We start from the raw sequence: 124,857 nt of genomic DNA on the forward strand, positions 1-124,857 counted from the left end.
GACTTTTTTTCTGTAGGGGACATGGATGATGTCTTTGTGGGCCTCCTGGGTCGCAGGAGCTCCGGGTCAGGTGAGTAACTAGCTATGATATGCTACACAGATCTATTGATGGGTAGAGGGAAAACAAAGCCTGGAGACAATCTGCCCTCCAGTGGCACTGTTTGGAATTCCTAAATACCAAAGTAGATTATGGCTAAAGAATGCTGGGGAACGTGTTTACTAACTAAGCCTGTTTAACTTGTTGATCTGTGCTGTTGATAGCCATCCCTCAGCCCTGGAGGGGGGAGGTATACCCACAGCCAAGAGGAGGCATTCTCATCAAGAAAGGGAGACTGAGGCAAGTAGGTCTTTACATGAAATGACCAATCAGTACAAAAACAACACTCCAAAGTCATGTGATTGAGACCCATATCGGTTAGAGACCATTATGGTCTAATATGAAGTGAGTTGAATCTTCACATTAAATGATTAAACAATCACTAAAAGAAAGCAACTAAGATTGTACTAGTTATCAGCCCTGTGCTGGCTGGACTGTTGTGCTAGTTCTTAGTGGTACTCTATCATCTTTCTAGGTCTGACCAATGAGTTGAGCTACGTTTTTCTTGTTCCATCTTTGCTCAGATTTGTACCCGGTGTATAGGTTCCCAGCTCGTCCCTTTCATCCAACCAAACACCGCACAGCAGACTGCACTACGCCAGACTGTATACACATTCATCCGGAGTTACCTTATTTTCCACTAAGAAACCATTGTCTTGCTGTGATACCACTATTTTTACTTTTTGTCACCACTATAAGAGAATGAATGAATATCTGTAACACACATAAAGTATTGCAAATGAATGTAATGTTATTTTTGTATTGAACATTGTTTCTATGTTATGTTAGACATGGTCGTAGTACATTAGGTATGTTATACCATATGAAGGGTTTTGTTGAACATGATAATATACCAACCAATCTTTGGTAACCCTGGAGTGCCTCGGTCTCTGAGATGATTGTCACCTCATATCAGGTTTACTGTTCAGTCAATAAAATCAGTCTGTCAGCCCATCTGGGTGGTGAGAGATAAGAAATACACAGCTGAGTAAACTCACACCTTTGGAAACATACTGTAAAGTATGGTTATATCCCCCTATAATAACAATAATAAATGGGTATATAACCATATATGACCCTAAAACTTAACTACCCCTCCCCTCAATCCCATTCAAACAGAAGAACGCACAATTGACCCAAAGGTAAAAGTAAAATGTCTTTCTTTAATATGCTGGTTAAAGCACTTTTCATTAAATTGATTACATTTAACTCTAACTCTTCTTAAACATACATATACATAAATAAAACAGTTCTGTACACCGTTCCCTTTGACAAGAATGTAAACTACACAGAACCTAAATATAATACACAACATTTAAAGTGTTGGTCCCATGTTTCATGAGCTGAAATAAAAGAACCCCGAAATGTTCCATATGCACAAAAAGCTTCCTTCTCTCCAATTTTGTGAACAAATTTGTTTACATCCATGTTAGTGAGCATTTCTCCTTTACCAAGATAATCCATCCACCCGACAGGTGTGGCATATCAAGAAGCTGATTAAACAGCACGATCATTACACAGAGCCGCTAAAATGTGCAGTTTTGTCACAACACAATGCCACATGTCTCATGTTTTGAGGGAGCGGGCAATTGGCATGCTGACTGCAGAAATGTCCACCAGAGCTGTTGCCAGAGAATTGAATGTTCATTAGTCTACCATAAGCCACCTCCAACGTCATTTTTGAGAATTTGGTAGTATGTCGAACTGGCCTCACAACTACAGACCACGTGTAACCAAACCAGCCCAAGATCTCCAAATCCAGCATCACCTGAAGGATCGTCAGACCAGCCAACCGGACAGCTGAAGAAATTGAGGAGTATTTATATCTGTAATAAAACTCTGTGTATGTAGAAGCACCACAATCCCTGACAATCCTCCATATACAGTGCCCTCGGAAAGTATTCAGACCCCTTGACTTTTTCCACATTTTGTCAAAGCCTTATTCTAAAATGGATTTCGTTAAAAAAATAAAATGATCCACAGCAATTCACACACACACACACACACACACAATACCCCATAATGGCAAGGTGAAAAAAGGTTTGACATTTTTGCTAATTTATTATATAAAAAAAGAGAAATATCTTTACAGACGTACTCACACCCTTCGCTATGAGACTCTAAATTGAGCTCAGGAGCATCCTGTTTACATTGATCACCCGTCTCCCATCTCTGTGGAGATGGGAGAACCTTCCAGAAGGACAACCATCTCTGCAGCACTCCACCAATCAGGCCTGTATGGTAGAGTGGCCAGACAGAAGCCACTCCTCAGTAAAAGGCAGATGAGAGCCAGCTTGGAGTTTGCCAAATGGCACCAAAAGACTCTCAGACCATGAGAAACAAGAGATTCTCTGGTCTGATGAAACCAAGATTGAACTCTTTGGCCTCAATGCCAAATGTCACATCTGGAGGAAACCTGGCACCATCCCTAAGTTGAAGCATGGGGGTGCAGCATCAGGCTGTGGGGATGTTTTTCAGCTGTGCAGCAACACTCCCCATCCAACCTGACAGAGCTTGAGAAGATCTGCAAAGAAGAAATGGGAGAAACTCCCCAAATACAGGTGTGCCAAGCTTGTAACGTCATCCCAGAGAAGACTCGATGCTGTAATTGCTGAAATACAAATTTCTTTCATCAGCTGTTCGGGTGGCTGGTCTCAGACGATTCCGCAGGTGAAGAAGCCAGATGTGGAGGTCCTGGGCGGGTGTGGTTACAAGTGGTTGTGAAACCGGTTGGACGTACTGCCAAGCTGCACTTGTGTAATTATCATGCTGTTTAATCAACTTTTTGATATGCCACACCTATCAAGTGGATGGATCACCTTAGCAAAGGAAAAATGTTCACTAACATGGATGTAAACACATTTTAGAGAAATAAGCTTTTTTTGTGTATGGAACATTTCTGGGATCTTTTATTTAAGCTCATGTAAGATGGGACCAACACTTTACATGTTGCGTTTACATTTTGGTTCAGTATAAATAAAACAAATGAACGAAATATTACCTAATCCAACAGAGATAGCTGAATTGATCATGCACAGGTAGGTTCAAGCGACATGTCCAAAAGGCATCTCTACCTCCAACATAAGGCCTTCCTTTTGGCCTAGATCTGTGGAACGTATAAACAACGAGATTTCTCCTCTCTGAAAAGATCATTCTTAGACTTGTCACAGTGCAGTGTCAAAATGTGCAGCTGACGGGGCATACAATCATGATTTACAAGGCACAAGCTACTGGGGCTGATAGAGAATAGAGAAAGCCAGGTCTCCTAGGATTCCTCTTTCTCCCTCCAAAAGGAATGGGGGGAATCAGGCTGAAAGACCTGCTGGTTTTTTTCACGTCTAATTACAGATACTCTTTTCACCCATCTCTACAGGTATAAATGCAGATCTAAGACCAGGCTTGGTTTTCAACCCCTAGTAGCTTAGGTTTTGACTAGGGTATGCGAAGCTGATCCAAAATCAGCCAGTAAATCATCCAATAATTATTTCATGCGTCTTAAGACAGTGGTTAAAGAACTGAGATAATTAAAACTGGTATGAGTTAACAATCATGTTAAATATAAAACAAGGACTAAAAGGGGATGGGGTTGCTGCAGTGACAACCCAACCAACTTACAGCCAAAAGGCCAATCTTGCCATCACAGCAGAAATTCTTTGCAGATCATTCACAGCACACTTATTTGGAGGCACCACAGTTTGCACAGTCTTCACTTTTGTGCGGGTGATTTGCACATATGTGTAAAACATGCACGCTCAAATGGCAAGCATACACACACACACACGGCTGCTACTGCTAGTCATCCTGAGCAGCAGCAGGTGGGTCCTTCTCCCCTGCAGCAGCAGGAGGCATCACTTCCTGTTTCCTGTCTGTCCTGGACGCACCCGCCCCCTTGCCAGCGGCACCCTCGGGATTGCTGGCTGCTCTTTGGAGTACGAGTGTCCCCCCCTCTGACCTGTCCCACACCTCCATCTTGTAGCCCAGGGGGGGCCGGGGGCTGGTAGCGGTACCTTTAGTCAAAGGCACACAGGTGGTAGGTGTAGTACTCCAGCAGGTACATGAGGGACGCGTCCACATAGTGGGAAGACACAGACAGGTCCGAGCAGCAATACACCCCCTATGGTACAAAACACCAGGATTAGAGCCAGGACGGGGACAGGGGAAGGGATGGGTACAGACAGTGAGGGCAGACCAAGGCCTTTGATCTGTTTAGCATTACATAACAACATATTGGACAGGAGACAATGTACTAGTAAAGTTATAGTAGTGCTAATGTCATTTTGTCTGCAAGTCAAAAAGTTGATAACCCACTATTACATTGTGTTCCAATCAGTCCTTTGTCCTTCCTTCTTTTCTTTCAACCTGTCCCAGTTCTGCCTGGGATCAATAAGGGCATCTCCTGATATGCTATACCAAAGACCAGGTAGCACAATCCTATAGCAACCACATACTGTAGTCACACTTGCCACACAGTTAGATCCCACTGACAATGAATAGCCTACACATGGTCAAATCAATAAATCCAAGGAATAACTGACTGCTTTTTATACCATATCAAAGCATAAGCTGCTTCATATGTGTATAGGATAAAGCCAAGGTGAAAGATAAATTGGGCCAAAAGGTTTTACCCTCTCATTGGCCACATTGGCATAGCAGCATCACTGGTAGAACTGGTTTAAATAGGAGAGCAATTATTAACACCTGGTGTTATCTTGGGCATTCAGTAAATGGTCCATGACACCGTGGTCTATTGATTGGTCTGGTAATTCTGAATTTTTTTGCCAGGTACCTCACGATATGATAGTATCACGATACTTGGGTGTCGATACAATATGTATTGCAATTTGATACTCTGATTTTATTGTCAATGTTTCAAACATATTGCTCACTTAGGGTTTCAAAAATCTGCCAACTTTCCCCAAAATGTTGCAACCGTATATAGGGGAATCTCAGTTGGCTTTGCTCACCTCCATCCTCTCCTCATCTCTACTCTCCTCTTTTTGAAAATCAAACTTGGAAACAAATGTGCTTGTATGAAATGGAGACTCTCCTCTACTTGTGCGTCATTTAAGCAAATTACATTTACAGGGGTAATTTCCCCACATAAGTGTAAAGTGATAAAAACAAATGAAAGTTAATTGTGCAAGACATTTAATAAATATAAGGATAATTAGCATATGGTTTTTAAATGTGTGCATGCTTTGCTCCTTCAAGAATACAGCTGATTTAGAAGGGGGTGTGGATGATTTCTTGCACTTGATAATTCAGCGTTCATTACTGATCAGTCTGGACCCAGGTCCTATTATCCATCCGCCTGGACCCAGGTCCTATTATCCATCAGTCTGGACCCAGGTCCTATTATCCATCAGTCTGGACCCAGGTCCTATTATCCATCAGTCTGGACCCAGGTCCTATTATCCATCAGTCTGGACCCAGGTCCTATTATCCATCAGTCTAAACTGGTCCTACTCCAACACTGCAGAGGTACAGACCCCATTGTTCTAAATAACACATGCCTTTTTATAAATTTTATGGCATATAAGAGTATATGGAAATATCGCCTAAGGGCACACTATGATCTTCTAAGCAATTAGGCTACTGTTAATCACAACGCTGCACTCTGTATGAAGAATTAAAGATAAATATACAATTTAATTTCACTCCAGGAAAGAAGACTGCTAATCTAAGAGGATTTATAGACATATAAATGGACATTGCTACTGTTAATCTGTACCTGGTATATGGTACCGAGTCATGATAAAAATCGCATAAATACCCCAAGCCCTCTGAGGAGAACACGGTTTACAATTCACCATGGAGAAAAGAAACCTGAGCCTCTGAAAATGTGATCTATCAAAGCTGTTCACAATGTGGTTCCTAGAAGACTGCACAAACAGAAAATAGGCCTATACAATAGTAAACTTTATTTATTTTTTCACCTTTATTTAACCAGGTAGGCTAGTTGACTGTGACCTGGCCAAGATAAAGCATAGCAGTGTGAACAGACAACAGAGTTACACATGGAGTAAACAATTAACAAGTCAATAGAACAGAAGAAAATAAAAATAAATAAATAAATAAATAAAAACAGAGTCTATATACATTGTGTGCAAAAGGCATGAGGAGGTAGGCGAATAATTACAATTTAGCAGATTAACACTGGAGTGATAAATGATCAGATGGTCATGTGCAGGTAGAGAAACTGGTGTGCAAAAGAGAAGAAAAGTAAATAATAAAAACAGTATGGGGATGAGGTAGGTAAATTGGGTGGGCTATTTACTGATGGACTACGTACAGCTGCAGCGATCGGTTAGCTGCTCAGATAGCAGATGTTTAAAGTTGGTGAGGAAGATAAAAGTCTCCAACTTCAACAATTTTTGCAATTTGTTCCAGTCACAGGCAGCAGAGAACTGGAAGGAAAGGCAGCCAAATGAGGTGTTGGCTTTAGGGATGATCAGTGAGATACACCTGCTGGAGCGCGTGCTACGGGTGGGTGTTGCCATCGTGACCAGTGAACTGAGATAAGGCGGAGCTTTACCTAGCATGGACTTGTAGATGACCTGGAACCAGTGGGTCTGGCGACGAATATGTAGCGAGGGCCAGCCGACTAGAGCATACAGGTCGCAGTGGTGGGTGGTATAAGGTGCTTTAGTAACAAAACGGATGGCACTGTGATAAACTTCATCCAGTTTGCTGAGTAGAGTATTGGAAGCTATTTTGTAGATGACATCGCCGAAGTCAAGTATCGTTAGGATAGTCAGTTTTACCAGGGTAAGTTTGGCGGCGTGAGTGAAGGAGGCTTTGTTGCGAAATAGAAAGCCGACTCTAGATTTGATTTTAGATTGGAGATGTTTGATATGAGTCTGGAAGGAGAGTTTACAGTCTAGCCAGACACCTAGGTACTTATAGATGTCTACATATACTAGGTAGGAACCTTCCAGGGTGGTGATGCTAGTCGGGCGTGCGGGTGCAGGCAGAGAACGGTTGAAAAGCATGCATTTGGTTTTACTAGCGTTTAAGAGCAGTTGGAGGCCACGGAAGGAGTGTTGTATGGCATTGAAGCTCGTTTGGAGGTTAGATAGCACAGTGTCCAAGGAAGGGCCAGAAGTATACAGAATGGTGTCGTCTGCATAGAGGTGGATCAGGGACTCGCCCGCAGCAAGAGCATCATCATTGATATATACAGAGAAAAGAGTCAGCCCGAAAATTGAACCCTGTGGAGAGGACCGGGCAACGTGTCTGCAAAGTAGTTGGTGAACCAGGCAAGGCAGTCATTAGAAAAGCTACCGAGACTGCCGATAAGAATATGGTGATTGACAGAGTCGAAAGCCTTGGCCAGGTCGATGAAGACGGCTGCACAGTACTGTCTTTTATCGATGGCGGTTATGATATTGTTTAGTACCTTGAGCGTAGCTGAGGTGCACCCGTGACCGGTTCGGAAACCAGATTGCACAGCGGAGAAGGTACAGTGGGATTCAAGATGGTCAGTGATCTGTTTGTTGACTTGGCTTTTGAAGACCTTAGATAGGCAGGGCAGGATGGATATAGGTCTGTAACAGTTGGGTCCAGGGTGTCTACCCCTTTGAAGAGGGGGATGACCGCTGCAGCTTTCCAATCCTTGGGGATCTCAGACGATATAAAAGAGAGGTTGAACAGGCTGGTAATAGGGGTTGCGACAATGGCGCCGGATAGTTTCAGGAATAGAGGGTCCAGATTGTCAAGCCCAGCTGATTTGTACGGGTCCAGGTTTTGTAGCTCTTTCAGAACATCTGCTATCTGGATTTGGGTAAAGGAGAAGCTGGGGAGGCTTGGGCGAGTAGCTGCGGGGGGGCGGAGCTGTTGGCCGAGGTTGGAGTAGCCAGGAGGAAGGCATGGCCAGCCGTTGAGAAATGCTTGTTGAAGTTTTCGATTATCATGGATTTATCGGAGGTGACCGTGTTACAGTGCCTTGCGAAAGTATTCGGCCCCCTTGAACTTTGCGACCTTTTGCCACATTTCAGGCTTCAAACATAAAGATATAAAACTGTATTTTTTTGTGAAGAATCAACAACAAGTGGGACACAATCATGAAGTGGAATGACATTTATTGGATATTTCAAACTTTTTTAACAAATCAAAAACTGAAAAATTGGGCGTGCAAAATTATTCAGCCCCCTTAAGTTAATACTTTGTAGCGCCACCTTTTGCTGCGATTACAGCTGTAAGTCGCTTGGGGTATGTCTCTATCAGTTTTGCACATCGAGAGACTGACATTTTTTCCCATTCCTCCTTGCAAAACAGCTCGAGGTCAGTGAGGTTGGATGGAGAGCATTTGTGAACAGCAGTTTTCAGTTCTTTCCACAGATTCTCGATTGGATTCAGGTCTGGACTTTGACTTGGCCATTCTAACACCTGGATATGTTTATTTTTGAACCATTCCATTGTAGATTTTGCTTTATGTTTTGGATCATTGTCTTGTTGGAAGACAAATCTCCGTCCCAGTCTCAGGTCTTTTGCAGACTCCATCAGGTTTTCTTCCAGAATGGTCCTGTATTTGGCTCCAACCATCTTCCCATCAATTTTAACCATCTTCCCTGTCCCTGCTGAAGAAAAGCAGGCCCAAACCATGATGCTTCCACCACCATGTTTGACAGTGGGGATGGTGTGTTCAGGGTGATGAGCTGTGTTGCTTTTACGCCAAACATAACGTTTTGCATTGTTGCCAAAAAGTTCAATTTTGGTTTCATCTGACCAGAGCACCTTCTTCCACATGTTTGGTGTGTCTCCCAGGTGGCTTGTGGCAAACTTTAAACTACACTTTTTATGGATATCTTTAAGAAATGGCTTTCTTCTTGCAACTCTTCCATAAAGGCCAGATTTGTGCAATATACGACTGATTGTTGTCCTATGGACAGAGTCTCCCACCTCAGTTGTAGATCTCTGCAGTTCATCCAGAGTGATCATGGGCCTCTTGGCTGCATCTCTGATCAGTCTTCTCCTTGTATGAGCTGAAAGTTTAGAGGGACGGCCAGGTCTTGGTAGATTTGCAGTGGTCTGATACTCCTTCCATTTCAATATTATCGCTTGCACAGTGCTCCTTGGGATGTTTAAAGCTTGGGAAATCTTTTTGTATCCAAATCCGGCTTTAAACTTCTTCACAACAGTATCTCGGACCTGCCTGGTGTGTTCCTTGTTCTTCATGATGCTCTCTGCGCTTTTAACGGACCTCTGAGACTATCACAGTGCAGGTGCATTTATACGGAGACTTGATTACACACAGGTGGATTGTATTTATCATCATTAGTCATTTAGGTCAACATTGGATCATTCAGAGATCCTCACTGAACTTCTGGAGAGAGTTTGCTGCACTGAAAGTAAAGGGGCTGAATAATTTTGCACGCCCAATTTTTCAGTTTTTGATTTGTTAAAAAAGTTTGAAATATCCAATAAATGTTGTTCCACTTCATGATTGTGTCCCACTTGTTGTTGATTCTTCACAAAAAAATACAGTTTTATATCTTTATGTTTGAAGCCTGAAATGTGGCAAAAGGTCGCAAAGTTCAAGGGGGCCGAATACTTTCGCAAGGCACTGTACCTAGCCTCAGTGCAGTGGGCAGCTGGGAGGAGGTGCTCTTGTTCTCCATGGACTTTACAGTGTCCCAGAACTTTTGGGAGTTAGAGCTACAAGCTAATTTCTGCTTGAAAAAGCTGGCCTTTGCTTTTGACTGACTGACTGCGTGTATTGGTTCCTGACTTCCCTGAACAGTTGCATATCGCGGGGACTATTCGATGCTATTGCAGTCCGCCACAGGATGTTTTTGTGCTGGTCGAGGGCAGCCAAGTCTGGAGTAAACCAAGGGCTATATCTGTTCTTGGTTCTGCATTTTTTGAACGGAGCATGCTTATCTAAGATGGTGAGGAAGTTACTTTTAAAGAATGACCAGGCATCCTCAACTGACAGGATGAGGTCAATATCCTTCCAGGATACTCGGGCCAGGTCGATTAGAAAGACCTGCTCGCAGAAGTGTTTTAGGGAACGTTTGACAGTGATTAGGGGTGGTCGTTTGCCTGCGGACCCGTAGCGGATACAGGCAATGAGGCATTGATCGCTGAGATCCTGATTGAAGACAGCAGAGGTGTATTTGGAAGGCCAGTTGGTCAGGATAATGTCTATGAGGGTGCCATTGTTTACAGATTTAGGGTTGTACCTGGTGGGTTCCTTGATGATTTGTGTGAGATTGAGGGCATCTAGCTTAGATTGTAGGACTGCTGGGGTGTTAAGCATATCCCAGTTTAGGTCACCTAACAGAACAAACTCTGAAGCTAGATGGGGGGCGATCAATTCACAAATGGTGTCCAGGGCACAGCTGGGAGCTGAGGGGGGGTCGGTAGCAGGCGGCAACAGTGAGAGACTTATTTCTGGAGAGATTAATTTTTAAAATTAGAAGTTCGAACTGTTTGGGTATGGACCTGGAAAGTATGACATTACTTTGCAGGCTATCTCTGCAGTAGACTGCAACTCCTCCCCCTTTGGCAGTTCTATCGGAAAATGTTATAGTTGGGTATGGAAATCTCAGAATTTTTGGTGGCCTTCCTAAGCTAGGATTCAGACACGGCAAGGACATCAGGGTTGGCAGAGTGTGCCAAAGCAGTGAGTAAAACAAACTTAGGGAGGAGGCTTCTGATGTTGACATGCATGAAACCAAGGCTTTTTCGATCACAGAAGTCAACAAATGAGGGTGCCTGGGGACAAGCAGGGCCTTGGTTTACCTCCACATCACCCACGGAACAGAGGAGGGTTTAGAATGAGGGTGCGGCTAAAGGCTATCAAAATTGGTCGCCTAGAGCGATGGGGACAAAGAATAAAAGGAGCAGATTTCTGGGAGCAGTAGAGTATATTCAGGGCATAATGTGCTGACAGGGGTATGGTGGGGTGCGGGTACAGCGGAGGTAAGCCCAGGCACTGGGTGATGATAAGAGAGGTTGTATCTCTGGACATGCTGTTTGCAATGGGTGAGGTCACCGCATGTGTGGGAGGTGGGAGAAAGGAGGTATCAGAGGTATGAAGAGTGGAACTAGGGGCTCCATTGTAAACTAAAACAATGATAACTAACCTGAACAACAGTATACAAGGCATTTTGACATTTGAGAAAGACATACAGCGAGGCATAAAGTAAGGTGTTGATTGGGAGAGCTAGCTAAAACAACAGGTGAGACAACAACAGCCAATCAGCTAACACAACAACAGCAGGTAAAATGGCTGTGACTAGGCAGAGAGGGTCGGATTAACTACACACAGAGCCTGAGCTCGCAGCTGGGGCCGACAGAAAAAAAAACCCAGAATGGAGTACCGTGATTAAATGGACAGTCCAGCAGGCATCAGCTTTGTAGCCAAGTGATCATCGTGTCCAGGGGGCAGCAGTAGATGGAACAGGGAAGCCACCACTTTTAAAGTTTAAAGTTAGTAGCAAGTGGCTAGTAGGAGCGTCTGCTCCGACGGAGACCGGTTGAAGGCACACCTCCCACACATGCGGTGACCTCACCCAATCATTCACCTACCTCCTCATGCCTTTTGCACACAATGTGTATATTTTCTACTGTGTTATTGACTTGTTAATTGTTTACTTCATGTGTAACTCTGTGTTGTCTGTTCACACTGCTATGCTTTATCTTGGCCAGGTCGCAGTTGCAAATGAGAACTTGTTCTCAACTAGCCTAGCTGGTTAGATAAAGGTGAAATAAAAAAAATTAAAAAAATGTCGGCAGACCAGTCGTGGTGGTGCGCCGTGTCGACAGAGAATCCAAGCCAGATGGCGAAAGAGGTATTGTAGAATTTAGTTTGCTAGCCGGGAGATGCGCCTGGCTCACAGCTAACTGGTGCTAGCTTTGTGACAGTGGCGTTAGCCACTATAGCCAATCAGTAGCAGCAGTGATCCAGTGCCAAGGTCCAGAGTATACAGCAAGGATCCGGTGGAGTATTGGGCTCTTGCCATGTATGAGTGGGGTTCAGGTGAACAGCTGAGTAGGCCAGGAGGTGGGCCTCAGGGATAGCTCTGGTACTGGATGCCACGGTGAGTGCACGCTAGCTGTGAGCTATCTAGCTAGCTGCAAGCTAGCTGTGAAGATCAGAAGTAGTGGTCCAGGGATTACGGCAGGAATCCGGCGTTGTTGTGGAGAGACAGTCCGATACTGGTAGACTAGCGAGTATTATCCAGGCTAAAAACAGGGCTGGTATCTGTGCAGAAGGTAAAAGCCGCTAGCAGTGGCTAGCTTGTAGCTAATTAGCTGGTTAGCTTCTGGAGGTTCTTGAATGTGTTCTAAAATTGAAAATAATAGCGATTCCGTATAACATTGGGTGAGGCAGGTTACCGGAAGATATAATCTAATTAAAAATCGGAAATCGAAAATAAATTGAAATATTATATACCAAAAAATATGAAAAATACAAAAGTACACGAGAGGAACAAACAAACACGTCTTCACTGCTACGCCATCTTGGTTGGTGATAATGGTGATCATATAACTCCTTCAACCCAAACCTATCCCCCTTTAGAACACAGGTTGCTTTCGTGAACTGATTTATCAGATAACCAAGAACTACCATCTTCTTCTCCACCTCAAGAAACGTTCAAGCATGAAAACGTCTGAAATAAAACGGGTGTGACGATCACATCCGTTATCAAGATAGGGCTGCTTGGTATATAGACTAGGAAGATGAAACCACATGCTTGGCTTAACATTTAACAAGGTCCTAAGCACATAAGAAAGTGCATGAGTCATGACTCTTTTTAAATGCATTCTATTTGAGATCTCAGCCATAAATGTATATACTGGCTAGAGGTCGACCGATTATGATTTTTCAACGCCGATACCGATTATTGGAGAACCAAAAAAGGTCGATACCGATTAATCGGTCGATTTTATTAAATCGGTATCGGCGTCTATTTTTTTTCTATAATAAATATATATAAAAATGACGATTACAACAATACTGAATGAACAATGAACACTTATTTTAACTTAATATAATACATAAATAAAATATATTTAGTCTCAAATAAATAATGAAACATGCTCAATTTGGTTTAAATGCAAAAAGTGTTGGAGAAGAAAGTAAAAGTGCAATATTTGGCACTGTGTTAAGAAGCAGTGCGGCTTGGTTGGGTTGTGTATCGGAGGACGCATGACTTTCAACCTTCGTCTCTCCCGAGCCGTACGGGAGTTGTAGCGATGAGACAAGATAGTAGCTACTAAACAATTGGGGAGAAGAAGGGGTAAAATTCACAAAAAAATTATATATATAAAAAAAAAAGAAGTTTCAGGTTGTAGTTATTATAGGAATTATGACACGTCGACTATTTCTCTCTATACCATTTGTATTTCATATACCTTTGACTATTGAATGTTCTTATAGGCACTTTAGCATTGCCAACCTAATCTCGGGAGTTGATAGGCTTTAAGTCATAAACAGCGCTGTGATTCAAGCATTGCTAAGAGCTTCTGGCAAACGCAGTAAAGTGCTGTTTGAATGAAATGTTTACGAGCCTGCTGCAGCCAATCACCGCTCAGTCAGACTGCTCTATCAAATCATAGACTTAATTATAATAAACACATCTGGAAACGATCATTTCTAAAACAAAACGTTTATCATTTCAGTGAAATACTGAACCATTCCGTATTTTATTGAATGGGTGGCAACCCTGAGTCTAAATATTGCTGTTACAATGCACAACTTTCTATGTTATGACATAATTATGTACAATTCTGGAAGATTAGTCCGCAACGAGCCAGGCAGCCCAAACTGTTGAATATACCCCGACTCTGCGAGCAATGTACACAAGAGAAGTGACACAATGTCCCTTACATTGTAGGCCCTGCAAAAAAAAAAAATTATAATAATAATAATCTCTGGTGGAGATATCAAAAGTGAACTGGGTAATCAGGCTAGCTCGCACTTACCATTACTTGAATTCCATTGCGGAAAAGTCACTCTTTGATCCAGTTGAAACGTGGGAAAACTGTGGCGCGTGTTGGACTAAGATTAACTATAATTTAGACATTTGCTCACGAGTTAAACACAATTTCGTCAAAACAAATACGAAATTCCACTTGGCGTTAAACTAGTGAGAGAAGTTAAGTATTTTATTATCTTTCCTTTGAGTATTCTTCAGTTTGCTGAATAGCTATGTTGTCGCTAGCCGCCTCATCTCACATCATCAATTTTAGACAGCCAGCTGACGTTAGCATGGATGAGAAATGAGACATCAATTCCAATTGTCAGCCTAAAACAATACCGATTATCCGGTGTCTTTCACTGGTGCGTAAAGTCCGTTAATTTATTACTGTCAATAGGAAAACTTAACTACTTTAGACACAGGTTCAACTTTGATGTTAAAAGCCTCTTAATGGGTGGGTGGGCTGCACAATGAGGTACTGGAAACGTCAACATCAAGGGTGTATTCATTACGGAACCCGTTTAAGAACCAAACAGAAGCAAAGAGAGCAAAACTAGTTTCTATTGGACAAATTCGGGTAGCTCCCTCCCCCTTTCGTTTGCTTCCGTTTAAGAAACGTTTTGCAACAGAATAGGCGGAATAAATACACTCCAGTTTCTGATAATATACATTATATTATAATGTACAGGGCCACAAAATGTATCGGAATCCCTTGATTGGTTAATCCTTTGCGGTTTCTTGCCTTTAGTCCCCGCCCTCTATTTCTATTCGACACGCAACAGGCACAACCATCATTGAGTGGCACCAGAGCATTGTACAGTCATAGACGTAAGGCAAACGTTTTAACCAAGTAGCTACTGTACAAGAAAATATGATCCTTATGATAAAAGCTTCAATACTTGTTGTTATGGGGTTGTTAACAGAAAAAGCAGTCGTTTCCTTCATATAGGCCAATCACCTAAAAATTGAAACCACGAATTCCTCAAAATATCAATAATCACTGTGGCATTTCTTGCCCATGTTATTTTAATGGTCTTTATTTTAAATCAGCTAGGTATGAGTATGCAGATTTTACAAGGCAGCTCAAAATTACTTTTAGGGAGGGTGTTCATCTAGTGTAGTGTAATAATTTACAATGTATCAACATTGGATCTGTTTGACCTCTTCACCCTATAATATCTCTCAGGGAAGTGTGCTTATAATGGTTTTAGCTTCATATAAAAATGATCCCCTCACATGTTCAAACCAAACTATCTATATATTTTGATGAGCTACAATTACACGATCATGACATGCAGGTTAAAATATCAAAATAAATATTAATAATATTAATTTGGGGACAGGTCGAAAAAGCATTAAACATGGCAATTTAGCTAGCAATTGCTAGCTAATTTGTCCTATTTAGCTAGCTTGCTGTTCCTAGCTAATTTGTCCTGGGATATAAACATTGAGTTGTTATTTTACCTGAAATGCACAAGATCCTCTATCTTGACAATTAATCCACTCATAAAACGATCAACCGAATCGTTTCTAGTCATCTCTCCACCTTCCAGGCCTTTTCCTTCTCTTGACTTTATGAGATTGGCAACTTTAATAAATTACGTGCATTACCGCCACTAACCTCGTTCATCTTTCAGTCCCTGCTGGGTACCTGCTTCTAACAACCAATGAGGAGATGGGAGAGGCAGGACTTGCAGCGCGATCTGCGTCAGAAATAGAACAGACTTCTATTTTAGCCCTTGGCAAAGCAGATGCGCGTTGGCGCAATAATTGAATAACATAGATTTCTAAATTTATTTTTGCAACGCACCCGCAGTGTTGTCAGCCTGTGACGCCTTCGACATCTCTGAAAAAAACTTTGCGCAAAACAATGCCGAGTTCAAGTGCTAGTCGGAACTAGGAAACGCTGACATTTCCGAATCGCTAACTGGTTGTAGTTATACATGTACTGCGTTCATTCTGTTAGCAAGTCAGAAACGTCCTTTTTCTAACCAGTTTCCTATGTTGTCCTATGCCAAGGTTGTAACTTTAAAATGGAGTTGTTAAGAACAGCTGCCCTGTGAGCACAATGTTGAAAAGATAACGTTTTTGGCTGAACACATTTTACAAGGCAGCTCAAAATTACTTTTAGGGAGGGTGTCCATTTCTCTCACTAGATGAGCTCCAATACTTATTTCAGAGAAATTACATTTGAGTATCCTTTGGTTCTAAATTACATTAGAGCTAAATATAATCTTGAACTTCAAATAAGGGTTTTGAACATTCAAATGTTATAAATGTCAAGTCTCCAGAAACATTTCTCATCTTTTAAAATACTACAAAATTCATATGAAGTATGATTGGTTCAACAAGCATGTCAATTCCACAATGACGAAATTAACTTGGTAATGTAATTCAAGAGGAAAAGCTATACTAAATGACACTCGTTCTGATTTAAATTGTTCAAAACTGTGGTTCAACCTCTAAACCACAACATTAGTCTGAGTACCAGCCTCTTAAACTAACATTCCTCCCCTTGTCATTGCCAAAGAGACTGTTGTGTGCTGGATTTATAGCGGAGTTGCTCATTGGCTGCCGGAATTAACATATTTTCCTTGACAACATGTAGAGCATCGGAAATAGAACGATAATTTATAAACAACGTTTTAAAAAACATTTAGCTGTTAGCAAGTTGAATTAAGACATTTTGTGGATGGAATTGCAGTATGTATTTAGTTTGAGAATTTAGACGTGTGCTACTGTAGAAACGTTCGACAGATTGGTTTCATCTGGACAAACAAAAAAAAGCAACCGGATACCAACATGTTCTGTGGAGAAAAAAAGTTACAAGAATTCCCGATCGAATCAGGATCTGCTCGAGCTCATTAATAATAGAATGTTCATTGAAGATAGCAGAAAGGCCAGCCTCTTTGGCACATGACATGGAGTACAGAGAGTGGAGACACTGGTACCCAGCCTACAACAGCATATGTCTCAATCTTTTTCAGGATTCCGAAACTGCATTCTTTTTAAACATTGCAGAATTTAAAAAAAACAAAATAAAAGATCAATTGAACAAAACACTCTTTTTGCAAACATATTGTATTCATCCAGTTGTGAAGCCAAGTGTAAATACCAGGTCAATTCCCCCAGTGCATCACTCATTGAGGTGATTTAATCAGTGTAGAGCAACAAACAAATACAGAGGAGTAATTATAAGCACTGCTATGTGGATACAGGAGAGGGTATCATAGTTCTGTAGAAATGCAAAGTTCAACATCATATACAGTCCAAGAAAGAGACATTTTCACATGTGCAAATTGTCCAGTCCATGGTGTTTTTCACCCTCCTCTGATTCCAACTGATAGCAATCAACATTGAAATAATGCTTTTTCAGCCATCACATTGGCCTCTCACTAGAGAGAAAAAAAAAACTGACACTATTACACTACCACAGCTGAGACAATTGGATTGGTTTGTGCAAGGTACATAAGTGCCTGATACGGACACAACACATTTCTGAGTGTGGAAACAGGTGTGTCTGTGGACACTGGTTTTACCAGTGAGGCCCCAGGGGAGGCTGAGACTTGACAGTGAGTTCAGAGCTCTGACAGGGGAGAGGGACACTCCTTGTCTCCTAGCCTCCAGAGGTGCTTGGTTCCCACGATGCGAGGAAACGTCTCCCCAGAGCTCATAACTCCACATCGTCCGAGTCCGGTGCAGTACTGGTGGACTGGGCCTCTTCCTGTCCATCTCCCCATACAAATCTGTAGTTGTTTTCCAACTCCTGCTGTCTCTTTTGCTCCTTGTAAACCTCTTCTGTTCCCCCTGTCTGAGAGAAATACAGGGAAGAGCAAAAATAATAGCTCACACAATTACTCATATATTACTTCGACTTCTTCCAAAATGTTGAACTGCTTCCCTCTCCCTCAATTGCTTATATTGGTTTTGAGAGCAGTCGTTGAACCAAATAGAGAAAATGTCCTTACAGATCTTTTTCAACACATTTCAAAACCTTTTTCTAGACAGAAGAGGAAACTCTGTAGTGTTTTTTTAAAAGGTTGATTTTAAAAAATTGTAATTACCAGTAGGTTGATGAGCAGCTCTCTGAAGGACTTGGTATCTTCTTCAGTCAACCACTGGTCCCCAGCCTCCTCAGCTGTCCTTCGTGTTATAATCTTCACCTCAATTTTACCTTAAAAAAAATCATTATCAACATTACAATACTAACAAGCGTTTCACATAGACCAAAGCGCATGCACACACACACACACACACACACACACACACACACACACAGAGCTTAAAATGTGCAACTCTGCACAAACACGAATGTCAGCCAGCAACCCTATTGAAAAGCTTCTGGCACAATACCACACAAAATGAGAATAGATCATAGAAACGAGACATGGAAAGCACACAAGAGACAGATGAAAATGGATGAGACAGTGTGACTGTTGCATCTACACCTCTTAAAAATATATTTAATGTTATATACAAATCATTCAAATCCAGGCAGAAAATATTTACACAAGAAGCAACCTAGTATCACAGTCAACTCCAGCCTAAAATCAGATAAGCCTATTTTGAAATGTTAATATGACAAGCACACCCAGAAGCTTCCTCAGATAATATGTTCACACATTAACTTTGCCACACACCAGAGATCTGAAGCGAATTTAAACCCTTTTCAACAGATACGAGATCATGCAAAGCATAGCTCTGTTTTGCCAGTGACCCCCTTCTATTTTTGGAACCTGACCTAAATAGCCCAAATTAGATGAGAAGAGTGACATGATCATACGCTAAAGATATCAGGAGGAAAAGAGAGACTGGCCGTGTGTTTTTGGGCACTCCCCTTCCTACCTTCGGCCTTCAGTCCCGCCTTCTCTAGCTGTTCTTTAACCACGTCCTTAATGTGCTGCCACTGGGGGTCACCTTCGCCCATCTCCTGAACTTTGACCTCCCCATCGGAACTGCTGCCTGTCTTATACTTAGTAACTCTGATCTTAACAAGGTCGTCAGCCGCTTGGTCTGGGGTGACGAGACAAAAGAGGGACAAACAACAGAGGTCACCTCCCAACAAGTAAAAGTAGGGCAACAGGATGTAGGAGTTAAAGCCAGCAATGTGGGTGGGATCGCTCAAGAGTTTTCAATTCACTACCGGTATTCTATGATTCCCCTTCTCTATATATGAGACTGTAAGTATACTGATATAGCCTACTCCCATTTTACTCTCTCCTGAGCATTGAACAGCAAATCTCCAAAGAGGTACTGAACATGAGATGGAACAAGAAATCATGACAGACATCTACATAGAAATGAATATACACGGAGTGTAGATGTATGATCTATGAACACAGAGCCAGGCCCAGAGGGTGGAGGTCCAGGCAGAGAGCCCAGTTACCTGGCTGTCGAGGGGCCAGGCTGGGACTGCCCCTGGTGGGGTCGTTGGCCCTCTGTCCTCCCTCTGTCTGGGGCTCTGCCTCTGTGTCCCTGGCCTCTTTGTCCTCCAGGCGGTCCAGCAGCTTGTCCAGAGTAGCCTCCAGGGTCTGGGTTGCCTGAGTGCGGTCAAACTCCCCCTTCAGACCCTCGGTCTCCAGTTCTTGCTGAGCCTAGAACAAAAAAGAGAAACCCCACGAAGCAACATTATCAATCAAAATATGAACATGTTGACAAAATAATGGTCATTTAAATGTCCATCTACCTCACATGTTTGGCCAATAATGTGGTTGAGCACTCAATAACCTGTTCTATTACAGAGACCCATTTACAGCCTGTACACTTGTCTAGCATCTCTAGTGTCTGTTCGCACCTCGTCTATGATGTTGTCAAACTCCTTTTGCATTTCCCCTTTCATTTCCTCAATGTTGGCAGAAGGCACTGAGATGTCAGCTATCTCCTCCTCAAACTCCTGTAGCAAGAGATGCTCTTCTTCATCCCCCTCATCCCTCTCCTTTTCCTTCTCGTTTTGGAGTTCCTCTCGTTCTTGTTTGGCTTCATTTTCTGCTTTCTGAGATGCACAAAAATGTCACTGCATTATGAATACATTGTTATGGGTAAAAGTAAACTGTGCCATGGCCTAAAGGCAGCACTAACCTTTCTGTTGCTCTCTTTGAGATGCTGCACAAATTTCATCAGGTCTGCAGGGTCAGTGATGATCTTGAAGTTAAATTGTTCATCTCCAAAAGCTATGAGGAGTAAAAAAAACACCAGATGGATATTAACTAAAAGGAAAAATACTTGAAAGCATCAGAAGTGATATTGCAGTGAAAAAATAAATAAATTCCAGTTTAATATATTACCATCCTCTGTGACCTCATTGTCTGTGAGCTGATTATCATAGGCATCCTCTCCAGCCTGTGAAACAAAACACTGTTGGTGCCATCTTGTGGAAGACTAAGGCATACGTTCAAAGATATGACGATCACTGACTGTACCTGATGCTCTGAAGTGGTGTCAGTTGCAGTGGTACTCCCTGGCTTTGTCACTCCCTCCCAGAAATCAGAATCCTCGGGCTCTTCAGAGGTCAGAACTGCATCTGGTCCAAGAGGAATGAATCAAGAGGACAGATTATTTCTCAATATGATGCTTTCATTATAAAATCCTGCAAGCAAGCTGTCCAATAAATTAAGTACTTTGATTAAGCAAACGGGATTTGTACCTTTTGTGTCTGACCCAAGGACATCTGGGTCATCAGTTGGCGTCGCTGAGTCCTCGTCTGTCCCCTCGTCACCAGCCAACATCTCATCAAGAGTCTTCAGCTCCTCTGAGATCTGCTCCACTTTACGTTTCGTATCCGCTGAAAATGAAAGACAGAGCGAGAAGCAGAGTTACATTATTTATTAGGGCTTGTGAAATCAGGAAAGTACCAATTAAAATATTTAGCCTGGCTCCATATCACAGTACATAGTGGTTCCTCCTTTAAAAAGTTGCATCATACTGCAGCACACCTTGTGGGCTGCTGCAGAATTCTATGGCACGTTATGTGATTGTCAGCCATTTTTACCATTAATGCTAGTTAGACCACCAGAGGGCATCTTTGAGAAGCATTTGATAGTAATGCCAATATTGAAGACTAAAGAATTGTACAACTTTTTTGTAAGAACATAGTATATGGGATTGATTTTAAGAAATGTAGCTTAATTAATTGAATATTATGGCATTACTATTGGAAGAAAAGCAAAACCCTCAGGGTTTCCGTTAATGCCATATTTTCCGTTCCATCCTGTATAACGTTATGGTCGGGAGAAGGCTACAGTACTAAGAGCATAAGAGGATTGGAGGATTCTAAATTAATATCTATGAGGCATTTTTTCATTAGGGCAAATCTGATCTGTGAGAATATCTAATGGGCTTTCATATTCTAAACTAATTAATAATAAATCGCTTTTGTTTAAAAATTAACGATATTTTGGAGATTATTTTGTTTTCATTTAACCTAGTGAGCGAGAAAAGGCCATTCTTAAACATGGGGTGAGACATTCTCACTCATTTGTAAATAAAGTTTGTTATTTAGAATGGTTTATTTCTGTTTTTAGAGGGAGAGAAACCAAAAGCCTCCTCATGGGTCTCCCGGTGGCGGCTGGCATAGGTATCAAAGCAGCATCTGTAGTAATGCAGTTTTCACTGCGATGCAGTGTCTTAGACTGCTGCGCCACTCGGGAGGCCCCATGCACAAAGTTTAACGCTGATCAATTGCCATGCACAAAGTACCAAAATACAGAGGTGTTGGTAAAGGTAAATTGTCCTGCTAATAGCTCATAATGGGCTATTATAATACTGTACATGGTGTCTAGGTCAGGATAACCAAAACATTTCTTTATTAAAGACTATCAGAAAGAATGTTGGTACTTATTTTGATCCAAAGCCATGAATGAGTGAGTCACTCAGCTTTATGTAGGTGCCGGGGATAAATGACTTAGAAATGACCGCCTAGAAGGTCAGCATCCCGGAGTCGCCTCTTCACTGTTGACGTTGAGACTGGTGTTTTGTGGCTACTATTTAATGAAGCTGCCAGTTGAGGACATGTGAGGACTCAGTTTCTATTTGGTTTATGTCGCCCATTAATTGTCAGTTAGAGACACAGTAGCGCCTTGGGACCCAAAAGGATAATCAGTGCTCCAACTCCCCATTGCGCTGGTCTAGAGCAATGAAGTAGTGATGCAGGGTACCGTATTAAACCACAAATTACCTCTAAGTCCCACAGCATAATCGCAAAACATTTAGTTGAGCAACCACTGTAAAGGCCAAGCACCCTCCCAAATACCCCCAGCCCCTGTTGACTCACAGACTTGGGCCTTGACATAGTCCATGTACTGCTGGGTGCTGAGGGCTGGCTGGCACACAATGCCCTGGGGCTTGGCGGTGTAGGGCGGGCGCAGGAAGGGGTGCTGGCAGGTGCGGGTGGTGTGGACCGTCAGCACGTAGCGGCACGACTGGGGCTCATCCACACGGGCCACGTAGTCCCCCGAGCCCTCCTCACACACAAACTGGACGACACAGACCAGAGCAAATCAGGGGCCAGAAGTCATGGATTGTCAAGGAGCCACACCAGTCATATCTAATGTGTTTGGAGTTTTACAAGATTTATTAAATACAATACAAAAACACAGGTTGTCCTTACTGATGTTTATTGCAATATTAAGACCATCGCATAGGCTCTCACCCTGACTTCAGTCTCCCTGGGGTTCCCGTTCAGGTCACACTTGGAGCCATTGACATAGCTCTGACTGTGGTAGCGCTTCAGTCTGTGTTGCTTGGAGGCCTGGGCACCAGGGAGGAAGAGAAAATTATCAACGCATACACCATGGATATTCTACTGTATCATCAAATTGCATAGACCATTACATCAAATTTAAACACTTGCCCCCAATTTCCCCCTTTCCTGATAGACGTGTTAATATTGCACCATAAATTGTGCCTTCCTGTATTATACTTAACATGTTTATTATATTCTACTGAGCCATTTACTTTATGTTGGTAATCTAAACTTTTATTATTGTTATTGAATTGTCCAGAAGGAACCTGCCAGTAAGAATTGTTGGACAGTGTATCCTGTACATACAACTTGAAACAGCGGGTGAGTCTCAGGGGAGGGAGTCACTTCTGCTGTAGCAATCAAGTCAACAGCCTCACACGCAGTTCTTTCCCTCATCATATCATCAACCTGAACAGGGTACATGCTGTGTTCCAAAACCAACCCGTACCTGCCAAGCACTCATTCTAACCCTAATGCAACTAAAGTAAAATGGGTGAAAAACAAAGTAGGATACCTCAGATGGGGCCACAGTGTCTCCTGACCCCTCCTGTCTCAGACTCCAGTATTTATGCTGCAGTAGTTTATGTGTCAGGGGGCTAGGGTCAGTTTGTTATATCTGGAGTACTTCTCCTGTCCTATTCTGTGTCCTGTGTGAATCTAAGTGTGCGTTCTCTAATTCTCTCCTTCTCCCTTTCTTTCTCTCGGAGGACCTGAGCCCTAGGACCATGCCCCAGGACTACCTGACATGATGACTCCTTGCTGTCCCCAGTCCACCTGACTGTGCTGCTGCTCCAGTTTCAACTGTTCTGCATTATTATTATACGACCATGCTGGTCATTTATGAACATTTGAACATCTTGGCCATGTTCTGTTATAATCTCCACCCGGCACAGCCAGAAGAGGACTGGCCACCCCACATAGCCTGGTTCCTCTCTAGGTTTCTTCCTAGGTTTTGGCCTTTCTAGGGAGTTTTTCCTAGCCACCGTGCTTCTACACCTGCATTGCTTGCTGTTTGGGGTTTTAGGCTGGGTTTCTGTACAGCACTTTGAGATATCAGCTGATGTACGAAGGGCTATATAAATACATTTGATACAAATCTAAACAGCTTGAGATTTTCCTGTACATTCGCTCTCAATTGGCTTACACAACATGCTTTTTGCATGTTTTCCAGCAAGTATACATGAAAAACTCTTGGTTTTGTCCTTTGAATGAGCAGAGTTAAACACATACTGAATCAAATAAACTTTATTTGTTAAAATGCGCCGAATACAACGTGTAGACCTTACCGTGAAATGCTTATTACAAGCCCTTAACCAACAGTGCAGTTGAAGATAAGAGTTATGAAAAAATAAAAGTAACACAATAAAATAACGAGGCTATATACAGTGAGTACCGGTATTGAATCAGTGTGGGGGTAGAGGTAATTTGTACATGTAGGTAGGGTTGAAGTGACTATGCGTAGATAATAAACAGCGAGTAGCAACAATGTAAAAAAATTACCATACCAGGCAGTGATGCAACTGGGCAGGATGCTCTCGATGGTACAGCTGTAGAACTTTTAGGATCTGGGAACCCCTGCTAAATATTTTCAGTCTACTGAGGGGGAAAAGATGTTGTGCCATCTTCATGACTGTCTTGGTGTGTTTGGACCATGATAGTTCATTGGGGATGTAGACACCAAGGAACTTGAAACTCTCGACACGCTCCACTATAGCCCCATTGATGTTAATGGGGGCCTGTTCGGCCCGCCTTTTCCCATAGTCCACGATCAGCTCATTTGTCTTGCTCACATTGAGGGAGAGGTTGTTGTCCTGGTACCACACTGTCAGGTCTCGGACCTACTCCCTATAGGCGTCTCCTCGTTGTCGGTGATCTTGAGTTGACCTTGGGTTGTGCCGTGGCGGAGATCTTTGTGGGCTATACTCGGCCTCGTCTCAGGATGGTAAGTTGGTGGTTGAAGATATCCCTCTAGTGGTGTGGGGGTGCGTCAGCCTCCAGAATTTATGCTGCAGTAGTTTGTGTGTCGGGGGTCTATGGTCAGTTTGTCATATCTGGAGTACTTCTCCTGTCCTATCCAGTGTCCTGTGTGAATTTAAGTATTCTCTCTCTCTCTCTCTCTCTGAGAGGACCTGAGCCCTAGGACCATGCCTCAGGACTACCTGGCATGATGACTCCTTGCTGTCCCCAGTCCACCTGGCCGTGCTGCTGCTCCAGTTTCAACTGTTCTGCCTGTGATTATTATTATTTGACCATGCTGGTCATTTATGAACATCTTGGCCATGTTCTGTTATAATCTCCACCCGGCACAGCCAGAAGAGGACTGGCCACCCCACATAGCCTGGTTCCTCTAGGTTTTGGCCTTTCTAGGGAGTTTTTCCTAGCCACAGTGCTTCTACACCTGCATTGCTTGCCGTTTGGGGTTTTAGGCTGGGTTTCTGTACAGCACTTTGAGATATCAGCTGATGTACGAAGGGCTATATAAATAAATTAGATTTGTTTTGATCAGGCCTACCACTGTTGTGTCGTCAGCAAACTTGATGATGGTGTTGGAGTTGTGTTTGGCCTCGCAGTTGCGGGTGAAAAGAGTACATGAGGGGACTAAGCACACACCCTTGAGGCGCCCCAGTTTTGAGGATCTGCATAGCAGACGTGTTGTTGCCTACCCTTCCCACCTGGGGGCGGCCCTTCAGGAAGTCCAGGATCCAATTGCAGAGGGAGGTGTTAAGTCCCAGGGTCCTTAGCTTAGTGGGCACTATGATGTTGAACACTCAACTGTAGTCAATGAACAGCATTCTCACATAGGTGTTCCCTTTTGTCCAGGTGGGAAAGGGCACTGTGGAGTGCGATTGAGATTGCATCGTCTGTGGATCTGTTGGAGCGGTATGTGAATTGGAGTGGGTCTAGGGTATCCAGGATGGATGCTGTTGTGAGCCATGACCAGCTTTTCAAAGCACTCCATGCCTACCGACGTGAGTGCTACGGGGCGGTAATCATTTTGTCTGGTTACCTTCACTTCCTTGGGCACAGGAACTATGGTGGTCTGCTTGAAACATGTAGATATTACAGACTCAGTCAGGAAGAGGTTGAAAATGTCAGTTTAGACACTTTCCAGTTGGTCCGCGCATGCTTTGAGTACACGTCCTGGTAATCCTGTTCCCGCTGCATTGTGAATGTTGACCTGTTTAAAAGTCTCACATCGGCGACCAAGAATGTTATCACACAGTTGTCCAGAACAGCTGGTGCTCTCGTGCATGCTTCAGTGTTGCTTGCCTCGAAGCAAGCATAAAAGGCATTTAGCTCGTCTGGTCGGCTTGCGACAATGGGCAGCTCACATCTGGGTTTCCCTTTGTAGTCCGTAATAGTTTTCAAGCCCTGCCACATCCGACAAGCTTCAGAACCGATGTAGTAGGATTCATTCTTAATCCTGTATTGATACTTTGCTTCTTTAATGGTTCATCTGAGGGCATAGCGGGATTTCTTATAAGGGTCCAGATTAGTGTAACGCTCCTTGAAAGCGGCAGGTCTAGCCTTTAGCTCAATGTGGATGTTGCCTGTAATCCATGGCTTCTGGTTGGGATATCTACGTACAGTCACTGTGGGGACAACGTTGTTGATGCACTTATTGATGAAGCCGATGACTGATGTGGTACACTCCTCAATGCCATTTGATGAATCACGGAACATATTCCAGTCTGTGCTAGCAAAACAGTCCGTGTCATCTGACCACTTCCGTTTTGAGCAAGTCACTAGTACTTCCTTCTTTAGTTTTTGCTTGTAAGCAGGAATCAGGAGCATAGAATTATGGTCAGATTTGCCAAATGGAGGGCGGCGGAAGAGCTTTATATGCATCACTGTGTGTGGAGTAAAGGTGGTCTAGAGTTCTCTTTCCCTCTGGTTGCACATGTGAAATGTTGGTAGAAATTAGGTAAAATGGATGTAAGTTTTCCTGCATTCAAGTCCCCAGCCACTAGGGGCGCCACTTCTGGATGAGCATTTTTCTTGTTTGCTTATGGCCTTATACAGCTGGTTGAGTGCGGTCTTAGTGTCAGCATCGTGGTGGTAAATAGAAAGCTAAGAATAATATAGATGAGAACTCTCTAGGTAGATAGTGTGGTCTACAGCTTATCATAAGGTACTCTACCTCAGACGAGCAATACCTAGAGACTTCTCTAATATTAGACATCGCGCACCAGCTGTTATTGACAAATAGACACACACCCCCATCCCTCGTCTTACCAGATGTAGCTTCTCTGTCCTGCTGGTGCATGGAAAATAACGACAGCTCTATATTATCCGTGTCGTTATTCAGCCACGACTCGGTGAAACATAAGATATTACAGATAATGTCCCATTGGTTGTATAATCGTGATCGTAGGTCATCTATTTTATTTTCCAATGATTGTTCTATTGGCCAACGTGCAGATGGCAATGGGAGTTTACTCACTGGCCTACGAATTATGAGAAGGAAGCCCCGACCTCCACCCTCTTTTTCACGCAAATGACAGGGATTTGAGCCCATTCCCGAGAAAGCAGTATATCCTTCGCGTCGGACTTCCAGTTCGAGGTGAGTAATTGCTGTTCTGATGTCGAGAAGTTATTTTCGGTCATAAGAGACAGTAGCAGCTACATTATGTACAAAATCATTTTAAAAAGTGAAATGCAATTTTTTTTTTTAAATAGCAAAGTTGGTTAGGAGGATGTAAAAACGTCAGTCATCCCCTCCAGCGCCACAAAGTAACACCACAAAGTATGACAAAATGCTTTAAGGGTAGAGAGGAGAGGGGCTGCATGCAACAGAGGATTAAACCAGTTACCTTGGCTGTTTCATTGTTCCAGTCAAACTCTGAATCATAGTACCCCAGGAAGAGAACATCCCCTTTGATGTCTGTGTCTGTGGAGAGATAAAAACAGACTATCATTAGAGGCAAGGCCTAAATCTAAATAGACAAGGCACCATCAGGTAAACCATGTGATGCAGTAGCCCTTGACAGACAGGTCAACACTAGACAGGTCAACACCAGAGAAGTAAATAATGACGTGTAACAAGGGGATCCAAAATAAACATGGTGAAAGTGTAAAGAGTGAGTACAAACAACATGATCCAGCTGTTGCTACTTGTGTTAACTTTTGGCAAACACCGTGGTTGAAAATAAGTCTTACCCTCAAGGTGGTACTGTCTAATGTGTTGTCCATAGCAGAACTCATATGTCCACCAGTCTTTTGTCTGCAGTTATAGAGAATGACAACGTTTCAGTTGCTATGGCATTTCATATTCATGTTGACAGTGACCTTACAATACTAGAATAGCAAATAGCCTAGGCTGCCTTATATGAAGAAGTTGATTTCTTATGTGCATATGGAGTCTGTCCAACTCAAGGTCCGGTAGAATACAAGTTCAATAATCCAAGTGACTTCTTCATCCATATACAGTAAGAGAGGTAGCTTATTGTAGAGACAATTTGGATGGTTAGGTTATGCAAACTGACCAAATCAGATAAGCACGATAGGTATTTAACTGTCAATACAAGTTGCACAACTCATTGCAAGCATCCAACCTGGGCCAACTAAACGTATTCTCTTCCATTTAATTAAAAGTGTCACTTTATAACTGTCTGCAATAGTTCTGGTGTAAAGTGGCCAGGGGAGAAAACTGTTTAGACATTGATGCAATATGAAGCACTGTTGTCTCTAGGCAGTGGTATAGTATTCCTCCCCTTAGTCTTCTTGTGTTTGTGCGTGTGTGTCTGACCTTCACTAGGCAGGGGGCAGTGTGCATGGGCTTGAGCAGGTCTGGGATGCCTGGTCCGGTGTAGCCTTGGGAGTCAGGCTCAGAGGCTCGGTCCTGGTGAAACCTCACTGCCTGGGCTGGAAGGCGACATTCATACATCTGCTTGTATTTGCTGGACACCAGCATGACTTCTTCTGTCTTAGCCTGCATTGTAGAAAACATGACATAACGCTAGATAAAACTGACTCTATTTACATAGCTAGTTAACGAGATAGCTAGCTAGGCAAGTATGCTATCTGACAGCTGCTGTCAACTTGAAACTGCGTTTTCTAAACGATAGCTACATATTAGTAGGTAGCAACAGTTAGCACAATGTATTGGTCTGTGCATAACGGTAACGTCCGCATTGTTGACTGGTGCGCTAGCTAGCAGCACTATAACGTTACTTCATCTAATTAGATAGCTAGTGCATTATAATTTCATTCAAATATCACGACTAACGTTAGCAAGCCATTAGCCATCTGACTCCACTAGCGATCTACAGTGACGTTAGATAGCTAACTGGGAAGAATCGCTGAGACCATGCATGCTAGCTAACGTAAACTATACATTTTTAATTTCACGTCTCACCTGCCCCATAATGACAGGATCGGGAAGAATCTGGATCCCATATTTCACCTCGTTTAATTCCTCTAGATTCAAGAAAGCCAAGACGGATAGCTGACATGTCAAAAAGAAAACGTACAATCCCCTCAACCACCTAACCACGGAAGCAGCCATGATAGCTCGTTTCTGCTTATATTTCTTCTATGGTATAAAAGCTAGCTAGCTACATCTGTCAAGTCTTGTTGCTGTTTATTTGTGCTATGGAACGTCATGGATTGGACAACAGGGACATCAAATACCACATAATACGGTATTATACATGTCAATCAAAGCCACTACGTTGTCCTATTGGATAATTGTCAAACATATCCAGAATCCCTCGTTTTGGACACGACTGTTTCATCGATTGGTCGAATAAGTATAAATAGGCGTGGCTCATACATCATTGGGTGAGTTCGTTTTGCATGGCCCGGTTCCCCGGGTGTGTTGAGATTTCATTTAACCCTTGTTAACCCTTGTGTAGTGTTTGGGTCTGTGGGACCAATTTTCAATGTTTACTCAAATAAAAACTATACAATTAATATTTTTTTCAACCTGAGACTCATTGGCCTTGGCTCATTTTCTGTGAAGAACATGTAAAATAACACATTTTCATTGAGTGCACACTGTGTACACCCCTACACATTTATAAAGCACATATTTGGTGTTCAGGTCCACTGGACCCGAGGGTAATAAAAGTGTGGAAAAGTGTATGTGTAGGTCAAAACAAGGAAAAATGAAACAAAAAGGTTTGCTGTGTGCCTTCACTGTGTCACCCTCCTCCCTGGGCCTGCTGTTTCAACATAACACCAAGAACCTATCTGAATGTCTTCAGCTTTTCTCGCACTCTTTACCCTTTGTAGTGTGTGAAACTACACAATGTATTGCGGGAACCTGCACAATGTTATTACAATACATTATTTCGATACATTATTTTGATACATTGTAAAAAATATACCCCAGCCAGGTGCACATTTGGGGAGGGACTCATAAATAGCTTACATTTCAGAATATGAGGATCATGCCTCTGTCAATTCGGAGTCTGACTGAGTTGGAAGAAGAGGATGAGATTGACCCTCAGCCATTCCCATGACCAGCCTGTCAGCAATCAGCTCATCAGCAGCCGGCAGGAGGAGAAATATGGATGTCACAAAAGTGTGAACTTGAATGGTCTTCTTGTTTCTTGTCCAAGGAATGAGCCACCCCAGATGGCTGCCAATGTGATAAGGATGTAATCAGGGCCGACGCGGATGGCGGTTACTCGTGTGCAGGACATAAAGTCTTATTTTGAACTGTTCATCCCAGACACCATCAGAAAATCATTCTGGACTGCACTAATTTGGAAGGAAGGAGTGTTTTTGGAGAGAGATGGAAGGAGATGGACCAAACTCATTCACATGCATACTTTGGGGTTCTTATCCTTGCTGGTATTTTTAGATCCAATCGGGAATCCACAGAATCCCTGTGGGATGCAGAAACTGCCAGATAACTTTTCTGTGCAACAATGACTCTGGGAAAACTTCCACATTATTTCCAGGATTATCCGCTTCGATAACCGAGACACCAGACCAGCTCGGGGGCAGAGAGACAAGCTAGCTGCAATCAGGTCAGTGTGGGACAAGTTGGTGGACTGCCTTCCCCTGTTTCACAACCCCGGGCCCAAAGTTATTGTTGATAAGCAGCTTATGCCATTTAGGGGCTGCTGCCCCTTTAGGCAGTACATACCGTCTAAACCCACAAAATATGGAATCAAGTTCTGGGCTGCCTGTGATGCTGCTTTATCATAAGTGTGGAACTTGCAAATGTATACGGAGAAGCCAGATTGAGGAGCCCCTGAGAAGAACCAAGGGATGCGGGTTGTCCTGGACGTGACACAGGGTCTCTGTGGCCACAACATCACATGCGATAACTTTTTCACTTCGCACAAGCTGGGACAGGAGCTCCTCAAGAGGAACCTGACGGTGGTAGGAACAGTACGAAAAAACAAGCCAGAGCTCCCTCCTCAGCTGTTGAATACATGGAACAGGCCTATCAATTCCTCTAAGTTTGTGTTCACAACTGACACGTCCCTAGTGTCGAATGTGCCAAAGAAAGGCAAAAATGAAGCTGCAATAGGGATGGGAGAATCTATGGCCAGGAACCTCAAAAAACAGAGATCATAGTGGATTGCAATGCCACAAAAGGAGGGGTGGACAATTTAGACAAGCTGGGGTCTGGCTACAGCTGCAAAATAAGAACCCTATGCTGGTTCCCCATCCACACAACCCACATAACCAACAACTCCAATACAGGAAGTAAGTGTGAGTGAGGTTGTTGCATGTGTGTGTGTCTGACTCTCCTACCTTTGTCACGTTCTGACCTTAGTTCTTTTGTTATGTCTTTGTTTTAGGTTGGTCAGGGCGAGAGTTGGGGAGGGTTGTCTTTGTTCGTTTTTCTATGTTGTGTTTTGCATTTGGCCTGGTATGGTTCTCAATCAGAGAAAGGTGTCGTTAGTTGTCTCTGATGGAGAATCATAGTTAGGTAGCCTTTTCCCACTTGTGTTTCGTGGGTGATTGTTTTCTGTCTTTGTGTATGTCACCAGACAGGACTGTTTCATTTCGTGTCATTCTCTTTGTTATTTTTGTTTTAGTGTGTTTAATAAATTCATCATGAACACGTACAACGCTGCGCATTGGTCCTCCAATCCTTGCTACTCCTCCTCAGAAGGAAGACGAGCGTTACAGAATCACCCACCAACCAAGGACCAAGCAGCGTGGTAATGGGCAGCGGCAGACATCTCAAGACTCCTGGACATGGGAGGAGATTTTGAACGGAGAAGGACCCTGGGCACAGACTGGGGAATATCGCCGCCCCAAGGCAGAGCTGGAGGCAGCGAAAGCTGAGCGGCGGTGGTATATATATTTTGACTTGTTTAATGAACACTTTTTTAGTTACTACATCATTCCATATGTGTTATTTCATAGTTTTGATGTCTTCACTATTATTCTACAATGTAGAAAATTGTTTTAAAAAATAAAGAAAAACCCTTGAATGAGTAGGTATGTCCAAAAGTTTGACTGGTACTGTATGTGAGTGAGTGAGATGTTTGTAAAATTCCTTTCTAGATTGCAGCCGGTAGCAACAAGAAAAAGCGTTGCGATGTGTGTGAACCCAAGAACAGGAAGACACAGTACATATGCATCAAGTGCAAGAAATAAATTTGCAACACACACACAGTAAAACTCTGTCCCTCATGTGGTGTGTAGAACGGCCTTAATTTGTGTTCAACAGGGCTCATTTATCATTTCCATTAAATACTGTATGTAAAATTTGTCCTTCCAATTTGTTCAGTTCAAAGCAATAAACATCAGTAGCGATGAAAACCTTGTTTTATTTATATTTGTTCAAGATAAATATGATTTATTCCACCCATGTCTTGATTATAATATATTTTTGTTTACAAAAATCCCTTTTGCAAAAAACACTCTAGTGCTTTTATTGTTACATTTGATCTAGCAGAGGTAAATGGAAAATGTTAACCATGTATGCTGTCTATATTGCTTGTAATTGAAGTCAACATCTAAGTATTAAGTATTTTTTACATGCATTGTTATGGCCGTATTGTTTTATAAACCCAATAATATTGTGGGTCCTTCAGACCCTAGAACATTGGGTGAATAACAAAAAGATGAACACCTGCTCCCAAGTGGTGCAGCGGTCTAAGGAACTGCATCTCGGTGCTTAAGGCATCACTACAGGCACCCTGGTTCGATTCCAGGCTGTTTCACAACCGGCCATGATTCGGAGTCCCATAGGGCAGTGCACAATTGGCCCAGTGTTGTCTGGGTTTGGCTGGTGTAGGCCATCATTGCAAATAATAATTTGTCCTTAACTGACTTGCCTAGTTAAATAAAAATGTAATAAAAAACAAGTGTTAAGGACCATTGGAACGGTCTAAATGAATAACCTCGGGGAACCGGGGGATGTTAAACGAATTCGCCCAGTGATACCCACCCATTATATGGCATGCTATAAAAAGTTTCCGTACGGTTTGTATTTGTGTTCTAGTGTTTAGTCAAAATGCAATGCAACACAACTGAAGCGCACACTCCCGTAATTGATTTAAAAGCATTGAATTGCAAGCAAATAATTGGCTGGAGCGAGGTACCAACATTCAAAATCCATGCTAGAAAGTGTGTAAATAAACCATTTGGGAAATGGTGCAGAATTGGGCTGCTCAGCCTCCCTTTCTCTCTCTCTCAATTCGTCTTGTTGCTGCCAATTGTACAATTTATTGTCAAAGTACAAAAAAAACATTATCCATTTCTCTGTTTGTCTGTCTCTCTCTCGTTTTTTTCTCTCTCGCTGCATGAATACACCTTCGTGGCATGAGAGACCACTGGAATTATTCTACCGCTGCCATAAATGTAGCAATAACTGTAGTGGAACTGGGCAGAGACCCTGCAGTCACATTTTGAGTGCACTGCACCATCACCTGTGCAATAAAGGTCCAGATCTCTTGGCAGATGATGTAGGTTAGTGCGCCACACCTCGATCAGACGACAGTGCCGTTGCGTCAATGCTGTGTAATAAACTCTGCAGTCAAACTTTTTTACTGAATATGTATGCAACAAAAGTTCAACATTCACTTTTTCCTACTATGCATACATTTTGATGCATATTGTTGCAAAATTGAAAATGAATGTACTTCTGGTCCAAAACGCGATGATGCTGGTCTGATCGAGACTATTCTATTGCTTTGCAGTACATTTTATAATGGTAGTCTTCCGTTGGATATGCCTTTGCATGAACCTTCATGCAATTAAATTCGATGCATGCATTCTGCTGCGATTCCAACGACTGGCCGCTCGTGGCATCGCTCTTGCGTCTGTTTTACGAGTCTTGGCGGAACAGCCTAGCGTGGGCGCACAGCACTGTGCTGCATGCAGGGGGATGAAGCATATCATCTATCGGAATTAACAGTGCTACTGCCGGATTCACATAAATGGAATGTAACCAGATTTGTAACAACATTATTTTACGCATGCATTATAAGTATATTGGTGGCAATTTCAAAAGGACAATCTGATTGGTGGAGACGTTAAGGTACGATTTATTTTGAGGTTATAATATTCATGAAAGGCCTTTGATTTTCTTATGATGGATTATTATTGAGAATTTTATCAGTTGCATTCCCATTTAACTCGAAACAGTCATGCAAATAGATAATTGTTTCAAAGCATTTATGCACATTATATGCCATATAGAGGCTTTGATTCAGAATAAGATATATCCTAATTATATCTTGTTAAATATCATTAGAGGCGTTGGTGACCTTTTACGAGTGTATTGCTGCCATATTTAATTTGTATTGAGAAAATATACATTATAATAAACAATTATACCTGTATCATTTGTCTACGTGCACCAACCGCACCCGGTCAATTCAGAGGCCTCTGAGAAAGGCTGAATCATTTATCTCAATTCTGTCCATCGACGTGCTTTGACCTGAAATTGGTCCAGATTTGATTAGATCTGAATGACAACATAGTGCGTTTTTCCTAGTTTGTGCAATGGATTGCATCATAGGAAATATAACGGAGCGCAAGGATGAGATGCTCACACATAAGCCTGTCGATGACTGCAGTAAATAAATTCTAAATTGTTACGGGTCCTGGAAAGGCTAAATAAGCATTATACACATTAGTCGGGAGGGACACAGACAGCGCTATTAGACATGGCGCTGGCAAGGATACAGGCTACAGCCAACTCACATTTTTTCATCCAACTCTTTGATTCTGTAAATTCCATCGACTATTATAGCCGACCTGTTCTTGCGTTTGCATGTAAACGTTTTTGTTTTTTTTGACAGCAGTGGCTTCTTCCGTGGTGTCCTCCCATGAACACTATTCTTGTTTAGTGTAGGCTCGTCAACAGAGATGTTAGCATGTTCCAGAGATTTCTGTGAATCCTTAGCTGACACTCTAGGACTCTTCTTAATGAGCATTCTGCACTGTGCTGTTGCAGTCATCTTTGCAATACACTGTGAATGCTTAAATGATGTATTCAATACAGACAAGAAAAAATACAATAATTTGTGTGTTATTAGTGTAAGCAACCTGTGTTTGTCTATTGTTGTGACTTAGGTGAAGATCAGATCAAATGTTATGACCAATTTATGCAGATATCTAGGTAATTCCAAAGGGTTCACATACTTTTTCTTGCCACTGTATGTACATGAAGGAAGGGTGAAGTGACTAGGCATCAGGATAGATAATAATAAGAGTAGAATAAAGTACAGACTAGCAGCAACAAATGATGAGTGTAAAAGTGTCAGAAATAGATGTGACCGATGTGAAATGGCTAGCTAGTTCGCGGTTTCAATCGGGTGAGGTAACTCTCTCTGAGACTTGAAGTAGTTGTTCCCCTTGCTCTGCAAGGGCCATGGCTTTTGTGGCGCGATGGATAACGATGCTTCGCGGGTGACTGTTGTCTGTGTGCAGAGGGTCACTGGTTTGAGCCCGGCGAGGGGACGGATAAAAGCTATACTGTTAGATAGAGGTGCTGGATGTCTGGGAGCTTGGCCCCAGTGATGTACTGGGCTGTCTGCACCACCCTCTGTAGCACTTTGCGGTCAAGGGTGGTGCATTTGCCATACCAAGCGGTGATGCAGCCAGTCAATATGCTCTCGATGGTGCAGCTGTAGAACTTTAGAGGATCCGAGGGCCAATGCCAAATCTTTTTGAGGGGGAAGAGGTTCTGCCGTGCCCTCTTCAAGACTGTGCTGGTGTGTGTGGACCATGTTCCGTCCTTAGTGATGTGGATGGGAGCACAGAGCTTCCTTCAGGCGCTTGAACCCCGCTTCGGTCTCGTCCCCGTCCATTTCACTGTTTTCGGGAGGCAGGCCCTGGTTAGAACGGTAAGGGGGGATGCTATAGCCACAAAGTTGGGGATAAACCGGCTGTAGTATCCTGCCAATCCCCGGAAGGACTGGTGCGTGTAATGGGCCAGTCACGTACCGCATGGACCTTCCTCTCCTGGGGCTTGACGTTCCCCCGTCCGAACAAATAACCCAGGTACTCAACCTTTTGAGCACTAGCTTGCATTTCTTGGTGTTTGTTGTCAACCCAGCTTGCCTGAGCGAGTCCAGCACCGCCAGTTTTGGCACCAACACCATGCGCTGTGGGACTCTTCAATGACCCCCATCCTCAGCATAGCCTTCACTTCCTGCTTAACGGCCTTCATTCGGGCCTCGGGGATCAACTTTGGCCTCTTTTGTACCGTATCCCTGGGCGGGGTGCGAACATGGTGATCAATGATGGTCGTGCGGCCCGGCTTTTCGGCGAAAACCTGCTGTATTCCGAGCAAATGGCGTCAACAGAGATGGTTGCCTCACTTCAAGTCCTTAGGAAACTATGCAGTATTTTGTTTTTTTTATGTATTATTTCTTACATTGTTACCCCAGGAAAACTGAAGTCTTATTACATACAGCCGGGAAGAACTATTGGAAAAAAGAGCAATGTCAACTTACCAACATTAGGACCAGGAATATGACTTTCCCGAAGCGGATCCCCTGTTTGGACCACCACCCAGGAAAATGGATCTAATCCCAGAAGCCGACCCAAAACAACGGCGCCGCAGAAGGGACAGACGGAGCGGCCTCCTGGTCAGGATTCATAGACGTGCACATTGCCCACCGCCCCTGAGTATACTACTCGCCAATGTCCAGTCTCTTAACAACAAGGTAGATGAAATTAGAGCAAGGGTTGCCTTCCAGAGAGACAACAGAGATTGTAACATTCTCTGTTTCATGGAAACATGGCTCTCTCGGGATATGTTGTCAGAATTGGTTCAGCCACCGGGCTTCTCCATGCATCGCGCCGTCAGAGATAAACACCTCTCTGGGAAGAGGAAGGGCGGGTGTATGCTTCATGATTAACGACTCATGGTGTAATCATAACAACATACAGGAACTCAAGTCCTTCTACTCACCTGTCCTATAATTACTTACAATCAAATGCCGGCCATATTACCTCCCAAGAGAATTCTCGTCAGCTATTGTTATGGCTGTGTGCATTCTCCTCAAGCAGACACAACGACGGCCCTCAAGGAACTTCACTGGACTCTATGTAAACTGGAAACCATATATCCTGAGGCCACATTTATTGTAGTTGGTGATTTTAACAAAGCAAATTTAAGAACAAGGCTACCTAAATTCTATCAGCATATTGATTGCAGTACTCTCAGAGATAATACACTCGATCACTGCTACTCTAACTTCCGCGATGCATACAAAGCCCTCTCCCACCCTCCCTTCAGCAAGTCCGACCATGACGCCATCTTGCTTACTGTCTTATAGGCAGAAACTCAAACAGGATGAACCAGTGACTAGAACCATGCAACGCTGGTCTGACAAATCGGAATCAACGCTTCAAGATTGTTTTGATCCCGCGGATTGGGATATGTTCCGGTCAGCCTCAGAGAACAACATTGATCTATACGCTGACTCTGTGAGTGAGTTTATAAGGAAGTGCATTTGTTGATGTTGTACCCACTGTGAATATTAAAACCTACCCTAACCAGAAACTGTGGATGGTGGCATTCACGCAAAATTGAAAGTGCGAACCACTGCATTTAACCATGGAAAGAGGTCTGGGAATATGGCTGAATATAAACAGTATAGTTATTCGCTCCGCAAGGAAATCAAAGAAGCGAAATGCCGGAACAGGGACAAAGTGGAGTCGCAATTCAACGGCTCAGACACGAGACTATGTGGCAGGGTCTACAGGAAATCACAGACTGCAAAAAGAAAACCAGCCATGTCACGGATACCGACGTCATGCTTCCAGCCAAACTCAACACCTTTGCCCGCTTTGAGGATAATACAGTGCCACCGTTGCAGCCCACTAACAAGTACTGCACCCCCCCCCCCCCCCTCTCCTTCTCCATGGCCGACTAGAGTAAAAAAAAAATCATAAATAATGTGTTAACCCTCGCAAGGCTGCTGGCCCAGAGCATGTGCAGACCAGCTGGCTGGTGTGTTTACGGACATATTTTTTAAATTTGTTTATTTCACCTTTATTTAACCAGGTAGGCTAGTTGAGAACAAGTTCTCATTTACAACTGCGACCTGGCCAAGATAAAGCATAGCAGTGTGAACAGACACCAACACAGAGTTACATATTCAATCGCTCCCTATACCAGTCTATTGTCCCCACATGCTTCAAGATGGCCACCATTGTTCCTGTACCCAAGAAGGCAAAGATAACTGAACTAAATTACTATCACCCCGTAGCACTCAGTTCTGTCATCATGAAGTGCTTTGACAAGCTAGTCAAGGATCACCTCTGCCTTACCTGCCACCCTAGACCCACTTCAGTTTGCATACTGCCCCAACAGGTCCACAGATCAAATCAAATCAAATGTATTTATATAGCCCTTCGTACATCAGCTGATATCTCAAAGTGCTGTACAGAAACCCAGCCTAAAACCCCAAACAGCAAGCAATGCAGGTGTAGAAGCACGGTGGCTAGGAAAAACTCCCTAGAAAGGCCAAAACCTAGGAAGAAACCTAGAGAGGAACCAGGCTATGTGGGGTGGCCAGTCCTCTTCTGGCTGTGCCGGGTGGAGATTATAACAGAACATGGCCAAGATGTTCAAATGTTCATAAATGACCAGCATGGTCGTATAATAATAAGGCAGAACAGTTGAAACTGGAGCAGCAGCACGGTCAGGTGGACTGGGGACAGCAAGGAGTCATCATGTCAGGTAGTCCTGGGGCATGGTCCTAGGGCTCAGGTCAGTTGAAACTGGAGCAGCAGCACGGCCAGGTGGACTGGGGACAGCAAGGAGTCATCATGTCAGGTAGTCCTGGGGCATGGTCCTAGGGCTCAGGTCCTCCGAGAGAGAGAGAGAAAAAGAGAAAGAGAGAATTAGAGAACGCACACTTAGATTCACACAGGACACCGAATAGGACAGGAGAGGTACTCCAGATACAACAAACTGACCCTAGCCCCCCGACACATAAACTACTGCAGCATAAATACTGGAGGCTGCGATAGGAGGGGTCAGGAGACACTGTGGCCCCATCTGAGGACACCCCCGGACAGGGCCAAACAGGAAGGATATAACCCCACCCACTCTGCCAAAGCACAGCCCCCACACCACTAGAGGGATATCTTCAACCACCAACTTACCATCCTGAGACAAGGCCGAGTATAGCCCACAAAGATCTCCGCCATGGCACATCCCAAGGGGGGGCGCCAACCCAGACAGGATGACCACATCAGATGATGCAATCGCCATCACACTGCACACTATCCCATCTGGACAAGAGGAATACCTATGTAAGAATGCTGTTCATTGACTACAGCTCAGCATTCAACACCATAGAACCCTCCAAGCTCATCATTAAGCTTGAGGCCCAGGGTCTCAACGCCGCCCTGTGCAATTGGGTCCTGGACTTCCTGATGGGCTGCCCCCAGGTGGTGAAGGTAGGAAACAACATCTCCACTTCACTGATCCTCAACACTGGGGCCCCACAAGGGTGCGTGCTCAGCCCCCTCCTGTACTCCCTGTTCACCCATGACTGCATGGCCATGCACGCCTCCAACTCAATCATCAAGTTTGCAGACGACACTACATTAGTGGGCTTGATTAACAACAATGACAAGACAGCCTACATGGAGGAGGTGAGGGCACTTATGTACATAAGGTATTTATGCTTTATATTGTTAATAAATTAGCAAACATTTCTAAAAACCTGTTTTCGCTATGTCATTATGAGGTATCGTGTGTAGATTAATCAGGAAAAAATTAAATTTAATAAATATTTAGAATAACGCTGTAATTTAATACAATGTGGAAAAAGTCAAGGGGTCCGAATACTTTCTGAATGCACTGTATCTGTAAGTTTGTTTGATGCAGGCTATCTAATATAGATAGATATATGTTTGAAAAATGTTAGAGAAATAATTAGTACCCAACCCAAGTGACATGCATGAATGTTTAGGGCACTAATACCTTTGTATTTTACCCCAATTTCGATATTGTCTCATCACTGTAACTCCCCAATGGGCTTGTGAGGCGGAGGTCAAGTTATGCGTCCCCCCGAAACATGATCCGCCAAAACACACTTCTTAACACCTGCCCGCGTAACCCGGTAGCCAGCCGCACCAATGTGTCGGAGGAAACACCGTTCAACTGACGACCGTTCAACTGATGCCTGCAGGTGCCCAACGCTGGGCCAATTGTGTGCCGCCCTATAGGACTCCGGATCACGGCTGGTTGTGATACAGCCCGGGATCAAACCCGGATCTGTAGTGATGCCATTAGCACTGCGATGCAGCGCCTTAGACCGCTGTGCCACTCCAGAGGCCACTAAAACCTTTAATAGTCTTAATTAAAATATCCATCCCTTATGAAAACGGGAGTTGCTTGGACACAAGCATTAGGTTCTACACAGTGGGAACTCTTGCAGGTCGCACCCTCTCCCTACCCCATATACACACTCTCCCTACCCCATATACACACTCTTCCTACCCCCTACACATACTCTCCCTACCCCATATACACACTCTCCCTACCCCCTATACACACTCTTCCTACCCCCTATACACACTCTTCCTACCCCCTACACATACTCTCCCTACCCCATATACACACTCTCCTTACCCCCTATACACACTCTTCCTACCCCCTTACACATACTCTCCCTACCCCATATACACACTCTCCTGACCCCCTACATACACTCCAACCAAATGCATCAGTACAGCTATAGTCTGAAGGGAAATCAGTGTCCTTGTCACGCCCTTTTTATTCTCTATTTTGGTTTGACTAGGGTGGGCGTTCTATGTTCTTTTTTTCTATGTTTTTGTATTTCTGTGTTTTTGGCCAGGTATGGTTCTCAATCAGGGACAGCTGTCTGTCATTGTCTCTGATTGAGAACCATACATAGGCAGCCTGTTTTCCCACTTTGGGTTGTGGGTAGTTGTTTTCTTTGTCTGTGTTTCACCATACAGAACTGTTTCGATTTTCATTGTTTCACTTTGGTTATTTTGTATTCAGTGTTCAGTTATATTTTATTAAAATGGACACTTACCACACTGCGTTTTGGTCCAATCTTTCATACTCCTCATCAGATGAAGAAGATCGTTACAGTCCTCTGTGATAATGATCACATAAATAAATGACCAGTAGGTGGCTGGTTACTGTATATGACATCATTGGTCTCCATGTCAAAACATTGTTGTGGCTTTCATAAAGTAAAAATCTTGAACTAATATCTGACAAACGTAATTGTCAATGAAATGCACCTGACTTATTTATCTGCATTGAAAGTGCACAAATAGGTTTGAACTGTTTTTAATTTGATAGACTATATCTATTTTTGGGGATTGTACTATGCTTAATGCAAGGGGTCAGGCTACTTACTTTACAGTCCTTATGTATATAATAAGTAAGACGGTACCACAAAGTAGGAATATTTGCATGTCCTTTGTTTGAATGTGAACGGTGCAACGTTGTACTATTGTTTAAAGCTACACTCTGTAAGATGTGGATATCCTCAAAGAGTGGGTCACCAACTAAGACATAAACAATGGTGCAAATGTATTCCATGACCATAATATTTTTACATGCAAATAGTACATGATTTCTATGAAACAGTATGTAATGCTCAATGAATGAAATTCCACATGAGAGCAACATGTTTTCTGAACACGAAACTATTTGTTATTTGGTTGTGATAAAGTACATAACATAGGTGTAGTAATCCCATGAAGGTATTCTTGTTATATTCTTCGAAATCAAGGTGCATATCTCATTATTAAAAATACTGGAAAACTTGGTAACATAGTTCACCGCCACAGACATGATAGTCTGACAGACGATTATGACTTCCGAACCTCATATGAACCAATTAAATTAGGCTTGTATGGCTGTGTTTACACAGACAACCGAAGAACCCAAATCTGATTTTCTTTCGATATCCATTCTTTTTTTCTGACTGTCCACACCCAGTTTTACATGTGACCCATATCATATTTGCACATTCACACTGATGTATCCTCTGAAGTAGTACACAGACACAATGCTTATATCCTTTCACTGTTCCTTTCAATTTTAGGGTGGTTGTCATGAAAACGGCAGGGTGCTAAATAAAAACACTTCAGAGCAAATAAATCTGATCTGAGCGTCCAGACAGCGGTCGCATTTGGAGGATTGGGTTTGAATCAGAATTCGTATGTACATACAGTTGAAGTCGGAAGATTACATACACCTTAGCCAAATACATTTAAACTGAGTTTTTCACAATTCCTGACTTTTAATCCTAGTAAAAATTCTCTGTCTTAGGTCAGTTAGGATCACCACTTTATTTTAAGAATGTGAAATGCCAGAATAATAGTAGAGATAATGATTTATTTCAGCTTTTATTTCTATCATCACATTCCCAGTGGGTCAGAAGTTCACATACACTCAATTAGTATTTGGTAGCATTGCCTTTAAATTGTTTAACTTGTGTCAAACGTTTCGGGTAGCCTTTCACAAGCCACAATAAGTTGGGTGGATTTTGGCCCATTCCGCATGACAGAGCTGCTGTAACTGAGTCAGGTTTGTAGGCCTCCGTGCTCGCACATGCTTTTTCAGTTCTGCCCACAAATCTTCTATAGGACTGAGGTCAGGGCTTTGTGATGGCCACTCCAATACCTTGCCTTTGTTGTCCTTAAGCCATTTTGCCAAAAACTTTTGAAGTATGCTTGGGGTCATTGCCCATTTGGAAGACCCATTTGCAACCAAGCTTTAACTTCCTGACTGATGTGTTGAGATGTTTCTTCAATATATCCACATCATTTCCCTCCCTCATGATGCCATCTATTTTGGGAAGTGCACCAGTCCCTCCTGCAGCAAAGCACCCCCACAACATGATGCTGCCACCCCCGTGCTTCACGGTTGGGATGGTGTTCTTCGACTGGCAAGCCTCCACCTTTTTCCTCCAAACATAACGATGGTCATTATGGCCAAACAGTTCTATTTTTGTTTCATCAGACCAGAGGACATTTCTCCCAAAAGTACAATATTTGTCCCCATGTGCAGTTGCAAAGCGTAGTCTGGCTTTTTTATGGCGGTTTTGTAGCAGTAGCTTCTTCCTTGCTGAGTGGCTTTTCAGGTTATGTCGATAGACTGTGGATATAGATACTTGTGTACCTGTTTCCTCCAGCATCTTCACAAGGTCCTTTGCCCTTGTTCTGGGATTGATTTGGACTTTTCACACCAAAGTACGTTAATCTCTAGGAGACAGAACGCGTCTTCTTACTGAGCGATATGACGGCTGCGTGGTCACATAGTGTTTATACTTGCATACTATTCTTTGTACAGATGAACGTGGTACCTTCAGGCATTTGAAAATTGCTCCCAAGGATGAACCAGACTTGTGGAGGTCTACAAATTTTTTTCTGTGGTCTTGGCTGATTTCTTTTGATTTTCCCATGATGTCAAGCAAAGAGGCACTGAGTTTGAAGGTTGGCCTTGAAATACATCCACAGGTACACCTCCAATTGACTCAAATGATGTCAGTTAGCCTATCAGATGTTTCTAAAGCCATGACATCATTTTCTGGAATTTTCCAAGCTGTTTAAAGGCACAGTCAACTTAGTGTATGTAAACTTCTGACCCACTGGAATTGTGATACAGTGAATTATAAGTGAAATAGTCTGTCTGTAAATAATTGTTGGAAAAATGACTTGTGTCATGCACAAAGTATGTTAACAAGAAATTTGTGGAGTGGTTGAAAAACGGGTTTTAATGACTCCAACCTAACTGTATGTAAACTTCCGACTTCAACTGTACCTGCATTTACACAGGCAGCCGAATTCTGATATTTTTTCACTAATTGGTCTTTTAATCAATCACATCAGATCTTTTTCAGAACTGATCTGATTGGTCAAAATACCAATTAGTGAAAAGATAATCAAAATTGATCCACCTCTGTAAAAGCAGCCAATTGTAGATGGTATAAATCTGATGTCAAAAGATCCAAATCCATGTGTTTTTTTTCTTTCTGTTTATACATTCGGGAAAATATCAGACAGGTATCAGATATGCAAATAAGGCTGTGTTTAAACAGGCAGTCCAATTCTGATCTTTTGCCCAATTATTGGCAAAATAATTGTATCTGATTGGTCAAAAGACCAATTAGTGGCAAAAAGCTCAGAATTGGGCTGCCTGTGTAAACGCAGCCTATAGTGGGGCAAAAAAGTATTTAGTCAGCCACCAATTGTGCAAGTTCTCCCACTTAAAAATATGAGAGAAGGTTGTAATTTTCATCATAGGTACACTTCAACTATGACAGACAAAATGAGATTTTATTTCTCCAGAAAATCACATTGTAGGATTTTTAATGAATTTATTTGCAAATTATGGTGGAAAATAAGTATTTGGTCAAAAACAAAAGTTTATCTCAATACTTTGTTATATACCCTTTGTTGGCAATGACAGAGGTCAAACATTTTCTGTAAGTCTTCACAAGGTTTTCACACACTGATGCTGGTATTTTGGCCCATTCCTCCATGCAGATCTCCTCTAGAGCAGTGATGTTTTGGGGCTGTTGCTGGGCAACACGGACTTTCATCTCCCTCCAAAGATTTTCTATGGGGTTGAGATCTGGAGACTGGCTAGGCCACTCCAGGACCTTGAAATGCTTCTTACGAAGCCACTCCTTCGTTGCCCGGGCGGTGTGTTTGGGATCATTGTCATGCTGAAAGACCCAGCCACGTTTCATCTTCAATGCCCTTGCTGATAGAAGGAGGTTTTCACTCAAAATCTCACGATACTTGGCCCCATTCATTCTTTCCTTTACACAGATCAGTCGTCCTGGTCCCTTTGCAGAAAAACAGCCCCAAAGCATGATGTTTCCACCCCCATGCTTCACAGTAGGTATGGTGTTCTTTGGATGCAACTCAGCATTCTTTGTCCTCCAAACACGACGAGTTGAGTTTTCCCAAAAAGTTCTATTTTGGTTTCATCTGACCATATGACATTCTCCCAATCTTCTTCTGGATCATCCAAATGCTCTCTAGCAAACTTCAGACGGACCTGGACATGTACTGGCTTAAGCAGGGGGACACGTCTGGCACTGCAGGATTTGAGTCCCTGGCTGCGTAGTGTGTTACTGATGGTAGGCTTTGTTACTTTGGTCCCAGCTCTCTGCAGGTCATTCACTAGGTCCCCCCGTGTGGTTCTGGGATTTTTGCTCACCGTTCTTGTGATCATTTTGACCCCACGGGGTGAGATCTTGCGTGGAGCCCCAGATCGAGGGAGATTATCAGTGGTCTTGTATGTCTTCCATTTCCTAATAATTGCTCCCACAGTTGATTTCTTCAAACCAAGCTGCTTACCTATTGCAGATTCAGTCTTCTCAGCCTGGTGCAGGTCTACAATTTAGTTTCTGGTGTCCTTTGACAGCTCTTTGGTCTTGGTCATAGTGGAGTTTGGAGTGTGACTGTTTGAGGTTGTGGACAGGTGTCTTTTACACTGATAACAAGTTCAAACAGGTGCCATTAATACAGGTAATGAGTGGAGGACAGAGGAGCCTCTTAAAGAAGAAGTTACAGGTCTGTGAGAGCCAGAAATCTTGCTTGTTTGTAGGTGACCAAATACTTATTTTCCACCATAATTTGCAAATAAATTCATAAAAAATCCTACAATGTGATTTTCTGGATTTTTTTCTTCTCATTTTGTCTGTCATAGTTGAAGTGTACCTATGATGAAAATTACAGGCCTCTCTCATCTTTTTAAGTGGGAGAACTTGCACAATTGGTGGCTGACTAAATACTTTTTTGCCCCACTGTATATGTCATAATCAGTTGGTGAACTATTGTGGGTGTGTCTCTGCAGCTGTAAACTATGAATTCTGCTTCAGTGATAGTCATTGAGACCCCTGAATTCACTGCAATTGTGTCAGAAGTGGAATGTCGCTACAGTAGATGCATATTGCAAAGGAAGGGGATAGATTACTGAACTTGCTACAACCTTGAGCGATCTCTCGTGCCTGCTTTAAAACTGAGTCAATAGAATTGTTTGATTATCTTAACACTGGCAATTGTCATGAAACAAGTCACCAACCAGACATGTTTGTTATCTCCCTTGGCTCTCATTGTTGTACTTAAATAGAGCCTTCTTTCCCACTAGACTTTGCTCAGCATTTATCTGCTGTTAACACAACCGTCATCACTACCATTCATTTAACAGCTCCATCATAAAAGGCCATCATATCTGCTAAAAATCCTTACCTTTGCTGTACCTGCATGTTGCAGTTTCCTCCCCTCTAGATCTATTATTTTTTTGACAAACATTCATATTTTTCACTTGTCCGTTAATACCTTGCTCTTGGAAATTAGAAGTTACTTCAGGTATCCTACTGAATAAACATAACTTATGTGTTATTATTTACAGATGGGGAAAGTCCTTAGCTGTTCATTATGGGATTTTGGGGGATCCACTGGCCGACAGGAGATGCCTTCTCTCTGAGTGGATACAGGCAGTAGGGTATGATTCCAGCTGTCTTTTACTGTAATGGATGCCAGACATGTTTTTTCTGTTGCATAACAAATTCAAGTTGTTTAGAAAGTGTTAAATCAGATTTCATGTGATACTGTAAGCTGCCATTTACTGTAGCTGAAGATAACCGAATCATGGCAGCGTTCAATTCATCCAGCAATTGGGCTAATCTTGTCACCTCAGATATGGTCACATAATGTTGGACTTTTTCTTTGCCGCCCAAGCAGGTGGTGACCGCAGCACCTCTCCTGTTTGTCCTTGTGTGCTGTGACAGTTTTTAGGATGCGTTCCTTAAGGAAGACAGTGTTGTTGGCCATCGTGGCGTCTGTGGTGTTGGTGATGGCCCTCCTCCATTCTTGGCCCACCCGGGCTTACACCACCGTGGATGTCTGGCAGAGACCAGGGCCTGCAGTAGAGAGGCACTTGGAGGAGAGGTTCCCAGAACCAGACCACAGATCTGCCAACATCCCCTATCGCGTGAAGGAGAGTGTTGCAGGGTCAGTATTTGATATAAGACCTTTGAATTTATTAATTGTTTTCTATCTTTGATATTCTGATTCAATAAGCTGATGATGTGGTGGAAATCATGTTTTATTGTCATTTCATTGATGAAGTCTTATCATCCCTTTCGTCTGTCTCCAGTCTGTTGGCACATAACGGGTGTGTGTGTGAAGGTGAGAGTGGGGGCATGAACCTGCCCTTTGCCCAGCTGCTGTTCCCACGGGTGTCGGCCCACCCCATGCACACTGCATTTGAGGCTTCTGAGCTGGAAGAGATGAAGAAACGAAGGGCCAAGGAGTACCAGGGCTTCCAGATGAGGTGAGAGCAAAGGACTGTACACCAGCACAAAACTGAAAGGGAAGGACTTCCCATATATCATCGTAGGTTGTCCTTACTCTAGGGGAAGTTGCTGTGTTTGTCATTTCATGTGACTAAATACCAAGCTTTGACATTCTTAGGTTTAGGTTAAACTTGCTGTAGGTCTTTTGAACAAACAAGATGATGTCATTGGGTTAGGCTCAACATTACCCAGTTTTTTAAACATATAGGCCAAATAGGGTTCACGAGGCTTTAGTCTAGCTGTAATAGCTTTGAGTACTGATTATTAAACTGGTGTGTATCTGCCCCTACAGGTCTCAGACTCCTGCAGATATGCTCATCGTGGCTGAGGCCAACAATCCTCTGCAGTACCCAACACAGGGAATGGAAGTACGGCCACTCAAAACCATCCTCATCCCAGGTCTGACCCATAACAGAGATTAGTTTAATTGTACCTTGACATACATTGCATTCGAAAAGTATTCAGACCCCTTGACCTTTTCCACATTTTGTTACGTTACAGCCTTATTCTAAATTGGATTAAATAAATAAAAATCTAATCAATCTACACACAATACCCCATAATGACAAAGCAAAAACAGGTTTTTAGAAATGTAAAAAAACGGAATGCTCTGTCAGGTTGGACGGGGAGCGTCGCTGCACAGCTATTTTCAGGTCTCTCCAGATGATTGATTGGGTTCAAGTCCAGGTTCTGGCTGGGCCACTCAAGGACATTCAGAGACTTGTCCCGAAGCCACTCCTGCGTTGTCTTGGCTCTGTGCTTATGGTCGTTGTTCTGTTGGAAAGTGAATCGTCACTCCAGTCTGAGATCCTGAGCACTCTGGAGCAGGTTTTCATCAAGGATCTCTCTGTGCTTTGCTCTGTTCATCTTTCCCTCAATCCTGACTAGTCTCCCAGTCCCTGCTGCTGAAAAACATCCCCAAAGCATGATGCTGCCACCACCAGGATGGTGACAGGTTTCCTCCAGATTTAACACTTGGAATTCAAGCCAAAGAATTCAATCTTCGTTTCATCAGACCAGAGAATCTTGTTTCTCATGATCTGAGAGTCTTTAGGTTTCTTTTGGCAAACTCCATGCGGGCTGTCATGTGCGTTATACTGAGGAGTGGCTTCCGTTTGGCCACTACCATAAGACCTGATTGGTGGAGTGCTGCAGAGATGGTTGTCCTTCTGGAAGGTTCTCCCATCTCTGGGGCTCTGTCAGAGTGACCATTGGGTTATTGGTCACGTCCCGATGCTCAGTTTGGCCGGGCGGCCAACTCTAGGAAGAGTCTTGGTGGTTCCAAACCTATTCCATTTAAGAATGAGGGAGCCCACTGTGTTCTTGGGGACCTTCAATGCTGCAGAAATGTTTTGGTACCCTTCCCCAGATCTGTGCCTCGACACAATCCTGTCTAGGAGCTCTACGAACATTTCCTTCGACCTCATGGCTTGGTCTTTGCTCTGACATGAATGGTCAACTGTGGGACCTTATATAGACAGGTGTGTGTCTTTCCAAATCATGTCCAATTGATTGGAGTCCCCCTGTGGTGAATTCAGTTAAGTTGTAGAAAGATCTCAAGGACGATCAATGGAAACAGGATGCACCTGAGCTCAATTTCAAGTCTCATAGCAAAGGGTCTGAATACATGGTATTTTTTTTAAAATATAAATTAGCAAGAATGTCTACAAACCTGTTTTCACTTTGTTGTTATGGGATATTGTGTGTAGATTGATAATCCATTTTAGAATAAAGCTGTAACGTAACGAAATCTGGAAAAAGAGAAGGGGTCTGAATAGTTTCCGAATGGACTGTAGGTTCCTTGATATTTAAAACCTCATTTGTAATGGAAACCTGGCAATAACAGGCTAAATCTACTGCTCACCCAGAGCTGATTAGTGAAGGTGCTGGAGCCAAAAGGCAAAACTGGAGAAACAGGAACAAGTCTCTGCACACTTCTAGTCAGATGCACATTTCTTTTATTGTGGCTGAGCTTTCAGTCAGCTTCCTTCATCAGGAAACCTGGCAAAATAGGGCAAGCATACAAATACAAGTGTAATTTTATCAAGTTACCAATTGAGGGAGACTGTCCTATTACAACAATGTTAAAAAGAAGGAAAAACCCAGCACACCGGTAATCTTGATGCTGATCTTATTCACCAATATTCTGGTCTCAATCAATCTTCATCAGGGTATTTGGAGGTAAAACTCATTGTCTTTTAACGTGACAGACAATAGGTGTTCTAACAATATAACACTAGTATTACTACGGTGTTAGTACTATTATTGCAACCACTGACATCTACTTTCTATACCCTTACCACTATTACTACCATGATAACCTACTGCACTGTATGGCTGTTTTAGAGCAGAGAATAGTGTTTTGTTGCACAACAGAGAAATAGTGTTTACTCCAGCTGACAATTGATGTAGTGAATTTGGATTGGATAAACATCCAACACCTTCATCAAATATGCCAGTAAATTGATGCATATGTTTTCAGGACTTGCAGTACAAGACCATCCCAGAGAGCTGTACACAGTAAGTAGACCAATAACATTTGGTTTGAGTTATTATTTCCAATACTATTCCATTTGTCTGGTCCTTGTCTACTTTGTTCTCTGTCTCCCTCTTAATTTTTTTCTTTCTCAGGTCAACTTCACCTCCACCCTGGGAACGTTAAACGTGGCAGCAGAGGTTGAGGGGGTAAAGGTCAAAGGTGACGGGGAGATGCACATGACCCTGACCAGCAGCCTGCTGTCCAATTTGAACCGGCAGCTACAGTTTGTCACCTATACCAACACACTGTTCCACCCTAGTACAGCAGACACAGGTGAGGCCAGACACACCTGTCCTTCTGCTGTGTACTACTTATTTCTGTGTTGTGTCCATTATCAAAGTCCTATGCCAAATAACATCTGTCAAATATTAGTGGTAATGAGGTTGGAAATACTCTTGCTGTGTCTTTCAGTGCAGTTTGAGACAGAGGGTCACCAAGCCATGTTTACTATCAAGGTCCGTCATGGTGTAACTCCAAAACTCTACAACACAGGACCCAAAGGGGGTATGTCGACAAATACAACGGCTGACTGTATCTGTCACAACCGCACAACACCCTAACTTTTTGTCTCTCTCTGTTCCCCTTCTAGAATACAACATCAGTGCCCTTGTTACCATAGCAACCAAAACCTTCCTGCGCTATGACAAGCTCCAAGATCTCATCGACAGTGTGCGAAAATACTATTCCACTGTCACCATAGTAATAGCTGATGACAGTGAAAACCCAAAGATGGTCTCTGGCCCCTACATCGAACATTACATCATGCCATTTGGAAAGGTTTTTTTTTAAACACTACTGCCTCTATTTGCAAGTAAGGGATGGGATACAGTGTACGTGTACCTGTCAGGTCAAAAATGTGTCTAACACTATCATTGTTTGCTTAAATGATTCTTGACAGATGACCTTAAGTGAAAAAGTACTGTCTGTGATTTTCTTAGTTGTCCTTTCGCTTCTGCTTCCTCTTTCCCACATCCTGTTCTCTGTGTCACAACAACTAGGGCTGGTTTGCAGGACGGAACCTAGCTGTTTCCCAGGTGACTACCAAGTATGTGCTGTGGGTGGACGATGACTTCATCTTCACGGCCAACACCAAGCTGGAGAAACTGGTGGACGTCCTGGAGAGGACTACCCTGGACCTGGTGAGGGGGCACAGGCATTGCCATACTGTATTGTAGACCTGGGTTCAAATATCACATGAAATCGTTCAAATACTTTGATAGTTAGTTCCAATAATTCAACAATGGTCCACTTTCTATGCAACAGTTGAATCCAGTTCAGAAGCTTTTCTCACTGGGATTTACTCTGCAAAGCCAAAAACAGCACCTACACGATTCACCACATTCCATCTTGGGTAGCATGAGGAAACATAATCAACATTTCAGTCATTTTGCCCAACAGACACAACTTATTATGAGTTATTAAATGAAAGTTTAAAAATAATTTTGAATTACAGCACATCATGAAAAGACTATTGAAATAGATTATGTTAGCTGTCTTCTGAAGATGAGGAGGAGGCATTCCTTGCTAGCCACATCCAGTCTATCATCTCACAAATGCGATAACATTGCCTTTAAAAGCTGCATTGTCTACAAGCGTGATAACATTGAATCCCAGGCCTTGTTTACTACTTACAGAAGAAAACAATCTCTCAACAGACTCTTCCGTTCTCTCATCCTCTCTTCTTCACTGAACCGTACAGGCATATTCTTGCTCTGTAATACATGAACACCACAGCAATATTAGTCATGCGCGTGTGTACAAACTCACACAAACACGCACACATGCAGGCATGGATACATGCACGCCGCACACACACACACGTCACACATGCACACAATCCTAGCACAAAAGCCACAAAAGCTGACACCCACACATAAGGCTTGTAATGAATGATCTGTGTGTTTCTGTTTGAGGGTGAAGGGTGTTTTGTCTGGAGCCTGAATCCCGCTCAGAGACTTACTGTGTGCTCTGGGAATAGAATAGACCTCTTGTGTACCATAGACTGTGTTAGAGGAATTCTAAATTTTTGTAGCCAAAACCAAATTCGCACTCTCTCTATTTCATTAATGAGTTGTAAATTCATTAATTATGCATGAAATAGAGCGAGACCAGTCTTAAAAGTCAGGTAACAGCGTTTAATTCAAGTGAGTACTGACCAAAAATACAAAGAACCTTATATTTTAAAGAGAGAACATAAAATGAAGTCATCAGTTTCTCACATCCTCTCCGATCCACACAATAGCGCAGTTGTCTTCAGGTCTGGAGCTGTCTTCTACTCCACTCATAAAACAAACATTCCAATCTGTCTAAAATATAAACCTTTCTCCACTAATGGAACATCAAACAAACATTCTTATCTGTGTGAAAAGCTATACGCCCTCCTTCTCCCTTTCCCACAAGGTACAGACAGACAATTAATTTGTTTTACTTACATTTTCAGTAACAGCTTAATCAAGAACCCATACATTTCATACCATAGCATAATATTATTAAAATAGATGGTTCTAATTTAAATGTATACATAATTAATCATTTCAACCATAATTTCCTCCAACAGACTGGGACTCCTACTCTTGAGAGGGGAGTCTATGGGTTACACATGTCAGCAGCTGGTCTGCTGGACACTTTGAATCCCTTCTTTCTTCGGACCCCAAAAGCACAGACAGACAAACATGGACCGGAGATACTTCTCTGTTTTCTGGTTCTTATTTTAGTTTTGTCTGTTTATTGTGTCCTTTGGAAAGATGACGTGATCAAGGATCCAACTGTTTCCATCGGTTTCCCTCTGATTTCGTATATCAAATCACTACAGCATGCACTCATTATCAACTTCAGTCAGACAATTGGAAGTACCCCTAATGTTTGTTTTGTACACAGTATACAGTGCATTCGGAAAGTATTCAGACCCCTAAACTTTCCACATTTGGTTAGGTTACAGCCTTTTTCTAAAATTGATTAAATAACAAATTGCTAATTAAAAAATTCTAATAATCAGAAATCCCCTATTTACATAAGTTTTCAGACCTTTTGCTATGAGACTCAGGTGCATCCTGTTTCCATTGTTCATCCTTGAGATGTTTCTACAACTTGATTAGAGTCCACCTGTGGTAAAATTCAATTAATTGGACATGATTTGGAAAGGCACACACCTGTCTATATAAAGGTCCCAATGTTGACCGTTCATGTCAGAAAAAAAATCAAGCAATGAGGTTGAAGGAATTGTCCGTAGAGCTCCAAGACAGGATTGTGTCGAGGCACAGATCTGGGGAAAGGTACCAAAAAATGTCTGCAGCATTGAAGGTCAAAGTGGCCTCCTTCATTCTTAAATGGAAGAAGTTTGGAACCACCAAGACTCTTCCTAGAGCTGGCCACCAGGCCAAACTGAGCAATCGGGGGAAGAAAGGCCTTGGTCAGGGAGGTGGCCAAGAACCCAATGGTCACTGACAGATCTCCAGAGTTCCTTTGTGGAGATGGGAGAACCTTCCAGAAGGACAACCATCTCTGCAGCACTCCACCAATCAAGCCTTTATGGTAGAGTGGCTAGACAGAAACCACTCCTCAGTAAAAGGCACATGACAGCCCGCTTGGAATTCTCCAAAAGGACTCTGACAATGAGAAACAAGATTCTCTGCTTCTTCTGATGAAACCAAGATTGAACTCTTTGACCTGAATGCCAAGCGTCACGTCTGGAAGAAACCTGGCACCATCCCTATGGTGAAGCATGGTGGTGGCAGCATCATGCTGTGGGGATGTTTTTCAGGGGCAGGGACTGGGAGACTAGTCAGGATCGAAGGAAAGATGTACGGAGCAAAGTATAGAGAGATCTTTGATGTAAACCTGCTCCAGAGTGCTCAGGACCTCACACAGGGGTGAAGGTTCACCTTCCAACAGGACAACGACCCTAAGCACACAGCAGGAGTGGCTTCGGGACAAGTCTCTGAGATGTCCTTGAGTGGCCCAGCCAGAGCCCGGACTTGAACCTGATCGAACATCTCTGGAGAGACATGAAAATAGCTGTGCAGCGACGAACCCATCCAACCTGACAGAGCTTGAGAATAAGAGGATCTGCAGAGTAAAATGGGAGAAACTCCCCAAATACAGGTATGCCAAGCTTGTAGAGTCGTAGCCAAGAAGACTCAAGGCTTTAATCACTGCCAAAGATGCTTCAAAGTACTGAGTAGAGGGTCTGAATACTTAAGTATTTTTTTATTTGTAATAAATTAGCAAAATAGTCGAAAAACCTGTTTTTGCTTTGTCATTATGCGTTATTGTATATAGATTGATGAGGGGAAAAAACGATTTAATCAATTTTAGAATAAGGCTGTAATGTAACAAAATGTGGAAAAAGTCAAGGGATCTGAATACTTTCCAAATGCACTGTATGTTCTTTGTGTGTATGTGTGTCAGAATCAGTTAATGCATTCTTTATATGCACATTTGTATCTGTGTGTGTGTGTGTGTGTGTGTGTGTGTGTGTATGTGTGTGTGTGTGTGTGTGTGTGTGTGTGTGTGTGTGTGTGTGTGTGTGTGTGTGTGTGTGTGTGTGTGTGTGTGTGTGTGTGTGTGTGTGTGTGTGCGTGTAATTTAGGTGGGTGGTGCAGTGCGGGAGGCCACTGGCTATACTGCTACCTACAGGCAGACCATGTCCATTGAGCCAGGGGAGGAGGAGGGTGACTGCTTGCATATGCGGAGGGGCTTCCACCACATCATCCAGGGCTTTCCAAACTGCGTAGTCACGGACGGGGTCATCAACTTCTTCCTGGCCCGCACAGACAAAGTCCAGCAAGTGGGCTTTGACCCTCGTCTGGCCAGAGTGGCCCACCTGGGTGAGTACAGACCCAAACCCCAGCACCACACAGAGTGTGCCTGTCCATAACATCAGCTGTACCAGTAGTCAAATGTAGTTGGTGCTACGCGGAGCCTGCACCTGTACCTTATGAGTCCAAAGAGGAGTAGGATAGAAAGTAGGATAAGAGTACCCTAACCCTAGCTTTGTGTCCACATCCCAATTCCATCCTAACCCTAAACCCTAATCTTGGCATAACTTGTGTTCAACCCTGGCTCAACCCTGATCCAAAACCCTCCAAATAGGGCACCTCCATGTCCGAATTCACAATTTAACCCCTGAGCTGCACCATCTACATTTGGAAGAAAGTGATATAGGTAACAGATCTTCAAAACCAGTCTGAATAGTAATTCATTCATTATGTATCAAAAAGCTCAAGAAGGGAACGAAATAGCTTCTTCTCAAATGTTTGTTAGTTGCGTTTGTACATATAAATTGTGTGATACTTTAAGTTCCCTTAGCATAAAAACTAACCTCTTTTCTTTTGCTCTTGACCCCTTGGTTCTTGTCACAGAGTTTTTCATCGATGGCCTCGGCTCACTTCATGTGGGATCCTGTGATGATGTCATCGTCAACCACGCCACCAAGATCAAGCTTCCCTGGGTCAGCCAATCAGAGAGTGACAAGACGTATGCCAAGTTCCGCTACCCACCAGCCTCTTCGGATGCCACACACACCAAAAACGGCCTCCTCTATTTCAAGAACCGCTTCCAGTGTTTGACTCACAATTAAATGACCTGTTTTTTTAACCTGTCGTTTCTCCTCTCGTTCAAGATTCATGCTCTTTCTGAGTTGCCAAAGAAGCTCTCGCCCGATGTGTCCAATCGGATAAGATTTTAAACAACCACATTACACACATCCCCTTGAATATCGACCTTGCATGTTTCACTCTAGAGGGATTGCCATTCAAACAGAGCAAAGCTGTCATTTCTCTTAACTTAATCATAATTTCTCTTCAGTTGTGTACTCTTGATTGTAAACTCAAGGTTGAGATCATATTAAGGGATATATGTGCGTTTTGTGCCTCAAATCTTATCTGACGAGTCGCCACCGAGTCCTTTTGTTGAGGAAAGAGAACAAAGACATGCTGAATTAGCCTTATGCCCTCACAGGACTAAATGAGGTGAACGAGTTTCCATACTGTTATGAAGAGATCAGAGGTATGTGTACTCTGTCCTTCCCTTTGCACTATACAGTTTGAGCTGGACTGAGCTCTAAGGGTCAGACAAATGAGGATTGTGGGGACCAAGGGGGACTGAGGATGGGGATTGACAGTCATTCAGTAGAGAGGACACGTCTCAGCATGTGACAACCCCTTCAGAGACACAACGCATGGGTGCTCCCTTTCCAACCCCAGACAATGAACGCATTCAAGACTCTAAATATGTGGCTAATTCTCCCTGGTTGTCTGTGCCAATGGTTTCCTAGGTGGTTTGGTGTTGAATGATATATTTTGTTTGAAACCTCTGTGTCGCCCTTGACTGGCCCATGCTTGAGGAGAATGATGCTCATCCATCTGGTCTGGGATCTAACCCAGGAATAATATCCCTGTTTCACCTGGTCTAATGCATTCTGTCTATCTAGGGTCGATTCCACTCTGTTTTATACTCCAAGCATCATAATAAGGAATGCTTCTATCCATGCACGCATTTGAATGGGAGGGGAGATTAATTGCATTTTCATATGCTACCTCGAACAGAAGGGTTAGTTTAACCAAAGTGCATGTCTCTCTATTTCTTTATCAATTCTACATGGAAATAAACACACACTAATAGAATAATGGCAATAATGGCACAGTTTGAGTTTAGAGAGTTGAAACGCTGTAAGAATGAGTAGAACACCAAAGGAAATGGTTGGAGAGACACAATGTTAGGATAACACATCACAGAGAGATGATATGAATGATAAAGTAAGGGTCACAGTCACACCGAAGTACCAAGGCAGAAAAACATTTTATACTTACAGTTCCTCTACCATACAACCTGACAGCAGGATCACATAATGTTATTGTGTGTCAAGACCACTAGATGGCACCCTTGCATCAGAATAGTGTTTTCTAAAATCAAACAACAAATAGTTTTTGTTATAAATAGTTATCAAATACCCCAAGGTGCCAGTGATACATTAGATAGCTTTTTATTTGATCCTTTTTGAATAGAGGAATATTTTAAAACAGATACAATTTTGGGTGATGCCAGATTTAGATTTGTCTTTCCTGAAAGGGGATATTTAACACTAAGTGAGATCTCAGTTCAATTGAACCTTAATTGCAGTAGCTCTTCCATCGGAATCTATGACTAATACCAGCTAGACTCCCCAAGCAGATGCTTCCCGTTTTCAGAATGAGAAGTGTTCTGCATGTGAGTAGGGGCAGTAGTTTGTCAACAAAGACACTGCTTAATGATAGGTTTGATTGAATTCCATTCTCTGAAGGGATTAGTTGAAGGGATTTGGACAGTGATTTCCATTGTTCAACTGATGTTGATGTCACCTTAGAACCACAGGTCTGAGTCTTTCCAACCTGACGACTATCATCACAACAACCTTCTGCATTATCAGACTGTTTTCGTTTAAACATGATTATAAAGTCTCTGATAAAAAAATACAGCTGGTGTATGGTACTGTGATTTCTTAGGCAACATTTAAGAGGGTGTTCTGGTGCAGTGGTTCCCACTTATGGGTCACTGCATGAGTCCAGGTGGGTTGCAGGATGCAATTTTTTTGTGCATTGTTACAAATTATTACTATACAGTAAATTTCTTAAAATTGGTCACATCCCACTGCACACACACTGGTTGAATCAACGTTGTTTCCACGCCATTTCAATAAAATTACATTGAACCAAAGTGGAATGAATGTTGAATTGACATCTGTGCCCACTTAAAGGCTTTGGAAAATAGTTTTTTTATGAATACATTTTGTACTCTTCTTTGAAGTGGGTATGTTTTTTCATCGCTCAGACCTTATGGTGGGTCGCAACTTTTTTTGCCGTTACTACTATTAGCCCAAAGAAACGCATTTAATAACAGATTCAGTACATGGAACAACAGATAGTCCCCCCAAAAAGTGTCTGTCCTATATCTGAGTGTCACGCCCTGACCTGAGTATTCTTTGTTTTCTTTATTGTTTTGGTTAGGTCAGGGTGTGACATGGGTGATGTATGTGTTTTTGTACTGTCTAGGGGTTTTGCAGGTTTATGGGGGTGTTTATATATGTCTATGGTTGCCTAGATTGGTTCTCAATTAGAGGCAGGTGTTTATCGTTGTCTCTGATTTGGAACCATATTTAAGCAGCCATCTTCTTTGGGTATTTCGTGGGCTATTGTCTATGTGTAGTTGCCTGTGTCTGCACTCGTTGTCATAGTGTCACGTTAGTTTTGTTGTTTATGTTTAAGTGTTCTTCGTGTTCTTCATTCATTAAAAGAAGATGTATTCACATCACGCTGCGCTTTGGTCTCCTCACTACGACCATCGTGACAGAATAACCCACCTTAAAAGGACCAAGCAGCGTGATTGGGAGGAACAGCGCTTAATGGAGAAATGGACCCGGGAGAAGGATGAATGGGTAACAGCCTGGGAGGAGATTGAGAGTTGGGCGATCGATCCAGGAAGAGTGCTAGAGCCTGCATGGGATTCTTTGGAACAGTGCGAGGAGGGATACAGGAGAATGGAGGAACGCCGAAGATATAAGGGTACACGGCTAGCACGGAAGCCCGAGAGGCAGCCCCAATATTTTTGGGGGGAGGGGCACACGAGGAGATTAGCTAAGTGAGCCAACTCCTCGTGCTTACCGTGGGGAGCGTGTAACTGGTCAGGCACCGTGTTATGGTGCGTGTCTCCAGCCCGGTACCACCAGTGCCGGCACCACATACCAGGCCACCAGTGCGCCTCCAGGATCCAGTACTCCCTGTTCCTCCTCCCCGCACTCACCCTGAGGTGCGTGTCCCCAGCCCGGTACCACCAGTGCCGGCACCACGCACCAGGCCACCAGTGCGCCTCCAGGGTCCAGTGCTCCCTGTTCCTGCTCCTCGCACTCACCCTGAGGTGCATGTCTCCAGCCCGGTACCACCAGTGCGCCTCCAGGATCCAGTACTCCCTGTTCCTCCTCCCCGCACTCACCCTCAGGTGCGTGTCCCCAGCCCGGTACCACCAGTGCCGGCACCACGCACCAGGCTTATAGTGCACCTCGGCAGTCCAGTACGCCCTGTTCCTCCTCCCTGCACTCGCCCTGAGGTGCGTGTCCTCGGCCCAGTACCACCAGTGCCGGCACCACGCACCAGGCCTACAGTGCGCCTCACCAGTCCAGAGCGTCCGGCAACAGTACCCAGTCCAGAGCGTCCGGCAACAGTACCCAGTCCAGAGCGTCCGGCAACAGTACCCAGTCCAGAGCGTCCGGCAACCTCCTACGACGGGCCGCAGACCGGAACCTACCACGACGGGTCGCAGTCCGGAGGCTACCACGACGGGTCGCAGTCCGGAGGCTACCACGACGGATCGCAGTCCGGAGGCTACCACGACGGGTCGCAGTCCGGAGGCTACCACGACGGGTCGCAGTCCGGAGGCTACCACGACGGGTCGCAGTCCGGAGGCTACCACGACGGGTCGCAGTCCGGAGGCTACCACGACGGGTCGCAGTCCGGATCCGCCAGATTCTCCCTCCAGTCCGGATCCGCCAGAGTCTCCCTCCAGTCCGGATCCGCCAGAGTCTCCCTCCAGTCCAGATCCGCCAGAGTCTCCCTCCAGTCCGGATCCGCCAGAGTCTCCCTCCAGTCCGGATCCGCCAGTGTCTCCCTCCAGTCCGGATCTGCCAGAGTCTCCCTCCTGTCCTGAGCCGCCAGAGTCTCCCTCCTGTCCTGAGCCGCCAGAGTCTCCAGCCAGCCAGCCAGGAGCCACCAGAGTCTCCAGCCAGCCAGCCAGGAGCCGCCAGCCAGCCAGGAGCCGACAGAGCCGTCAGCCAACCAGGAGCTGCCGATGTCGCCTGCCACGCCAGTGATGCTGGAATCTCCCTCCTGTCCGGAGCTGCCAGAGCCGCTCCTCAGTCCAGTGACGCCCTCTACGATGATCTCCAGTCCGGGGTCCGCTGCGAGGGTCCACGTCCTGCACCCGAACAGCCGCCGTGAAAAAGGCCCACCCGGACCCTCCCCTTTAGATTAGGTTTTGCGGCCGGAGTCCGCACCTTTGTGGGGGGGGGGGGGGGTACTGTCACGCCCTGACCTGAGTATTCTTTGTTTTCTTTATTGTTTTGGTTAGGTCAGGGTGTGACATGGGTGATGTATGTGTTTTAGTTTCAGCTATTTCAGTCACACCCATTGCTGACAGGTGTATAAAATGGAGCACACAGCCATGCAATCTCCAAAGAGAAACATTGGCAGTATAATGGCCTTACTGAAGAGCTCAGTCACTTTCAACGTGGCACCGTCATAGGACGCCACCTTTCCAACAAATCAGTTGGTCAAAGTTCTGCCTGCTAGAGCTGCCCCGGCATAGCATCAACGGCTCAGCCACAAAGTGGTAGGCCACACAAGCTACCAGAACTGGACCGCCGAGTGCTGAAGCGCGTAAACAGTCTGTCCTCGGTTGCCATACTCACTACTGAGTTCCAAACTGCTTCTGGAAGCAACGTCAGCACAATAACAGAAATGAGTTTCCATGGCCGAGCAGCTGCATATGCTGCATATGGGGCGTTGTGCCAGTAACCGAAAGGTTGCGGAATCGAATCCCCAGCTGACAAGGTAAAAATCTGTCTGCCCTCGAAACAAGGCAGTTAACCCACTGTTCCCCATTTAACTAGGCAAGTCAGTTAAGAACAAGTTCTTATTTACAATGACAGCCTACACCGGCCAAACCAGGACGAAGTTGGGCCAATTGTGCGTCGCCCTATGGGACTCCCAATCAAGGCCGGTTGTGATACAGCCTGGATTCGAACCAGAGTGTCTGTAGTAACACCTCTAGCACTGAGATGCAGTGCCTTAGACCAGGGCTCTCCAACCCTGCTCCTGGAAAGCTACCATCCTGTAGGTTTTCAACCAACCCTAAACTAGCGCACCTGATTCTAATAATTAGCTGGTTGATAAGGTGAATCAGGTTAGTTACAACTGGGGTTGGAGCAAAAACCTACAGGAGGGTAGCTCTCCAGGAACAGGAATGGAGACCCCTGCCGTAGACCGTTGCGCCACTCGAGAGCCCATGTAATTGATGTAATGTAATTGAGATAGATATGTACATATACTGTAGGTAGGGGTAAAGTCACTGGGCAACAGGATAGATAATATGCAGTAGCAGCAGCGTATGTGATGAGTCAAAAGGAGAAGGCACATGCCAGCTGATTGGTGAGTAAAATATTGACGTGGCATATCAAAGAGTGAAGCATTACTCCCATGTTTGTTCAGAGAAGACAGTGTGAATCAGGCCTTCATGGTCGAATTGCTGCAAAGAAACCACTACTAAAGGACACCAATAAGAAGAAGAGACTTGCTTGGGCCAAGAAACACGAGCAATGGACTTTAGACCGTTGGAAATCTGTCCTTTGGTCTACACAACCCAACCAAGCCGCACTGCTTCTTATCACAGCGCCATCCAACCCGGAAGCCAGCCACACCAATGTGTCAGAGGAAACATCGTGCACCTGGCAACCTTGGTTAGCGCGCACTGCGCCCAGCCCGCCACAGGAGTCGCTGGTGCGCAATGAGACAAGGATTTCCCTACCGGCCAAACCCTCCCTAACCCGGGCGATGCTAGGCCAATTGTGCGTCGCCCCACGGACCTCCCGGTCGCGGCCGGTTACGACAGAGCCTGGGCGCGAACCCAGAGTCGCTGGTGGCACAGCTGGCGCTGTAGTACTAAATTTTAGATTTTTGGTTCCAACCGCTGTGTCTTTGTGAGACGTGGAGTAGGTGAATGGATGATCTCTGCATGTGTGGTTCCCACCGTGAAGGATGGAGGAGGAGGTGTGATGGTGTGGGGTTGCTTTGCTGGTGACACTGTCTGTGATTTATTTAGAATTCAAGGCACACTTAACCAGCATGGCAACCACAGCATTCTGCAGTGATACGTCATCCCATCTTAGTGGGACTATCATTTGTTTTTCAACAGGACAATGACCCAACACACCTCCAGGCTGTGTAAGGTCTATTTGATCAAGAAGGAGAGTGATGGAGTGCTGCATCAGATGACCTGGTCTCCACAATCACCCAACCTCAACCCAATTGAGATGGTTTGGGATGAGTTGGACTGCAGAGTGAAGGAAGGAAAAGCAGCCAACAAGTGCTCAGCATATGTAGGAACTCCTTCAAGACTGTTTGGCAAAGCATTCCAGGTGAAGCTGGATGAGAGAATGCCAAGAGTGTGCAAAGCTGTCATCAATGACAGTGGCTACTTTGAAGAATCTAAAATATAAATGTATTTGTTTAAAACCAGTTAAGCCTAGGGCTGAATACTGCCCCCTTTGGAGGAAGTGCGTACCCATAGTAAACTGAAAATATTTTTTTCCCAAAATTGCTAATATATGCATATAATAATAATTATTGAATAGAAAACACTCTAAAGTTTCTAAAACCGTTTAAATTATGTCTGTATGTAAAGCAGAACTCCCAGGGCAGCCTTTCTTCCAAACACACTCTTGGCAACAGAAAAGTTGGGACAACTTTGACGTCATCGCCCCCACCCTTCCCAACCAGCTACGGATCCAGGAACAGTTTCTATGTGTTCAGGGCGATGTCTGCTTTCAAATGATGCGTTCTTTGTGAGAATCCCGCGCGCCCCTGTCCTTTGGCGGGCTAAAACATTCGGGTCACACGAAAATACATGCACTCTATTGCGCACGTCGGCCTCTTTTTCCATGAAACACCAATTGACTTCGGTTTGTCTGTTCTCGCTGATCTTTGTTTTACATGATTAAAACATCCTAAAGCTCGATTCTGCACTTAGTTTGACCAGTTTAGTCGACATATAATATGTAATTTTGAAGTTTTGATGCGCAAGAGTGCGGGACCAGAAGTCATTTTGGGTGCATTTCAGCTGAAGCTGTTGGCATATGCTAATACAGAGACACACAACTTGAAACCAAACGATGTATTGGGTAAGTATAACTCCTTCCACGTCTTCTGATCGAAGAACATCAAAGGTAAGGGAATATTTATGTGGTTCATTTTGGGTTTCTGTGCTCTCCAAACTTAGAGGAGACATACAGCTAATATCTGAGCGCCGCCTCATATTATAGCCTAGTGAACGAATTCTGTAACGTTAAAAATAAATGTAACACAGCGGTTGCATTAAGAAGAAGTGTATCTTTGTAACTATATGTAGAACGTGTATATTTAGTCATGTGTATTGCTTGTTATCTGACGTTATCTGTCGGAGCTATCATAATTTCTCTGGACATTTGAGTAGCATTTTTCAAAAATGTCGTCATTGTAAAGAGTCTGGAGACGCGGTGGAGAACGTTCTGCTGCCTGCAACATCCTCCAGTATGACCGGTTTGGCGGTGGGTCAGTCATGGTGTGGGGTGGCATTTCCTTGGGGGGCCGCACAGCCCTCCATGTGCTCGCCAGAGGTAGCCTGACTGCCATTAGGTACCGAGATGAGATCCTCAGACCCCTTGTGAGACCATATGCTGGTGCGGTTGGCCCTGGGTTCCTCCTAATGCAAGACAATGCTAGACCTCATGTGACTGGAGTGTGTCAGCAGTTCCTGCAAGAGGAAGGCATTGATGCTATCGACTGGCCCGCCCATTCTCCAGACCTGAATCCAATTGAGCACATCTGGGACATCATGTCTCGCTCCATCCACCAACGCCACGTTGCACCACAAACTGTCCAGGAGTTGGCAGATGCTTTAGTCCAGGTCTGGGAGGAGATCCCTCAGGAGACCATCCGCCACCTCATCAGGAGCATGCCCAGGCGTTGTAGGGAGGTCATAGAGGCACGTAGAGGCCACACACACTACTGAGCCTCATTTTGACTTGTTTTAAGGACATTACATCAAAGTTGGATCAGCCTGTAGTGTGGTTTTCCACTTTAATTTTGAGTGTCACTCCAAATCCAGACCTCCGTGGGTTGATACATTTGATTTCCATTGATAATTTGTGTGATTTTGTTGTCAGCAGATTCAACTATGTAAAGAAAAAAGTATTTAATAAGAATATTTCATTCATTCAGATCTAGGATGTGTTATTTTAGTGTTCCCTTTATTTTTTTGAGCAGTGTATAATCCCAAAACAAGCAAAAACTACAACAACTGGCCATAAAGTTTTCTAATTCAGGAGACGCATAGCCTCCCAACCTCAGCTGTCTGACCGTATGTACATATCTCAACCAGAAGCCATGGATTACAGGCAACATCTGCACTCTGCTAAAGGCTAGAGCTGCCGCATTCGAGGAGTAGGACACTAATCCGGACACTTATAAGAGGTCACGCTACGACATCAGATTAACCATCAACCAGGCAAAGCATCAATACAGGACTAAGATCTAATCCTACTACACTGGCTCTGACAATCGTTGGATGTGGCAGGACATGTGTAAAGATCGTCTGTTGAAGAAGGTGTGGACCAAAGGACAGCGTGGTAAGTGTTCATACTTTTATTTCAACTGAACACTAAATAACAAAAATCACAAAGAGAATGAAAGAAAATCGAAACAGTCCTGTCAGGTGCAGAAACACAAAACAGGAAATAACTACCCACAAAAACCCTGTGGGAAAAGCTACCTAAGTATGGTTCCCAATCAGAGACAACGATAAACAGCTGTCCCTGATTGAGAACCATACCCGGCCAAAACAAAGAAATACAAAAAAAATGAAAAAGGAACTTAGAATGCCTACCCAAATCACACCCTGACCATACCAAAATAGAGACATAAAAAGCTCTAAGGTCAGGGCTTGACAACATGCAAACTATCATGGATTACAAAGGGAAACCCAGTGATGCAAGCCGACCAGGCTAGCCAAATGCCTTTTATGCTCGCTTCGAGGCAAGCCACACTGAACCATACATGACAGCACCAGCTGTTTCGGATGACTGCGTGATCACGCTTTCTGTAGCCAACATGAATAAGACCTTTAAACAGGTTAACATTCACAGGGCAGACGCATTACCAGGACACATACTCAGAGCATGCGCTGACCAGCTGCCAAGTGTCTTCAGTGAAATGTTCAACCTCTCCTTGACCCAGTCTGTAATACCTACATGTTTCAAGCAGACCACCATAGTCCCTGTGCCCAAGAACGCCAAGGTAACCTGTCTAAATGACTATCGCCCTGTAGCACTCACATCTGTAGCCATGAAATGCTTTGAAAGGCTGATCATGGCTCACATCAACACCATCATCCTAGACACCCTGGACCCACTCCAATTCGCATACCACCCCAACAGATTCACAGATGACGCAATCTCGATTGCACTCCACACTTCCTTTTCCCACCTGGACAAGAGTGAGAATGCTGTTAATTGACTACAGCTCTACAGTTCAACTACAATTCAACACCATAGTGCCATCCAAGCTCATCACTAAGCTAAGGACCCTGGGACTGGACACCTCCCTCTGCAACTGGATCATAGACTTCCTGACTCCAGGTGCTAAGGGTAGGCAACAGCACATTCGCCACGGTGACCCTCAACAGCACGGAGGCCCTCAGATCCTTAAAAAGTTATACAACTGCACCATTGAGAGATTTTTTATTTATTTATTTGACCCCCTTTTTCATGGTATCCAATTGTTAGTAGCTACTATCTTGTGTCATCACTACAACTCCCATACGGGCTCAGGAGAGACGAAGGTCAAAAGTCATGTGTCCTCAGAAACTCAACCCAACCAAGCTGCACTGCTTTTTAACACAGTTAAGCCAGCCGCACCAATATGTCAGAGGAAACACCATGCACCTGGCAACCTTGGTTGGCACGCACTGTGCCCGGCCCGCCACAGGAGTCGCTGGTGCGCGATGAGACAAGGATATCCCTACCGGCCAAGCCCACCCTAACCCTAGGCCAATTGTGCATCGCCCCACAGACCTCCCGATCGCTGCTGGTTGCGACAGGGCCTGGGTGCGAACCCAGTCTCTGGTGGCACAGCTAGCACTGCAGTGCAGTGCCCTTAACCACTGCGCCACCCGGGAGGCCCCCATTGCGAGAATCTTGACTGGCTACATCACCACTTGGTATGGCAACTGCTTGGCATCCTATCGCAGGGCGCTACAGAGGGTAGTGCGTACGGCCCAGTACATCACTGGGGCCGAGCTCCCTGCCATCCAGGACCTCTATACAAGGCGGTGCCAGAGGAAGGCCCTAAGAATTGTCAATGACTCCAGCCACCCAAGTAATTGACTGTTCTCTCTGCTACTGCACGGCAAGCGGTACCAATGTACCAAGTCTAGAACCAACAGGACCCTGAACCGCTTCTACCCTCAAGCTATTAGACAGCTAAATAGTTAGTTAAATAGTTAACCAAATAGCTACCTGGACTCTGAATTGACCCTTTCTGCACTAACTTTTTTGACTCATCACTTATGGTGTTGCTACTGTTTATTATCTGTCCTGTTACTGTATTCCTAGTTATATGTACATATATACCTCAATTACCCCTGCACATCGACTCAGTACCGGTACCCCATGTTTTGCCTCCTGAGTGGCGCAACGGTCAAGAGGTGTCAATACAGACCCAGGTTCGATCCTGGGCTGTATCACAACCGGCCACGATCAAGAATCACATAGGGTGGCGCACAATTGTCCCAGCGTTGTCCGGGTCAGGGGAGGGTTTGGCCCGGGGGGGCTTTACAAGTAGGCTGTCATTGTAAATAATAATTTGTTCTTAACTGACTTGCCTAGTTTAATAAAAAATAATAAAAAAATGTATATAGCCAAGTTATCATTACTCATTGCGTATTTATTAAGTGTTATTACTTTTCTATTATTTCTCTATTTTCTTTCTCTCTGCATTGTTGGGAATGTGCCCATAAGTAAGCATTTCAATGTTAGTCTACACATGTTGTTTAAAAGGAATGTGACAAATAAAAATGTGATTTGGACAGTGGGCAGTGCTAGAGGGTTTCCAACGCAAACCACGACCTTGAGCTCTAGCAGATGAAACCACAAAACCGCATGCTCCTTCACTCATTCACTCACTACATTAATCAAATGATCACGTTGCAGGTGCCAACTGAGGGAGCGTCAATATTTCAGTTAAGGCCTCTCTCTCATTCATGCTAGAGAGAAAAGTATGAAAGCCTGTTTGTTGATGTGATGCACTACCTCTCCACCTAGCCTGTTCTAGTGATCCCTGGGATCTCTCCCTGCCCGTGCCTCTGGAACCAAGGGAGCGCAGGGAGATTCAGGGAGATTCAGGGGGTGATTCATCCATAGCTTCAGATGTGAAATAAATACTTGCATTGTAAAATAACCTCTTAACAGAATTTACAACATTTTCTATTAAATTTCATTTCTATATTCCAATGTGAAAATTCCTGACAAACGTAATCTGCCAAAATATTTTCAACTCTATTTTTGGTGTGCTACAGGTTTCCTCCAGCAACCTTTCATAACAAAATAAAACTGTAGGATCAAAACAATCATGTTTCCAACAGCAGTTATGGGCATATAAGACATATAACACTTAACATATAACATCATGGCCTCTTAACTGACCCTCATTTGTCTTTAACAGGTAATAGTCTAAATGATCTAGGTTTGTTGGCCTGTCCCTCACATCTGACCATTTTGTCATAACAGATGTCACAGTCCTTGGTGCAAATATAGATGTATGATGGGATGTCATGGAGACATGACTGAAAGATGAAGCAAACCTTATACCTTATATATCCATTCAAATGAAATGTCCATTTAATTTCTATGGATGCATTTTTAAACTGAAATGCAGGGGAAAAGAGATATGGATGAATACAATTGACAAATAACTTCACAATGGTTATTGACTCCTGAGTGAAATATGGTGTCATAGTTAACTAGTAAGGAAAGAAAATGTATAAAAATGCCAGAATAAAGACACAATCAAAATAAACAAAAGTCCATCATTGATTTAAAGCAACAGTGACAACATCATTAGTTTTAAATTGAATGCAAAAGAGAAATGTCCTGTTGGTTGTCATTGAGATTAGGATGGGACGGGATTGTTATTTGTTGCTATGCAAATATCACTTGACACCTCTTGGAGGGCTCTTTGAAGAGGCAAAATGGTCACCGTTGCAAACTGTTGTGTCTGCATTTGCAATAAGATTAGATATGGCCTTCACTTGAACCCGGGGAGGGGGATCTTCGAAAACCATTAGTTTGATTGATTTTCAGACGGTATTGGGGCGCTTTGATCTTGTATTATTATACAGAATCAAGAAAGAAACAAACAAAACAATTTCCAATACTTGCAATGAAATAGTAGTAGACCACCTATTATAAAAAGATAAATTGTGGATATTGGTCCATTAGTGAAATCAGGCTAATTCGGCACAAAGAAAAAACATTATCCCTGATGTTCATATAGTCTACACTACTGTAGCCTTTATGTAACCGATGTGAAATGGCTAGCTAAGCTAGTTCGCGGTGGTGCGCGCTAATAGCGTTTCAATCGGTGACGTCACTTGCTCTGAGACCTTGAAATAGTTGTTCCTCTTGCTCTGCAAGGGCCGGGGCTTTTGTGGCGCAATGGGTAACGATTCTTCGAGAGTGGCTGTTGTCGATGTGTGCCGAGCCCAGGTAGGGGCGAGTGACTGAAGCTATACTGTTACATATATACTATATGCTGCAAATACTGCATCCAAAATTACACCGTTTTTTTTACTCTAGTAATTTTGCAGTGTAGCTGCAGTTAGTGGGCAGTATAACTGCAGTACGCTGCAGTTATTCTGCAATTACTGCATCCAAAATACCACAGTGTACTGCAGTTACTGCACAGTTTCAAAACTGCAGTAAAAGTAAGGGTAAATTATTCAGGTAAACCATATAGTGAATGTCTATGTCCCTCACCCCTCCTCTCTTTCTCGCTCTCTGTCGGATTCGATTATGCTGAGCTGCAGGGGACCAGGCAAAGGCCGGTCAAGTAATCGGGAGAAATGAGCGCCATTCTCAAATCAAATAGTAATCGAACATTTTGTCAACAGGGCAGCATGGTGCATCGCCCAGCTCTTTTCCATAAAATAAATGTTATCATTTTTCTATTAAAAAAATTTGGCAAGGAAGATAAAGCATTTAGGCCTAATATCAAAACCAATCACCTTTGGATGAGAGAACACAAAATCCTAATAATTATGCTACTACATGTGCTTAATTACGTCACATTTGTTTTGAGCAGATTTAACCGAGGCAATCAGTGAAGACAAGGATGCAGAAGGGATACCACCGGAGCACGTATTTTGGAATTAATCATTCCTACAATAAATTTTTTATTATCCACTTTTATTTCTTCACAACAATATAAAACACGTTATGAGGTTTATTTATTTTTTCTTCAGAAAATTAGACTGACTTTGGATGAGAATTGAGACACAGCAAATCCCGTTTTCTAGATTTTGTTTCGGTGCTGCACTTGTGCTGAGACCAGTTTAAAAACTACGTTGGCCGCAGAAGCGCAAAAGTCATGGCCGCATTTCCGGGGACCGACCACTTTCTAAACCATTTCTTACAGACGAGGAAAATGTTTTTAGTGGAATTTGGTATGGGAGAGTCATTTCAGTGTTAGCCTTCTTCAGAGTACATTTTGAAATTGTCAAGTGCAATTATTGATAAATTTTCTCCCAATATATTTATAGGAATTCGTCTGGATTCATTTGTTAGCAGCAGTATTTTACCTTAAAATATTTACTCTATTGTAGTTAATAACATACATTGACTACATCAATAAAATTATAACATATATTTTAGAAATAGAGATGTAGAAGTTCACAGTAAAAGGTAACCACTGTTCTATAGTTTCTCTATATTATCACATTAGAAAGAAGTCTAAGTTCTGTGTTATCACTATAATATCTTGATTTTGTATGTGGTTTTTGCTCAGGAATATCTAATTCAATAGTGTACAGCATGTCTAACATCCATTCTTTCTATACCCCATAGGACCGCACACCCAGCTCCTCTCCTGAGAACGGACCCCATCCCCTCTCCTCCTTCTTGGCCAGACCCTGTGTCCAAGCCCGGCTGGGGGGCAGTGGACTGGGGCAGGAACGGCCACACTCATCCTATGAAGGGACCATGAGTTCCATGACTGTGATGCTCCAGTTATTGGGCAGTGAAGTGGCCCAGAGCTCCAGTCTAAGGGTCCAACAGGTGGCAACTCTGACAGTGCCAAAACTTAATTTTCCTGGACACGTCCAGAGCGGACTGGACCATCACCCCCATCCCCACCAGCACCACCACCTCCATGAGCTGCCTCTCACCCCTCCTGCTGAGCCCTCCTCCACCCCGGCTGCCTACACCTTTGAGCTCCCCCCAGTGAAGATGCTCGCTCCTCAGGTCCAGGTTAGCTCTCATACTCCATACTTCCACCCCCAGCACAATGATATGGGGGAGAACTTCCTCCAAGGTTCCACAGAAAGACACCCCCACCACCCTGGTCGGCATACAGAGGAAGGTCAGCAGTGGTGGATATTACCCCAGACCACCAGGAGCCCCCATGGTCATCAGCAACCTCATGGCCAGACCCACCATCACCACTCTCACCCCTTTGCCCTGGGCAGACAGCTGGCGTTGGGGAACCAGCCTCAGATTGCAGCCCTCCTCCAAGGCTCTTCCAAGTGCCTGCTGGGCTCCACACGCTGCTGCAGGCACTGCAAGTGCCCCAACTGCCAGGCCTCCTCAGGGTGCACAGGGGCTCCAGCTAACCCTGAGGAACCAGGCCAGAGGAGGCTCCACATCTGTCACTTGCCCGAGTGTGGCAAGGTGTACAAGAAGACTTCCCACCTGAAGGCCCACCTGCGATGGCATGCCGGGGAGCGACCTTTCGTCTGCAGCTGGCTCTTCTGCGGGAAGAACTGCACGCGCTCTGACGAGCTGCAGAGGCACCTGCGCACACATACTGGGGAAAAGCGCTTCGGCTGCCAGACGTGTGGGAAGGGGTTCATGCGGAGCGACCACCTGGCAAAACACGAGAAGACCCACCAGGGGGGAGGGGCCACGACAACCAGGGCCCCCAACAGGAGGCTCCACAGCCACAGGGTGGCACCAGAGGACCAGCCAGGAACATCAAGAAGGAGTAGAGAAAATACAAAAAGCCAAGTGACTCGCGGTCAGTATGGTGTGTTTTATTGAGAACCCCTGCTCCCTCTGTGTGTGTGGAGTTCAGGCCATGAGACCCACAGAAAGACAGAAGGGCCAGTGTGGAGACAGAGTCGAGGGCAGACCAATGGCCTTTCTCTGGAGAAAGAGACTTCTTACACAAACCTTTACACCATCAAACCATTGTCATGACAACATGTTTGTCATGGTCATTGTAGCCAGCATTGTCCACTCCGCCAGCAGGAGGCCTGTGATCTTCAGAGGATGTTCTGTTCAGCATGACTGCCTGTGTGGAGATTGGCAATAAAAGCAGAAGAGTTGTGGTGGTTGAATATTCCTTTCTCATGGACCTCTAATGGAGATAACTGGTCTCAGAGAGTGACCAAAGACATCAGGGAGGAAGTCAGAATACAAATAATTTTGGAAATAATGCTGTAATGCTCTTTACAATGGCTATTTTCATTCAGTCTGCCAGTAGAAAATATCTGAATGCGGTGTTATGGTTTTCAATAACACCACACTAGAATGTATTTTAATCCTTAGAGGAAGGACCACATTCTCTTTTGGATAAGTACAAAGTAGCGGTTTATTGGGCTTATTTCTTAAGTGTGTATTTTTGGGACATTTGTGTTGATATCATACAATGTATTGTAAATTAATTACATATATTAGTCGATTTAGCATGATGCACAGGATAACTGACATTAATTGTAATTTGGTTGTCAGAAAACCAAAATAATAGTGATTCAATTAACACTGATCTACATTACATGAGTATAAAATCAGAAAGAATAAAAACTATGTTTGAGTTAAACAAACTGTTTGAGCTTGGTTTCATTCAAATAAAACAATAAAAGACTGAACACTTTCAGTAATGTCACGGATTCCCCCAGTACTGCTGGTCATTCCGTGCACCAGCTTCTGAGGTCTACGTCACCGGACTCTAGGCGTCAATGAACTGTTTCATTACGCACACCTGGTTCCCATTACCCCTGATTAGCAATTGTATATATGTGCCCTCTGTTCAGCATTGTTTTGTTTGGTTGTTGTTCCCAGGTCCGTTGGTCTTGTACTTTGTTTTGGCTTTTGCCCTGCGTGTTTTGTGTTCTCATTATTACGGGTCTCGTCCTGTGCATTGTTGTTACGGGACTCGTCCTGTGCATTATTACAGGTCTCGTCCTGTGCATTATTACGGGTCTCGTCCTGTGCATTCTTACGGGTCTTGTCCTGTGCATTGTTATTACGGGTCTCGTCCTGTGCATTGTTATTACGGGTCTCGTCCTGTGCATTCTTACGGGTCTCGTCCTGTGCATTGTTATTACGGGTCTCGTCCTGTGCATTGTTGTTATGGGACTCGTCCTGTGCATTCTTACGGGTCTCGTCCTGTGCATTGTTGTTATGGGACTCGTCCTGTGCATTGTTATTACGGGTCTCGTCCTGTGCATTGTTATTACAGGTCTCATCTCATCTCGTGTATTTATTAGAGGTTGTATCTCACTCTTTTGTTTGGGTTACATCCCTGTGTTTTTGTATGTTTGTTTTGGGATTCGTCCCTGTGCCTTTTCATGGCATGTTGTATTTTTGGGCCGAGTATTGAAGCCCCCTTTTATATATTCCTGCGCCTGTCTCCAATCACTTCTACAACGTGACAAGTAATGATAACTCAAGTGATTGTTTGGCCATTTTGTCAACTGTTGTCAATTACTGTTGACAATATATTTGAACATGTGCGTGAGCATCTTCTATCAGGTAGCCATCTATCACCAAGTGCCATATTTTGAGCATTTAAAGTTGTCCCTCAACGCACCATTTTGAGGAAGCTAAATACCTGTAGTATTTTTCCAATACCCTCCCAAAGCATGTTAGGTAGGCAAAATGAACCACATGGACACTAAACAAATCACCAATGGATGTGAAACATTTTTGTTTAGTTTTATACAGAATATATTGAATTACTCTTACTTAGTGGCGCTATTGTTCACTTTTGTATTGTTCCTGTGTGGTGGAAGTATTCATCTCAAAGGCAACGGCTAGTGTTGACTACGTGAAGGAAATGGTCATTCTGGGAATTTCCAGGATATTCAAGTCATCTCACTATCAGTTCCTTTTCGGCAGTCTTATAACATAACATGACCAAGACCAGAAGTATGATGGGGGGAGAAACAGCAGCAGTTTTTCATAAACGTTGTTTATTGATATGATCTCACAGCAGATTATTTACATTCATGATGACACTGACAGATGAGCACGCCCTCTATCGGTGTCCCCTTTTCCTCTCTCCTTCAGAGTTTGGAGTGGGCTTTGTGTGAGTTTACGTGTGTTTTCTTCAGATAACGTTGGAACAATGGCAGGGTTAAAGTGGCCCCTTAAATGAAGGGAAAAGTATGCAAACCGAGCAACACAGTAATAATGGATAGAGTAGACAATCATGACTGCTCAAGCCCTGGACAAATTCAATCCCACAATCAAGCTCAAATAGTTCTCCGGCCCACAATGTCAACACTCTTGACCCAAAGGCTGCTTTATGAAATGGTGGTGAGGATGAATTCAGAATAGGAGGATAGCTATTTAGGAAGAGGGACAGAGAATAGATATGGCATTACCTCCCCACTGCTGTTTTACTTTCCTTGTTGTGCGAAGTGATCAAATCTGTCACACGTAGCAGTAGCATAATGTTAATATGGTCCCCGTGTTTAAGAAAAAGCAACATGAAAGGGCTGGCGACTTAAGTGGTAGTTCCCAAATGTCTATTTCTATACGAAAACAAATGGTGTTAAGCGTGTCACCATATGAGTGGTACTGTACTGTAGAAACGGTTTGCAGTGTGAATAGCAACCGTTGCAACGCAGATGCATTCCACCAGAGAGAGACACACACACACACACACACACACAGAGAGAGAGAGACACCATTGGCTACTTTTCCTTTTCTCTCACAAACACCAGAGGGCTGCATTTCTGCTTCACTTCTCGCATCACAATAGTAAGTACAGGTTTCAAAATAGTAGAAAATGTAATATGACAGAAATACCAACAAAAAAATCATAATTAGAAGCTAGAGATACCATAGTAATCCTAATATAATGTTATTAGGGTAATCACAAGAGTTGTGATAGTGAAACTGTCTGAACTAACCCCGCCCTAGGCCCCCTGCCTGTCCTGAGTGGAGCCAGGTTAACCAGGGCTCTATCAGCCTGCGACACATTCACTATAGACTGAAGGTTACACTAGGTACAGATCTAGGATCAGCTTCCTCATCCCCCAAACCTAACCTGGGGGAAATTCTAAACTGACCTAAGATCAGCGTCTAGGGGCAACTTCACCCTACACCCCTTCATTCAGGCTGTGAAGTCAAAGGTTATCAGCACTCATGCTCATGCAGAGAGAGTTCAGTTAGCTGATCCAGGTTGCCTGAGCGATGCGATGCGTAAGTCCCTCCATCCCCCGGCATGGCTCCATGGTAACAGACAGTACCACCCTGAGAAGACCAGAGTAGACAGAGACAGCGTGTTCAGTTACATACACATAGTGGAGTCATACCTGGGGCAAGAGGCCTAATATTTCAACTTTTATATCAAAGCCTTAATTACATATTCCATTTGGACATCTGTGCAGTCTCTGAGTCATTTTCCGAATGAAAGTCTGTATCTGCTCCTGAGTGGTGCAGGGGTCTAAGGAACTGTATCTCAGTGCAAGAGCTGTCACTGCAGTCCCTGGTTCGTATCCAGGCTGTATCACGTCTGGCTGTGATTGGGAGTCCCATAGGGCGGTGCACAATTGGCCCAGCGTCATCCGGGTTTGGCTGGGGTAGGCCGTCATTGTAAATAAGAATTTGTTCTTAACTGACTAGCCTAGTTAAATGAAGGTTTTTTAAAAATCTGTTACAAGAAGGCCTGTGTATAGGAGGAAGTTGGTAATTGCCTTCCTTACTGTCACTGAGGGGTTATTGGAATATACTTTAAAGTTACATTATTTCTAGTGGATTCGGAGTTCCTTTGTTTCCTGGACCACCTGCATATCCCCACAGTGAACTGAGCTCTTAATCTCAGAGAGATGGAGAGACAAACACACACAGAAATTGAAACCCTACCTAGCCTTGCAAAGAGGAAAGACAAAGATGATGCTATGTTGAATGGTTATAAAGCAAGATCCTATCCTTACATCAACCCTGGATGGAGACAGGAAGAGAGAGTGACCCAACAGTTTAAACTCACTCAGCCTTCACACAATGCTATCAGTCCTCTCACCTTCTCTATATCTATTGTAGCATACATCTCTTTCCAAACACAAAGAACAGTTTCAAATAGCCCTCAACCCACTGACAGGACTACACTTTTTTCAAATGCCCCAAAAGTTCCCTATCCCCCTGTCTGCATCTACCAGAGAGAGAGGAGGAACAAAATGAAGTGTGGAAACAGGCATGAAAAGCCTCTGATAAGAGCCCTGAAATCAAACCCATTTCCTCCTTTTAATGGGGAGAGTCTGGCTAAATAAGATAAATCACCAGTCTAGCACTGGGCTAGTTATCCCTGGGAACTGACTGGAGAACATTGGGACAAAGGAATGTTTTTAACCCCTGAGCCTATCCAAAACTGACTAGGGATCAGATTGTCTGCTGAAGATGACATCCTCAGAGTATTCTGACATGGGATCAGCGGGACTCGACAGCAATCTATATGGTTTCTATAGTATTTCTAGGAACTGACCACAGATCAATATGACAGCCAGCCAGGGTGCCATTAGTAGTATAACCCCAGCTGGGAACAACAACAGGATATCTCCATTCGGACAGAGGATAGGACTGGCCCAGTCATTTCCCTCTAGCACTGGCAACCACGACAACCCGGGCCAATGGCCAGGGGAATAATATGATAAAACAGTAAAGAACCTGGGAAAGTGCTGAGTTATTCCCCTCATCCTAACCGTAGAAGAGCTAATTATAAACTAAACTATTCACTGATCTGTAGTGATGAGAGAGTTTATGGGAGGTTAATGACAGATATCCAGCACATTTTTATTTAATTAGGCAAGTCAGATCAGAACAAATTCTTATTTACAATGACGGCAACACTGGGCCAATTGTGCGCTGCTCTCCTATGGGACTCCCAATCACAGCCAGTTGTGATACAACCTGGAATCGAACCAGGGTTTTTAGTGACACCTCTAGCACTGAGATGCAGTGCCTTAGACCACTGCACCACTCAGGAGCCCAAATGGTAGTGAGTCCTAAGTTAACTCAGACTTTCCCGTACTGTAAATCATGCTTTGATTATATTTCTGTAGAAATGTGTGGTTGCTCTCAAAATAGGATTTGGTCAATGTGGATAGCAGTTGTGAATTGTCAGAACCTGCAAGATACTATATCACTGCTATAAGGCGAGTGTTGGAGTCAGTGGGTTCTTATTGTATTTCTCTGCAGTGTGGTTGAATACCTGTAAGCTGTGCTGGGTAGGGGGGCACAGGCCGTTGGACACCCCCTGGCAGTGCCTGGCCTCTTGGGACATGGTGAGCTTCAGAGGGAGGTGAGAGGGACGGGGTGTTGCAGGGCTAAGGTACAGTGGGGACTAAAAGAGGAAAAAGGAGGGGTGAATAAGAGAAAGACAGACAGAGAGAGATATAGAGAGCGATAAATAATTAGGTAATTAGATTAAATGTATTCTTACCAGTAGCTACTAAAACTATTGTATCTTCACTTTCTGTGGTCAGCATCCCAAATGGCACCCTATTCAATAGGGCTCCGGTTCCCTACTATGTAGGGAATGGGGTGTTATTAGTGCCTACCTGTGTTTCTGCAGTGGGTCCCTGGCTGGGCAGGTGCAGGGAGGGCAGAGAGGTGTTGTAGGAGTGCAGGTAAGGTAGCCGGTGGCGGTCAATGGAGGCCGAGGAGTGGGGTCGCAGGCCAGAGGTCGTTGCCACGGGCGCCCTCATGGCTCGTCCCAGGCTGTTGGACTCCCTTCGCTGGTACTCTATAGGAGACTGGAGAGCTATGGACCACAGGAGATGGGGAAGGACAGGAGGTTAGTTGTAGGGAGAAAAAGTGAGACACAATCATGCAGTTGATGCTTAACCAATGGTACTATTTATTTGTTTATTGAGCATCTATAAATGTATCCAAATGGCAGAATCAATCACTTTACAGTGTTGCTCCCCTATTGTGAATACTTCATTAACACAGCTTAAAAATATCCTGAAATCATCATATTTTCAAACATACACTGAGTTTACAAAACATTAGGAACACCTTCCTAATATTGAGCTGCACCCCTTTTGCCCTCAGAACAACCTCAATTCATTAGGGCATGGACTCCACAAGGTGTCGAAAGGGTTCCACAGGGATGCTGGCCTGTGTTGACTCCAATGCTACCCACAGTTGTGTCAAGTTTGCTTGATGTCCTTTGGGTGGTGGACCATTATTGATACACACGGGAAACTGTTGAGTGTGAAAAACCCAGCAGCGTTGTAGTTCTTGACACACTCAAGCCACCTACTGCCACCTACTACTATACCCCATTCAAAGGCTCTTCAATGGTTTTTCTTGCCCATTCATTCTGAATGGCACACATACACAATCCATGTCTCACTTCTCTCAAGGCTTAAAAATCCTTCTTTAACCCGTCTCCTCCCCTTCATCTACACTGATTGAAGTGAATTTAACAAGTGACATCAATAAGGGATCATAGCTTTTACCTGTATTCACCTGGTCAGTCTGTCATGGAAAGGTTTTGTATACTTGTGTGTGTAAACATCAGAGAAAAAAGTAGTACACTAAATAGGGAATAGGATGTCATTTGGAACACATGATGTATGTGGCCCTGGTCCAGCTGTCAGCAGCAGTACCGTTGAGGAAGTTCCTCTGTGTCTCCAGGATCTGGACCACGTCGTTGACCCATGCCCTTCGCGTCTCAGGGGACGATGCCTGTAGGACGAAGCGTGTCACGCTCCCATCAGGCCCGCGGGATGTCAGGACCAGACGACATGGGTCCTCCTCACAGTGGTCCTCCACACCCAGACAACTGAGCTGCAGTAGAGAGAGAGGCACAAGGGTCACATACACAAACACACACGCACAGAAACACAAACACACACAGTACTCCGCCATTCTCACCTTGATGCTGTTTTTAAAGGTGTACCCTGGCAGAGAGAAGCCCTTTTTCCTGTCGATTGGCTCACTGATAATGACCAGCTGTTCAAACAGGAAGACACGCCTCTCCTTGGCGCGGGACAGGAAGCTGCTGTCCTGCTCACTGACTGTAAAGGTGTCCTGCTGGAGCAGCTTCCCCTGGGCTGTGATCTTCCCCTGAGAGAGAGACCCCCATAAGATAGAAAGAAAAACACTAATTTGAGTCATTTAGCGGACACTCTTATCCAGAGCAACTTAAAGTAGTGAGTGAATCGATTTCCATACTTTTTGTACTCATCATGTATGATGTTTTTGTTTGACAAGTGATATAATCAAAATGGTTTCCACCTGTTTTCAGTCATCTCATACATGCTTGCCAACTGTGCTAGAAAACACAACATCACATGGAGAACAGCGTCTGGTGTCTATCTCACCTCAAAGCCCTGCAGTCTGCCCACATTCATCATATCATTACAGCGCTTGGGCACGAAACACGTCACCTCCACCGCTCTCTGTGGGTGAGAGAAGAGGGGTGGAGATGGAGAGAAAGAGATGTTGTGGGATAGACAATTATGGTTTGCAACTTAAAACAGTATTTTTTTTCTCGTTCTCCAACAGAGCTGTGTACATTACTGTGAACTGTGTGCAGTTCACAGTAATATCACAAGAAAGTATTGGAAATGTTTTGACCATGACTGTTTGTACCATGGTTTGGGGAGAACTCTCACCTCCAGCTCTGAGGTATCCCTTCCTGCTTTGGTGTAGTACTTCAGGAAGTCCTGAGGGATCCAATCAGAGAATAGTTATTGAATGTTTCAGAGTGATTTCTGAACTAAATGGGACTGTACTGTATCTTGTGTTTCATCATATAAGAGCGACATATTATCCACTGTGAGATTAGTGAGCTGATAAGAGGACTTGGGACTCTTGGGACAAAAGCTTTCAACATTCATCTCTAAATCACAGTAAAAGCTCCCAAAATGCTGGGGGGCAGGCTGCTTATTCTCCAGTCACTCACAATTTGTCTTTCTTCCTGCCTTTCTCTCCATCTCTTCCAGTGACAAGTCATTAAATACAGCTCCATTTCACGATGACTCAAATCAGCTAGGGCTAGATGACATCATGCTAATTATACCAGTTATTTTCCATATTCCAGAGGGATTTCAAACACACATATATACGCACACAGGCAGACTCACTTAGACAAGTACACATGCAGATGCAAACACACACACCTTGAGCAGTAGTTGGTATTTCATGATCCTCTGTACTGGTTTGATGAGCAGGTCGTTGAGTTGTAGTCTGTGGCCCAGCTGCTGCCTCAGCTCCTACAGAACCAGACAGGTTAGCTCCTCATAGGACACACACATAACTAAGGGCAGCTTTGGGTCAGCCAGACAGAACCCACTGAACAAAAATGGATTGAATCAACGTTGTTTCAATGCCATTTCAACAAAAAAAATGTATATGATGTTGAATCAACATGGAAAACTGATTGGATTTTCAGAAAACATATTTTTTTGTTGATTTCACATTGAATTCAAGTTAGTTGACAACTCAACCAAATGTAAATCAAAATTAGATGTTGAACTGATGTCTGTGCCCAGTTGGAAGACATACAGAACAAAGGGCAGGTTCGGGTCAGTCAGACATAAAGAGACATAGAATTAGCACTTAAGATACAAACAACCCAAACCAGAGTTAGAGAAATAAGAGCAATTAGGCTAGAATGATGCCTGAGTGGGATTCAACTGCTCTTAAACTATCCTTGTCGTTGTACTGTGAAGAGTCACTCACCTCGAAGTAGGTCTCGATATACTCTGAGACAATGTGCTCTGACTTGGGCTTGTTCTGACAGTACACTACATACATGTGGAGACGCCGCTCCTAGAGGTCCAAAAACAAACACAGAGATGAGAGCTTTACCAGATGGTGGCGCCTGTGGTCCCTGTGTGTGAGAGAGCTAGTGTGTGTGTGTGTGTGTGTGTAGGCTAAATGTCTCTGCCGTCGTATTCCTCTAAGTTTGACTCAGTTCTCCTTCCCCTCCAGGCCCTTTTGAAGTCTGTTAAATAAGAGCAGGAACTTTGCCTTATTAAATGGTTCCGGCAGCTTGGGAAGAATCCTTTAATTCACTCTTGCTTAATTAAACATGTTGGACTAATGAAGGAACAGAGAGGGAGCGAAAGAGAGACAGGGAAGTGGGAGAGCGAAAGAGAGAGTATGTGCATGTGTCTATAGAAGATAATGTAAGAATGTGTGTATGTGTGCATGGATGATTTCCTGCCATGGTTTTGCTTTTCTCACTCGGCCTAATTGTTTCTGTGAGATCCTGACCTTCACACACAAACCCAGCTGTTTGTGTGTGTGTGCGTGTGTGCGCGCACAGTTGTCTGTGTGCACTAAGTACAAACACAGCTGTTTATTTGCTTTGAATGTCATTTATCTGTCATTATGGCTCATTTGTTTCTGCAGTTTCACAAACAGCCTGGCGTTTGAACACTGGCTCTTTGTAACTGGACATGTTAGCTGACCGTAGCACAGTACTAAGCCCTGTAGGACAATTATGCCTGCACTTATTATTATTCTACTGGCTTTCGCCTCTCCTCTCCTCCAGGCAGCCTGAACGATCAAGACACATCTGGATGGCAGTGAGCCAGAGACAGGGACAGTAAACAGTCAGTACTCTGAAGAGACCAGGACTTCTTACCAGACACACAGAGGGACACCCTGGAACTTCATTCCAAATACAAGAAAACAGAATCCAAGACCATGTAAGGGGCTAGGTTGTCATGGTGTGTCCACAAACAAAGAGTTACACTTATGCAAACACAAACACTCATTTGCACACACACACGCACACACACACACACACACAGACTCACATGCTTGATGAAGAGTTGGGCCAGTCTGTCGGGCTCTGACACACACTTCTCCAGCTCCCCCAGGAGATAGCTGTGACACACAGAGCAGAGGGGAGGGTCGAACACCAATATACACTCGTCTACACACACACAGGCAGAGGGGAAGAGACACACAGATACACACACAACTATACACATGGAAACAGATACACACAGAAACACAGAAAGATCGAGAGAAACAGATCCGACAGGTTTTCCCGAGACCACACACACACACACACACACAGGAAATATCTGACAGCCATGTGGATTCAGTGTGAGAGCATCAGACTTATATGATACGTGCTGATGAACATGCTCCAGTCTCAGTGAGCTCTCACACATACGCTTTTCACATAAACAGCGCTCAGTATTCACATTCACACACGTTTAGCCAAGAGCGTGAGACCTACTCTTTATGCCAGTCATAGATCTGGTGGATGTTCCCGAACACTATCTTGTCTTTGCCCTTCATGTCCTCTGGAATCCCTTGAGTGGCCATGCTGGCCATGTAGCCCTGGGCAAAGTAGAAGACACACACATCCTACCTCAGGACAGGAAATACTGCTACTTCACAGGAGGGCATCTGGCTATTGTCATCATTGTGTAATATGGTAGAGACAATAGCATAACTTCTATGGCATAACATAAAAAATTGTATTTTTTCAGACTAGGTACTTTATATAAAAAATAACTGATAGGGGGGTCAGCATAAAAAATGTCACATGATCGATTTGTCACACACCTCTACTATGAGGCCCAGGTCGTCCACATACAACTTCTCTGTCTCTATCAGCTCTGTCAGCACATATCTGAGAGCGAGAGAGAGAGAGAGATGAGTTGGCTGTAGTAATAGAGGGCAGCCATTAAACAGTGTCTTCTCTCATCACAGTGAGGGATGGGGTTCTCCCAGAGTGGAGCCAGCACTTCCACCACACCGTTAGCTCTCATCAGGACACAGCATACAGAATTACATCCCAACTGGAACCATATTCCCTGTATAGTACACTACTTTTGACCAGGGCCCTTAGGGAACAGACTGCCATTTGGAACAATGGGACTTAATGACTGCAGCACCAGGACAGTCCATTAATGGGATAGGGACCATAAGACTGGACACATTGTGGGTTCACGTGGAGGTCACAACCACCTACATGCTCTTCTCTAAGGCACTCCTCCTGTCCTCCTCACTGTCCATGGTGGCTGACCATTGGCTGGTCGAGTCATCAATCAGGGAGGAGCCATCTACTTCTTCTGGGAGAATAGTGGAATAATGATGGTTCTGAAAGAAGAGGGTGGAGAGGTGAGTTCATACATGTATTCACTCCAGGTATGTTGACTGTAAGCATATGTCTGCTATACAAAGAGAGCATCGAGTCCAGGCCCGACAGACAGTTCATGAATGGGACCTATGGCTGGTAGCTCCTAATCCAGGAAGCAGACGTCCATGGGAAGGAGAGGGAGGAAGTAGGGAGACTCCTCAGGACAAGGCCAGCACCCTGTAGGCTGTTCCAAGAGGGAGACTACTCAGGACAACTCCAGCACCGTTTGGGTTGTTCCAGGAGGCAGACTCCTCAGGACAACTCCAGCATCCTGTAGGCTGTTCCAGGAGGGTGACTCCTCACAACTTATCCCCTCTGAAAAAAACGGCCTGCCGTGACACTTAGTCCACACCCTCTGTACTCTGATAGCAATAAGCACTTTTCCATCTCTTTTCCTTTCTCTCTTTCTTGCCTAGGTGATAGCAGGCTGAAATGGCAAGAGAGTAATATTTCAAAGAATAAATAAGTCTTCACCTCAAATACAGGTCAATCTCTTAATAGGAATAATAATGTAATCTTCTCTTTCTAAGACTTCAGCCACCCTTGTATTTATCTGTACCACCGCTCAACCCACCGCTCAAATGGGTGCTGATAGCCACAGCACGTCTGCCTCATGCTTCCTCGTATCCTAATGTTACCACCGCCAGGCAGTCCACAGACAGTATGTCTATTCACCAGTACCTAAGCTATGTTAAAGGGATGGCAGAGCTCCTGATGGACCTAGTGAGGTAGCCTATTCATGTCAGCTCAGCTCAGGGTCATCTCTTCTGACCATGGAGGGGAGGTAAAGGCCTAAAGATTTACATATTTATTGACCCTCATGGAGATCTTCAGTGGTTAGAATGTGTCATGGGGTGTAAAGGCTGGAGTTTCAGTAAGAGTTAGGAGGGGGGAGGGAGTGAGTGAGAACATTTCCAGCCTGGCCATTCCCTCTAGCACTTCCTCAAGCCCCCCCCCCCCCCCCATTTCCTCTTCTTCCTTCCCGTAAATTCTCCAGTCTCTCTAAGCCTGACAGAGACTCACCCAAGACCCTGTTCTGAACTCCAGTCCCCCTCTACCTCCCTATTCCCTCCCCTTGACAGCCTCCCCTGGTTTCTCTTCTTTCCCCCATTACCCACGTCTCCCTCAACCCCTCTCCACCCCTACCTCTGCTCCCTAACCATGTTATATCCAGCATCCCTGTAGCTCTTTCTCTAACACCCACGTCTTAGTCTTCCCCGGACCTCTACTCTACTAACCCCCCTCCACCCAGCCCTCCACCCCCAGCCCTGACCCTGTTTTCAGCTCCCCAGTGAGTCTGTGGATGCAGTAGGCTGTCCGGGGCTGATCTGCTGCCTCGCTGCTTGATCACTTCCAGATGCAGCCTGGAAAATCCCACAGGATTGATCCCACTGAGCAAGGGCTTTCTTAAAGGTTCTTTAGATTTAAAGTTTTTCCTGATTGTTTGAGGGCGAGAGCGTGTGAGTGTTTTTGTGTGCATGTGCGTATAATACCTGATAAGGCAAAGTTGTTCTTTGAAGGTAATGTTTGGGTGAATTGGAGTTACTGCCAGATACTGTACACTGAATACACTGTACAGCATTCCCAGTGACTGTGTATTTGCGGGGGAAACTGTTATGTTTTATAAACATTAGCTATACTAATTTAGCATACTCCTCTGGTTTGTTTGATGACTCTAGCATTGCTTATGTGCTCTGTTTGAATGTTAATGCTCTAATTTCCAGGATTTTTGCATTAACCAATAAGCGGTTGCCCAGCAACAGCAGTATCTCAGGTTACATGAGGAGAGACTTGATGTTTTCTGACCTTACATCTATTTATGGTTAACTCGCCTTCGCTTTCTTTGTTGTTCAGGATTCTCTTTCTCTCTCTCTCTCTTACTTTCTTTTGATATCTTTCTCTCTCTCTCTCTCTCTCTCTCTCTTTCGCCACCTCCCCCACTCTCTCCTTATTGAATATTGATACGGGTTTTAAAGGGAGTTGTTTCAGGCTCAGTGCCAGTGTTTGACTAACAGGGAAATGAATGCTCTGACAGCTGTAATATCTCGTTGTTCTCTAAATCTCCACAGAATCAGCCTTTGTGTACAGAGCTCTAACAATCAAATCAAATTGTATTTGTCACGTGCCGAAAACAACAAGTGTAGACCTTCCAGTGAAATGCTTATTTACAAGCCCTTAACCAAGAATGGAGTTTTATGAAGAGATAAGAAAATATTTAATAAATAAACTAAAATGAAAAAATATAATTTTTAAAGGAATGCAATAAAATTGCAATAACAGTGCCTTTCGGAAAAAATTCACACCCATTGACCTTTTCCACATTTTGTTACGTCACAGCCTTGTTCTAAAATATGTATATTTTTAAGAATCATCAGCAATCTACACACAATACCCCATAATGATAAAGCAAAAACAGGTTGTTATAAATGTATAAAAAAATAGAAAACACATACCTTATTTACAAAAGTATTCAGACCGATTGCTATGAGACTCTAAATTGAGCTCAGGTGCATCCTGTTTCCATTGATCATCCTTGAGATGTTTCTACAACTTGATTGGAGTCCAGCTGTGGTAAATTCAATTGATTGGACATGATTTGGAAAGAAACACACCTGTTCCCACAGTTGACAGTGTATGTCAGAGCAAAAACCAAGCCACGAGGTTGAAGGAATTGTCCGTAGAGCTCCGAGACAGGATTGCATCGTGGCACAGAGCTGGGGAATTGTACCAAAACATTTCTGCAGCATTGAAGGTCCCCAAGAACACAGTGGCCTCCATCATTCTTAAATGGAAGAAGTTTGGAACCACCAAGACTCGTCCTAGAGCTGGCCTCCGAGCCATACTGAGCAATTGGGGGAGAAGGGCCTTGGTCAGGGAGGTGATCAAGAACCCGATGGTCACTCTGACAGAGCTCCAGAGTTCCTCTGTGGAGATGGGAGAACATTCCAGAAGGACAACTATCTCTGCAGCACTCCACCAATCAGGCCTTTATGGTTTAGTGGCCAGACGGAAGCCACTCTTCAGTAGTAAAAGACACATGACAGCCAGCTTGGAGTTTGCCAAAAGGCACCTAAAGACTCTCAGACCATGAGAAACGAGATTCTCTGGTCTGATTAAACAAAGATTGAACTCTTTGGCCTGAATGCCAGTCTGGAGGAAACCTGGCACCATCGCTATGGTGAAGCATGGTGGTGGCAGCATCATGCTGTGGGAATGTTTTTCAGCGACAGGATTGAGGACTCCAGAGCGCTCAGGACCTCAGACTGGGGTGGGGGTGAAGGTTCACCTTCCAACAGGACAGCGACCCTAAGCTCACAGCCAAGACGACACAGGAGTGGCTTCAGGACAAATCTCTGAATGTCCTTGAGTGGCCCAGTCAGAGCCTGGACTTAAACCCAATCAAACATCTCTGGAGAAACCTGAAAATAGCTGTGCAACGACGCTCCCATCCAACCTGACAGAGCTTGAGAGGATCTGCAGAGAAGAATAGGAGAAATTCCCCAAATACAGTTGTGCCAAGCTTGTAGCGTCATAACCAAGAAGACTCATGGCCGTAATCACTGCCAAAGGTGCTTCAACAATGTGCTGAGTAAAGGGTCTGAATACTTATGTAAACGTGATATTTCAGTTTTTTATTTTTAATAAATTAGCAAACATTTCTAGAAACCTGTTTCTGCTTTGTCATTATGCAGTATTGTTTTTAGATTGATAAGAAAAAAATTACAAAAATGAGGGTAAGGCTGTAACGCACAGTAACAAAATATGGAAAAAGTCAAGGTGTCTGAATACTTTCCGAAGGCACCGTGTACAGGGGTTACCGGTACCGAATCAATGGGGGGGGGGGGGGGGGGGGTACAAAAGGCTGCAGTGTCCTCTGTCTGCTCTGTTTGTGTGTGTGTATGTGTGTAATCCTTACCAGACTGTGTGTATCCCTGTCCTGTAGTAGGTCAGATAGGTAGCTGTGACAGAGAGGGTGTGTTGGAGAGTACGTCGCTGGACTCACCAGGCCATCATTCCCCTGCACAACACACGACATACACAATATAACACACATACACGCACGCACACATACACGCACATACACACACACACACACACACACACACACACATACATACACACACACGTAATCTATTCACATTACATGGGCATTCATATTAAGTCATTGGAGTCAGGGGTTTGTCCTGAAGTGATGTTATCACAATCTTTTATAAAAACCTCTGTGTGGATTCCAAGGCTATAGTAGAGAGTAATGCCTCACCAAGTCCACATCAGTGCAGGGGAGGATTGTGTAGTTCTCCCCCTGCTCCAGAGGCCTTCCAAGGGCTTGGCCGTTAGGGAGGAGGGGAGAGGGATGCTTCCCATCCAGCCTGTGGACCTGCCTGTCCTCCTTGCATCCCCCTCCTCCTTTCACTCCTCCTCCTCCCCCCACGCTCAGCTTGCGGACGGGGTTGGTGAGCCACTTCTTCAGGGCACTGACGGAGTGCCGTGACTCCCCAGGGGAGGAGGGCGAGCAGGGGCTGGAGATGCCAGAGGCCTGGTTGGCCATAGAGCCTACGGATGGAGTGATGCTGCCCTCACTGCCGGCCACAGAGTACGACTCTACAGGGGAGACAGAGAGAGAGAGGTTTTGGTTATTCAGTTATTGAGGTAATTTAGTCCAACTTGATTTAAGCACAGGCTATTGGTTACTTCCTTAGAATACCTTTAATTTATAGACTAATGTATTAACAGTACTCAATTTCCCAGTACCAGCTTTAATACCACAGCAACCAGGCCATTTACTGCTTTCTAACCCACACAGAGTTCTCATGTGGATATTGCCTTACCACCTCACAAAAATGTGCTTAAATGATCTGTTTTAAGCAGATAAAATATTTATACCATTGTAGCATAGGGAGTCACATGCCGGGCCGAAATAAACCACGTTTAATCAACAAATCCACAGGTGGAAACTCACTTCACAGTACAAAGAAAGAAACAGAAAGAACAAGATACTTTGGCTCGGACACTGTTTATCTACAGCGGGTGTGTGTGTGTGTGTGTGTGTGTGTGTGTGTGTGTGTGTGTGTGTGTGTGTATATGGTGGTAGGGGGGTAGGAGGCATTCTTAACTAAGCTATGGAGAGAGCTGTTGATTTGACATCCTAAAATAGTTCACACGCGACAGATGACACAGCCATCGAGTCAGCCTGCCGATGTGATATCATCACTGAGAGAGAGGCAGGAAGAGGAGGAACAAGAGTGTGGAGTGGGTCTGCAGGGAGAAAGGGGTAAACATATTGGAGGAGGTTTATGTTAACACATACTGTATATGTCCTCAAAGAGAGTGTGGATATGAGTTTTAAACTCATGCCGTGCTGGGTTGAGCCCGGCCCACCCTGTCTTCTCTCTCAGGGGGTAAGGAGTTGGTGTTTACAGAATGGTATACACTGGCTGACCCCACTGTATATTTGGATTCCAGTGAGACATTGTAATGACAGTGAAAACGAGGAAAGGAAGAGGTACAAAGGGGAAAAGGAGTGAGAAAGAGTGAAAGGAATTGAGAGGCAGGAGGTGGAGGGACGAACACACAGTAAAATAGTTTGAGAGGAGAGAGAGGAATACAAGAGTGAAGAGTTTTCTTGGGAGACGAATGAGGCCTTGAGAAAACACATTGTCAGCAAGAGCAAGCTGACTGAGACACTCTTTCTGTAAGTCTTGTAGTGATGGAAAAGCAGCTGATGTAAATCATGACAGCCAAAGCCAGCCCCTATCACTCATTCTATCCTAACCATTGTTTCCTGTACTCCTAACTTAGCATTAGTGGGCTAATACAAGTGCTGTCACTCACTCACACCACAGAATGAATTCCATTAACGAAGCCTTTAGACTATGGAAAAGAGTATGATCTCAAACACACTGCTCTGATTAGGAAGCCCCAACATTAACATTTGATTTTGTTCTGCTGATCTTAGCAGTGGTTAAAGCTCTTTGTGGCTCTTTGCTGCCACTTTGGCCACCTCCCAGACTCCTAACTATGTACCGCCAGCATATTGATCTAAGCTGTAATCATAGAAATGGGGTATCAGTGGCCCAGAGAAACACTGAGACAGATCTTCTGTAGAAGTCTGACATAGCCATTTTTAGGAGACACCGCATTGGCGGTTACACTGTTAATAACATGGCCATTTCTCTGGTACTGGTCACTTTTAATTTATACCCAGCTAGCACATTTGGTTTCTTGGAAGTTGTGGAAATGTATGTTTTGGTTTCACATTGGTTGTGGGAATGAAGCCATGCGTTTCCTGACCGTTAAAACTGAATGTTTTTTTAAAGTGGAGATTTCATCTGTTCAGGGAACTTTTATTTTTAGGTTGCAGGGAGGTTCTGAGAACGTTTTACTCTGGTTCCTTGAAAGTTTTCCTGGGAAGTTTTATTAATGCTCTGAGAACGGAAACTGTAGGTTATTTTGAGTTTCTTTTAAACTTCCTTAACTTTTACTAAATATTTCAATACGAGTTTTAATAACACTGCTATCTTATTTTCGGTTAACTTATTTTTACTCCAATCACAGGACACATGGAAATTAATTTCCTTGGGCTTTAATCATGCAAACACAGTTATTTTTTTATTGTGACACGACATCAGTGAGATTCAAACCTACAATCTTCTGTTTTCTATCCATGAAATTAGTCCACTGCATCATCATGATGGAGCTAGAATACAATGTTTTTTTACACATACATTCATTTTGGTCTATTCAAACAGACTCCATTTCAAAGGAAACAAGCACACATTAAGATGTGTGGCCAATTAGAGGGCAACACACCTGAACACACTTAACAAGATTGAGGATAGAGAGAGTTTTGTTGATGCTGAGAACGGAATGTATTGTAAATGTTTTTACAGTGCATTCAGAAAGTATTCAGACATTACATTACAGCCTTATTCTAAAATTAATTAAATTAATTGTTTTCCTCATCAATCTACACACAATAGCCCATAATGACACAGCAAAAAAAGGTTTTATAATTTTTTGAAAATGTTTTTAAAATAAAATACATAAATACCTTATTAACATAAGTATTCAGACCCCTTGGTATGAGACTCAAAATTGAGCTCAGGTGCATCCGGTTTCCATTCATCATCTTTGAGATGTTTCTACAACTTGATTGGAGTCCAAGGCACACACCTGTCTATAAAAGGTCCCACAGTTGACAGTGAATGTCAGAGCAAATCCTAAGCCATGAGGTTGAAGGAATTGTATGTAGAACTCCAAGACAGGATTGTGATGAGCAACAGATCTGGGGAAGGGTACCAAACATTTCTGCAACATTGAAAGGCCCCCAAGAACACAGTGACCTCCATCATTCTTGAATAAAATAAGTTTGGAACCACCAAGACTCTTCCTAGAGCTGGCTGCCCGGCCAAACTGAGCATTCGGAAAAGGGACTTGGTCAGGGAGGTGATCAAGAACCCGATGGTCACTGACAGAGGTCCAGAGTTCCTCTGTGAAGATGGGAGAACCTTCCAGTACAACCATCTCTGCAGGACTCCAACAATCAGGCCTTTATGGTAGAATGGCCAGACAGATGCCACTCTTCAGTAAAATGCGCATGACAGCCTGCTTAGAGTTTGCCAAAAGGCACCTAAAGGACTCTCAGAACATGAGAAACAAGATTCTCTGGTCTGATGAAACCAATATTGAACTCTTTGGCCTGAATTTCAAGTGTCATGTCTGGAGGAAACCTGGCACCATCCCTACGTTGAAGGATGGTGGTGGCAACATCATGTTGTGGGGACATTTTTTCAGCGGCAGGGACTGGGAGACTAGTGAGAGTCGAGGGAAAGATGAACGGAGCAAAGTACAGAGAGATCCTTGATGAAAAGCTGCTCCAGAGCGCACAGGACCACAGCCTGGGGCGAAGGTCCACCTTCGCACAGGAAAACGACCCTAAGCACACAGCCAAGACAACGCAGGAGTGGCCTCGGGACAAGTCTCTGAATGTCCTTGAGTGACTCAGCCAGACCCTAGACTTGATCCAAATCAAACTGCTCTGGACAGACCTGAAAACAGCTGTGCAACAACGCTCCCCATCCAACCTGACCAAAGATTGGTTCACGTCCATAGATCTGAAGGATGTGCTTTTTCATTTAGTCATCTTCAGGATTGGTGGGTCCCCTGAGGGACAGTAGAGATAATGTTGGCTAATGTGAATAGCACAAGGTTGCAAGTAACAAGAAATTCCCTGGACATATCTGATATTGGCAGAAAGCTTAAATTCTTGTTAATCCAACTGCACTGTCCAATTTACAGTAGCTATTACAGTGAAAGAATACCATGTTATTGTCTGAGGAGAGTGCACAGTCTTGCAACATTTTGAACATAAATACAATGTTTCATTGGATCAGTCTAAAACTTTGCACATACACTGCTGTCATCTAGTGGCCAAAATCTAAATTGCACCTGGGCTGGCATAATACATTATGGCCTTTCGCTTGCATTTTAAAGATGATGGCACAAAAAAAGGTTGTTTTTTTCCTTGTATTATCTTTTACTAGATCTAATGTTTTATATTCTCCTACATTCCTTTAACATTTCCACAAACTTCAAAGTGTTTCCTTTCAACTGGTACCAAGAATATGCATATCCTTGCTGCAGGTCCTGAGATACAATTAGATTTGGGTATGTCATTTTAGGCGCAAATTTAAAAAAAAGGGGCGGATCCTTAAGAGGATCATTTATACATCCTCCCCACAGACGAGGTTTCATTTTGAGGGTGTGGCCTATAAGATTCTGGTCCTGCCTTTCGGGCTGTCCCTAATCCTTGCACCTTTTCTACAGTTATGTTACGTTTGATGCTGGAGCTCCGAGATATGTGTCAAAATCGCTAAGCAGTGTACTTCGAAGCAGTGTGCCGATGACTGTATCATTTTATCGGAAGCACGTGATCAATGACGTCCAAAGCTTAATTTCCTTGAACAACCACCTGATTGGTTTGGTATCAGTGGGACAGCATCTATAATCACGTGGCTGCTCTAAATACTTTTGACCAGCAGGTGCCACTAGTGTACACTGTCCTGATCAAAGCCTGCTGTAATTAACCTATTTCAACGCAATTGTCTGAAAAACCCCAATGCTTCAGGAAGCTTCGTTTCCCTGTCATTACTTTTCTATGGTGGTGGAAGTGGATTTTGCACCAGTGGGGCTTATCTGGACGATTGGCTGTAATTGAGGGAACAGGTGGAGCTCCACACTGCCACGCTGGTTTTCCATATTCAGCCTCTGGGGTTCATAATGAATCACAAGAAAAGCTGTTTTGACTCTAGCTCAGCATCTGGGACTTGTTCTGAACTCGGTTCTGAAGCATGCATTTTTGTCGCAACAAAGAGGGTCGCATTCCAGCTCTGTCTGGCACAGTTTCAGCTGGGGAACTCGGTGCCTTTTCGCTTGTGGTTGCAGTTATTTGGTCTGATGGCCTTTATGACAGCTGTGGTGCATCTGGGACTGCTGTGTATGCATCTGTTTCAGAGCTGAGTGATTGCTTCAAGTCTGGACGCATCTCGCCACTGACATCGGTTGCTCATGGGTATCCCTGTCGTGCCTAAGGGCGTTGGCTCCTTGTAAGGTCAGATAACAGGACAGTGGTGGTGCACATAAACAGGCAGTAGGGATGGGGTTTCTCTCTTTGCTGAACCTAGCCCATTATCTGCTCTTATGGAGCAGAGAGAATGTCCTGTCGCTCAGGGTGATGCATCTTCCTGGATCTCTCTACGTGGGTGCGGACCTCCTTTCCCGGGGGGGGTCGTATCTCTACGGAGTGGAGACTGGTGGTTGTCTAGATATGGGACCAGTTAGCCAGGGCTGACATAGATCTTCACTCATTGCGAGAAAACGTGCATTGGCGTCTGTTCTTCTCAATGGGGGAACTGGGAACTCCGTTGGGAACGGATGCTTAGGCATGTCAGTGGCCTCGGACCCTGCTCTATGCGTTTCCTCCGGTGGACTTGATTCAGGCCACCGTAGATAGTGTCCGTCAGGAGGGTCTGTTGTTGAATCTGGTGGCTCAGACCAGTGTCTAAGCCTATGTCACCAACCTGGGACCTGGCTTTGGTCCTGGATGTTCTGTGTAAGCCTCCGTTTGAACCACTGGAGTCTGTGGTGCTGAAGGTCCTTTCCTACAATAATGCCCTGCTCATGGCCTTGGAGATCTCCACACACTATCAATACAGCATTCCTGTTCGGAGTTTGTTATGTCCTAATGCAGCTTTTGCTCCCAAGGTTAGGCCTACTTCTTACAGGTCCCTGGCTTTTGAGACAGAGCACCTCCTCCGTTTGCTTCCTGTGAGCAATGGAGGTTGAATGGCTAAAGAAATAAGTGCATGGAACTAAGAGATAGCCTAGCCCTAGGCCAATGTAGCAGTAGGCCTATAACTTCCTTGACAACTAAGTAAAAATACATAAAGCCAACAAATAAAAATAGATGATGAAAATGCAGGTTCTTTCAATCACATTCACCTCTCTACTCTGCCTGTCTGCCTCCCTTTGTATCTGTCTTGACTTGAGCTATCGCTAGTGAAGTGCAACACTGTATTAAATCAATCAACTGAGTGAGCGTCCAGCCCAATGTCTGTAGCCTATACATGAGAGTCTGGCCCGAAGCTGTCCCTAGCGAACTTGTAACATTGGTTCAGCTAGCCTATTCCAGTGAGCTCGGGACAGACACATCTGTTTTTGCCCAAAGGGAAATGTGTTCAGGTATTTTATGACGTTTCCACTGGATATATGGGATCCTCAGAGCATGGCATTTTGCTCTTTTATAATAAGGCCTGGTGATTATCAAGGGGGAGAGTGTTGGAAATATTTTTCAAATAGCCTAGCCTACTGTGAGGAATGATTTTATTCACAATGGATTTTATTTGAAAAAACTGACTTCGTTGACTTACATGCTGACCAGACCGGATCGCAAAATAAATGTAGAAATCCATGTTATTCAATTATTGCACCTGCACTGCTCTCGCCCGTCAACTAGCGTCTGCAATGCGAAGGGCTGAAATAGAAATCCTTTCTCTTACTGACGCAGATCACGCTGCAAGTTCTGCCTCTCCCATCTCCTCATTGGTTTATAGAAGCAGGTACCCATGTGCCATCTCCTCATTGGTTATACCCATGTGGGTGATTGAAAGACTAAATGTTTTGCCGGTTGTTGTGGTAATACTATGAAAGTGTAGATGCCAATCACCTTATAAGTTCCAAGATGAAAAAGCCTGTAAGGAGGAGAGATGACTAGAAACGATTCGGTTGGCCGTTTTATGTGTGGATTCATTGTTGGAGTAGAGGACCTTGTGCATTTCAGGTAAAATAACAACTCAATGTTTATATCCCAGGACAAATTAGCTAGCAACAGCAAGCTAGCTAAATAGGACAAATTAGCTAGCAAGTACAAGCGAACTAGCTAAATTGCCATACATGTTTAATGCTTTTCGACCTCTCCCCAAATTAACGTAATTGATTTGTTTTGATATTTTAACCTGCGTGTCGTGATCAAGTTTGGTGTAGGGGGACAAAATACATTTATGCACGATAGCGCACAATGGAGCATGCGCAGCAGGTTTGGGTTCCGTGTTACTGTGTGAGATTAAGAAAAAATGACAGAGAATCTCAGTTTATTAGTGGTGGTGAGTTATGTCAATAAGAAATCAGACAACGCCAAATGGGTTCTTTCATACATTTGCTCGCAGCAAGCTAGTTAGCCTACTTCTGTGCATGCTCAGGTGCGCACGCTGAATCAACATTAAGAGGACAGAGAAAACAGACACATCCTCATTGCTCACATGAAGCGCTCCAAACAAAATACAATGACAAAATTCGGGGAAAAACATTGTAAATGACAGTATGAAATAAACCAAAACGTGTTACTCACAAGTGTAGCAGGTATTGGGACAAATACACTTATATGTGTATTAAAGAAGTAAAAAGTTAAATATTTGGTCCCATATTCTTAGCAGGCAATGACTACATCACGCTTGTGACTCTACAAATTGTTGGATGCATTTGCTGTTTGTTTTGGTTGTGTTTCAAATTATAATGTGCCCAATAGAAATTCATGGTAAATAATGTATTGAGTCATTTGGAGTCCCCAGCCGAAAAATGCTAACCTCCCCTGTTATTGTAATGGTGAGAGGTTAGCATGTCTTGGGGGTATGATATTTGTGTGTGTGTGTAACTTTCTTACTCATCATTATTCACGATTCATTAAGGATAATCCGTAATCATGGTAGCATCCACAAATTTCCCAAGGATGATGTAGTAATTGCGTGCTATGAATATGGCACCCAATACTTTACTTTTTTCTACTAATGCTAATACTAATGCTCTTTTCTACTAATGCACATAAGTGAATTTGACGCAATAATATGCTTGCAGGAGTGCAGAGCCAAAACAACCAAACGTGTCACTGTCCCAATACTTTGGAGCTCACTGTATCTTTAGGAAGCCCTTTAATTCAAATAGATGAAACAAAAATAGAACTGTTTGGCCATAATGACCATCATTACGTTTGGAGGAAAAAAGGGGAGGCTTGCAAGCTGAAGAACACCGTCCCAACCGTGAAGCACGGGGGTGGCAGCATCATGTTGTGGGGGTGCTTTGCTGCAGGAGGGACTGGTGCACTTCACAAAATAGATGGCAGGGAAATTAGGTGGTTATATTGAAGCAACATCTCAAGACATCAGTCAGGAAGTTAAAGCTTGGTTGCTAATGGGACTTCAAAATGAACAATGCCCCAAATTGTATGTAAACTTCCGACTTCAACTGTACACACACACAGAAAGATGGGATCCACTTTTGTGACCTACTTAAGGTAGGGCCCTGCTCTCAGACAACCATGGTAAAAGGGGTCTTCCCAGTCTAAAGAGAAAGAGGACAGGACTACTATTACCCATATAGAGCCCTGTGTTACTCAGCATACAGTTACACATGGTTATGTTCACTTATAGCCAGGCAAAACCCTTATCTACAGTACACCTACTTACTCGGCAGCATAACACTACACATGGATCCTCACAAATGGAGAGATCTAGTCCTAAAGTTTACCTACTACAGACAGTAGCCATGGAAATATGTGACAAATGTACCTTTTTCACAGGGCTGTTTAGATCAGCCATACTGGTTAGAGTTGAATTGGCTCCAAAGTCAAACCAAATCTCTTTGGAAATATGTGGGGTGTGATAACAGGGTCAGAGACCAATGACTTATAACCCGCGGGCGGGGGGGGGGGCTTAGGGTCATGAAATATTGTGTGGCTGAAGGGCGGTTGGGTGACGGGTCGCTTGAATAAAGAGAAAACAATACATTAAAAAACATGAATGTATAATTATTGTGCAATTCATGTCTATAGGCTACGTCGAGTTTTTTTTCCATTATTTTTGTCTGGCATTAGTGGATAGCCTAAGCATAAGCTTTAGGGCCTAACTGTAGCGTGCCAAATACACACAAATTGCAAGTGCATCATGCAATCTGAGGGGCACAAAGTATGTCAGGATGGCTGTGGGGTCGTCAAATGTTTTTCTTCCTACAATCTAGAGCCATAATCATTATGCTTAATTCTATATAAAAAAATATTTTTAATTTTCTGCATGTCTAAGCATACCTCTTGAGCTGTCTGTATCCTCCTGACCTGTGTTTTTTGCTTAAATCTGGGTAAAGGTTGAACGCAACGTGAGTCAGTACATTTAGTAATTGCTTGCTTTTCTTAAGTCTACTAACCTTGCCAGTAGGCATGCCAGCTAATAAAGTTAGGCAAGCTAGCTACTCAAACTTGATTGATAGCCTTAAATGTCTTCTTGGTAGCTAGTTATGAAGTTTAGAGATTGGGAAACTATCTGGGCTGGTTAAAGCCAAATTGCTCTGTGGCTAGTAGTATTACAGAGAAGAAGAAAATTCTTAAACAAAAGATCATATATACATTTACAAAAAGGACAAATCTGAGGTGGCACATGATTGTATGTAGTTTCTTGCAAAAGCCCTCTGTGACTTTAAAGAATAATTGTAGAAATGAAATGCCTTTTATTGTGTGATGGAGTTGACATAAATTCAGTTATTGTAATTGCATTATATGAAGAAAAAATATATAATTAGGAGGTTGGTTTGATAGCTAATGCTTTGGTCTATCAAAATATATGTTTCAAATGTTGTTAATATTAACACAATATTTGATATTGTCCCATCTTTTAAGAATCCTTGAGCTGTAAAACCGCAACATTGTCTCTCAGCTTCATGGCAAAACGTGTAAAATAGCATGAGATTAGCTATAAAACTGCACATTTTTCATGGGCAGTACACAATTTTCTATACAGTGAATTTCAATCATAGATGTAGACAGTAGGTCACTTAAGACAGAAACAATAGGAGGGAGGTTGGTCTGGGAGGATGGGTAGGCTTTCAACACGAATGTCTAGCAACCGGAAGGTTGTGTGTTTGAATCATGGAAAACGTTAGCATTTTAGCTAATTAGCAACTTTGCCACTACTTACTACTTGTTAGCTACTGTGCAACTACTTAGCATGTTACCTAACCCTTCCCCATAATCCTAACCTTAACCCTTTAACCTAACTCCTAACCTTAAACTTAACCCTTTAACTACTTAGCTAGCATGTTACCTAACCATAACCTTAACCCCTAAACCTTACCCTAACCTTAAACCCTAACCTTAATCTTCACCCCTAGCCTAGTTAACGTTAGCCACCTAGCTAGCCTAACTAATGTTAGCCACCTAGCTAATGTTAGCAACAACAAATTGGAATTTGTGTCATGTACATGAACAAATGCGGTATAAAGAAAGAAAGTTGTGTAATACACACAATACATTGTGATGAAAATAGTGTAATACAAAATAGTGTAATGGCAAAGTGGGTGGGGTTATATCCTTCCTGTTTGGCCTGTTATGAATTTCGATTAAATTATTTGTGTCCATTTAAAACAAAAACTGTGCCTTTAGATGAGGTCATCCCCACTGCAGTAAACTGTGGACTGTTGGGCTGTGATGGCTCCTATGGCTAGCTGCTCTGAACTTCCTGTCGGAAAGCTGCCAAGGCAAATACCCCTCAGTGCACACTGCTCTCATCAGCAAACTATGAATCTGTTATAGAACAATTTAACCCTTTCCTATCCTCTCCCATCCGATTAGTATTAACTCTGCTCATAGGCCAAAAAGGGTACAGAAACTGTCACTGTACATCCCTAGAAAGCGAGGGATTATACTGTGTTTTATACACCGAACATAATCATTCTGGTTTCACATGAGCCTGAGTAATTTAATCTGATAATGATCCTTAATCTGGTACACCCAAATAAAACAGGACTGTTTGTTTTTGTGACCTGGTTCAATCCACATTGTTTCCATGTCATTTCAATCTCAAAATTCTATGTGATGACGTTGAATCATCCTGGAAAACTGATTGGATTTGAAAAGAGTAATCAGTTTAAGGGAATTTAATATTTTTTCACCCAACTTTTAGCCTTAACCTTTTTGTTGATTTCACAATGAATTCATGTTAGTTGACAACTCAACCAAATGTAAATCAAAACTAGACATTGAAATGACGTCTGTGCCCAGTGGGTTCTCTAAATGTCAGCAATCATAGATACACTGTAGGGCCAGGAATTTTGCCTGGTCAGGATCACTTGTTCAAGAAAAGGAAAAACTCCAGGCCCTTATCATAAACAGTTAGTGTGCATTAGGAAAGTCTGTGTGCATTGGGAAAGTCTGAAAGCCACACTTCACCACCATCATTTCCTTTTTAGTTACTTTGTATCAGGTTTATTTTTACACTTACCGGCAGTGATGACCTCATACACACACACACACACACACACACACACACACACACACACACACACACACACACACACACACACACACACACACACACACACACACACACACACACACACACACACACACACACAGACTGGGTAATTAGTCAGAGTTTATGTGCTGCAGTAGTTTAGGAGTCAGAGATGCTAAATTCTCTTTGAGGGCTGAGTCACTGATGTGATCTTCCTGTCTGGGTTGGCGTCCCCCCTTGGGTTGTGCCGTGGCGGAGATCTTTGTGGGCTATACTCGGCCTTGTCTCAGGATGGTAAGTTGGTGGTTGAAGATATCCCTCTAGTCGTGTGCGGGCTGTGCTTTGGCAAAGTGGGTGGGGTTATATCCTTCCTGTTTGGCCCTGTCCGGGGTATCATCGGATGGGGCCACAGTGTCTCCTGACCCCTCCTGTCTCAGCCTCCAGTATTTATGCTGCAGTAGTTTGTGTCGGGGGGCTAGGGTCAGTTTGTTATATCTGGAATACTTCTCCTGTCTTATCCGGTGTCCTGTGTGAATTTAAGTATGCTCTCTCTAATTCTCTCTTTCTCTCTTTCTTTCTCTCTCTCGGAGGACCTGAGCCCTAGGACCATGCCTCACGACTACCTGGCATGATGACTCCTTGCTGTCCCCAGTCCGCCTGGCCGTGCTGCTGCTCCAGTTTCAACCGTTCTGCCTGCGGCTATGGCATCCTGAGCTGTTCACCGGACGTGCTACCTGTCCCAGACCTGCTGTTTTAAACTCTCTAGAGATAGCAGGAGTGGTAGAGATACTCTTAATGATCGGCTATGAAAAGCCAACTGACATTTACTCCTGAGGTGCTGACTTGCTGCACCTTCAACAACTACTGTGATTATTATTATTTGACCATGCTGGTCATTTATGAACATTTGAACATCTTGGCCATGTTCTGTTATAATCTCCACCCGGCACAGCCAGAAGAGGACTGGCCACCCCTCATAGCCTGGTTCCTCTCTAGGTTTCTTCCTAAGTTTTGGCCTTTCTAGGGAGTTTTTCCTAGCCACCGTGCTTCTACACCTGCATTGCTTGCTGTTTGAGGTTTTAGGCTGGGTTTCTGTACAGCACTTTGAGATACCAGCTGATGTACGAAGGGTTATATAAATACATTTGATTTGATTTGAGTGTGTTTCCGATTTCTTTTTCCCATACATTTTCATAACATATTCAGTCTTTCTCACTTTGTGTTTGTATACAGTTCACTGAATTTTGAGCCTGATGAAAAGTGGGAAGAGAGGATGAGGAAGAGAGGAGAGAAAGAAAATAAACGTTTGTGTGAGTGACATATTTTGTGAGCAAATTCGAGGAAAAGACAGTGGCCTTGATAAGTACAGTATAAAAATATCACCAGCCTCCGAATTCAGTTGAATTTGCTTGAATTGCTTTCAATTGTGAGCTATTAAAACTATTAATACAGATTTTTCCATCATGAAAGGAGGGGTCTTGATTCTGCCTTATAAGATGATGACAAAGAGAGAACACAGCTAGCACATAACGTTCTGAAAACCGTGTTTCTTAGAGATTGGTGAGAGCTTGATTGTCCTATGATTATTTTGCATACAACCTTCCCACAACTTTCTGGGAATGTTGCAGGATATTGCTTGGCTTTGGAACATTCTCAGCACATTTAAGGAACATGACAAAATAAAGCTATTTTCTTGGCATTAACAGAACATTTCCTAAAAGTGTTTCCTAGGAATGTTCTCCAACTGGTTTGAGGAATGTTGTCAAACAGTCCAGAGAATGTTAAGAAACAACGTTCTTCTGTGGGAATTTCAATACTTCAGCATAACGTTTCCTACAGGTTTCCTTGTGGTTCTATTTAAAGTCATGATCTTGAACGTTCAGAGAATGTTAAGAAACAATGTTCTTTTGTGGGAATTTCAGTACTTCTGCATAACATTTTCTGCAGGTTTTCTCATTGTTCTATTTAAAGTGATGTTCTCAGAACATTAAGACAACATTCCATAAAAACACACAAGAAAACATTAGTAACGTTCAAAGATCTTGATGAGTGCTTGTTTTCTTTGAAATTGGGTCCGTTTGAATAGACTAAAATGAACAGCTTTGTATGAGTTTTTTTTTAAAACATGGCACGGTAGCTACATCCTGGTAGCGCAGAACAGAATATAGAGAACAGAAGATCATAGGTTTGAATCTCACTGACGACCATGCCATAATAAAAAATTAATGTGTTTGCATGATTAATGACAAAGCAAATTAATTTCCATGTGTCCTATCTGTCCTTGGTGTTCAAAACAGTTAACCCAAACTAAGTTAGCAGTGTAATTGAAAGTCTTGTTGAAACATTCAGTGAACGTTTTTTTTTAAAATACATTACAATTTTGTTCAAAACGTTCACTAGATTTATAAAATGTTCTCAGAATGTTCAAATAACTTATTATCTCCATTCTCAGAACGGTAATAAAACCATTCAGGGAACCATAGAGAACCACAGTAGAACATTCTCAGAACCTCCCTGCAACGTAATGGAATTTCCAAGATGGCGTAGCAGTAAGTCGTCCTGTCGTCCCGTCCCTGTATATATCGCTTCTTTTTCGTTTTTTTTACATATTTTTCTTCGCATACCTCTTTAAAAACATTTTGCTAAACCTAAGCTTCCAAATACTCTCCTGCAACCCGCCTCACCCAATGTAGCTATTTTTCCTAAAGTATTTATATTTACTTCGGAACCGGAACCCCTCAACTGAAGCTAGCCAGCTAACTACCAGCTATGCTAGCGGTCTTCAGCTAACCGGTCATCAGCTAACCTTTAGCCCGGAAAGCTCTCGCCAGTTCGAACAACGCGACTCTAACCAGAGCACAACGGACCTATTTATTTTTCATCCCCGGATTCCCACCGCAAACGGAACATTTTTCAGCTGGATCTTCACAACTAGCTATCTAGCTAAACTGCAACCCCGGATGATTACCCCTGGCTAGCGTTTCCACCCACTTAGCCTGAAGCTAGCCCGGACAGAGCACCTGTAGCATACTCCTGGGCTACAATACCCGGGCCCACGACCGGTCTGTCGATGTCACCGCATGAAGAGGAATAAACAGACTCACCACATCGCGACGTCCCCCAAAGGCTAACTCTCTAGCCCTCGCTATCTCCCTGCTTGCTAATTAGGCCTGCTAACTGCTAGCTTGTCTAGCTCCGGTCCGCTAACTGCTACCTTGTCTAGCCCGGGCCTACGAACTGTTAGCTTGTTAGCACAGGCCTGCTAACCGTCTGAATCACCGCGTCCCAAACACTCTCTGGACCCATTTACTTTCTATATCTTTTTGATTTTTAATTTGTTTATACCTTCCGGAAACCTGCCTCACCCTATTATTTTAAATTTTTTAGAACACACTCAAGAACCTCCAGACGCTGACCAGCTAACTAGCTACAAGCTATTTAGTCATTGTTAGTTTTTTTTACCTGGATAACACTCGCCAGTCCAGCTTCCCTGCCCATCCACCGCTGCCCCCTGGACACTGATCTCTTGGCTACATAGCTGACGCACGCTGGACTGTCCATTAATCACGGTACCCCATTCTGCTTGTTTGTTTTATCTGTCGGCCCCGTTGCCTAGTCAACGCCATTTTACCTGCTGTTTGTTGTGCTAGCTGATTAGCCTCGCCTACTGTTTTAGCTAGCTTTCCCAATTCAACACCTGTGATTACTGTATGCCTCGCTGTATGTCTCTCTCAAATGTCAATATGCCTTGTATACTGTTGTTCAGGTTAGTTATCATTGTTTTACTTCACAATGGAGCCCCTAGTTCCACTCTTCATACCCCTGTTACCTCCTTTGTCCCACCTCCCACACATGCGGTGACCTCACCCATTACAACCAGCATGTCCAGAGATACAACCTCTCTCATCATCACCCAGTGCCTGGGCTTACCTCCGCTGTACCCGCACCCCACCATACCCCTGTCTGTGCATTATGCCCTGAATATATTCTACCATGCCCAGAAACCTGCTCCTCTTATTCTCTGCCCCCAACGCTCTAGACGACCAGTTTTGATAGCCTTTAGCCGCACCCTCATACTACTCCTTCTCTGTTCCGCGGGTGATGTGGAGGTAAACCCAGGCCCTGCATGTCCCCAGTCACCCTCATTTGTTGACTTCTGTGATCGAAAAAGCCTTGGTTTCATGCATGTCAACATCAGAAGCCTCCTCCCTAAGTTTGTTTTACTCACTGCTTTAGCACACTCTGCTAACCCTGATGTCCTTGCCGTGTCTGAATCCTGGCTCAGGAAGGCCACCAAAAATTCAGAGATTTCCATACCCAACTATAACATCTTCCGTCAAGATAGAACTGCCAAAGGGGGAGGAGTTGCAGTCTACTGCAGAGATAGCCTGCAAAGTAATGTCATACTTTCCAGGTCCATACCCAAACAGTTCGAACTACTAATTTTGAAAATTACTCTCTCCAGAAATAAGTCTCTCACTGTTGCCGCCTGCTACCGACCACCCTCAGCTCCCAGCTGTGCCCTGGACACCATTTGTGAATTGATCGCCCCCCATCTAGCTTCAGAGTTTGTTCTGTTAGGTGACCTAAACTGGGATATGCTTAACACCCCGGCAGTCCTACAATCTAAGCTAGATGCCCTCAATCTCACTCAAATCATCAAGGAACCCACCAGGTACAACCCTAACTCTGTAAACAAGGGCACCCTCATAGACGTCATCCTGACCAACTGGCCCTCCAAATACACCTCCGCTGTCTTCAACCAGGATCTCAGCGTTCACTGCCTCATTGCCTGTATCCGCCACGGAGCCGCAGTCAAACGACCACCCCTCATCACTGTCAAACGCTCCCTAAAACACTTCTGTGAGCAGGCCTTTCTAATCGACCTGGCCCGGGTATCCTGGAAGGACATTGACCTCATCCCGTCAGTTGAGGATGCCTGGTCATTCTTTAAAAGTAACTTCCTCACCATTTTAGATAAGCATGCTCCGTTCAAAAAATGCAGAACCAAGAACAGATACAGCCCTTGGTTCACTCCAGACCTGACTGCCCTCGACCAGCACAAAAACATCCTGTGGCGGACTGCAATAGCATCGAATAGTCCCCGTGATATGCAACTGTTCAGGGAAGTCAGGAACCAATACACGCAGTCAGTCAGGAAAGCTAAGGCCAGCTTCTTCAGGCAGAAGTTTGCATCCTGTAGCTCCAACTCCAAAATGTTCTGGGACACTGTGAAGTCCATGGAGAACAAGAGCACCTCCTCCCAGCTGCCCACTGCACTGAGGCTAGGTAACACGGTCTCCACCGATAAATCCATGATTATCGAAAACTTCAATAAGCATTTCTCAACGGCTGGCCATGCCTTCCGCCTGGCTACTCCAACCTCGGCCAACAGCTCCGCCCCCCCCCGCAGCTCCTCGCCCAAGCCTCTCCAGGTTCTCCTTTACCCAAATCCAGATAGCAGATGTTCTGAAAGAGCTGCAAAACCTGGACCCGTACAAATCAGCTGGGCTTGACAATCTGGACCCTCTATTTCTGAAACTATCCACCGCCATTGTCGCAACCCCTATTACCAGCCTGTTCAACCTCTCTTTCATATTGTCTGAGATCCCCAAGGATTGGAAAGCTGCCGCAGTCATCCCCCTCTTCAAAGGGGGAGACACCTTGGACCCAAACTGTTATAGACCTATATCCATCCTGCCCTGCCTATCTAAGGTCTTCGAAAGCCAAGTCAACAAACAGGTCACTGACCATCTCGAATCCCACCGTATCTTCTCCGCTGTGCAATCTGGTTTCCGAGCCGGTCACGGGTGCACCTCAGCCACACTCAAGGTACTAAACGATATCATAACCGCCATCGATAAAAGACAGTACTGTGCAGCCGTCTTCATCGACCTTGCCAAGGCTTTCGACTCTGTCAATCACCATATTCTTATCGGCAGACTCAGTAGCCTCGGTTTTTCGGATGACTGCCTTGCCTGGTTCACCAATTACTTTGCAGACAGAGTTCAGTGTGTCAAATCGGAGGGCATGCTGTCCGGTCCTCTGGCAGTCTCTATGGGGGTGCCACAGGGTTCAATTCTCGGGCCGACTCTTTTCTCTGTATATATCAATGATGTTGCTCTTGCTGCGGGCGATTCCCTGATCCACCTCTACGCAGACGACACCATTCTATATACTTTCGGCCCATCATTGGACACTGTGCTATCTAACCTCCAAACGAGTTTCAATGCCATACAGCACTCCTTCCGTGGCCTCCAACTGCTCTTAAACGCTAGTAAAACCAAATGCATGCTTTTCAACCGATCGCTGCCTGCACCCGCATGCCCGACTAGCATCACCACCCTGGATGGTTCCGACCTTGAATACGTGGACATCTATAAGTACCTAGGTGTCTGGCTAGACTGCAAACTCTCCTTCCAGACTCATATCAAACATCTCCAATCGAAAATCAAGCTTTCTATTCCGCAACAAAGCCTCCTTCACTCACGCCGCCAAGCTTACCCTAGTAAAACTGACTATCCTACCAATCCTCGACTTCGGCGATGTCATCTACAAAATGGCTTCCAACACTCTACTCAGCAAACTGGATGCAGTCTATCACAGTGCCATCCGTTTTGTCACTAAAGCACCTTATACCACCCACCACTGCGACTTGTATGCTCTAGTCGGCTGGCCCTCGCTACATATTCGTCGCCAGACCCACTGGCTCCAGGTCATCTACAAGTCCATGCTAGGTAAAGCTCCGCCTTATCTCAGTTCACTGGTCACGATGGCAACACCCATCCGTAGCACGCGCTCCAGCAGGTGTATCTCACTGATCATCCCTAAAGCCAACACCTCATTTGGCCGCCTTTCGTTCCAGTACTCTGCTGCCTGTGACTGGAACGAACTGCAAAAATCGCTGAAGTTGGAGACTTTTATCTCCCTCACCAACTTCAAACATCAGCTATCTGAGCAGCTAACCAATCGCTGCAGCTGTACATAGTCTATTGGTAAATAGCCCACCCATTTTCACCTACCTCATTCCCATACTGTTTTTATACTGTTTTTATTTATTTACTTTTCTGCTCTTTTGCACACCAATATCTCTACCTGTACATGACCATCTGATCATTTATCACTCCAGTGTTAATCTGCAAAATTGTAATTATTTGCCTACCTCCTCATGCCTTTTGCACACATTGTATATAGACTGCCCCTTTTTTTCTACTGTGTTATTGACTTGTTAATTGTTTACTCCATGTGTAACTCTGTGTTGTCTGCTCACACTGCTATGCTTTATCTTGGCCAGGTCGCAGTTGCAAATGAGAACTTGTTCTCTACTAGCCTACCTGGTTAAATAAAGGTGAAATAAAAAATAAATAAAAAAATTACCAGAAGAGGCAAAATTGTCCCTTCCATTCTCAGAAAGTAAAAAAAAAACATTCCGTTTTAATGGTCAGGAAATATATGGCTTTGTTCCCAGAACCTATGGGAAACCTAAAATGTACATTCCCAAAACTTCCAAGGACCAGATGCACTAGCTGGGAATGCACTAACATCACCAGGCATTCCTGCCTATTTTTCCCCCAAAAATGATGGCGTCTCTGACCCTGACATCACTGATAGACAACAGCTGCTGAAAAATGTTCACATCAACATATAGAAAGTCACATGACATCTTCTTAGATAAACTGGGAGAAGAGGGGAGATAAAGAGAGAGAGGATGAGAGAGTAAGAGAGAGAGAGAAAGTGAGAGAGACAGAGAGAGAAAGTGAGGGATTGAGATGTAAGGAAGAGCGAATATGGTTCTGTTTTGACTCTCTGTCTCAAGGTTAATAAACAAGGGAGACGGAGGAGGAACATAACAGGTTGGGTCACTGGGGTGTTGGGGGAGAGGTAATGGTTAACACAGAGAGAGGAGAGAGAGGGGAGGTAGAGGGTAGAGAGATAAGATAAGATGGTGCCGGAGAACAAGGTTGACGTTTTACGTATTCCTAACCAATTGTGTTTTTTGTTTGTTTCTTTGCGTTGTTTGTAACTTGTTTTTTTACTTATTTTGTACATAATATTGCTTCTACTGTCTCTTATGTCCGAAAATAACTTCTGGGCATTAGAACTGCAATTATTCACCACGGACTAGCAGAATCCTTTTTTTCTTTAATCCCTTCATTTGCGTGAATAGAAGGCGGAGAAAAAGGAGCCAGAGGGCAGGCTGCCTTCTGAGAATTTGTAGGCGATCCAATGAATTCCACTTCCTTCCATTCTGCTAGCAAACGTGCAATCTTTATGAAAATAAAATCAATGACCTATGTGGAAGATTAAACTACCAACGGGACATTCAAAACAGTAATATCTTATGCTTCACGAAGCCGTGGCTGAACGACAACATTATCAACATACAGCTGGCTGGTTGTACGCTGTATCAGCAGGACAGAACAGCAGCATCTGGTAAGACAAGGGGCGGCGCACTATGTATATTTGTAAAAAACAGCTGGTGAATGATATCTAAGGAAGTCTTGAGGTTTTGCTCACCTTTTGCTCAGGTAGAGTATCTCATGATAAGCTGTAGACCACACTATCTACCTAGAGAGTTTTCATCTGTATTTTTCATAACTGTCTACATACCACCACAGACTGATGCTGGCACTAAGACCGCACTGAATGAGCTGTATTTCGCCATAAGCAAACAGGAAAACATTCACCCAGAGGCGGCGCTCCTAGTAGCCGGAGACTTTAATGCAGGGAAACTTAAACTCGTCTTAACAAATTTCCATCAGCATGTTAAACGTGCAACCAGAGGGAAAAAAACTCTAGACCACCTTTACTCCACACACAGAGATGCGTACAAAGCTCTCCCTCGCCCTCCATTTGGCAACTCTGACCATAATTCTATCCTCCTGATTCCTGCTTACAAACAAAAATTAAACTCGATCAATAAAAAGGTGGTCAGATGAAGCAGATGCTAAGCTACAGGACTGTTTTGCTAGCACAGACTGGAATATGTTCTGGGATTCCTCCGATGGCATTGAGGAGTACACCACATCAGGCAATGGTTTCATCAATAAGTGCATCGATGATGAAATTCCCACAGTGACCGTATGTACATACCCCAACCAGAAGCCATGGATTACAGGCAACATCTGCATTGAGCTAAAGGCTAGAGCTATCGCTTTCAAGGAGCGGGACACTAACTTGGAAGCTTATAAGAAATCCTGCTATGCCCTCCGACGAACCATCAAACAGGCAAAGTGTCAAAACAGGACTAAGATCAAATCATACTACACCGGCTCTGATGCTCGTTGGATGTGGCAAGGCTTGCAAACCATTACAGACTACAAAGGGAAGCACAGCTGAGAGCTGCCCAGTGACATGAGCCTATCAGACGAGCTAAACTACTTCTATGCTCGCTTCGAGGCAAATAACACTGAAACATCCATGAGAGCACCAGCAGTTCCGGAAGACTGTGATCACGCTCTCCACAGCCAATGTGAGTAAGACCTTTAAACAGGTCAACATTCACAAAGTCGCAGGGCCAGACGGATTACTAGGACGCGCTGAACAACTGGCAAGTGACTTCACTGACATTTTCAACCTCTCCCTGTCCGAGTCTGTAATACCAACATGTTTTAAGCAGACCACCATAGTCCCTGTGCCCAAGAACACTAAGGTAACCTGCCTAAATTACTACTGACCCGTAGCACTCAAGTCTGTAGCCATGAAGTGCTTTGAAAGGCTGGTCAGAAAACCCTACTCCAATCAATAAGCTAAGGACCCTGGGACTAAACACCTCCCTCTGCAACTGGATCCTGGACTTCTTGACGGGCCGCCCCCAGGTGTTAAGGGTAGGTAACAACACATCATCAACACAGGGGCCCCTCAGGGGTGCGTGCTCAGTCCCCTCCTGTACTCCCTGTTCACTCATGACTGCACAACCAGGGAAGACTCCAACACCATCATTAAGTTTACCGATGACACAACAGTGGTAGGCCTGATCACCGACAAAGACGAGAGAGCCTATAGGGAAGAGACCAGAGACCTGGCCGTGTGGTGCCAGGACAACAATCTCTCCCTCAACGTGAGCAAGACTAAGGAGATGATTGTGTATTACAGGAAAAAGAGGACCGGGCACGCCCCCATTCTCATCGACGGCGCTGTAGCGGAGCAGCTTGAGAGCTTTATGTTCCTTGGTGTCCACATTACCAACTAACTAACATGGTCCAACACACCAAGACAGTCATGAAGAGGGCACAACGAAACCAATTCCCCTTCAGGAAACTAAAAAGATTTGCATGGGTCCTCAGATCCTCAAAAGGTTCTACATCTGCACCATCGAGAGCATGGTTGCATCACTGCCTGGTATGGCAACTGCTCGGCCTCCGACCGCAAGGCACTAGAGAGGGTAGTGCGTACGGCCCAGTACATCACTGGGGCCAAGCTTCCCGTCATCCAGGACCTCTATACCAGGCGGTGTCAGAGGAAGGCCCTAAAAATGTTCAAATACTCCAGCCACCCTAGCCGTAGACTGTTCTCTGCTACCGCACGACAAGCGTTACCGGAGCGCCAAGACTAGGTCCAAGAGGCTTCTAAACAGCTTCTACCCCAGATTCTTCCTTCACTGTAAGATTCTTCCTTCACACCTGTTGTATTCCTGTTGTATTCAGCGCATGTGACTAATACAATTTGATTAGATTTGATTTTGATAATGAGAGGGAGAGAGAGGGATAGGGAGTTGAGGGGACAAACACGCACCGGGGGTTGTGAAGGGAATCAAGGTCTAGAAACAACAGAAACACACAGAGAAAGAGAAAAGTAGGAGGTGGAAAGAAAGGAAAAGTAGAAGGCCTAACTGGCTCTAACCACTTTTCTCCCCTCATGTATCCTAAGAGTGTAGGATGGAAATCCAGATGAGAGAGTCGAAAGACAGAGGAGAGAGAGAGAGAGGAAAGACAAAGGAAAGAGAGAGAGGAAAGATAGAGGAGAGCGAGAGAGTAAAGACAGAGGAGAGAGCAAGGAAAGACAGAGAGAGAGAAAGAGAGAGGAATGACAGAGGAGAGAGAGAGAGAGGAAAGACAGAGGAGAGAGCAAGGAAAGACAGAGAGAGAGAGAGAGAGAGAGAGGGGAAAGACAGAGGAGAGAGATGAAAGACAGAGGAGAGAGAGAGAAAGAGAGAGAGAGAGAGAGAGAGAGAGCGAGAGAGAGAGAGAGAGAGAGAGAGAGAGAGAGAGAGGAAAGAGAGGAGAGAGAGAGGAAAGACGGATGAGAGAGAGAGTGGAAAGAGAGGAGAGAGAGAGGAAAGAGAGGAAAGACAGAGGAGAGAGAGAGAGGAAAGACAGAGGAGAGAGAGTGGAAAGACAGAGGAGAGAGAGAGTGGAAAGACAGAGGAGAGAGAGAGGAAAGACAGAGGAGAGAGAGAGAGAGAGAGGAAAGACAGAGGAGAGAGAGAGTGGAAAGACAGAGGAGAGAGAGAGGAAAGACAGAGGAGAGAGAGAGAGGAAAGACAGAGGAGAGAGAGAGGAAAGAAAGAGGAGAGAGAGAGAGGAAAGACAGAGGAGAGAGAGAGAGTAAAGACAGAGGAGAGAGAGTAAAGACAGAGGAGAGAGAGAGAGGAAAGACAGAGGAGAGAGAGAGAGTAAAGACAGAGAAGAGAGAGAGAGGAAAGACAGAGGAGAGAGAGAGGAAAGACAGAGGAGAGTGAGAGAGTAAAGACAGAGGAGAGAGAGAGAGGAAAGACAGAGGAGAGAGAGAGAGTAAAGACAGAGGAGAGAGAGAGAGAGGAAAGACAGAGGAGAGAGAGAGTAAAGACAGAGGAGAGAGAGAGGAAAGACAGAGGAGAGAGAGAGAGGAAAGAGAGGAGAGAGAGTGGAAAGGGGGACAGAAAGCTCCATGAGGAGACAGTCAGACACTTACACCCGGCAGTGACAATAAAGAGCACACACACATACACATACATTTTAAATCAGAGACTTAACAGTGGACAGAGTGAGACAGGGGATTCAATTCAATTTCAATTTAAGGGGCTTTATTGGCATGGGAACATTTTTACATTGCCGAAGCAAGTGAAATAAACAACACAAAAGTAACAACAGTAAACATTACACTCACAAAAGTTCCAAAATAATACATTTCAAATGTCATATTTTGTCTATATACAGTGTTGTAATGATCTCTCTCTCTCTCTCTCTCTCTCTCAGTATAACAGAGCATCAAACCACCATGGTGATGGTGACCTCACTCAGTTTCTTTTAAAACACCAATTATCACTGTCACATTAACAGGAACACTTGGTCACTGTCTGACAGGCTACATGACAATTACTGTCGAGAAAGATACATCTTCCAAGAGGAATGATGGTTTAAAATACACTGAGATCATCATTATGGCTTAGTCTATGCTGTGTGTGTGTGTGTGTGTGTGTGTGTGTGTGTGTGTGTGTGTGTGTGTGTGTGTGTGTGTGTGTGTGTGTGTGTGTGTGTGTGTGTGTGTGTGTGTGTGTGTGTGTGTGTGTGTGTGTATATGGTGCAGTGGCCAGGACCAAAGAGACACTGGGTGTAAGAGATATGCTGTCACTTGCTTTGAAAGACAACAAGGTGGAATGAGTGAGAGAAAGGCAGCATAGTAAGAGTGCCATCCTAACATAATGCTTTCCTAGTTTACCCATTTCACACATCTACTTTGTCTCTGCAGCATGGATAGAACTGCACTTTAATCACTGCCTGAGCAACTGGAACAACAGAGGATTTAAGAGGGGGGAGAGAGAAACAGGGACAGACAGAGGGAGAGAGTGGTAATCTGTCCCGGCACAGTACTGACTCCCCCGCGCGCACACACCACTCTGTGCAAACCAAACACTGTCACAGAAAAAGAGGAAAGGCAGACAGACACTTGCACATATACTTACAACCACACTGGGAGATGTGACACACACAGGCACACCCACGAACACACACACACACACACAGACACACAACCAGTGGGCATTAAGCTCTCTGGTTGATCAGTATTTTCTTGTTGATGTGGATGGTCCCAGTCAGAAGTCAGATTATAACAGCATGATATTCTGGAGTCTCCATCTTCTCCTGGTATATCAGCTCTACTGCACTATGGCACAGAGCAGTTATTGCTATGGTACATCACTGCACTTTGATGAATAAAACTAGGTCCATGTCCCAAAAGCAACCCTATTCCTATGGGCCCTGGTCAAATATAGTGCACTATATAGTTTGGCTGTTTGGCTGTTGATAAGGTACGTAGGTCTTATCTACACTGACATGCTAAATGGTTAACATTCTCCACAAATAGGTTGTTCGGTTGACAATCTGCGTGAATGTTCGTATGTGTGTTTGTGTGTGTGTTGGCTCGCATTTGAGGATGTGTGCAGGATGGATAGAGGATGTAATCCTCAGTCAGCCAGGCAGCAGATCTGTCATTCAAACAGGCCTCAAGCCTCAGTATCTTTATATTTAGCCTTTGGTAAATTAGGAAATGAATCAAAACAGGGTCGGCAGAAAGAGAGAGGAGATTATCTCTACACTGTACAAACACACTTCAACATGTACACACACTTAAACAAACCCACACACACATACACACAGTCGTGATTACAAGAGTACAAATATTTTGGCAGGGAGGGAGCTCTCTGACATCCCTAACTCATGGAGAGGAGAGCTCTCCTGTACAGCTTCTGTGCCAGGGCAGGCTCACAGCACTGCTAAATTGTGCCAAAGACAGAGCTTTGAGGAACTGAGAGGACCTCTAGTCAAAAAGAGGAGAGAGTACAGGCCTCCCGGGTGGTGCAGTGGTCTAAGGCCACCAGAAACTCTGGGTTCGAGCCCAGGCTCTGTTGCAGCCGGCCGTGACCGGGAGGGGTTTGGCCGGTAGGGATATCCTTGTCACTAGCGACTCCTGTGGTGGGCCAGGTACAGTGCCTGTCATTTCTCTCTGTCTTTCCACTCTCTCTCTCCTCTGTCTTTCCACTCTCTCTCTTTCCTTTGTCTTTCCTCTCTCTCTCCTTTGTCTTTCCTCTCTCTCTCTCCTCTGTCTTTACTCTCTCTCTCTCCTCTGTCTTTACTCTCTCTCTCTCCTCTGTCTTTCCTCGCTCTCTCCTCTGTCTTTACTCTCTCTCTCTCCTCTGTCTTTACTCTCTCTCTCTCCTCTGTCTTTACTCTCTCTCTCTCCTCTGTCTTTACTCTCTCTCTCTCCTCTGTCTTTCCTCACTCTCTCCTCTGTCTTTACTCTCTCTCTCTCCTCTGTCTTTACTCTCTCTCTCTCCTCTGCCTTTACTCTCTCTCTCTGTCTTTACTCTCTCTCTCTCCTCTGTCTTTACTCTCTCTCTCTCCTCTGTCTTTACTCTCTCTCTTTCCTTTGTCTTTCCTCTCTCTCTCCTCTGTCTTTCGACTCTCTCATCTGGATTTCCATCCTACACTCTTAGGATACATGAGGGGAGAAAAGTGGTTAGAGCCAGTTAGGCTTTCTACTTTTCCTTTCTTTCCACCTCCTACTTTCCTACTTTTCTCTTTCTCTGTGTGTTTCTGTTGTTTCTAGACCTTGATTCCCTCCATAACCCCCCGGTGTGTGTTTGTCCCCTCAACTCCCTATCTCTCTCTCTCGCTCTCTCGCTCTCCCTCTCATTATCAAAATCTAATCTAATTAAATTGTATTAGTCTTGTATTAGTCACATGCGCCAAATACAACAGGTGTAGATCTTACAGTGAAGGAAGAAGCTGGGGTAGAAGCTGTTTAGTAGCCTCTTGGACCTAGCCTTGGCGCTCCGGTAACGCTTGTTGTGCGGAAGCAGAGAACAGTCTATGGCTAGGGTGGCTGGAGTATTTGACCATTTTTAGGTCGCTAGGTGTACGGTGTTTCCTCCGACACATTGATGCGGCTGGCTTCCGGGTTGGATGCGCGCTGTGTTAAGAAGCAGTGCGGCTTGGTTGGGTTGTGTTTCAGAGGACGCATGGCTCTCGACCTTCGTCTCTCCCAAGCCCGTACAGGAGTTGTAGCAATGAGACTAGACAGTAACTACCAACAATTGGATACCATGAAATTGGGGAGAAAAAGGGGGTGAAAAAAAAGAGGAGAGAGTATCACAATGGTCAAATACCACAATTTTTTGACAATGGTCTATGTTCTACATAAACAGTAGTAATGTCTACAGCATACTAATAGACCACAGTGGTCAGCAATCAATTATGTTATCTGCACTTATCAACCAACTCTCTGATGTGAAGACATATTTATTTATTTGACCTTTATTTAACTAGGCAAGTCAGTTAAGAACAAAATTCTTATTTTTCAATGGCAGCTTAGGAACAGTGGGTTAACTGCCTGTTCAGGAATGACAGATTTGTGCTTTGTCAGCTCGGGGTTTGAACTTGCAACCTTCCGGTTACTAGTCCAACGCTCTAACCACTAGGATACCCTGCCGCCCCATATGTGCCACAGAACTGGACAGTTACCATACAGCACCTGTAGCCCCACAGTTAGAGTACAGCAGCACTTTTCTATCCAGCAGTCATCAGCTCTGTGCTTCTGTGAACAGACGATAATGAACATAACATTTCTTCACCCCAGCGCTCCATAAATCCCCTTTCAGTTGTCGGAGGGGGGGGGGGGGGGGGTAGCTGTTCAGAGTTTGTGTGTGTATTGGGGGGGTCAGGGGGTTGCTTAAGCCTAGCTTTTTGGGGGAAAGGAATGTTCGGCAGAGTGACTCAGTGACTCCAGCGTTTCCATGATCCAATGATCCGAAAGCAGCACATTCCGAGACACTGCAGATTTCCAGATGTGAGTGTATCGCTGACTCTCTCGGGATATATGTAAACCCTGCATCACTGAGCAAAGGGTCACAGTGTCTATGTAAACCCTGCATCACTGAGCAAAGGGTCACAGTGTCTATGTAAACCCTGCATCACTGAGCAAACGGTCATAGTGTCTATGTAAACCCTGCATCACTGAGCAAAGGGTCACAGTGTCTATGTAAACCCTGCATCACTGAGCAAAGGGTCACAGTGTCTATGTAAACCCTGCATCACTGAGCAAAGGGTCACAGTGTCTATGTCAACCCTACATCACTGAGCAAAGGGTCACAGTGTCTATGTCAACCCTACATCACTAAGCAAAGGGTCACAGTGTCTATGTAAACCCTACACCACTGAGCAAAGAGTCACAGTGTCTATGAAAACCCTACATCACTGAGCAAAGGGTCACAGTGTCTATGTCAACCCTACATCACTGAGCAAAGAGTCACAGTGTCTATGAAAACCCTACATTACTGAGCAAAGAGTAACAGTGTCTATTGCACCCCTACATCACTGAGCAAAGAGTCCGTGTCTATTTAAACCCTACATCACTGAGCAAAGAGTCACAGTGTCTATGTCAAACCTACTTCACTGAGCAGAGAGTCACAGTGTCTATGTACATTTTGCAACCTTAGTTTAAACCCAATAGTACTGTATACAGTGCCTTCAGAAAGTATTCAGACTCCTTGACTTGTTTCACATTTCATTACGTTACAGCCTTATTCTAAAATAGATATTTTTTAAATAAAAAAATCTTTAGCAATCTACACACAATACCCCAAAATGACAAGGCGAAAACAGCTTTCTAGAAATGTTTTCAAATGTATTAAATGTAATAAACAGAAATACTTGATTTACTTAATTATTCAGACCATTGCTATGAGACTCAAAATTGATCTCAGGTGCATCCTGTTTCTGTTGATTATCCTTGAGATGTTTCTACAACTTGATTGGAGTCACCTGTGGTAAATTCAATTGATTGGACATCATTTGGAAAGGCACACACCTGTCTATATAAGATCTCACAGTTGACAGTGCATGTCAGAGCAAAAACCAAGCCATGAGGTCAAAGGAATTGTTCGTAGAGCGCCGAGACACGATTGTGTCGAGGCACAGATCTGGGGAAGGGTACCAAAACATTTCTGCAGAATTGAAGATCCCCAAGAACATAGTGGCCTCCATCATTCTTAAATGGAAGAAGTTTGGAAACACCAAAACTCTTCCTAGAGCTGGCCTCCCAGCCAAACTGAGCAATCGGGGGAGAAGGGCCTTGGTCAGGGAGGAGACCAAGAACTCGGTCGTCACTCTGACAGAGCTCCAGAGTTCCTCTGTAGAGATGGGAGAAACTTCCAGAAGGACAACAATCTCTGCAGCACTCCACCAATCAGGCCTTTATGACAGACAGAAGCCACTCCTCAGTAAAAGGCACATGACAGCCAGCTTGTTGTTTGCCAAAAGACACCTAAAGACTCTCAGACCATGAGAAACAATATTGTCTGGTCTGAACTCTTTGGCCTGAATGCCAAGCATAACTTCTGAATGCCAAGTGTCACGTCTGGAGGAAACCTGGCACCATGGCAGCATCGTGCTGTGGGAGATTTTTCAGTGGCAGGGACTGGGAGAGTAGTCAGGATCGAGGCAAAGATTAATGGAGAAAAGTACAGAGAGGTCCTTGATGAAAACGTGCTCCAGAGCGCTCAGGACCTCAGACTAGGGTGAAGGTTCACCTTTCAACAGCACAACGACCCTAAGCACACAGCCAATACAATGCAGGAGTGGCTTCAGGACAAGTCTGTGAATGTCCTTGAGTGGCCCAGCCAGAGCCCAGACTTGAACCCAATCGATCATCTCTGGAGAGATATGAAAATATCTGTGCAGCGATGCACCCATCTAACCTGACAGAACTAGAGAATCTGCAGAGAAGAATGGGAGAAACTCCCCAAATACAGGTGTGCTAAGCTTGTAGCGTCATACCCAAGAAGACTCGATGCTGTAATCACTGCCGTATGTGCTTCAACAAAGTACTGCGTAAAGGTTCTGAATACTTTTGCAAATGCGATATTTCACGTTTTTCATTTGTAATAAATTAGAAAAAAATTCTACAAATCTGTTTGGGGTATTGTGTGTAGATTGATGAGATGTTTGAATGAGGCTGTAACGTAAATGTGGAAAAAGTCAAGGGGTCTGAAGAGTTTCCGAAGGCGCTGTTATAGTTACTGTTTTTGTTTGAACTCTATATTACTGATAATACAATAATTATGTCACTGTTCTAACTTTATATAACTGATAGTCTCTCTAACTAGATGTGTAGCGTGATACATTTTCACATTCTGCACAGCTTCCCGTGTTCGCATGAGACTAGCAATGTGTCTGCTGCAAACCCCAGAGCAGAGTGAACACAACCAGGGCCCAAAGACATTTCATTTCATTTCCTCTGGAGGAGTTGGAGTCTCAGCAAAACATCACCATCAATTATCGTCAGCGGTCTCTCCCCCGAGAGAACAAGAGAGAAGAGTGGAAAGGAATGAGGAGGTAAGAGGGAGAAGGACAGACAGACTGACAAAAAAAAAGAAAATGAAAGAGTGAGAGAAAGATAGAGACACTGACGTACCACACACCTCCTAGAGGTCGCCCCCATAGAATTAGGACTTAGAATACGAGAATTGGGTGAACCTTCTTATGATGGAATAAAGGTCAGCCATTTTGGTCAGGGAGTTGGTCAACCATCGTAGCCATTTCTGTGGTAAGATATTGTGTAAAATAATGAATTTGAAGAATTTATCTGCACTATATGTTTGTTAGCTAGCCAGCCAGTTTTAGAGGAAGGATTCCGTAAATATTTCAAATGAATTGCCAATATGCCAACATTCCATTCAGACAATGCAGTGAATCCACAGCCACACTGGCTGAAATCTGTAGATGTTAGGACAAGTTGTAAATACAACAAGTACTGATATTGTATCATATAACAGCACTCTCAGCTTTTCAAGAAAACAAAAATGTTGACATTTATGGTCAGTTTACATATATTTTAGAAGCTATTTATACGGAACATTTGTATAAAATGCATATAAACTGTATTTATGATTATATGACAATATTTTAGGTTGACAAAAATATTCTATTACACAATTTCTGATATATCACACGCCTTTGTTTTATTTTCCTGCATAAGTAAAATCAGGATTATGCCTCTCCTGCCATTCATTCCAATAGAGTACCATAGTATGAGTCATAATACCCCAATAAAAAGGATCAATTCTCTCAGCCCATAGCTGTAGCAGTGTCTCAGTCTCAATATCTGATCTCAGAACAACAGATTTGGACAGTGAAGAAGAGTATAGGCTATACTTAATGGTGCCCATTTGCTAGTATTATTTGACCTAAAAACAGATTGAATATCAACCAACAATCGATGGAGCACTGCTGATTCTCTCTCATCATCTGATCTCAAACCATCTCGGACAAACATGCGTAAGTTTACAGAAGCAAAAAACACAGACTTCACAACTGCACAGACCATCTGACCTACAGTATAACTGAGAAAGCAAACTAAACTCCCATCTCATCTGAGACCATTAAAGCGAAGAGAGGTAGCTGGGTGAAAATGACGGACATAAGGCAGAGATGTACCAACCTCGAACTCGGGCGTAGCAGCAGCCACACTTAGCCAGTACTTTTCGGAACAGGTGTTGACACCCGCACCCCCGCTGATGGTGACCCCCCTTCATGCTGATCCACTGCCGTTAGTCCCAAAACGACCAGGGGTGGGCATGGCACAGGGCACACACACTCACACACACTCACGCTCAAACGCACACAGGAGGTATTTCTGTGGTAATCCCCAGAAGATAAAACATTTCAGGAAAGAAAAAGAAAGAAAGCTTGCTCTACTCTCAGTTAAATCCCAAAGCAGGAGGAGGATATCCAAAGAAGAAATAGTCCAGTCTTTTAGGATCCCCTGTGGAAGAGTGAAAGAGAGAGGGAGAGATGTGGAGAAACAATATGCTTTCCACAATTCACTGAGCTCACTCTGTGGTCAGATAGTGGGCTAGCATTCTGTGTGTGTGGAACAGAGAGAGAGATAGAAATAGAGAGATAGAGGGAGGCAGGGGGGGTGGAGTCTACAGCTCTGCTCGCTGGCTATTCCAGCATGTAGTTCCCTCCTCTTTGTATTTTTTTCTACCTTTTTTCTCCTTCCTATTTTCCCTCACCACACCAGCCTGAGCCTTCATTCTCATTTACTCACAGTGCTTTTCCAATGACACTTACCCCCACACCAGTCTGTCACCAATGTTTATGTTAATGTCAGCTCTAGTGTAGTTGTGTTTCCATCAGGAGTGTGACACTAAGACTTGGGGCGAGCAGAATCAACGCCTTCTGCATCATTCAAGACAGTTGCTTTTCAAGAAGGTGTTAAAAGTTCAGAGTTAGCCATTGTCGGTAAATTGAGGTTGAAAAGTACCCACGGCCTGGGCTTGGCCCCTTGTCAGGGCAGGTTCGCCGGAGCCATGCCCCAGTGAGACATGGCTGCAGGTCTGAGTAGATGGAAACAGAAAAGATTGAGTCTTTTGGGTAAAACACCATGGTAAATCCTCAACTGAAACGCACCACCGGTGTCTGCATCTCTCACCCGGACATTATCCTGGCAACCCTGCCTCTCTTTTTCTTCCTATGGATTTTTTTGTGGGAAAGTGTATGTTTATAATACTCACTGATAATTGACCTTATGGTATACCTGTTTGCTGTTTACTTTCTGTTCTCCTTTATTCCTGGTAGTGTCATTAAGGTCTCCATGTAAGTGCATATATCTTTGCCTAAATGTTTGATTGGAGTATAAGGAATGAAACTGGTCAATACAGAACTGGGTGTATATCAAATGTATACTCCAGGATGATATCTTTGAGGCTCATTTGTTTATGTAAACACGTGCATATCAACAGCGTTCAGCAACACACATTCAAAATGCACGCGCACACACACCTGTAATTCTTACAGAAACCACTTAATGTCACAAATTTTCCCTGGATGCCACTAGTCTGGCTCAACACAAAATGTCACCTGCCTAAAAATATTGAGGTACATGGATCTAATATTTTGTCATTTCTAAATGTTGTCGTTTACCACTAATGAAGCCTAAAGATAAATAATCAACTTGGTTAAAGAGAATTATTATTATTATTTTTTTAATAAAGTAGTGGAAACACCTCGTCTAAGGTGGAAACAGTGGACCAAGGTGCAGCGTGGGGGAGCGTACATACTTCGCCAACAAAACAATAAACATCAAACGAACCGCCAACGTAGTGCTCAGCGGCAACTATACATGGACAACTACCCACCAATACATGTGGGGAAAAAGGCTACCTAAGTATGGTTCTCAATCAGAGACAACGATAGACAGCTGCCTCTGATTGAGAACCAGACCCGGCCAAACACACAGAAATACAAATCATAGAACAAGGAACATAGAATGCCCACCCAAATCACACCCTGACGAAACCAAAATAGAGACATATAAAGCTCTCTACGGTCAGGGCGTGACAGTAGTACAATTTAAAGTGAGTATGTTTTGTTGCAAACATGTATTTACAGAGAACTTATATCATATATTTGATATAATAATGTATTTTACTAATCATAACACCTTCTCTACTTCCACAGTCTCTCCCTCCCTCTGTCTCTTGTTAATCAAGAGGACAGCTGCCTTCTAAAAGTGATGTGTAGATGTAAGTGGACATAGTGTGTAGTCTGTAATGTACACTTCTCCACTCTCCACTATTGACTATAGATTCTCCAGATGTTTGTGGCGGTACAGACAGATACCAATCACAATGGACTCCATTGCGTGTTTAGACCGAGGCTTATAATGTCAGTATAGAAATCTCTCTCTCTCTCAATTCAATTCAATTGGCTTTATTGGCATGGGAAACATATGTTCACATTGCTGAAGCAAGTGAAATAGATTATAAACAAAAGTTAAATAAACAGTCAGAAATTAACAGTAAACATTACCCTCACAAGAGTTTCAAAAGAATGGTGGCATTTCAATGTTATATTATGGTGAATTAAATAAACATAAATATGGGTTGTATTTACAATGGTGTTAGTCTCTCTCTCTCTCTCTCTCTCTCATTCTCTCTCTCTCTCTCTAGAGTAAGCAGCGATGTGCAGGTAAAATATCCCACACACATTAAATAACAAAGCATGCCTGAGGCCTGGAGTCTTGTTTTCTAAAATAATTATGACCAGATGATCTCAGCAGCACAGGTGCGTGTGGTCGTGGTAGTGTTTACTCCATGGAGAGCTACGTGTAAAATAATTTATATGAACCTAGAAATGGAGAATGACTGCAGCAGGCTTACTGGAGCAGACATTATAGGAAGGTTGTGAAGAAGCAGCATATGTGTCTCTCATTCTCTCACCCTCTCTGTCTCATCATCCATCTCACTCCATCCATCCTCTATCTCACGCCCTCTCTCTATCCACTCTCTCGATCATGGGTAGACCAGCACAACCCAGCAATCTGAATCTACCCAGGAGATTAAGGCTATAAAAATATCTAAATGCGCTTGGTCCCTTGGCCATCTACTTAAGCCTCTTTAAAACCCCTGCTTAAATGACGAACCCAGTGAGCTGAAAAGCGTTGATCTTTCTCCAATGTGTGTGGGTGTTGCGTACGTGTGTATGTTGAAGGGTTGGATCACTGTGTTGCTGGTGGTATGGAATTGTTGCTCAGAAGGTGAGGCTAGAGTAGACATGACTATGCTTCTAGAATCAAAACACCTTCAGATCAGCCTTTCCTTCCCAATCCAAACTGTGTAAACATCTGCACCCTGACCCAACCCCAGCCCCGGTACCACTTCTTCCTTTCTGCACTCTCCTGAAACCATTTCCAACTCCTGCTCAAGGAAATGTGGCTTGATTTCTATCCCTACCAAATCTAATTTGCCCTCCTCCTTCCTTCCCCTCCCTACCCTCTGCTCTGGTTGGGGCTAAGGAGCTGTCAGATGTTTGTCCCAAATTGCACCCTGTTTCCTCTATAGCGTACTACTTTTGACCAAGGCCTATAGGGCTCTGGTTAAAAGTTGTGCACTATGTAGGGAATAGGGTATCATTTGGGATATAGTTAGACAGTTCCTCTGCTGGAGACGGGGAGGAGAGGGAGGGGGACTTGGGACAGACTGCAGAACTCTGGCCTGGAGCCCTCCAGCTGCAGACAGATAGGCAGGCCTTGCTGTGTTTACCTGCCCTGTCTGCAGCGAGGAGGGAGACAGCCCAAGGCACAGAGACTGGGTCTGATACTGTCACCTAGTGGTGAAGCAAAGCACTGCATCATATTATCAATTTGGATCCTTGAAATACTTTTGTGTGACCCCCTAGAGTTGATGGTTGTTTTTATTCTGATTGACAGGTCAAACTGACCCTTAATAGAATGCTGCTATATTTGACAGCACACTTCCCCGAAACAAACATCTTTCTGGTAAGAAGAGGGGCAGGGGCGTATGCCTTATGGCTAACGTGACATGGTGTGATGAAAGAAACATACAGGAACTCAAATCCTTCTGTTCACCTGATTTAGAATTCCTCACAATCAAATGTAGACCACATTATCTACCAAGAGAATTCTCTTCGATTATAATCACAGCCGTATATATCCCCCCCCAAGCAGACACATCGATGGCTCTGAACAAACTTTATTTAACTCTTTGCAAACTGGAAACCATTTATCCGGAGGCTGCATTCATTGTAGCTGGGGATTTTAACAAGGCTAATCTGAAAACAAGACTCCCTAAATTTTATCAGCATATCGATTGCGCAACCAAGGGTGGAAAGACCTTGGATCATTGTTACTCTAACTTCCACGACGCATATAAGGCCCTGCCCCGCCCCCCTTTCGGAAAAGCTGACCACGACTCCATTTTGTTGATCCCTGCCTACAGACAGAAACTAAAACAAGAGGCTCCCACCAGTCTGCTGTTCCGACATGCTTCAAGAGGGCCACCATTGTTCCTGTTCCCAAGAAAGCTAAGGTAACTGAGCTAAATGACTACCGCCCCATAGCACTCACTTCCGTCATCATGAAGTGCTTTGAGAGACTAGTCAAGGACCATATCACCTCCACCCTACCTGACACCCTAGACCCATTCCAATTTGCTTACCGCCCAAATAGGTCCACAGACGATGCAATCTCAACCACACTGCACACTGCCCTAACCCATCTGGACAAGAGGAATACCTATGTGAGAATGCTGTTCATTGACTACAGCACGGCATTCAACACCATAGTACCCTCCAAGCTCGTCATCAAGCTCGAGACCCTGGGTCTCGACCCCGCCCTGTGCAACTGGGTACTGGACTACCTGACGGGCCGCCCCCAGGTGGTGAGGGTAGGCAACAACATCTCCTCCCCGCTGATCCTCAACACTGGGGCCCCACAAGGGTGCGTTCTGAGCCCTCTCCTGTACTCCCTGTTCACCCACGACTGCGTGGCCACGCACGCCTCCAACTCAATCATCAAGTTTGCGGACGACACAACAGTGGTAGGCTTGATTACCAACAACGACGAGACGGCCTACAAGGAGGAGGTGAGGGCCCTCGGAGTGTGGTGTCAGGAAAATAACCTCACACTCAACGTCAACAAAACAAAGGAGATGATTGTGGACTTCAGGAAACAGCAGAGGGAACACCCCCCTATCCACATCGATGCAATAGTAGTGGAGAGGGTAGCAAGTTTTAAGTTCCTCGGCATACACATCACAGACAAACTGAATTGGTCCACTCACACAGACAGCATCGTGAAGAAGGCGCAGCAGCGCCTCTTCAACCTCAGGAGGCTGAAGAAATTCGGCTTGTCACCAAAAGCACTCACAAACTTCTACAGATGCACAATCGAGAGCATCCTGGCGGGCTGTATCACCGCCTGGTACGGCAACTGCTCCGCCCTCAACCGTAAGGCTCTCCAGAGGGTAGTGAGGTCTGCACAACGCATCACCGGGGGCAAACTACCTGCCCTCCAGGACACCTACACCACCCGATGTTACAGGAAGGCCATAAAGATCATCAAGGACATCAACCACCCGAGCCACTGCCTGTTCACCCCGCTATCATCCAGAAGGCGAGGTCGGTACAGGTGCATCAAAGCTGGGACCGAGAGACTGAAAAACAGCTTCTATCTCAAGGCCATCAGACTGTTAAACAGCCACCACTAACATTGAGTGGCTGCTGCCAACACACTGACACTGACTCAACTCCAGCCACTTTAATAATGGGAATTGATGGGAAATGATGTAAATATATCACTAGCCACTTTAAACAATGCTACCTTATATAATGTTACTTACCCTACATTATTCATCTCATATGCATACGTATATACTGTACTCTATATCATCGACTGTATCCTTATGTAATACATGTATCACTAGCCACTTTAACTATGCCACTTTGTTTACATACTCATCTCATATGTATATACTGTACTCGATACCATCTACTGTATCTTGCCTATGCTGCTCTGTACCATCACTCATTCATATATCCTTATGTACATATTCTTTATCCCCTTACACTGTGTATAAGACAGTAGTTTTGGAATTGTTAGTTAGATTACTTGTTGGTTATTACTGCATTGTCGGAACTAGAAGCACAAGCATTTCGCTACACTCGCATTAACATCTGCTAACCATGTGTATGTGACAAATAAAATTTGATTTGATTTGAATTTGATTTGATTTACCACCCCCCCCCCCCCCCCCACCCCTACCACCCCCCACCACCCCTAGTTCCTTATCTTTTCGGCCTCCCAGTCCCAGGATCTCACTAGGTCTCAGTCTCCATCTGAAACCCCTCTCTGCTCTCCACTTCTGTTAACCAAGCAGCAGCCGGTCCTCCTTTGTCTTGGAAATCTTCAACATGAGATAGATTTAGGACAGAGTAAAACCTTTCAGAATGAATTAAACCAAACACACTGGATAATTCACGCAATGAAATTACAAAATGAATAAATGTTACATTTAATTTGACTAAATTAAATTAGACTGGACCCATTGCATCTGGTCATTGGTAATAATTCTGGAAAGATTACATTTAACTGAGGGAATGTTAAAGCCACCAGCCACCCTCTCTCACTATCTCAGCCCCAGAATAGTTGTCTCTTATATCTTTCAGGGGTGCAACTTTCACTGGTGATAGGGACATGTCCCCCCCACATTCTGAAATTGTATTTTTGTCCCCCCCAGTTTTATCATTGGAATGTGATACAAAAATAGGAAACGGTGTGCTTTAGGACCATGTGGATGCTGTTTGGAGTGTTTATCCGACTGGATAAAAAATCTATAATAATAATTATGTCCCCCCCACTTCTAAAACCAAAGTTGCACCCATGATATCATCTGTGAGAAATACACTATCTGGATCTTATGTAAAGTATATGGAGCCATACAGTCCTCCAAAGAGACATGTAGCACTCTGTATTTCTACTTTTACCAGTAGTCCTACAAATACAGTGCATTCAGAAAGTATTCAGACCCCCCCTTGACATTTCCCACATTTTGTTACGTTACAGCCTTATTCTAAAATTGATTTTTTTTTTAAATTCCCTCCTCAATCTACACATAATACCCCATAACGACAAAGCAAAAACAGTGTTTTAGATTTTTTTTGCAAATGCATTACAAATAAAAACCTGAAATGTCACATTTACATAAGAATATATATTTATATTTTTTATTTGACCTTTATTTAACTCGGCAAGTCAGTTAAGAAAAAATTCTTATTTACAATGACGGCCTACC

General features: G+C 43.9%; 4 protein-coding genes and 2 long non-coding RNA genes across 14 annotated transcripts; 2 read left to right on the forward strand and 4 right to left on the reverse strand.

Annotated features, from left to right (window-relative positions):
* Nucleotides 1-3,327: 3,327 nt before the first annotated feature.
* LOC109891137 (uncharacterized) lies at nt 3,328-14,530 on the reverse strand. Its single transcript, XR_002255495.2, has 2 exons — nt 14,033-14,530; nt 3,328-4,211 (listed from the first exon to the last, which is right to left on the reverse strand). It is a non-coding gene; the product is annotated as an uncharacterized LOC109891137 (long non-coding RNA).
* A 2,561-nt stretch (nt 14,531-17,091) lies between these two features.
* LOC109891135 (protein OS-9-like) lies at nt 17,092-29,372 on the reverse strand. 2 transcript variants are annotated; one of them, XM_020483460.2, is made up of 15 exons: nt 29,127-29,372; nt 28,518-28,700; nt 27,929-27,992; nt 27,583-27,659; nt 22,676-22,774; nt 22,298-22,499; nt 20,672-20,809; nt 20,448-20,548; nt 20,313-20,367; nt 20,107-20,198; nt 19,823-20,020; nt 19,415-19,622; nt 18,874-19,041; nt 18,093-18,202; nt 17,092-17,839 (listed from the first exon to the last, which is right to left on the reverse strand). In XM_020483460.2, exons 1-15 carry the CDS (start codon nt 29,274-29,276, stop codon nt 17,699-17,701), a joined length of 1,986 nt encoding a protein of 661 aa, XP_020339049.1. In that variant the 5' UTR covers nt 29,277-29,372; the 3' UTR covers nt 17,092-17,698. The 2 variants fall into 2 exon arrangements, with proteins under 2 accessions (XP_020339049.1, XP_020339050.1); XM_020483461.2 differs by lacking the exon at nt 18,874-19,041 and having other exon boundaries at nt 29,127-29,364.
* A 4,535-nt stretch (nt 29,373-33,907) lies between these two features.
* Nucleotides 33,908-58,340, forward strand: LOC109891138 (beta-1,4 N-acetylgalactosaminyltransferase 1-like). Of its 8 annotated transcripts, none has more exons than XM_020483463.2 (13): nt 33,924-34,226; nt 46,575-46,667; nt 46,954-47,176; nt 47,322-47,498; nt 47,813-47,919; nt 50,003-50,040; nt 50,152-50,332; nt 50,471-50,563; nt 50,649-50,836; nt 51,058-51,198; nt 52,617-52,760; nt 54,648-54,885; nt 55,420-58,340. In XM_020483463.2, exons 3-13 carry the CDS (start codon nt 46,962-46,964, stop codon nt 55,635-55,637), a joined length of 1,740 nt encoding a protein of 579 aa, XP_020339052.1. In that variant the 5' UTR covers nt 33,924-34,226; nt 46,575-46,667; nt 46,954-46,961; the 3' UTR covers nt 55,638-58,340. The 8 variants fall into 8 exon arrangements, with proteins under 8 accessions (XP_031681066.1, XP_031681065.1, XP_031681068.1 ...); XM_020483462.2 differs by having other exon boundaries at nt 33,925-34,226; nt 46,907-47,176; XM_031825206.1 differs by having other exon boundaries at nt 33,908-34,226; nt 50,152-50,563.
* LOC116374211 (uncharacterized) lies at nt 49,462-51,860 on the reverse strand. The gene is made up of 2 exons (XR_004210042.1): nt 51,692-51,860; nt 49,462-51,405 (listed from the first exon to the last, which is right to left on the reverse strand). It is a non-coding gene; the product is annotated as an uncharacterized LOC116374211 (long non-coding RNA).
* A 4,338-nt stretch (nt 58,341-62,678) lies between the features above and the next one.
* Nucleotides 62,679-71,436, forward strand: LOC109891567 (transcription factor Sp5-like). Its single transcript, XM_031825209.1, has 2 exons — nt 62,679-62,981; nt 69,957-71,436. Exons 1-2 carry the CDS (start codon nt 62,973-62,975, stop codon nt 71,145-71,147), a joined length of 1,200 nt encoding a protein of 399 aa, XP_031681069.1. The 5' UTR covers nt 62,679-62,972; the 3' UTR covers nt 71,148-71,436.
* Nucleotides 71,437-73,283: 1,847 nt separating this feature from the next.
* LOC109891139 (rho guanine nucleotide exchange factor 25) lies at nt 73,284-118,133 on the reverse strand. The gene is made up of 16 exons (XM_020483467.2): nt 117,702-118,133; nt 86,717-87,057; nt 86,372-86,473; nt 82,288-82,415; nt 81,879-81,945; nt 81,547-81,650; nt 81,116-81,185; nt 80,031-80,120; nt 79,469-79,561; nt 78,962-79,012; nt 78,668-78,745; nt 78,219-78,410; nt 77,951-78,131; nt 76,895-77,097; nt 76,546-76,677; nt 73,284-74,591 (listed from the first exon to the last, which is right to left on the reverse strand). The coding sequence occupies exons 1-16, from the start codon at nt 117,793-117,795 to the stop codon at nt 74,475-74,477; spliced, it is 2,043 nt and encodes a 680-aa protein (XP_020339056.2). The 5' UTR covers nt 117,796-118,133; the 3' UTR covers nt 73,284-74,474.
* Between the last annotated feature and the right edge of the window lie 6,724 nt (nt 118,134-124,857).

This window comes from Oncorhynchus kisutch, linkage group LG5 (genome assembly GCF_002021735.2).
Source record: "Oncorhynchus kisutch isolate 150728-3 linkage group LG5, Okis_V2, whole genome shotgun sequence".
Lineage (NCBI taxonomy): Eukaryota > Metazoa > Chordata > Actinopteri > Salmoniformes > Salmonidae > Oncorhynchus > Oncorhynchus kisutch.

Coding starts and splice junctions, on each gene's coding strand:
- LOC109891138 (XM_031825206.1), top strand. CDS start 46,962: ATGCGTTCCTTAAGGAAGACAGTGTTGTTGGCCATCGTGGCGTCTGTG. Junction 50,837..51,057: donor ACATCATGCCATTTGGAAAG/GTTTTTTTTTAA, acceptor CACAACAACTAG/GGCTGGTTTGCAGGACGGAA. Junction 54,886..55,419: donor GGCCAGAGTGGCCCACCTGG/GTGAGTACAGAC, acceptor TTCTTGTCACAG/AGTTTTTCATCGATGGCCTC.
- LOC109891139 (XM_020483467.2), bottom strand. CDS start 117,795: ATGAAGGGGGGTCACCATCAGCGGGGGTGCGGGTGTCAACACCTGTTC. Junction 86,474..86,716: donor CCTGCACTGATGTGGACTTG/GTGAGGCATTAC, acceptor TGTGTTGTGCAG/GGGAATGATGGCCTGGTGAG. Junction 79,562..80,030: donor ATATCGAGACCTACTTCGAG/GTGAGTGACTCT, acceptor CTGGTTCTGTAG/GAGCTGAGGCAGCAGCTGGG.
- LOC109891135 (XM_020483460.2), bottom strand. CDS start 29,276: ATGGCTGCTTCCGTGGTTAGGTGGTTGAGGGGATTGTACGTTTTCTTT. Junction 22,775..27,582: donor GGAACAATGAAACAGCCAAG/GTAACTGGTTTA, acceptor CCTGGTGCCCAG/GCCTCCAAGCAACACAGACT. Junction 22,500..22,675: donor CCAGGGAGACTGAAGTCAGG/GTGAGAGCCTAT, acceptor TGTGTCGTCCAG/TTTGTGTGTGAGGAGGGCTC.